At 41.1% G+C, this 144,179-nt stretch overlaps 2 protein-coding genes, 1 long non-coding RNA gene and 1 other non-coding gene across 14 annotated transcripts in view; 1 reads left to right on the top strand and 3 right to left on the bottom strand.

Annotated features, from left to right (window-relative positions):
• Window positions 1-328: 328 nt before the first annotated feature.
• On the bottom strand, window positions 329-58,043 carry ATP2A2 (ATPase sarcoplasmic/endoplasmic reticulum Ca2+ transporting 2). 2 transcript variants are annotated; one of them, XR_012374855.1, is made up of 21 exons: window positions 57,396-58,043; window positions 56,674-56,691; window positions 56,503-56,585; window positions 49,208-49,312; window positions 43,949-44,087; window positions 24,360-24,440; window positions 21,869-21,954; window positions 19,868-20,332; window positions 15,866-15,954; window positions 15,298-15,400; window positions 14,388-14,519; window positions 11,261-11,383; window positions 10,942-11,160; window positions 9,828-10,163; window positions 8,363-8,583; window positions 7,744-7,946; window positions 6,225-6,310; window positions 5,824-5,957; window positions 5,090-5,207; window positions 3,404-5,000; window positions 329-1,137 (listed from the first exon to the last, which is right to left on the bottom strand). XR_012374855.1 is itself a non-coding variant. In XM_025889740.2 (21 exons), exons 1-21 carry the CDS (start codon window positions 57,511-57,513, stop codon window positions 1,124-1,126), a joined length of 2,994 nt encoding a protein of 997 aa, XP_025745525.2. In that variant the 5' UTR covers window positions 57,514-58,042; the 3' UTR covers window positions 329-1,123. The 2 variants fall into 2 exon arrangements, 1 of the variants encoding a protein (XP_025745525.2); XM_025889740.2 differs by having other exon boundaries at window positions 4,880-5,000; window positions 57,396-58,042.
• Window positions 58,044-74,669: 16,626 nt separating this feature from the next.
• LOC112837474 (uncharacterized) lies at window positions 74,670-77,139 on the bottom strand. Its single transcript, XR_003211742.2, has 3 exons — window positions 76,694-77,139; window positions 76,447-76,598; window positions 74,670-76,335 (listed from the first exon to the last, which is right to left on the bottom strand). It is a non-coding gene; the product is annotated as an uncharacterized lncRNA (long non-coding RNA).
• A 13,996-nt stretch (window positions 77,140-91,135) lies between these two features.
• The window catches only part of IFT81 (intraflagellar transport 81), a 188,960-nt gene continuing 135,916 nt past the window's right edge, over window positions 91,136-144,179 (bottom strand). For 5 of the 10 annotated variants that reach the window (XM_073881141.1, XM_073881140.1, XM_073881139.1 and 2 more), the window contains 9 exons: window positions 136,527-136,676; window positions 126,886-127,014; window positions 125,330-125,419; window positions 115,401-115,487; window positions 114,303-114,374; window positions 114,133-114,218; window positions 109,282-109,327; window positions 103,755-103,898; window positions 91,136-91,943 (listed from right to left, as the gene is read on the bottom strand). In XM_073881141.1, the coding sequence (XP_073737242.1) occupies window positions 91,803-91,943; window positions 103,755-103,898; window positions 109,282-109,327; window positions 114,133-114,218; window positions 114,303-114,374; window positions 115,401-115,487; window positions 125,330-125,419; window positions 126,886-127,014; window positions 136,527-136,676 (945 nt within the window). In that variant the 3' untranslated portion in view covers window positions 91,136-91,802. Of the gene's footprint in view, window positions 91,944-103,170; window positions 103,351-103,754; window positions 103,899-109,281; window positions 109,328-114,132; window positions 114,219-114,302; window positions 114,375-115,400; window positions 115,488-125,329; window positions 125,420-126,885; window positions 127,015-136,526; window positions 136,677-144,179 lie in introns of those variants that run through there. The other 5 variants (XM_073881138.1, XM_073881137.1, XM_073881136.1 and 2 more) reach the window with 3 other exon arrangements.
• On the top strand, window positions 116,781-116,886 carry LOC112837524 (U6 spliceosomal RNA). Its single transcript, XR_003211764.1, has one exon. It is a non-coding gene; the product is annotated as a U6 spliceosomal RNA (small nuclear RNA).

Here is a 144,179-nt window from a genome sequence, read left to right on the forward strand (position 1 = left end):
CAGCCGCTCCAGTTCACTTTTATCTATTCACAGTAGGAGTGCAGAATTTTACATTTTACATCTGAACAGTATGAGAAGCATCTCTCCATCGGTACAACCTCCAAGCTGCTGACAACTTTTAAAATCTGATTCTCTCTGAAAACCCAATGACAAGCCACTCAGCTCTCCCCACTTGAGTCGTGTGACACACGAGCAGACCTTGTCCCCATAAAGTCTAAGACCTTCCCCCCACCAGAAGGTAAAAACACTTCGGGGTGCGGGGCTGGAGGCGCTCAGTGCCCACCACCCACCCCTCCCGCCGGAGAACAGTCAGCACCACACTGTGAACTTATCGTAGAATAGATTTATTTACCTGAAACCATGTCTGTGCAATGCTTGTTGTTACCAGCACAGAGATAGACAACTGATCTCTATTTACAGTCTAAAGTCAAACATGCGTTGTGATAATTAAAGTTTAGCATTTTATTAAGATAAATGCATCACAATATTCGTATTGCACCAACATCTGTCTACTGCTTCTGATTTCATTAAATAAGTTACATTTAATACAGTGCAAAATAGCTGTTTGCACACTCAAAAAAATAACAAGTTATGAACTGGAGGCCTACATTCTAACCTTTCAACACCTGTAGTGTTTTCAATAGATTTATAAATAAGCAAACTGTACAGGGCCAATTAAAAAGTAGCATGTTTAAATGACACCATAGCGAAATCTGGCTACTTACAACTGAAGGCATGCATTACAATTGAATATGGTACATTTATATAAGCTATGACATTTTGCACAGAGAAACATGGAGACTTGGCTGATGGCTTCTAAGTTCTTAGATAAGGTTTCAGAACCTCATTTTTCTTGCAGCAAAGAAACCAAAGTTCTCTGGAGAGGCTTTCTGATTCATTAAGCTAAATTGTACATTTGTAATTATTATTTTGATTTAAAAGCTAAACCCCGTTGGTAATACACGTTTCCTCCACATAACACACAATGAGTTGGGGACTTTTTTTTCTACTTTTCTTTTTCCCCCAACATCAATCATGCAGAGGGCTGGCAGATGTGTTGCTAAAAACGCACATGCACGCAACCGAACACCCTTATATTTCTGCAAAATGGTTTAGGAAGCGGTTACTCCAGTATTGCTGAAAAGGAAAGAGAGAGGAAATCAGCTTTAGGAAATATGGGAAATGTTAGAATAACTATTTAAGATTAATAGTGACAAGGAATAGTGAGAAGGAATATTCAGTTTGACCTTTTAAGATTTCAAGACCAGCATTTCTAATTAACTGTCCCCGAGGCGCTGCCTGCATAGGGTAGCAGCTAGCAGCACTGGCTTGGCAACACGGGCCCTTCCTGTCCCCCTGGCTCACAGAACCCCAACAGGCAGACGTGTAATCGCTTCCGATGTAACGGAAGGGAGACGGGCAAGAGGAGGGAAGTTCCTGTTAGCAGTGCGGGTGGTAAGGAAGGTGCAGCAGAGAGGAGCAGTGTGGCCCAGTGCGAAGCCTCGGGCTCCTCCCTTCCCCTTCCCCTCCCTCCCCAGGGGCCTAGCCCTGCCTGGTCCTAGCAGGGGAGCTGCGGTCCTCACCCCCTTCTTTGAAGCAGGCAGGCTGGGGATTACCATCACTGTTAGCTGCGCGGTGGTGGCTTTGACAAAACTGGTGGTGACATTAAAAGGGCTACCTTAGCCCACGGGCACTGCAGACACTGAGCTAGTGCTTGTGGTCTCCTATTCCTGAGGTCTGCCACCTCCAGGACATTCAGGGGGCCAAGGCCCGGTCTGAGGGTGGCAGGGTAGCAGCTGCTTGGGGGGGGGGGAGGGCGCAGGGGCTGGCGCTGGCCTTGCTTGTTTGGGAGCTCACGTAGCTCGCTCTGTACCACGTGCCACCCGTGCTGTGCAGATGAAGAGTGAGCCGCTGGAGTGGGATCCCAGCTGGGGGACGTGTGAGATAGCCATCTTCCAGGCAAAGCCCTATCAAAGAAGCTGTGCAAGGCCTACCTGCCCGTCGGTGAGGACATGAACAAGTTTTGGTGAGTCTGAACACGACACCGCCCTGTCTAGTCCTGATGGCGGCAAAAGCAGAGGCCGCCTGTGCCTTCCTGCAGGTGCTGGGTGAGGCTAGGTCTGGGCACTGTCTGCGCAGTGCAGGAGGCCTGAGGCCAGGGATGTGCCCCCAGCAGTACAGGGGCTCATGTGGGCCTGTTTCTCAGCAGCAGAGCCTGGAGCAGAGCTGACAAGGGGATGCTCCCAGCGGCCCGGGCTGAGGGAAGGGGGTGCCTAAACCACCTCTATGGGCCGAGACAGGCCTGAAGCTGGGAAACCACAAGACAAGAGCCGGCCCAGGCCCAGTTGGGGCTGTGCACGTCTCTGACAGCAGCAAACCCCATTCAGCTTCTTTTGTAAAGGCCACTACAAGGAACCAGATCAGGAAAAGTTGACTGGTAAGTCTGGTTTCCACTGAATAGCACACCAGCAAGCTCAGACATCCTGTCTTGGTTTGCAGCCAAGGTGCACTCCTTGCATTTGACCACTCACCCTGCTTCTTTTTACGCCAAAATCGGCAAAACCTACCCTCCTCCCCCCTATATTCTCTGCCAAACAAACCAACCTCCCTTCCTCAGAGACCTCGATGAGTCAGGCCGGGACTTCCATCCCCTTATACTCAGACCTGGGAAGTTAGCAGCACCTTGCCCTGCTTAGTATCCATTAACTTTTCCCCCAACACTGAGCCTTTATAGCACATCTTGGGGCCGGCCCCAGTACCTTCACAAGAACAGTCAGGGCCTCACAGGGAAGGAGCTGCTGCCTAGGCCTCCTTCACCCTGGCTCATGACCGGTTGGCTGGTTGCTAGCAGAGCCATGCCCTACTAACTGTGCTTTCTCATACTCTGGAGACAGAGAAGACAAGTCTCAGCTGCAAAGGATATTACCCAGAAGGTGAAAAAAGGTGGCCACCTATTTGAGACAAACCTATGGATATATGAATTCACTGCTCAATTATGTGCTTTCACTAGGTTTTTACTTGTTAACAAACATGGTAGGAAGGCTCGGGGAGGAGTCCTTGCAGCTAAACACCAGAGAACCATGAATTTTTGAGACGCCTCGTCTCGGCATTAACAAAGGCAGCATTCCCTCAGCCTGTCAGTCGGACCCAAGCAAAACGAGTTTCTCTCCCACCAGGCCCTCCTCAACATCTGGCTGAGCCACTGTCCAAGGCCATGCACGGAGTCTGCAGGCATCTAACCCACCCCACGTGTGCACAGGTACCAGGCATCGTACGCTTGCTGCTCTTGGAGACACACAGCACAGCAGTACATGACATGGGATGTTTTCGTTAGTGTCACAGCTAGCTCGCTCAGTGGCAGTCACCTTTAGGCTAAAGCATCAGGATTCCAGGGAATACTCACGTTAGTTGATGGATGTTGGAAGGCATTGGAGGAAAACACCATAGTTAGGACAGTTAATGACTTACACACGGTTGGTAAGACTGATCTCGAACATGCGCAAACATTTATCATAGTAACCATGGTGTTGGTTAGTGCCACATTCAAATAAAAATAGTTCTATACATATGTTCATTTGGTCATGTGCTATTTACAGATTTTTACAAAAACACATACACACACACACACCCCCACAAACACACACACAATCCCCCTTATATTCTCTACACCAGGCTAAAACAGGCCAGCAGAAACTTGCAAAAAGGTATCATGGGTGACAACAGGTGCCTATGTATTAATTCCTACAGCTACCTTTGCAGCAGAACACAATCCTCCTTCCCCTCGAGCACAGTAAAACTCAAGTTCTGAGCTAAGAACTTACTTAAGAGAAAATTGGACACATCTGTTTGATAGTTCAAGCTAAGCCACTTAAAAGTTAAAAACAAGACAGTTATTTTTCTGTCCATTTAAAATGTTTTATTTTCCTTTTTAAACTAGATTGTGAAGTGCCACTGAAATAGGCAATGTTGGCAAAACAATGTCTGTTACAATAAAATACATTAGACATTTAAATAAATAACCTTAAAAACTATGTGGGGGGACATGAACCCAGTCGATTGAATCTGGAACAATGTTTTCTGCACAAGCGAGAACAGGCATACCTCTTGTTAAGACTGATGTAAACAGAACCATCGGAACCCTACAGGAGAAGCAGCCGAGCAGGGCCAGGAGTGGGGGTGGGAGTGAACGGGGGTCGGGGGGGTGAGGGGAGTGGCAAACCAAAAAATACTGACTGAGGTAGCAGTACTCTGCTCAGTGCAGAAAAATTGGCTTATGAATAAAAATTAGACTGTGATCTCAGATTAAATCCAGATGATCATGCAAAAGACACAATACATGCTATTTAGTTTTAGAAAAAAAACCACACACATTCATTTCCTAAAATCTGCTGCCAATTAATTTGCTGACAATGTCTGCTGGCTCAACTATTTTTTTTATACAAGGATGAGTTATTAAACAGAACACTGTACATGCTTTTTCATCTACAAAAAAATATTTGCATAAAATAGTGTTAGTTCTCTGTACATGTCAATGGACACTTTAATTATGTGTATAAAAAAGGAAAATCTTGCCCCACTGGAGTCAGAAAAGCAAAACAAAATCTAGAGTATGAAATCTCCTTCACCAGCCAATATGTTCATGTGAAAATTCAGCAGAAATAGACAGTTGCTTTAAACAATAAAAAAATTAATTGATTAAGTTAAACATCTTCTTTATGTAAAACTGTCAGTCAAGACCAAAACATATCACTAAAGTTAGTGTCTGTGCTATAGACCCAGATCACCAGGGGCATTATGAGCAGCACAAACGGCCAGGAAATCCCATCGGTGCATGCCGAGAACGAGCAGGATTTGGTGGCAGGCTGCACACACTCTTTACCAGGTTCCAGGTAGTTGCGGGCCACAAACTTGAGTGTCTCGTCCATTAGAATCACAGGCAAGGAGATTTTCAGCACCATCAGCCACTGGGTCAAATTCAGCGGTGTGATCTGGAAAATAAGCTGAAATACAAAGAAGCTCTGTCAAGTTCCCAGACTTGCAGGACAGGCAGCGAGTCCCCAGCCTCGGTCCTGGTCCCCCCAGCGCTTACTGGCAAAGGTTCCACGTAGAGGATGAGGAAGTGAAGCGACATGGACAGGCAAATGGAGCCCACGAGCCAGATGTTCTCCCAAGGGGGCATCCTCAGCAGGGACTGGTTTTCAGACAAGCTGCAGAACAACGAGAGGTACATGAAATATGCCCACCTGAAAGGCAAAGGCCCTTGTAACGAGTGACCAAGACCATTCAGAACTATGCTTCAGTAAGGCAGTGGCCTACCTGGCATTGCCCACTGACCTAATTCTACTTAGTAAAGTTTCTATTGTGGCAAAGTTAAAGGAAGAATGTTCAGATGTAGGACAAACTTCCAATTTTAAATCTAGGCTTCAGCACAGCAGACTCCATTTCAATGGACTCAAAGCTGCTCTCAGTTGCCCTTGACACTGATGCTATTTTGAAATTTCCATTTTTGTCATTGGCTTAATTGGATGATACCATTTGTTTCACTGCTAAAGGGCAAGAGTGCCTTCCCTGTGGGCAATGGCATACAGGGGCACCAGAGGCCCTATTTTTGGCCCCTGCTGTCTCATAAGGAACATGTGGTTAAGCACTCCCACTACTTCCCGGAGGTGATGACGACTGAAGCTTTTAAAACCGGTGCTGCTTGTTCTCCTTTCTTTCTGGGAGGGAGGAGCTTTCCTGCAAACCTCCAACAACCACGACACCCAGTTCCCCGGTGTGCTGGCTGGCGGAGCTCTTGCCCCAGCTTGTCAAGGACTCACTGACCTGTTGAGGGCGTTACACATCTCTATGGTTACTAGAACAGAAAGCGCCATTGTCATCGGGTATGGGGACTCAAAGATTGCACAATCCACTCCTTCAAAGTCCGGGTTGTCATCTTTACACTGTAGGAAGTGGCTCTGCAACAAATGCCCAATCAAGTTCTTCATCAGCCAAGTACATTTCCAAGGTCCATGTCCCCGTTCCACAGGAAGCCCAGGACACAGACCCACACAAGATCTCCCCCCATCTCCCAGAGAAGCCCTGGTCCTTCAGAATCCTCTTAGAGGCCACTGCTAATTATTTGAGGGTTAAGATTATTTGGTAGCCACCCAAACCACAAAACGCTCAAGGACAACCTTTTAATGCTTTGCCTCTGAGGCAGAAGAGAAAAGGCAGATACATACCAGCTGGTAGAAGGACACTCTTGGCCCTCCGTCGGCAGCAATGAACCACCACGCAGCAGCACCCACAGTAGCAGCGCCAACGTAACCTGGGAAGAGACACAGGCGGGGTTTGCAGCCCACAGCTTTCACTGCAGGTCCTGCCTCGCGGGCCAGTGTCCAGCAGAGAGGAGACAGGGTAGGACGATGGTACAGGAGGGCCTGTGCTGCCACTAGCAAGTGCTCCCTCCCACCGGCCAAAGCAGCTAGACGGGCGCTTTCTGTAAGGAGAGGGGTGTGTGCAGTACAGAAAAACTAGGCAACTTGTCTTCCAGAGTATGGGAGGAAGAGCACCTACTGGAATTGGCTGGACTTTTACGCTAGCCAAGCCCCTCGAACTGGAGGCTAATGTTCTACAGCTGCAGGTACGTGTCCTCCACATAGCGCCTCACTGTGCAGCAGGGCCAGATCACACCCCCAGGACTTTTAGGAAAACTGATGCTCCCAGTTGGACACTTACTTGCTCCGAAGGCCTGGCAGAACCGTTGTGTGGAAATGCCGCCAGAGCGGTTAGTGCAGAACGCAAGCGACACGGCAAAGCCCAAAGCCGATTCTGGGACCACCTCTCCCGCCCCCCCTGCCCCCAACCAAATAGTTCTGAATTGAGCAAGATTATTACAAAGCAATAGGGTCCTGGAGAACACAGGGACAGCACAAAGACGGTCCCAGTGCGGCAGCATCTACCAGAAGATACAAGCACACACTCCCTCGAAGTCAGCAATCACTAGGGGATAGGAGACAGCTGGTGGACAGGGACGGGGCAGTCACACACGTACTGACGTGGCGATTCCCAACAAATAGGGCGAAATGCAGGGTTTAGCACATGTGTGTATTGCACACCAACACTTCGGAAAAATATATGCACAGGATAGATCTATTTGCTAGAGTATTTCTGGAAGGCACAAGAGAAATTCAGTATCGGAGGGGAACTGACTGGCTGAGAGCTTTCTCACTTTATGGCACTGTGTGCTTCTGGAATTTTAAATCATGTGAACATACTAAAAAAAGCAAACAAAAAAACCACCTTCCTATTGAACCCCAGGGCAGTTATTTTAACTCTCTGGCCTCACTTTCCTAAGCCCTAAAGTGAGGACAAGACCTGACAGCCGGGCGGGAGCAGGAGGGCCACAGTGGTTCCCACGCACTGCAGATGAATGCACAGCTCCTGCCTCTACTTTAGGGGGAGGGGGGCTTAGTTTCATAGCTTGGTGATGGAAGGCCTGACCCTTACTCACCCCTGTATCCTTTTGCCCTTAGGTTAAATCTGAAAACCTCATTCACAAAGGCCCAAGGAATGACAGGGATAACTAAAACAAGGGACCAACTTTCCTGTAAACTGGGTATATAGTTTATTAAACTCCATCTTTTGTTACCCTAATACAGGGATAGAAAAGAAAAAATGTGCTTTTAAAGAATGAATTTACAAAAATGTTGGCTCATGAATGTTTTGTTTCAAAGTCAACGATATAAAAACTATACTCACAGCCAATGGCCAGATAACGGAAAAAGAGCCATCCGCTGATCAGGGGTTCCTTCGGGTTCCGGGGTGGTTTATTCATGATGTCCAGATCGGGAGGGTTGAACCCCAGGGCAGTGGCGGGCAGGCCGTCTGTCACCAGATTGACCCAGAGCAGCTGGACAGGAATTAAAGCCTCAGGAAATCCAAGGGCTGCTGTCAGGAAGATACTGTTTCCACCCGAAGAAAGAGAAAGTTCCCAAATTATTTTGGCCACTACTTACACAGCATCAGCACCCTCTCCTCCTCCATAAAAATCAATGGACAGTAACAATGACTGCTCGAAGTAACTTTTTGTCCACCATAAAACATTTGTTATACATAATTTTGAGTTAAAGTACAATATTAGAAGGCCAAGAATTTTATGTTACTTTATGTAGTTAAACTCATTTCTATGTTCAAGGGCATGCTTTACACACGAGGGCAGCTGCAGGACAGCCCTCCCAAGGGCCGGAACAACCTCTACCTTCCTCCTTATGCACGAAGACCAAAGCTGCTGCCATATGAACCACAAATCTGGAAAACTGGTCATCCTAAGCCCTGATTTTAGACAAAGGGCTACAAGTGATCTTTCTCAGGGACCCACCAGACAACTTCCCCCACATTCGACGAGATGAGGTAGCGGATAAACTGCTTCATATTGTTGTAGATGGCCCGCCCCTCCTCCACTGCAGCCACGATGGTGGAGAAGTTGTCGTCGGCCAGGACCATCTCAGACGCCGTTTTAGCCACTGCGGTGCCAGAGCCCATGGCAATGCCGATCTCAGATTTCTTCAGGGCAGGAGCATCATTCACGCCATCCCCAGTCTGAAAGGGAATGTGAGGGCCGGTTTATGCACACCTGCCACCACCTCACACACGCACCCCCGACAAAGGCTCAGACATCCTGAAGCAAGGGAACAAATGCAGCCATGGCCCTCTGGGCACAGACACAGAGAATTTTCATTTTTACAAGGTGGCATCACAAAACACACTTCACCTGGGAAACGTAAAATTGCCCAATGAGCCGAAGAGACTTCAGAGGGAAGTGGAACAAAGAGGACTTCAAAATTCATCTGTATTTTTATGTTTGTACAAACAAAACAAAAAACCACCCACATGACAGTTAAGATGCAGCACTTGTACCCACACAGAGGAAGCTCAAGTAGAACAGGTGCAGACGGCAAAAAGATGGAAACCGTAACATGCCATTTACGAAGGTCACAAACATGCAAAAACACCAGATATCGTCTACAGATACAAAGCTATCATTCCCATGGGTGTTTTTTAAACTTTTACTGAACACCTAACATTGAATTCAGAACAGTGGCTCCCTCTGGGAAAGGAGGAGAGGAAGGGAGTTATACCTGTAATATCTGCTTTCACATAACACCTTTGTTTCTTAAAGTTTTCAAGATAAGCAAGAGAAAGCAAATATGGCACAATGTGAATGTGTCTGGGTGAAGATTCACACTAGGGGAAGAATCCTGGAAATGCCTCGCACATGGGCAGCTCTTAATGCTTGACCAGTACATCTAATTTCAGGTAGGGTTAGAGAACACAAAGGAGTTAACTGAATCAATTTTTAGAAACTTGAGATAGATAGAAACATGTACACTTCTGGGGCACCTCGGTGGCTCAGTCAGTTAAGCGTCTGCCTTCTGCTCAGGTTATGATCCCAGGGTTCTGGGATCGAGTCCAGCATCGGGCTTCCTATTCAGTGGGGAGTCTGCTTCTCCCTCTCCCTCTGCCCCTCCCCCTGGCTCATTCTCTCTCTCTCAAATAAATAAAATCTGAAAACACAAAGAAACATGTACACTTTAACCAAGATAAAGACTAGGTGTCACCAAATATTTCCCCACAAGTGATTCAGAAGGCATACTTCTACTTCTTAAACTACTCTAGGATCTTCCCTGCAGGTCATACCAACTACGGGTCAACAGAACCCTACAGAAACAGCCCTGATTGTAACAAAAATCACAATATTCTAAATCTAGGAGCTGTTACTAAAAATTTAACAGTCAAAATTACAACCTGCTCTGTCTGCATAGTGTGAGTCCAAAGGTACTCACCATAGCTGTTATCTCATCAAAAGACTGAAGAAATTCTACAATTTTTGACTTGTGGGAAGGTTCAACTCGAGCGAAACATCGAGCGTTCAAACAGGCATCTCTCTGGGCTGAAGGATTGAGCTCATCAAACTCCCGACCCGTAAAAGCTTTCGACGTCACATCCTCGTCCTGCCCGAAGATGCCAATGCGCCGACAGATGGCCACAGCAGTGCCCTTGTTGTCCCCAGTGATCATGATAACCCGGATGCCTGCCTGCCGGCACAGCTTCACAGAGGAGGCCACTTCAATTCTCGGAGGGTCCAGCATGCCCACGCAGCCAACAAAAGTCAGATTGGTCTACAGCAAAAGAATCACCTTAGTTCAAACACAGGAAATTCTAATTTCTCCCGTGGTATAGAACAAGGGCCAGTTATACAGTAAGAGCAAAGGTCTCTGCATTTTCCTATAACAAATTCTGTAACTGTGACTCTTACCTAAGATTAATATTCATTGAGATACAAATCCAACAAGGAATAGTATTAATTCCAATTAACTGGAAAGGATAAAAAATAGTACTACGTTCTTGTAACCAAATCATCCTTTAACTTTCATGAAAATCCTTTGAAATGAGGAGAAAAACATACCAAGGAGTAAGAGCATTTTGATACTGGCCACTCTAGGGGCCCATAGTACCCAAGTTATTCCTTATTCCTTTCAGGCAGTGCTTCAGGAAGTCACATACCTGGTAAGAAAGAATTCTATGAGCAGACAAGTGAAAGGAATCTCTCAACTTGGATATTTTGACCTTTAATAACTCATGAATGTTTTAAAAACATTCCCAATTGTTAAAACATCTTAATTTATAGAGGAGTTGCAAAATAGGCTTTACAAGTTTATTTAGCTTAAGTCTTAATTATTCTATCTTGAAAGTAAAAGACTTGTATTAAACTGTTAACTACATAGGTTGGAAGCAGCAAGCTAAATTGGAACGGTGATGTATTTGGCCTGCAGAAAAACAAATAACCACACCCCTTTCTTGGCAAAAGCAAGACTCATTTGACCTTTTACTGAAGGAGTACTGTTTGAACACAATGAATGTGCAGGGTGTGGGGGAAGAAACTTTTCATTAGCTAACCTCATATTTAATAAAGTTGGCAGAGTCCTCAAGGTTCATTTCTTCTCTTCTTAGTGGGTTGTCATGAGTGGCCAGAGCCAGGCACCGCAGTGTGTCGCTGCCACTACCCCATTCCCGAATGACAGACATGACCTTCTGTTTGACTCCTGGGGTCATAGGAACTTTAGTACTTCCAACTCGAATGTGGGTGCACCTGTCAATGACACCTTCAGGAGCACCCTGGAAATGTTACAGATTTAGGTCAACAATTTTATTTACTGGGCTCACCCAGGATGCTAATCCTGGAAAGAACATCTCAATTGCAATCTGCCATACTTGCCTTCACAAACATTTTGCTCATCGATGTCCGGCTTGGTTTGTTTGGTGTACAATAAACTGACATCGATTTTCTATCACGTGAAAACTCCAGAGTAAATTCCTTCTTCATCAATTGCTTAATGACCTACAGGAGAACATACATGGGATGTTACTGGATGACAATTCTGTTTATTTTTCACTTGTTCAACAAATATTCACTCAGCACCTATTATGTGACAGGCACTGGGGGTTTAGCAATGGACAATGAACAATACAAGTAAGTTCTCCCCCTCATGAAGCTTAAACTTGCCCTCTGGTTTGGGAAACACACTGGAATGTAAACATAAAGTGCTATGGAGAAAAAAACTAAGTAAGGCAGGGAAGGGGGATGGAAAATTTGTGTATGTTCAGATCGCAACTTTACATAAAATGGCCAGAAGGCACCATCTGAGTAAAAACGTGAAGGATGTGTGAGCCAGGAGTGCAGAATGCAGGCTGGCATGACCCAGCATGTTCAAGGGGACTCCAGGCCGAGCAGTTGGAAAATCTTGCAAGAGAAAGAGGTGAGAAAGAGGTTGCAGGATGTTAAAAATCACCTTAAGGCATTTATAACAAGTGAAAATGGAAGATAAGGGAGGGTTTCAAGGTCTGGCAGTTGTGTTAAGAATGAGCTGAAGGGGGACAAGGTGCACCACTTAGTACAAATAATCCAAGAGATCATGGCGACTGTGGGCAGAAATAGGTGGTCCAGACCACTGCTGCCTCACAGAAGTTCCTACTGTGGTGGGAATGTTCTGGCAGGGATGCTCATGTAGCTGTCCAATGTGGCTACTACTATGCACTTGAAGAGCCGCTGTTTTCTTTATTCTAAAGAGCTTCAGGGAGCCAATGGCCACCATATTACACTCCAGCACGGTGACCAAAGACCTCATGGCAGTAACTGCAAACAGGTCAGGTTGAGTACTGGGCCCTGGGGCCTCCCCACCCCTGGTGGGAGGTGGAAGATCCAGCCAAGGGAGTCGGCACAGGGCCGGGAGCGAGGAGAACAAGTGAAGGAATGTTTCAGGGAGGGAGAGACTAACAGCTTGGGTAAATGAGGACTGAAAATTACCCTTTCAGATTTAGATGCTGTTGGATCTGGATTGTGTATACAATCAAATTACCTACAACGTATACTGTATCCTTTTTGACTTTTAAACCTTTGATTTTTCTTGCCTTATTGCATGGACTGGGGCTGCAAGTACAATACTGAATAGAAACACGGAAGGTAGAACTTCTGTTACTATTAAGTATGACATCACTACAGGCTCTGTGTAAATGCACCATCAGCTTGAAGGTGAAGTCTGCTTTTTATCATGAACAGAAATTTTATCAGATGCCTTTTCTGTATCTACTTAATAATCTTATGGTTTTCTGTCTTGATTTGAATTACCCTGACTCTCCCCTAACCCCCACTCAGACACAGAGCTAATGATAATTACAGAAATCCCCAAGAACCTCAGCGTCTAATGTGGGCAGTGATGAGTGGACTGACGCCTGTGGGTTCTCCGCCAGGCTGGGTGGATTACAGCCACCCTCTCACAGCCAGAGCTGGCACAAGCAGAAAAAAGACCGTCACTGAATTCTGCATTATCTGACTCATATGTATTTATGTGTTTAGTTTCCATCAAGCATTTGCACCAAATGCTCTAGAAGACTGATGGAACTTGTAGTAATTCTGACAAGGTGTGGACCTAGGCACCAGATATATCCGAGGGTTCGGGGGAGGAAAAGAACAAAGCCCTTCCACCAGTATTAGAATGGTCCAGAGTGGTAGTTATTTCAAAAGCTGGGTCCTGCCCACTTCACCTCTGAACTACAACAGGTTCCTCCTTTCTGGGGGCTGGAGACTGGCATGAGTTCGGATCTGGGAATTTTCAGTGAAGGAGCCCCATGACAGTCATTTCTGACCACCCCCTCTCCACTCTGCTCAGCTGCAGACAAAAAATGAGGCAAAGGCAGCCGTGGAACAAGAAAATGCTTAGTCTGCAGATAAGAGAACAGATGGCTGTGCCCTTATTTGTGGTCATCATGACAGTTAACACACCACTTTTAAGCTCCATGATACTACTTGTTTCCCCTTCATCAAGTAGTTATAGGTCTAGAATCAATTTTAACCCTCAGTCTCTGTGAAGCTAAGTCTTCAGGTTGCTTCTAAGGGACTTAGTCACACCAACTAATAATAGAGCTGTCAGGCAGTGTGGCTTTGCAAGGACCAGCACTGCCCCCTACCCTTACCGCCAGTCAGGGAGTGAGCTCTCTGAAATGGAGACAAGGGGCCTGGACTTCTCCCATCCTATGGCAGCCATGTATGTCGGCAGGATGCTACAGGACCTGCCCAAGACCCTCGGTACTAGGAGACTGCTGGTGGTGAGGTGTGAATTGGTACACTTCAGTGGAGATCTACATCCTTAATTCCAGTGTGAGTTTTGCTTCCTCAAACAATGCAAAGAAAGAAAGGGTGCGGGAGGAGTCCAGTTCTGCCTCACGCTGTGAGACTATGCCAAGTCACCAAAGGCCTCAGTTTCCCTGCCTGTTAAGTGCCAGACTGGACTGGATGGTCTTGAAGCCCCTTTCACAGCCTGAGATTTGGTGTGCTCACCAAAATGCTTAAAGAGCTTGAGTGGAGTGGATTCGAGAAAACAGGAAAAGAATACAGTAAAATGGCTGCTTTAAGAAATTTTACTAAAAGAGAAAAGAAGTGGGGTGCTAAAGGGGGAAATAAAGTCCAAAGAAAGTTTTAAGATAAAAACCATACTACTATTTGTCCTATACTGATAGAGATCTGTGGAGACTAGACGGAAAAGTGATAACGCAGGAGAGGGGGTGGGGCTTGCAGCTCAAGGAGCAGCTGGGCTCTGTCGGGAGCGAGGACAGTGCACTCACAGTGCCACGGGCTCTGAGAAGACAGACCTTGGAGGCACGGTGACTGTGGAAAATATCTAGTGATACCTATGTTCCTGGTCAGAGAGCTGGATCATTTGACCTGAGAGCAAATGTGGGGAAGGAGATGCCGCAAGTTTGAGGAGATAAAGTACATATACCTTAGCTATCTACGAGCGGGGGAAGCAAAGGGCAGCACGGACAACACACCAAGCTTGAATACTGACCGAGTTGCAGGCATTTGCTCGCTCTACTTTAGAAAGACCCTTCAATTCAGTATCAAATACATTCATCTTCTCTACTAGGCAAGTAAGAGCAGTCTCCGTAGCTTCTCCAACTTTTTCATACACACCCTTCGCCTGTAAAGTTCAAAAGTAGTAAATAAGTTTTTCATTAATAAAGACTTTCCATCAGAGGACAACTTCTTCACATCATTCTTCTAGGGGCCATGTTTATCTGACTCTGGAGCACATGATGCAGATAATAAAAATATACTCAAAGCACGTTATCCTATTCTAATAAGTAGTTTTTTAATTTCCTTTAACCATGAGAACCTACTAGTCACAGTATTCAAACAGAGCTTGCAAAGAGCATGTGTCACTGTATGTTGTTATCATTTCACAGAGTTCATATGGGGTTTCTGTTGGGGCCTGGCTTGTCTAATTTTAGATAGAAACGAGCGGATCACTATGTAAGTAAGAAGGGAGGGAAAAAAGGATTTTTGTTGGTTAAATTTTGTATCATGATCATCAAAACAACCCTCTAACCCTCAGCTTGTGAAGGATGTAACAGTCCCCATCTTAAAAAAAAAAAAAGAGACCAATACCCTATACTTTCAGGAAAACATGCCCTGTTCTAGGTTTTCCTCATGTATTGTAGCTGCACCAGAGCAGAAGGGCTCACCACGTACACTCTGGCTCTTAGTGAAGTGACTGCAATGCTCAGTCAGGGGACATAGGAAAGGCTCTCCGCTTTCTTTGGCTAGTTCACACTGACTCAGATAAAATGGAAAGAGGAAATAAAATCAGGAACCCTTACTTTCCAAAGGGAGGAAGGAAGGCTGGATTTTCATTCCACCCACCCCACCCTTGAAACTAGAACAGCCAGGTCTACTTTCTCATTTATGAGAAGCCTTACCTCATTGTAATCCAATGCAGAATCATTACAAAGAGCACAAATTGTTGCCAATTCCACAAGACCATCATATTGATGACATTTCACTGGTTTATCATCTTTATGCCTATCAAAAGAAAACACTTTTAGAGCACAGTGTGGTCATCTCTCTTGATTTTCACTTAATTATACAATATAATTTTGTCGACAAGAGCCTTGGCAAGTATTCAAAAGAATTTGAGCGATGGCTCCTAGAAATCTGATGCTGGAGATAATAAAAGAATGTGTCTTTGATATCAGGAATCAATCAGTAAAGACCAGGAGTTCTTAGTTAATGAAATTCTTCCACCACAGGTTATCAATATAGAACAAACAGAAACCCCACTTGAAAAATTGGGCTCCAAAAATAAAGATGAAAAAAAAGTCTGACTTATAACCTGTGTTTTCTCTTTCAAAGTCCATTAAAAAAAAATTATTAGTCCAGTAACTAATAACGAGCCACATTCAGAAAACTTTTTAGATACACTGCAAATCTATCCAAGTCCCAAACTGCCACAATGGATCCTTTCAATGATAAGGCAGATTTACTCACACTTCTCCAATAGGGGCGTATGTTGATCCAGTAATGGTAAACTCATTAAGGGAACAACTATCACCTTCAACTTTGTCCAGAATGAACATCTACAGAAAAAAGGCACGAATGTTTAAAAGGCGTAAAAATATGCTGGAAAAAACAATCTTTGCTACGACAAAAAGCATTTCTCATTTAAGAAAGCAAACTTATAAATTGAAGCTCAGCAGAAGTACCGTCCCCCCTTATTCCAACCAGGCGTTATTTAAGATCACTTCCCCATCCATCCAAGAGTCAGAAACAGCATCACTGAGGTGCTGAATAAATAAGCAGCAGCAGGGGCACCAAAGACACAGAAGACAACCCACATGACACATGAGTTATAAGGACTCTCGGTCAGTCAATTCCACAGACATAGCAGTGCTCTTCAGAGTGCTCAGAATTCTAAATTTCAAATGGCTAGCTGAGAAAGTAGTATTAGGTAGTCCTGCCTCAGAGCTAATAGTAAAAGCCTGGGAAAAATAAACTCACATTTCAGAGCCGCATAAACACTCCCTGAGTAAAATAAGACAAATTACTTCTCTCCTCCTTCCCACTTATTTTTATTGTGGCAATAGCTCATTTTCTATGAAGCTCCATAACCCCATGTGTACAGTATGGAGGCTGCAGAGCTGAATGAACTCATGTTACCAAGACAATATACACAGAAGCACTTAGGAAGTAAAGGATGCTTCATTTTATACAATAAAGTGACATGAGCTAGTTTCTTAAAAACAAGGGTTTTTTTTTTCCCGTGGTTTGCTTTTCTATCATAATTCAGAAGCCCAGTTTAGAAGACTCAGATTTAGATATGCTTTCATGTAAATTTAAACTGTAAAATCTTATCATAGAACACAAAAACAAAAGTGCTATCTCAACTAGACTTTTGTCACACCAAAATCCCTCTGAAATATGAACAATTAAGAATATGACTGGGGCGCCTGGGTGGCTCAGTCAGTTAAGCGTCCGCCTTCGGCTCAGGTCATGATCTCAGGGTCCTGGGATCACCACATCAGGCTCCCTGCTCTGCGGGGAGTCCGCTTCTCCCTCTCCTTCCTGCTTGTGCTCTCGCTCTTTTTCTCTAATAAGTAAATAAAATCTTTTTTCTTTTTTTTTAAAGATTTTATTTGACAGAGACACAGCGAGAGAGGGAACACAAGAAGGGGGAGTGGGAGAGGGAGAAGCAGGCTTCCCGCTTAGCAGGGAGCCCGATGTGGGGCTCGATCCCAGGACCCTGGGATCATGACCTGAGCTGAAGTCAGACGCTTAACGACTGAGCCACCCAGGTGCCCCAGTAAATAAAATCTTTTTTTTTTTTTCAAGATTTTATTTATTTGACAGAGACATAGCGAGATGTAACATTAGCAGGGGGAGGGGGAGAAGCAGGCTTCCCGCTGAGCAGGGAGCCCGATGCGGGGCTCGATCCCAGGACCCTGGAATCACGACCCGAGCCAAAGGCAGACAATTAACGACTGAGCCACCCAGGCGCCCCCCAGGAAATAAAATCTTAAAAAATAATTATAATAATAATAATAATTTCTATACCCTACATGAGGCCTGATCTTACAGCCCTTGAGATCAAGAGTTGTATGCTCTGACTGAGCCGGCCAGTCGCCCAAAAAGCTTCATTTCAAAAGTATACTTAGATATAAATCAACCTTGGAATGGAACTAAAGCCATGAGCAAGACATACAACATGGCTTAAAAAAGAAAGTATATAATGGGATTTAAAACCGACTCCTGATAAAAAAGGTTCTAGTTCAAACATATACAACCAGTGTCAAATGAGGAAAAGATTCATGTCCAAGGTCACATGCAGCAAGATCAGTGACGCCTACATTTTTTTTCTAACAGATACAACACCTAAAAAAGGAAGCTTGTCAAATGGCTCCTTCCAAAGATGTGTGACATTTTACAGAAGAGGAACAAAGGACCAGAGAGGTTAAAGCATGTGCTGAAGGTTATATAATTATTAAGTGGAAAAGAGAGGACTGGATTTAACTACCAATCTCTAAGAAAATCCAACTTTACCCTTTTATCAGAAGTTGTGTGGCCCTTGGATATGTTACTTAACCTCTCAGGGCCTTAATTTTTTAAACCTCTTGAGCAGGATTACCATATGATTCAAATAAAGTCACATGTGAGAAAACAAATTAACTGTACTAAGCAATATCAAAGCAAGTTAGCATTATGACTACATGCCATGTCACTTCTTTAATGATATAGTTTATAAAAAGTGAAACTCTTTGGGTTTATACCAAAGTCCAAAGTACTCTAAGATATTCAGAATTCTAATCCACATTAAGTAAATCTGAACGCACGTGGGCATTTTAGATTTCGAGCAAGTAAACCATTTAGGAACTGCATGATGACAGTATCTCTAAGTCAAGGGCAGTTATGCAACTCACTGCAAGAAACCTCCTGGAGAATACTGATTAGCATCAGCTTTCTGTCATAGAGAGAGAACAGAACAAAGAGGCAAGCTAGGCTGCTTCTTTAATAGAAGAAAACATCTTAAACCAGTTAAGGGAAAATATAAAAACAAAGAATTCTTCCTATGGACTCTGTTTTATTCTTAGTTTGAAATTTGATTTGCTGCCCCAGTTTGAAATTAGTTGCCAACTAGCTATTAGCTAATTTATGCAACCTTTTCTGGTTCCAAGGAATGAAAACTTAGGTAGCCAAGTCAAACCCTGCACTTCTGGTGAAACCCAGGACAGACTGGCAGCTTACCACTTAAAAGACAAAACAGCTGTCAGTTCATTCGAAGTCGGGATCTGGATTACACAGAGTTTGGCTGGGGTGGGGCGTGGGGGTGGAGAATGGGACGGACACCGATGATGACTGTGTATCTAAAAATCATCATGAGTTTAAATGTGGCAAGATAAAGATTCAGAGGGTTTAACTGTATTAAGAATTTCTAATGTGAAAAAATATTATCCAGAATCCTGGAGCTAAGGCCAAGAGGATGCCCACATGTCCCTTCAATGTCATTCAGAAGCATTCCTTTAACAGGCTCACTCAAAGATGTAGTATTCTAGGAAAATTTAACATTGTTCCACTGTGCTACTTACCATTAAGAGCTCATGTTACATGAAGTTAGGGATTTGTGTCCTGTAGGAAAGATAACCTGTAGTTTTACTGCCCTATTGGATATTAACCAGTTTTTGCAATCTAACATATAGCAATTCTATGCTGTTATTGAGTACTTCCTCAAATGCTCTTGTAACCAGTTTTACTGATTCCCTCATTATTTAACAAGCTAAACAGAATCTTTGACCAGTGTCCACTCAATATTTTTATGAGTTGTGTACCTTCTGGAAAATTATACTTTGAAAAGACTTGTACAAAGTTGTTTAAATAAAACCTAGGAAAAGAACATAATTCAGCTGTATCAGTGTTTCTGTAGTTACTACTTTTCTAAGGGCAAGTTTAAACAGTTTCTTATTTTATCCCCCCAGTGATGGTCAAAACAACCTAAGAAAGGAAGGATGAACACATATAACAAAGCAAGTTAAAGGCAATTATTTAACTTTCAAGAAAGCATGTCTCATTCAATGTGTTATGGAAATACCAGTTAGAAGTTTAGCTAGGCAGGTACGGAGGGAACTAGCTGCTTTATAGGATTCTCTTCCTTTAAGGCTGGTCCAGTAACACACATGCATTCAGAGACAGAGGAGCAGGAATACAAAGGGAACATAGTCGCCTAACACATTAACAGATTGCCTACAGTCACCTTCCCCAATATAAGCACATCAACTATGCAGATACCCTTTATTCCATGAATTAATTTTAGGAATTAGATGACTAATTCCTCTGGGGCATCAGATTACCTTGGGCTCTGGCTATACACACAACCCATTTGTTTAAAGCACTCAAAAAAGTATCAAATTACAAATCCAAGGTTTTGATGGCATGAGGGCATATTCCTAGGATGAACCAATAACCACCACCAGCAAAGAATCTTAAATCACTCCCACTTACCCTGCACACAGACATCTGGTTCGTTGTCAGTGTACCAGTCTTGTCTGAGCAGATAACAGAAGTACAACCAAGGGTTTCCACAGAAGGGAGGCTTCGAACAATAGCATTTTTCTTTGCCATTCTGCGAGTTCCAAGAGCCAGGCAGGTGGTGATGACAGCAGGCAGACCTTCAGGAATGGCTGCCACAGCCAGAGCCACCGCAATTTTAAAGTAGTAAATAGCGCCCCTGATCCAGGAGCCTCCATGAACTGGGTCGTTGAAGTGCCCGATGTTTATGATCCAGACTGCAATGCAAATCAGGGAGATGACTTTGGAAAGCTGTTCCCCAAACTCATCTAGTTTCTGCTGGAGGGGGGTTCTCTCCTGCTCTGTTGCCACCATTTCATCCCGGATCTTGCCAATTTCCGTGTTCACTCCAGTTGCCACCACCACTCCCATGGCTTTGCCAGCAGCAATGTTTGTACCCTACGACAGAAGTAGAGGAAACTGGTTATAAGATTAACATCGCACCCAACTTAAAACTGACTAGTAGCAGCAGTGCCTGGTTGGCTCAGTCATTAAGCGTCTGCCTTCAGCTCAGGTCATGATCCCAGGGTCTTGGGATCGAGCCCCGCATCGGGCTCCCTGCTCCGCGGGAAGCCTGCTTCTCCCTCTCCCACTCCCCCTGCTTGCGTTCCCTCTCTCGCTGTGTCTCTGTCAAATAAATAAAATCATAAAACAAAAAACAAAAACAAAAACAAAAAACAACTGACTAGCAAACTCAGACTTGGGTGCGTTTTGACTAGAGCACCCAGACTCTCATATTCTACTGGGCCTTGGAGGGTGTGCTCTTCAGAGAACCAGCCATCCAAACTTGATGCAGGCGGCACGTTACAGCTCTCCTGGATTCTCATTTTATGTGGTCCCCACTTGCCCAGAGCAGCTCCACCCTGACCCCCCTGGAATCTCTACTCACCATACCGAACCTGGCTTGCAGACTAGCTTTGGGCTTGAACAGTGCTCTAACCCCTCTGCGTTCCTCATTTTTCGAACTCCATACAGCCCTCAACCTTAAGCTGGCTCCAATAGTCCCACCTCCCCTACTTTCATCACCCACACTAAGCAGGGCAACCAGCACCATGTGCTACCTTGAGGATCTCCACTCAAGCACTGGCATTCAAACAATCAATGAAATCAAGTACAGGGCTCTCTCCCCACCCCACTTTAATTCCTAGTGCTGGCATGATACCACTTCATTATTTCCACTGTAATTCTATAGCACTTTACCTACTATGAGTGGTTAGGCTCCCACACTAACCCACAGAACCTACCACTTAAAATAGCATATAAAATACCAAACAAGCAAAATATACAAATTTCTCAACTTTTTATTTCAAAAAAATTTAACAGAAAAACTGTAGTACAATGAACATCTATTTTGCTTTTCATCCAGACTCACCAGTTATTAAATGGTTTGCCACATCTGTTCTCTCTCTAAACACATACCTCGTCCATATAATTTTAATAAGCCTTTTCCACACAAATCTACTTTTCAAGGTTTACAGATAAAGAATTTAAAGATGTTTGATTTGATCTTTTATTCCCCCCTCAAAAACCTGCTAATTAAAACAGACAACACTGGGGAGGGAGCCTGGCTGGCTCTGTCAGAAGAGCATGTGACTCTTGATCTTGAGGGTCTTGAGTTCAAGCCCCACACTGGCTGTAGAGTTTACTTAAAAATAAACTTAAAACCCTGCAGATTTTAAATTCTAAGAATGTCTCCAAATAAAAATACATTTGAGAGGGCGCCTGGGTGACTCAGTTGTTAAGCGTCTGCCTTTGGTTCAGGTCATGATCCCAGGGTCCTGGGTTCGAGCCCCGCATCAGGCTCCCTGCTTGGCAGGAAGCCTGCTTCTCCGTCTTGCACTCCCCCTGCCTGTGTTCCTGCTCTCGCTATCTCTCTGTCAAATAAATAAATAAAATCTTAAAAAAAACCCCACAAACATTTGACAAAGTACTTACAGAAAAGAGCATGTTCTTTTTATCTTGATTGACAGCCCGTGGGTCCGGGACAGGGTCAGTGTGCTTGATGACAGATACAGACTCACCTAAGCAGGTTGTGAGAAGGGATGGTTAGGTCTGTGCAATTCATACCTAGACCCTGAGCCCTCATCCACTCATGCTACCACCACTCTCAGGAAAGGAGATAAAAGACCCAATTCGCTTGAAGGAGAAAAACTAGTAAAATTTAGAAATAGAATCCCAGTCAATTGCCTGTATTTCCCGGAGTAACTATTCAAATCTAGTTTATTTTCAGGTATCACCTTTAATACTATGAATATATATTTATATTTATTTATTGTAAACTTACATATACACACTAACACTTCATAAAAAGGTCAAAGTATATTTGTTCTTAACACAATGAACATACCAGATACATAATACGTATAATGAGGAGCATCTACTGGGAAGCCTATTTTTGTTCATTAATGCCAGACATGAGAAATGAAAACATTGTTTTAGAAATATCTTCATTAGTAATGAGTGATCAGACCATTCTATTTCAATAAAATAAAACTGAAAAACAATCAGCACTAAAAATATCACATGGTAGATAAAGGACTACTTTAACTTTTACAATGTCTTGTCGAATCTGGTTTCAACCTTACTTAACATCGCTTATGAAATATATAACTGGGGTTGGTCTGAGTAACATGAAATGTGGCTCCAGTTGTTCATTTAAATTTCAGGTAGCCAACTTCACTCTCGATATCTGAACAAACCTGGTTCCTCACTCTAGTCTGAAACTACAGTATCATTATTTAACAAAAAAAACACTAAGTTTTATGAGAGGTTTTAAAAGATAATTATTGGGGCGCCTAGGTGGCTCAGTTGGTTAAGTGACTGCCTTCGGCTCAGGTCATGATCCTGGAGTCCCGGGATCGAGTCCCACATTGGGCTCCCTGCTCAGCGGGGAGTCTGCTTCTCCCTCTGACCCTCTTCCCTCTCGTGCTCTCTACCTCTCATTCTCTCTCAAATAAATAAAATCTTTAAAAAAAAAAAAAGGTAATTATTTCTGTAGGCATACTATGAAAATCTTATATGCACCACCTAATCAGTTTCCCAACATTTTACGGCTCAATCAGCTTTCAGCTTGTTGCTGCTAATGGGAGTTTTAGTAACTAAGCTATTCAGAGAAATAATAAAAGAGCCCAGGTTACTCACAGCACTTCCTCCTAGGACTTCAGCTGCTTTTCAAAACTGATAATCAGATAAATCTTGATTACCTTTGGGTTTTCTATTGACCCTATTTAACTCAGGTTAGCATTGTGTTAATCTTCTGACCACCTTACTTCCAGTTAATTAGAACCCTCCACCCTAGACTATGCCTTTACCAAAAAATGGAAAAATGTTCCAAACAATTTCAAATCTAAGCGTGCAAACTTTAGGCAGTAAAACATTCACCGTTTTTGGAGGCTGCTAACTTTTGTTAATTGTACATCTGATCATTGTAAATATGTTAGATGCAAGATTAGCATTCCTCCAATGAAAAAAATTATGGCTCCGGAACCTCTCTCCCCTGCCTGGGAAAAGAACGCTAAGTAATTAATTCATTTTCATAAAACAGAGAGACAACGCTTCAACCTTAAGATTATTACCTCTGCTAATGTAGAAATTTGTAACTTCTTTTTTTAGAAAGTAAAAACATAAAAGATTTTTGGTGAAAGCTATTTTTTTTTTTAAGATTTATTTGACTGAGAGTGAGTGAACGAGCACAAGCAGGGGAGTGGGAGAGGGAGAAGTAGGCTTCCCACTGAGCAGGGAGCCCAATGCAGGGCTCAATCCCAGGACCCCAGGATCATGATCTGAGCCATAGGCAGATGCTTAACCAACTGAGCCACCCGGGCACCCCGAAAGCTAATTTTTTTTTTTTTTTTAAGATTTTATTTGAGAGAGAGAGAATGAGAGACAGAGAGCACAAGAGGGAAGAGGGTCAGAGGGAGAAGCAGACTCCCCGCTGAGCGGGGAGCCCGATGTGGGACTCGATCCCAGGACTCCAGGATCATGACCTGAGCCGAAGGCAGTCGCCCAACTGAGCTACCCAGGTGCCCCCAAAAGCTAATTTTTGATAAAATTAAAAGACAAATAGAGGTCTTATGAGATGAAAGCCAAGTTTTTTTAAACCCGATACACTGGCAAAAAAGCCAGATTTCTAAAGCATTAAGAAATAACTATCTTGGAGGCGCCTGGGTGGCTCAGTCGTTAAGTGTCTGCTTTCAGCTCAGGTCATGATCCCAGGATCCTGTTTCTCCCTCTCCCACTCCCCTTGCTTGTGTTCCCTCTCTCGCTGTCTCTCTAATGAATAAATAAAATCTTAAAACAAAACAAAACAACTATCTTGGACAGGATTAAGATAAAACCCTAAAAAGGGACAGAAGGGGCAGGAGCCAACTCATGGTGTCTGAGCAGGACTTCAACATTCAGAGACCTTCCAACGTATAATGCTCACCTGTGAGAATGGACTGGTCAACTCTAAGAGTAGTAGATTTGATGGAAGTTAATCTTATATCAGCAGGAACTTTGTCACCAACTAGTTGGAAAAAAAAGGCAGCTAAAATAAGCAATTTTACAATTCATGTTTCATAGAGATGAATGTCTCCAAATAAAACACATCTTAAAGAAAATACATAGCCTGTATACAGCACAAATACATAAAAATCTGTTAAATTAAGCAAGATAATCAACTTCTCCTTAGGGTCATAAAAACTCTTGCTAAATAGATACCGGATTTGAATTACACAGGAAGGAAGAGAATAATGCTCGGGGAAACCTCTACAAGACACATTACTTACACACTTATACACACATGGCATGGTGAGGGGGATCAAGTTGTATATACCATGGTTTAATCCCATCATCAGAAGATATAAAATATCATGAGAAATAAAAGTACAGGGATATAAATTTAAAACAAATTGACAAGAGTTGAGAAAATGTGTCAAGTTTACAAAGATGTATAGAAATAGGAATTCTTATTATAGGGGGACTATAAAATCTGAAAATTTTGGTGTAAATAGAAAAAAAAAAATCAGAGTTCTAAATCACTTTAGAGGCAAGTGCCTGAGCAGAGATCAATGAAATTCTGTGTTAGTGCATGCTTAATAAGGACAAATTAAATGCATGTACCGCATTACATGGTCTATGTAAAAGTAACAGTTCATTCAGTGTTTATAATTCAACTCTGCTTCCAGACTTTGTGACCACCCTTATATGCTGCTGAGTATGAAAAAAAAAAAATGTTATAAAACCTCTGGAGTACAGTTTGACAATATATATCAAAACTACAAAGCACAATCTTTTTATCCCATATAATCCACTACAAGGAATTTACTCTTCAGATAGGCTCAGCAGAGTATGTTTAGTCACAGCGTAGTTTTATTATTAACAGTAGGAAGATGAGACAACTCCATTCATACTAAAGTGAAAATTTCCTCTAAGATATACTGTATATTAAGGGGGAAAACAGAAATGTGAAGCATCACCTATATCGACTGTCATTCATATAAGGAAATACCTTTGGGAAGGTATTACAAAATCTTAATGCTGGGTATGGAGTGGAGGGAGACTTTTCACTTTGTACTTTTGAAATCTGATTTATCAAATAAATGAATAAACCTCTTGCATCACCTCAAAGAAGATCTGTAAGTCAACTGAGTCTTCTTCCCCAGGCCAAAGAGCTCCTTTAACAGCTCTTAAAGGGTCCACATCTCTAGTTTGTATAGAGTAAATGCCACAGTGCAGATGCAGGAACAGATAAAGCCAATGTTTTACATGGTCTTGAGAATAGTGTCCAGAACACTGTAGACATTCAAATATTGTTGAACACATACTTATCAGTACCAAAGCAACCGAATATTAAAATAAGTGTACAACAGCTTTCCCTAACTTTCTGAAAGGTAACTATGGCAGTTTTCCAAGTCTGACACAAGGGAGAGCTAAAAATTAGAACAAGTACAGTCTCCCCTAGAATTGCATATAGTTTTTGTTGTTGTTGTTTTTTAAGAGGGAGTGGGGGGTGGGTGGGAGAGGCAGATAGAGAATCTTAAGCAGGCTCCATGCCCAGCACAGAGCCCAATGCATGGCTGAATCTCACCACCCTGAGATTATGACCTCAGCCAAAATCAAGTCAGATGCTTAAACGACTGAGCCACCTATGCACCTCTACATATAGTATTTTTAAGTCAAATGTTCATTTTTCCATGATTACATACTGAATTTTAACTGTCTGGTTATATATGTAAACTGGCAAAATAGCCATTCTATCCAAGTAGATTCATTTCATCTGTTAAGCCTTCAATTTAGCTCTGATTTTTCTGCATTTCAGAGCTTTGAAGTTCCAAAGAGTAGGATTTGCTTTTTGAGCTCCAGTTCATTAAACAGCCCTATAGCCTAACTAGGAAATGTGGTCACAAAGCAGCCCCAAAACAGACTGTCAGTATATAATCTCAAGAGGCAAAGATCATCCTTGCATTTGACTGCAGGGACACATTAGGTTAAGGTGAAATTCCTGCTGGAAATGCTTATGCAATGAACAGCAATACTCCCGGACTGAATAAATGAGAACCTTTCACTTTAATTCTGTTCCTACTATAATCAACCATATACGAAACTTCAGTGACATAAACAGCTAAAATGCCCCATCAAGATTTTGAAACCATTTAAAATTTTTTACTGTATTATTTCTGGATGTCATAATTAACTTGATCATGCATGATCTGGAACATGAAAAGAATGTAAGGTTCAATGATGAACCTATGACCCTAAATGGAAAATTTACTTGAAAATGTTTCTTGCTGTCATAGGCAATTTATGTCACTGGAGCAAAAAATTTCTAACATGGCACGGGGGTCCCCACAATCTTTAAGTACTAAGACACTTCTGCACTCCAATAGCTGATCATATACCAGCAATTTAAAAGCAGAACAGCTGATGCCTGGGTGGCTCAGTCGGTTAAGCATCTGCCTTTGGCTCAGGGTCATGATCCCAGGGTCCTGGGATCAAGCCCCCAGTCAGGCTCTCTGCTCAGCAGGGAGCCTGCTTCTCCCTCTCCCTACAGCTCCCCGTTTTGCATTCTCTGACCAAAAAACAAAAAACAAAAACATTTCATTTTTTTAAGATTTTATTTTATTTTATTTTTCAAAGATTTTATTTATTTATCTGAGAGAGAGAGAATGAGAGAGAGAACATGAGAGGAGAGAGGGTCAGAGGCAGAAGCAGACTCCCTGCTGAGCAGGGAGCCCAATATGGGACTCGATCCTGGGACTCCAGGATCATGACCTGAGCTGAAGGCAGTCGCTTAACCAACTGAGCCACCCAGGTGCCCCAAGAACATTTCATTTTTAAAAAAATTTGAGAAAGAGAGAGAGCACATACGGGGGCGGGGAGGTGGGCAGAGGCAGAAGCAGACTCCCTGCTGAGGAGGAAGCCCAATACGGGGCTCAATCCCAGGACCCTGAGATCATGACCTGAGCTAAAGGCAGACTCTTAACTGACTGAGCCACCCAAGTGCCCAGAACATTCCATTTTATACTGAAAGCTGAATCCTGTTTTTCTAGTTCAACAATTTTATGTATAAGCCATAGCATGTACTCTCATATACCTACCAGATTTAAAGCCAATCTAATATTCAAATTGAGGATAAACTACAAGAAGATTCAAAAGAAGTATCTTGGTATTTATTTTGCTGTGTTTCACTGGAAGCTCAGAGGATTTTTTTTTTTTTAAAGATTTTATTTATTTATTTGACAGAGAAGAGACACAGCGAGAGAGGGAACACAAGCAGGGGGGAGTGCAGAGGGAGAAGCAGGCTTCCCGTGGAACAGGGAGCCCGATGCAGGGCTCGATCCCAGGATGCTGGGATCATGACCTGAGCCAGAGGCAGATGCTTAACGACTGAGCCACCCAGGCGCCCCAGCTCAGAGGATTTAAAATAGGTGGAATGTATCTTTGAGGCAATGAATACCAACATTAAATTTCTTTCCTGGATAACATGGTCAACATATTAGCCATTAGCTTGAGGCAGTATCAATTACTATACATAGGCAGCATTAAAAATTATACTTCTACTGGCATTATAAAAAACCAGCTACTTTCCCCCCTAAAGGTTTTTCTTTTTAAGATTTTATTTTTAAGCAATCTCTATGCCCAACATGGGAATCAAACTCACAACCCTGACATCAAGAGTCGCACACCCTACTGAGCCAGCCAGGCACCCCTGCCCCAAAGGTCTATTTTAAATATATTAAAAAATTTCTTTGCTATACAGAAATTATATGGATACACATTTAATTGTTGGCCAAATATTTAGAAATGACTCAGCTGTCAAATGCTAGTAGAACAAATGACCTGGGAAGCCCTTAAAAACAGACCTCAAGCTTTTCTCAACTTCTCTTCCATCTGACAACAGCCATTCTAACTGGGAGGCAATTAAATATTTAGGAGTTAAAAGAAAAATATCATCTGGGAGCCATTTATAAACTATACAACCTCAGGACCTGCTCTTCAAGAATCTGGTTCAAGGGGTGCCTGGGTGGCTCAGTCGTTAAGCTTCTGCCTTCGGCTCAGGTCATGATCCCAGGGTCCTGGGATCGAGCCCTGCATCAGGCTCCCTGCTCCGCGGGAAGCCTGCCTCTCCCTCTCCCACTCCCCATGCTTGTGTTCCCTCTCTCGCTGTGTCTCTATCAAATAAATAAAATCTTTAAAAAAATAATAATAATCTGGTTCAATGCATTTGGGATGGGAATCCAGCTTTCAAAAAGTTCTCCAAACACAAAAAATACAAGAAACAACAACAACCAATTATAATAATGGGTTTCAGATCCCACGAAGGGCTTATTCAGAACAGCCGGTTTACTTTGTGCTGTTTCTCATGTGCCAAGTATGCCAGCTCTAGGCCAAGAAGACCTTAATTCCCCCAACACCTGAGAAATTTATTACCTTAAAGTTTTACATTGGGGGTACCTGGGTAGCTCAGGCAATTAAGCATCTTGACTTTTTTTTTAAGATTTTATTTATTTATTTGACAGAGACAGCGGGAGCAGGAACACAAGCAGAGGGAGTGGGGAGGGAGAAGCAGGCTTCCAGCCAAGCAGGGAGCCCGATGCGGGGCTCGATCCCAGGACCTTGGATCACTACCGGAGTTGAAGGCAGACGCTTAACAACTGAGCCACCCAGGCACCCCAGCCATCTTGACTCTTGATTTCAGCTCAGGTCACGATCTCAGGGTTGTTGGATCGAGCCCCACGTTGGGCTCTGTGATTAGCAGAGTTGGCTTTAAATTCTCTCCCTCTCCCTCACCTTCTGTCCCTCCCCCTGCTCACTTGCAAAGGTGCAAGCTCTCTCCCAAATAAAGTTTTACATTTGTTTCCATTTGTAACTGATCTCTGTAAGAAAGCAGCATAAATCCATACAGAAGCATCAATCCAAACCGGTCTTAAAATACCTGCTATGGGGGTGCCTGGGTGGCTCAGATGGTTAAGTGTCTGCCTTCGGCTTGGGTCACGATCCCAGAGTCCTGGGATCAAGCCCCACATCAGGCTCCTGGCTCAGCAGGGAGCCTGCTTCTCCCTCTGCCCCTCCCCCTGCTCATGTGCTGTGTATCGAATGAATTAAAAAAAAAAAAAAAACCTGCTATGTTCTAGTATTCTCTTAGCTAGAAAAACCCTCACATCATCCTAATCAACCCATGTCCTCATTTTAGTTAGGAAACTAAAGCTCAAAGTAAAAGGGGTTTTACCTAAGGAACTTCAATTAAGGAAAGACTTAACCTACTGTGTGACTCTGCTTTGTGTTTTTCTAAGAGTCAATTTAGGATTGAATCCATTAAGAAGCACACTCTAAGGAAGGAAAAGATTCACAAGATTCAATGGATACTTTTCAAACTAAGACATAATTTTCTTTTGTCTGCAGGCTTCTATGAATTTCAGACAGAGGGCTTTGTGAGTGAGGAGCAGGCAGTGCTGTTCCTGATGATCGCACCCAGTAATATTTCCCTGATGGGGCATGTCAATGCCCTTAGGGCAAGTGGTAGTGGAAAATTCTTACTCTTGCCAAGTGGATGCTCTGCAATTTTTTCCTCTGAAATTTTTCCCCTGTCTCTTGGGTTCTAGTGGTGTAATAAAAGAATAAACTCTATTATAAATATCTTCGATTTGTTTAACATCTGACACTTTTCAAATTCAGCTTTTGGCTTCATAAGTCCATAAACTCTTTAACCTGCTACCACAATAGGGATTTCCACTCTGAACAAAATCCTCAATGTATACTTTATGCTAGGTGACCAAGAATGCAAGTAAAAGTCAAAAGAAATTACTCTGCCACATTTTAGAAATGAACACAAACTTTATCTTAAAACCTGGGAAAGAGTGTTCATAAGCCATGGTACTTAAACGGTGTTACACCATTCCATCAAAAATAAATACTGATGGGGGCGCCTGGCTGGCTCAGTCGGTAGAGGATGTGGTTCTTGATCTCGGGGTTGTGAGTTCAAGCCCCTGCTGGGTGTTGAGATTACTAAAAAAAAATTAAATAAACTTTAAAATAAATGAATGAATACTGATAGTTAAAATCAGCATTACTTAGAAAAGGCCTTAAAAAATATTGTATATAGAGAGAGCACACACACATGTTGGCAGTGGGGGAGGGAAAAAGGGGGAGGGAAGAGAGAATCTTAAGCAGACTTCACACTAAGCAAAGAGCCTGATCCAGGGGTCGATCTCATGACTCTGAGATCAAGACCTGAGCTGAGTTGGATGCTTAACCGACTGTGTGACCCAGGTGCCCCACAGAAAAGGCCTTTTTATGAACTGGTTATATGTAGGGAGAAAAAAAATCTACTTTACTGTGACAAATTCTACCAGCTATTCAAGTCTTTTCTAAGGAAAAACTATATATAAGATCAGAAATTACCTCCTAAATATCACTATTGTTTTTGAGTTTAAATGGCTCCTAGGAAAAGCAAGCTGTAATAGAATTAACCTAAATTACTTAAACATTTAACTATGACTCAAACATTTTCATTATGTTTCCGATTTGAGTCATAGATTTTTATAGTCAGACAGAGTGAATGAAATTCCTCACTTGAGAAGCCCACTTGCCTACCTTCTCCAGGCCTCAGAGTGAGCAGGGAAGGAACATCACAAATCGCTAATACCAAGTTTGCTCCCAGTCCATTTTTTGGGAGTATTACCCATAAGAAGACTCATCTTTCAAAAATGCAAATGTTTAAAAAAAAGAAAAAAGCAAATGTAATACTCTTATTTAAACTTAAAATGTTTCAATAGTGGGACGCCTGGGTGGCTCAGTCGTTAGGCGTCTTGCCCTCGGCTAGGGTCGTGATCCTGGGATCGAGCCCCAGACTGGGCTCCCTGCTCCTGTGTCTGCTTCTCCCTCTCCCTGCTCATGTGTGCTCTCTCTCTCTCTCCCCCTCTCAAATAAATAAAATTTTTTAAAATAAAATAAAATGAAATAAAATGTTTCAATAGTTTCTTCCTCCCAGAACTGAGATCAAGTTAGTATCTTAACCGTGGTTTATAGGACCTCCCAGGACCCAGCTGCTGCTTGCTTCTTACCACAGTCCCCTTCCTCTAACACAACACAATGGTTTCCAATTCCTCAAAGTTCTTTCTGAGTCTCTCACACCCTCTCTGCTTCACCCCATCTGACCCCACCCAGCAAGGCTTTCCGTGAACTCCCACTTTAGGTTGCTATCCCTTTCAATGTGCCCACAGAGAGCTGTCCTTTCCTTTTCCAAGGCTCTCACACCACGTGCTTGGTAAGTCTTCCTACTCAGTCACTGCTCATTTCCTAGTCCCAAGCACTGTGCTAGTGCACAGTGGGCACCAGATAAAATATCTGTCAACAAATGAAGTACTTGCACACATTATTTCCTTTAATAAACCAGCATCACAGATTTATGACGATTATCAAGTTGAAGAACACCACAAAAAGAAGAACAATGAAGAGAGTCAGGACCAAAGAGATCTCAGACTTGGCTGAGCTGAATGAGGCAACAGTGACTGTTACTTAAATTCTACATTTAGACTATCAACAAAAAAACCATGTATGCTAGCAGAGATCGGAGGTGTAGGGGAAAGAGCACATGTGAGAGCAGGGCTTTAGCTGGTAAGGCAATGAAGGTTGCCAAAGAAGTGTCCTTAGCCTGTAAAAGCAGAGTGTCTAGACTATCAACCAGACTCCATTTACATAATGGCATTAAGTCTGGGCACCAAAGAAAACCATCAAGATGGTAAAGGGTTTGAAAATAATTACATGAACAGCTGAAAGAGTTAAAACTAGCTTGGAAATTAAAATTTTAGCATAGGGCGCCTGAGTGGCTCAGATGGTTTAAAGTCTGCCTACAGCTCGGGTCATGATCTCCAGGTCCTGGGATTAGGCTCCCAGCTCAGAGAGGAGTCTGCTTCTCCCTCTTCTGCCTCTCCCCCTGCTTGTGCTCTGTCTCTCTCTCAGATAAATAAAATCTTTAAAAAAAATAAAAATTTTAGCATATACCACACTGTTTGCACTCAAGAGTCTCCGTTCCACCACAACTGTCTCTTTCAACTGGACAAGCTGCAGCTGCTCCAGGTTCTAGTCATTTAAGTTCCCTCCGGTTCTAAAAGGGCCATGAATTTACCTTCATCCACCTAATGGGGCTATCATGGCAGGAGGAATCAAACTTTTGTGTGACTAAAAAGTGAAAAACTAACGTACAGAACAGATGAGTATATTGTAGCTAGTAATAAGGAATATTTTATAATAAAACAGACTAAAAATGGCATAGCTGGTCCTAAAGAGCCAAATTTCTGGTGGCTGGAGGTGTAAGGTAATAGCTCATGAGATGCTGCAGCAGCAGCCCATCACTAAGCAAGCTAACAGCACACAGTATCTGGCATACCCACCAACAGTTTTCTCATTATTACAAAAGCCTGCTTTTTAAAAGGTGAAAACCCGTTCCTCAGTCCCCTCATCCAAATAGATACCAGCTGTTAACATCTTTCTCTCCTAGGCATCTATGGATAAACTAAAACTTTATTAAAACAGAAATCACAAACCTTTTACATTAATATATACTTATCTGTCTCATGCTTTTTTAATGGCTGCATAGTGCTAACACCCACTAAAATTTGGGGAATGCCTGCTTATTCTATACCAACCACTGCCATAAGGGCTTTATGGGTTACTAACAACCTTCATAATTCTAAGAAAGAGGTGGTTATCTTCATTCCCAGTTTACACATGAGAAAAATGAGGCAAAGCAAACTTGCTCAAGGTCACAGCGTTTATATCCACACTACACAGTAAGTCAGTCACCATTTTCATGGCCACCTAGCCATTTCTTATTTTTCCTATTACACTGTTATATGCTGAACATCTTTGTGCACTGAGATTACTTCCGGAGGACAGATTCATAGAAGCAAAATTTTCCCACATATACTCCCACCAAATTTAATCCTTGCCATTTCTTCATTCTCAATCTTCTATTTTTCTGAGCATTGGAATACTTTATTTTTCAAAATTCTTTTATCTTCAAGATCAAAGTTGTTTTACATTTTTACATAGTCAAATCTGGTGCTCTTGAAAGTTCTGTATCACACTTAGGAAATGTGTTCCCAATACAATGTCCTTTCTTCTAATTTTTCCAAAATCTTTATCAGAGTGACATGGATGGAGATGGTACTTACTGGTACTGTGACTACCTCTGAGTCATGGGGAATGGGGAGGAGGTAATTACAGGAAATCAGGAAATGCCAGCCCCAGGAGATTTAGGTGAGGCTTCAAGATCAACTAGTCCATCGTGATCTGATGGTTGAGGGAGACCTTCCTGAGTCCCTTGTTTCTCAGGTTCTTAAAAGTCTTAGCTACCCTGACTGATGAATGAAGGGCCCTAGGTCTCAAAACTCTGCTTCTAATACATCTGCGCTGATTTCTCTAAGACTATTTGCTCTTCTGCTTATGTACAAGTTCTTAAGATTAAGAACTTAACATCTCTCATTCTGAAACAGAACTATGGCTTACAGGAACACCTAAGATACCGATTTCTACACTATCTGGATGCAGAGGCTCAGACTTACACCTCCAGCTAGCCATTTCTTCTTCTATCCTTCTCACTGCGAAACGACTCCATACGGGGGAAAAGGCAAGAGAGCAAACCTGCTCCCCACCGTATTTGGTCATACATTTTTGCTTCTACTTCTCTAATCCACGTTTATCATTTTAGAGCATCTGGGTTTTTTTGTTGTTTTTTTGTTTTTTGGGGAGGCAAGTGATCTCTACTCCCAACGTCAGGGCTTAAACTCATGATCTCGAGATCAAGAGAGTCTCAGGCTCTATCAACTGAGTCAGTCAGGCACCCCAGGTTTATCATTTTAGAAACAGGTAAAACCTATTTAACAATGTTCCAGCAATAGTATGTAAATTGCTTAACAATATTTTACTTGATTACACTCCTTAATTATACTTCTTTTCCCCCTCCCCAGTTTGAGATCAACATATAACACTGTATAAGCTTAAGGTGTACAACATGATGTGATATATGTATAAACTGCAAAATGATTACTACAATTAGTTAATACATCCGCCAGCTCATAGTTATAATTTTTTTCCTTGTGAGAAGAGCTTTAGCAATTTTCAAATATAGAGTGTTGTTAACTATAGTCACCATGTTTGACATTACGTCCCCTGAACATCTGTCTTACAATTGGAATTTTGTACCTTTTGGCCACCTTCACCCAGTTACCTCACCTGGATGTCCCTGGCAAACGCCAATCTGATCTGTTTCTAGGAGTTTTTGTTTTGTTTTGTTTTTTAGATTCTATATATAAGTGAGACCACACAATATGTGCCTTTCTCTGACTTATTTCACTTAACACCCTCAAGGTCTATCTGTATTGTTGCAAATGGCATGATTTCCTTCTTTTTTATGGCTGAGTAATATTCCACTGCACATATATAACACATTTCTTTACCCATTCATCCACCAACAGATGTTTAGGTTGTTTCCATGTCTTGCCTATTGTAAACAACACTACAAGTAACATGGAGGGGTACAGATATTTCTTTGGGATAGTGATTTCCTTTCCCTCAGATATATACCCAGAAATGGAATTGCTGGATCATATGAAGTACGTACTTTCAAAAAACATTGCTCTAAGCAGTTAACCAGATCTGAAGGCCTGTTTTTGTCTGTTTTTAAAAGAGCTCTCAATGGGGCACCTGGATGGCTCAGCAAGTTAGGGGTCTGACTCTTGATTTCAGCTCAGGTCATGATCCCAGGGTCCTGAGACAGAGCCCCAGGTCAGGCTCTGAGCTCAGCATGGAGTCTGCTTGAGATTCTCTCCCTCTCCCTCTCCCAGTCCCCCTTCAAGTGGATGCACACACATGCTCTCTCAAATAAATAAAAAATAATAATAAATCTTTAAAAGAGCCTGTAAGTATTAAAGAGGGCACATTCTGCGTGGAGCACTGGGTGTTATGCACAAACAATGAATCATGGAACACTACATCAAAAACTAATGATGTAATGTATGGTGATTAACAATAAAAAAATTAAAAATAAGAGAGCCTGTAAGACAAGAATGATTTTTACAATTTTAGAGGCTTAATTAAAAAAATTATATATATTTTTCTACAGAGACTGTGTGGGGCCCAAAGAGCCTCAAATATTTACTAAAAGGCTCTGTATGCCAAACAAAACAAAACAAAACAAAAACACCTCTCTGCTCTACAGCACAGAATCTTGGGTATTTGTATTAGCGGTTAGGGAGCTTGGCAGTTATGGATCAAAGTGTTTGCTGACTTTCAGACTGCTCCAAATCCTTTTTTTCCTAAAAGCAAAAGTACACCTGGACTCATGGCCCCAGTTAACAAATGATAAGACCGTGTTATCAGAATCAGACATCTTCTAGAGCCAGAAAGCTCCTTAAAAAAGCCTACTCCAATTACCCAATTCTGTAGAGGTTAATCTGTCCAGTGTCATGCAGAATTAGAATAATAATCCAGGTTCTTTTGTCAATCAGTCATCTTTGTATTTTACAACTTTGTCTTTCCTTTCCCTCAACTGCTTGGAAACATCGCTTCACAGGTTATTAATTTCCATTACTGGAAGGTGACTATCAACAGTGGAACTTTTCTTCCCTTAAATAGTTGCCAAGTTTAAGAATTAGTTTTTTTGCTGACTAAATCCCAAAACTGCTGGCACTACTTACTGAACATTAACTTTTCATTTTAGGAAATAAATCAATCTCTTTAGAAGCTAAAGCAAATGTAATTTTAGTTAAGACTGTCATTTCTATCACATAATCTTAAGATATGATTTGCTCTAAAGTATACTTACTATAGGACAGAAATCATCTAAGGATACTTCTGTCTTTGTACTATTCACCAACTCCAGGTTACCAACACACATAAAGTTTGTTGTTTTTTTTTTTAAAGATTTTATTTATTTATTTGACAGAGAGAGAGAGACAGCGGGAGAAGGAATACAAGCAGGGGGAGTGGGAGAGGGAGAAGCAGGCTTCCTGCAGAGCAGGGAGCCCAATGCGGGGCTCGATCCCAGGACCCTGGAATCATGACCTGAGCCGAAGGCAGACGCTTAATGACTGAGCCACCCAAGTGCCCCCATAAAGTTTGTTTTAAACAATCCTGAAAACAATGGCCTTGAGAGTCAATAAATAACCCCCCAGGCATACTAGAAACCCTAAAATTCTGAAGTGAAGACTTTTATGACTACCATAGCTTGCTTCACTTTGTAAGATTAGCAGATAATCCAGAAAATATAAAAATATGGATGTTTGTTTCTCATAAAATTATACCTGATTTTACTAATTTGGGTTTCCAGCCATCCAAATATTTTCCTGGCATTAAGGTAATACAAAAGTGCTGTGGCTTCAGATGTTGAAAATGTAGTAACTATCTCCGTATTTTACTTGCCAAAGCAATTTTATTTGGCTCCTATATTCTAGATACTTCTAAGGTTTACATAGCATTTGCTATGCATGCTTACACAATGTCTCCTTGGAAAGGTTATTATCTGGTATAGCAACATCTGAAATTTAACTTCCTTAATCCCTACATCTCCCCCTCAAAAAACCTCCTGGTCCAGAAAGTTCAGCAAAACTACTCTATACTCATCCAAAAGCTAGCAGAAAGGACTTTATCACCTGAATTTAAGAGATGAACCCTGTATCCAAAAAGATGGCTACAAAAAGATCTTTTTTTCTAAGTATCCAAATAGTAACTCCACACTTGCTTTTATCTCCAAAATAGTTCACAATATTCTCCAGTTTTTCAATTCATCAAAGAACCCCTCAAACTTAATTTCGTAATTTAAATGAAAATATAAAAGTTACCATGTCTAAAAGCACAGATCGTCCCATTTATCCCTTAGGCTATGTAGACAGTAAGACTGACTGCCAAGAAATAATTTAGATCTACACTTAAAATTCAAGTTCATTTCTTTGGTTCACAGAACTGAATTACTGTGCTAAATGCCAAATGGCAGAGTCCATCAGATTATTAATCCTAATAAAAGTAAGTTAAAAAGCCTCAACATGTATAGTTTTAATGTTTTAATAAATACACACTTATTTATCTGGCTCAGGTTAAGCCGTCACAGTATGTTATCCAAAAAGGTTCCATACATCCTTGTACATGTCTTAGGATTACGTGTTACCCAATTCGGTGACCCACTGGTTCTAGTAATTCAGCAAAACTATGATTTCTAATTTGGATATAGATACACAACCACCATGAAAAGTCACCAAACAGACCAAACAATATATTGACAACCTAAAAATTAAATTGTAATCTGGCTTCAACATAAGGGCCACCTACAAAAGCCACAGCTAACATAAGACTTCATGATAAAAGACTACACTTACCCCCTATGATCAGGGACAAGACAAGGATGTCTACTCTTGCCACTTCTAGGGCAATTAAACAAGAAAAAGAAACAAAAGGCACCCAGATGGGAAAGACGCAGAAATATTTGTTTGCAAATAACATGATCTTATTTAGAGAAAATCTTAAGGGCTCTTAAAAAACTAGTAAGATTCCAGCAAGATTGCAAGGTTTAAGATACAGACAAAAATCAATTGTATTTCTATACACCAGCAAAGAATAATCTAAAAATGAAATAGAGAAAACAATCCCAATTACACATAGCTTCCAAACAAAAAAAAACATAAAATACTTACAAATAAACAAGACAAGTGCAAGACTTGTACACTGTAAACAACAGAATGCTAAAATAAAAGACCTAAATAAATGGAAAGACACCCTACATCATCATCCAAGGGGCATTTTCTTGCACTGGAAGATTTAATGTTGTTGGTGGCCATATTCCCCAAAATTATCTATACAATTAACATAACTCTTACCAAGATCCCAGGTTTTTGTTTTGTTTTGGAGAAATTAGCAAGCTAATCTTAAATTTATATGGAAATGCAAGGGACCCAGTACACTCCAAACCATAAAGAAAAACAACAAAGTAGAGAGGACACAAACTCAATGATGTCAAAACTTACTACACAAAACTACAGTAACCAAGACAGTGTGGTGTTGGCGTAAGGACAGACACACAGATCAATGGAATAATAGTCCATTTGTAGTGGAAAATGTGGTCAATTGATTTTGGACAAGTGTGCCAGGACAATTCAATGAATGTCTTTTCAACAAATGGTGCTCAGACAACTGGATATCCAAATTGCAAAAGAAGGAAGCCCAACACCTACACACCTCCCACCACATAGAAAAACCTTTGTGACCTAAGATTAGGCAACAGTACCTTAGGACACCAAAAGCACAAGCAACAAAAGAAAAAAACTGACAAATGGGACTTTATCAAAATCAAAAATATTTATGCTACAAAGGACACCAAGAAAGTAAAAAGAAAACCTACAGAATGGGGAAAATTACCAGAAAACATATCTGATAAGACAGGATATGTAAAAACAAAACAAAACAAAACCTTACAGATCACTAAAAAGACAAATAACCCAATTTAAATAGGTAAGGATTTGAAAAGACATTTCTCCAAAGACAACATACTAACAGAAAATAAACATAAGACAAGATGCTCAACATCATTAGGAAATTTGGGAAGATACCACTTCATGGCTAAAATTAGAAAACAAAGATAATATCAACTGTTGGTGAGAATGTGGAGAAACTAGAACTTAAATGTTGCTGGTGGAAATGAAAAATAATGCAACCACTTCAGATAACAGATTGGAAGCTGCTCAAAATGTTAGAGTAGTCATATGCCCCAGCAATGCCATGGCTAAAGGCGTACCTAAGAGATTGAAAGCATATGTTTACACAAAAACTTGTACACAAATATTCACAGTAGCATTATTCATAATGGCCAAGAAGGGGAAACAACCCAAATGCTGGTGAACTGATGAATGGATAAATGTGGTACACCCGAACAATGGGATATTCAGCCATAAAAAGTAATGAGATACGTTATACACATGATGAAAAAAATACGAGACCCATGCTGCATGAATTCTGAAAAACAATATACCAGGTGAAGAAGGCAGTCTCAAAGGCCATATATTGTATGGTCCCATTTATATGCAATACCCAGAATAAACTGTGGCTGCTGGGGCCTAGGGGAAAGGGGCGGGGGGAGTGACTGCTAATGTTCTGCATCCCTCAGAATGGTCAAAATTCAAGAACAGTAGTATACAAGAGCCCAATGTTGAAGCACCGCACATGCTTTTAGCAATCCGTGTACAGTGGGGGAAAGAGTAGGAAGGAAAAAGCATTAAACTATTAGAACTGCTTGCACTCCCCACAAAGGTTTTAGAAAGAGGTGAAAGCAGAATGGGGGTTTAAACATGTTTATTGCTTAAAATAGTTACTAGTAAGTCTATTCACCTAAGATGAGGGATTTAAACTCATCTTCTTAATATTAAACCGATTGTTTTTTGAATAGTAAAAGAAAGGCAGTAGTTGCCAGAAGCTGGAGAAGGGCTTAAAGGGAAGTAACTGTTCAATGGGACCAGAAGGTCAGTTTGAGAAAATGAAAAAGTTCTGGAGATGAATGGATGATGGTCTGGAGATGGTCGCACAACAATGTCAATGTGCTTAATGCCACGGAACTAATACATTTAAAAACAGTTAAAATAGTAAACTTTATATTCTGTGTATTTTACCACAACATATACACAAATAAGGGTACTCCAGTAGACTGGAAGTTTTAGGTCACACACACTGAATCAATCATTATTTGTCCTTCCTAAACCATCAAACACATACAAACATAAAAACACTACATTATAGGAAATAGAATTTCACAGTGGGCAAGAAAAGTCAGGTAAATAAGGGCTATAACCAAAGCTTTGCCACTGTGAGATCTGGGCAAATTAATAAATTATATAAAGTTTGCTCAACTTCCCAAAAAAGGCCAGGAAAGTTCGGTGGTATTGAAAACGAAAAATAGAGGCCTGTACGGCTAGAGCATAAGGAGAGGCATGAGATGAAATCATACAAGCAAGCAGGAGCCATACGATGCAAGGTCTTTTAGGTGAAAAGAATTTTGTATTTCAGGTGCAATCAGGAAGCCACTGAACAATTTTAGCAGGTGAGTGAACAACAGGACCTTTAGGAAATTGCTCTGGCTGCTATGTGGAGAAAGGACTGGAAGAAGGTGACAAAGGAAGCCAGAGCCCAGTAAGGACACAAGGACAGTCCCAGTATGAGCTGGTAACTGAGGAAACAAATTCACAAATTTGGGTTTGTTTTGGAGACAGAATCAAACGGTCTTAGAGAAAGATAACGAGAATGAAGGACCAAGATGACTCCCAAGCTTCTCTCAGCTACTTAGGTGGTCAGAATGACATACTGAGACAGGAAAGCCTGGAGAGCGACCAGATTGAGAAGAAAAGACAAATCCAAAGAGGAGCTGGTCTTTATCTCTTCAAAAGGGAAGATGCCTTGAAGGTCAAGGTTACAGCTTCCTCTGACACTATTTACCACTGTCATTTACTGATGCAAACTCAGGATAAACGCTTGATTGGTAATTTCTCTAACTTTTCTTTTTTTAAAAGATTTTTTAAAATTTATTTGACAGAGAGAGACACAGCTAGAGAGGGAACACAAGCAGGGGGAGCGTGAGAAGGAGAAGCAGGCTTCCCGGGGAGCAGGGAGCCTGACGCATGGCCTGATCCCAGGACCCTGGGATCATGACCTGAGCTGAAGGCAGACACCTAACGACTGAGTCACCCAGACGCCCCTCCCTAACTTTTCATATAGACTCAATGTACTGATATAGCCTAACTAGCATAAAAACTCTTAAAATATTTTTAGTGTGAGAGGCTGAAGGGTATACAAGTATATTGCCAGATTAAACTGGAGAAAAGGAAAACATATGAAGTCAAATGGAATCTCATACACAAATTTAGGTGACATTATCAGCAACTGCACCTCTCACATACATACATCTGGAAAGACAAACCATCTTCCTCTGAGGTTTCCTTCCTCAATTACAAGCACCATCACCATGCAGTCACCTCAATCAGAAATCCTGCCAGTGGCTTTGATTCTACATTCCAAGCCCAGTCAGCTCCACACACCCATTTGGTTATTTTTTTTTAAAGATTTTATTTATTTGACAGAGAGAGACACAGCCAGAGGGAACACAAGCAGGGGGAGTGGGAGAGGGAGAAGCAGGCTTCCCGCGGAGCAGGGAGCCCGACGCGGGGCTCGATCCCAGGACCCTGGGATTACGACCTGAGCCGAAGGCAGATGCTTAACGACTGAGCCACCCAGGCGCCCCCCCATCTGGTTATTAAAATATGTCACTCAGCATTGAAATTTGAGACTGTCAAACTATAAAGGCCATAATTTCATGCCCAAGGGAGATTCAATTATTTTGGGACTGGGCCTGGTAAAAACTTTAAAGGGCGCCCCCAGATGATTCTGATGTGCACCTCCGCTTAAGAACCACTATTCATAAACTCAAAATCCTTCCCTCGTTATTCTTAATGCTACTGCTCTCATTATCTCTTGCCTCATCACCTTTGGCCTAGACTATCAAATAGCCTATCTCTAGCCTTCCCCATTCTGACCTATTTTCTGTTATCACAGCCAGAATTCCCTAATTCTTATTTTTGCTATAAAATCCACTGTGACAAGTGGTAAAAACTGAATGAGGTTGTTGATTAGACAAGTTCTGTATCAATTTCCTGATTTTGATAATTGTACGGAACTTATACAAAGAGAATGCCCTTGATTTTATAAATACTCAAGTATTAAGGATAAAGAGGCATCATGCTTACAACGTACTCCCAAATAGTTCAGACAAAAATGTGTGAATGTATAGGTATCAACTGAAAAAGGATAACGCACATGTGATAAAACATTAACACTTTTGAGAATCTGGGTAAAGGATATGTGGGAACTGTTACTATTCTTGCAACATTCTTAATGTCAAAATTAGTTTAAAAAATGGATTTTTAAAAATACAATCCTGTGTATTTGACAGAAAAAGAGAGCGAGCGAGCACAAGCAGGGGGAGTGGGAGAGGGAGAAGAAGGCTCCCCACCGAGCAGGGAGCCTGACTCGGGGCTCCATCCCAGAACCCTGAGATCATGACCTGAGCTGAAGGCAGACACTTAACTGACTGAGCCACCCAGGCACCCCTGTATCTTCTCTTATGATTTTCTTTCTTTTTTTTTTTTATTTTTAAAGATTTTATTTATTTATTTGAGAGAGAGAATGAGATAGAGAGAGAGAGAGCACATGAGAGGGGAGAAGGGTCAGAGGGAGAAGCAGACTCCCCGCCGAGCAGGGAGTCCGATGCGGGACTCGATCCCGGGACTCCAGGATCATGACCTGAGCTGAAGGCAGTCGCTTAACCGACTGAGCCACCCAGGCGCCCCTCTTATGATTTTCTTAATAACATTTTATTTTCTCTAGCTTACTTTAAAAATACAATATATAAAACATACAAACATACAGAACGTCTTAACTGACTATGTTCTGTATATAAGGCCAACAGTAGTCTAATAGCAGTAAAGTTTTTGGGAAGTCAAAAGTTATACATGGATTCCTGAGTGCCCCAACTCCTTCACTGTTCAAGGATCAACTGGTAAAAAGTATTCGGAGCTCAGCAAGGTGTGAAAAACCATGACACTGTGAATAATCTGATATAACTCTCCAGCAAAAAGACTAGACTGTTCTTATTGGTTCTGGGCATTCAGGGCTGCCTAAAAACATGGTACTGATCTTGAGCAATGAGAATACAAACCCCTTTAAGATCTGTGGAGAGCTCTGGCCTTGCACTGAATTCACAAACTGTTTGAAGGTCTTTGAAGCTGAGACCTCTAGCTCTGTGTTATGCAGAAGTATTTTAAAGCAGAGCTTTTTAGGGCTGGGAAATTACCCTTAACCATCTACTTAGTTTGATAGTTACAAGTATGACTAAACATTTGTATCAGAATCAAAACAGGAAAAACTATGTAGCCCTTAACTAGTCTTCTAAATTGCTCACTTCAACTAATTGTCAAATAGAGATTAAGTTCATTATTTCACTAGTGCTAGTGTCTTACCACGGACCAAAAGTATTAAGTACAACAGTTCAAAACACTGTTTAAAACAAACAAATTTTATCAACACAAGGGGAGGTCCCAACACCTAGAAATAAATATACAGAAAACTTGATTTGTTTGGAAGGCACCAAAACCTGTTAATATAATTGATACATGATACATAAAAATTTTTAAATTTATTTATTTATTTGAGAGAGAGAGAGAGAGAGAGAGAGAGAGAGAGAGAGCGCGCGCATAGGCAGGGGAAACATCAGGCAGAGGGAGAGGGAGAGGGAGAAGCGGGCTCCCTGCTATGGGGATCGATCCCAGGACCCTGGGATCATGACCTGAGCTGAAGGCAGACGCTTAACCAACTGAGCCACCCAGGTGTCCCTGAGCACAATTTTTAAAACACTTAATTATGAGTCTTGAGAAAGGCTTTTGAGAAGGGAATGCATTAAGACACACAATCTAGAATAAAACAAAAATGACAAACTCAACTCACCAGCAATTTCTACAATATCACCAGGAACTATGTCTTTAGCTTTAATCCGCTGGACACTCTTTCTGTCCTGTCGATATACTTTGCCCATTTCAGGCTCATATTCCTTAAGGGCTTCGATTGCATTCTCAGCATTTCTTTCCTATAAAAAAGATAAAAGTAGTAAACACATACTTGCCACTGCAATTAGTATTTTAGTCCAAGGAATCAAATCTTAGACTTCCAAACTTTAGGAAAAAAGACACAAAAGATGCACATTAATGATACTTGTAAACAATTCACCTAAGATGATAAAACACCAGGCTCTTACAATTCTGTGCTAAAAAATGAAGAATTAAGTACCCTAACAGACCTGAACAGGGAATAAAATCCTAACAAGAAAAAGCAGTTACAGAATCTGTTGTCCCCAAGCCCACTGTGTAACAAGGCCCTCACCTCCAGTCACAGCCACACCACTGAAAACTGATCCTGTCTCACACGAAAAGTGATTGTCTGGGGCTGGACTGCCTAGGTTCACTCCAGGCTTTTCCACTTAACAGCTAAGTGATTGTGCATGAGTTACACAACACACAGGTTTGGTGCCTACAAAACCTGGACACCAGCACTACTACTGCAAGGGCTATGAGGATTTACAAACTATTTAGACTGTGTTTTGGCAAATAATACATGTTATGAGTGATGAATTAAAATCAAGTTACAGGGCGCCTGGGTGGCTCAGTTGGTTAAGCGACTGCCTTCAGCTCAGGTCATGATCCTGGAGTCCTGGGATCAAGTCCCGCATCGGGCTCCCTGCTCGGCGGGGAGTCTGCTTCTCCCTCTGCCCCTCTTCCCTCTCGTGCTCTCTATCTCTCATTCTCTCTCTCTCAAATAAATAAAAAATAAAAATAAAAATAAAATCAAGTTACATCTCAAATTCTAGAAATCTCTGCAGTAGTGAAGACTAATAAATGGTTGGAATCTCATCATAGAACTGTCAGTGCTGGGGTGCCTGGGTGGCTCAGTCATTTTAAATATCCAACTTTTCCTTTAAGATTCATTTATTTTGAGAGAGAGCATGCACGTGCATGGGTGGCAGGGCAGACAGAGAGCGAGAGAGAATCTTAACCAGACTCCATGCTGAGTGCAGAGCCCGAGGTGGGGCTAGAACTCATGACCCTGAGATCATGACCTGAGCTGAAGCCAAGAGTCAGACGCTTGACTGAGCCCCCCAGGCTCCCCAAGCAGCTGACCCTTGATTTCGGCTCAGATCATGATCTCAGGATTGTGAAATCAAGCCCTGTTGGGCCCTGTGCTGGGTGTGGACCCCGATTAGGTTTCCCTCTACCTCCCTTCCACCTCCCCCTAAAAAACCAAAAAACAAGAACTGCCAGTCCCATAGCATATATACATTTACTGTAATACTGTATACAAATATATCAAACCTTAGTCATACATAGCTTTTCTTTCCAAATTTTGAGATGAAAGATGTAGAAATCAAAATATGTTAAAAAAAAAAAAAAAGGCTACAGGAAAGTTCAAGGGAAGGAAAAAAAGAAAAGAAAAAGAAAAGCACATGTGCCAAATTTGTCTGCTCTCCTTTTGGAGAGTAAGCAATCAGAAGTCAAGGAGCAAATCTACACAGTGCATGCCCAGGTGAGGTTACTCAAAGCACAAAGGAAAGGATTCATTTCTCTCACTTCTCACTTCTTGCCTTCTGATATAAAGCTCAATTTAAGCTTTTATTTTTTTTAAAGATTTTATTTATTTATTTGACAGAGAGAGACACAGCGAGAGAGGGAACACAAGCAGGGCAAGTGGGAGAGGGAGAAGCAGCCTTCCCACTGAGCAGGGAGCCTGATGCGGGGCTCGATCCCAGGACCCTGGGATCATGACCTGAGCCGAAGGCAGATGCTTAACGACTGAGCCAGCCAGGCACCCCAAAGCTCATTTTAACCTTATCTGGGTAGAATTTACACACAATACTATATGATTTCATTTTTTAAAAAAAGATTTTATTTATTTGAGATAGAGCGAGAGAGAGAGCACACAAGCAGGGTAGAGGGGCAGAGGGAGAGAGAGAAGCAGACTCCCCACTGAGCAGGAAGCCCAATGCGGAGCTCAATCCCAGGACCCAGAGACCAAATTCTGAGCCACCCAGGTGTCCCTGTAATCTCATTTTTTACCTTAGTGTAAGAATTATGGTCTGTCGCAAAAAAATCCCAAAACCTGCTTAAAGTGAAGTTAGAGGGCTTAAAACTGAAAGCGAATGGCATGAGTCTCACTTTAAATGTTTACATCTGTGAAAAAGTATAGAATACGTTAAATTTGGGAACCTCATGATAAAAATAATTTCAACCCCATCAGATTTGCTTAAAGAATATTATCTGTATCACCTTGTAATTAACAGAAATGCTAGAATATTTAATTCTAATTAAATGTCATTGCTATAAGGTCCTTTTAAGTTCAAATGCTACTGATATTGTAAAAGAATAAATTCTCAGCACTGCTGCTATTCAATTAGTCAAATTTGAAACCACTTTTTTTCATAGGACTACCTCTCCCATTTGTTAACTGTGGCAGTTTTAATTCCTTTTCTCCCTCTTCAAGGTCATGTCAGATAGTTTAACTAGATTGCTCAAGGTTGAGAGATATCCCAGGAGCACTGTATTTTACTTCTACTCAAAATCAGCAAAAGTACATTTAAATTAGAAGCATTAAAGATAAATTATCTCAGACCCCAAGGACAAAAATGCCAATTAAAATTCCTTTAAAAGACTTCCTCTCAACTCAAATGATCAAAAGGAATATTTAGAATGTAGGGGTGGGAAAGGGAAACAAATGATCATGTATTCAAATAGGTTATATCCTGTTGGTGGGAATGCAAGCTGGTGCAGCCACTCTGGAAAACAGTATGGAGGTTCCTCAAAAGGTTGAAAATAGAGCTACCCTATGACCCAGCAATTACACTACTGGTATTTACCCCAAAGATAAAAATGTAGTGATCCGAAGGGGCACGTGCTCCCCAATGTTTATAGCATCAATGTCCACAATAGCCAAACTATGGAAAGAGCCTAGATGTCCATCAACAGATGAATGGATAAAGAAAATGTGGTATATATATATACAATGGAATATTATGCAGCCATCAAAAAAGTATGGAATCTTGCCATGTGCACGACATGGATGGAACTAGAGGGTATTATGCTAAGTGAAATAAGTCAGAGAAAAGACAACTATTATATGATCTCACTGATATGAGGAATTTGAGAAAAAAGACAGAGGGTCATAAGGGAAGGGAGGGAAAAATGAAACAAGACGAAACCAGAGTGGGAGACAAACCATAAGAGACTCTTAATCTCAGGAAACAAACTGAGGGTTGCTGGAGTGGAGGTGGGTAGGAGGGATGGGGTGGCTGGGTGATGGACATTGGGGAGGGTATGGGCTATGGTGAGCACTATGAATTGTGTAAGACTGATGAATCACAGACCTGTACCCCTGAAACAAATATTAAAAAAAAAAAAAAAACCCAAACAGTTCTATCAAGTGCTCACTTCAGCAGCATATATACTAAAATTGGAACAATTCTCGATTTCTCTAGTTCCCAATCACTTGTCACCTTCTTTGATGACACTGGTCAGCAGCATGTGCCTCCCGCCAAGCTCCCAATACTACCTTACACTCTACTTATAACTTCCCTTACTTCCAGAAGCAAGAACTCTTCAGTATTGCTCATACCATTCTGTATACTATGTAAATGAGATTAAAACCTAAGAATGTTATTTTTTAAACTAAGATAAATATAAAAGTCCTGTGAAAACTGCTGTAAAATTTTACTTCAAATTTGGATCAAGCCTGGGCCTAGATTCAAGTCCCAGATACTCTGTACTACCCGTATAGCCTTTAAGAAGACAATCACTCTGAACCTCAGTGTCACACATCTGTCAAATGGGAGTATCGTTTGTCTTATAAGATCACTGTAACAATGACATGGGAATGTATGTAAAGTATCTACCTAGTAACTAGCATAAATTATTTAATAGGAAAATATATATTACTAGCTTGAGAAGGACAATCTAATGCTGTATATTGTTTCTTTTGCCTATATTATTCACAAAGGGATCACTTCTACTTAAATATAAACAACTTCAGAAAAAAATTAAAATAAGAGAAAGATAACACAATATTTTCTTCTAAGTAGACCATCCTTCTATATGAGCCCACTACATAAAGGCCTTCATGTTTATTAATAAGATCAGAAGTTTACAATTTTTTTTTAACGATTTACTTATTTTAGAGAGAGAGTGCAAGTGTGTGTGTGTGTGTGTGTGTGTGGGGTGGGGAGGGCAAAAGGAGAGGAAGAACCTCAAGCAGATTCCCTGCTGAGCGGGAAGCCTGACATAGGGCTGGATCTCGCGATCCTGAGATCATGACCTGGGCCGAATCAAGAGTTGGCTGCTTAACTGACTGAGCCACCCAGGCACCCCAGAAGTTCGCAATTCTAACAGGACTAAGTATGCTTATAAGATGTTTCCACTTTAAGAATGTAGATGCACTGGGTGGTGCCTGGGTGGCTCAGACGTTAAGCGTCTGCCTTCGGCTCACATCATGATCCCTGGGATCGAGCCCCACATCGGGCTCCCTGCTCAGTGGGAAGCCTGCTTCTCCCTCCCCCACCCCCCCTGCTTGTGTTCCCTCTCTTGCTGTGTCTCTGTCAAATAAATGAAATCAAAAAAAAAAAAAAAAAGGAAATTTAAAGTCCTCTAAACAAGATATATATAGAATAGCAATTACATGAAGGGGGGGTGGGTAGGACTCCCACTATGTTTCTGTAAACTGGCTTCCATTCTGTGAGTCAGAAAGGCCTGGGCAACTGAGGGAAAACAGCCGGAAGTATGCTCTGAAGGGAAAAAAATTTTTACAGCTTAAAAAAAAAAAAAAAAAATCCAAGGAGAATAAAAATGACATTGAATTTATGCAACTTTTCACAGGAAGCAGCTAGGAAATATACAGATACTGACTCTCAAATCTCCTGGTTTTCCTCAAATAGCTTCTCTCATCCATTATTCTTAACTCCATGCTGCATGAAGGATGAGCAATTTTAACAGTATATACATGCAGGAGAGGTCTAAAATGTTGCCATTAAATAAACAAAAGAAAAAGCACATGTAGATTTTCCAGAAATATTTTTAAGTCAATACATCAGGAAAAAAAAAGAACAGATTAACACAGTTTAAATCACTTATATAAGTTGCTGAACTCTAGCACTGCAGAATTTTTGCTTACCTGCCATACACCCACAATTGCATTGGCTACTAATATAAGTAAAATTACAAAGGGTTCTACAAAGGCTGTAATTGTTTCTTCACCTTCTTCAAACCAAGCCAAAACCTAAAAGAGAAATGGCATGTGTTAGAACTGTAATGTGTTTTTAGGCTTAGTGCCACTTGACAACAAAAGTGGCTGGCACTAAAGGAATTGCAATATATAAAATCTCTCTTCTTACCGTCCCTAGAAACAAATGGTGGCAAAATGTAATGACAGCAACAACCAGTTTATTATGTCCCTTGTTCAGAGTAATTCTTGAGAATCAAAACTATGCAACTTCTTAATATTCTTCAAAAGCTATTTTTCACATACTAATTGTTTTAAAATCCAAATAAAATACTTTCTGGGAAATAAATCCCATTCATTTTACATGGATATATTCAGAAGAAATAAAACTTAAATTCTCTATTTTGTTAAAGTAAAAGGCAATCATCTACAACTTTGTTGATTTGCTTAATATTCCTACCAAATAATATCTATAGGCATAAATTCACTGTAAAAATCACTTGATCATGGACTCAAAATTATAGAGTACAATAGCATCCCGGTTATTTTCAATGGTATCAATATAGGTCATTTCAAAATTACTCAAGGTTGTTCTGCAATCAGGAATGTATTTTCAAGGTTATCCTCCATATGACATCTAGTATAGCAATTCAGAACTTCAGAGAGGACGGAAGTCCACAAATGTTATTTATAACTGGATACAGAACACTGCCCCAAGGAAAATGAGCAGAAAATTAACTTCTAGCTCACACAACTATAACCTTGTCAGGATGTAAAAGCTACAAGTTAAGAGAAGATAAACTTCATAATTGAGCAAACTTAAGTTGATAAGAGAAACCAAGAAATGAATCTTTAAGAATGATGAAGAACATGGTAAAAGAGCCATCTAAATAGTTAAAAACTAATTTTTGTGAAAAACTGCCAATCCAGAAAGGATGTCAAACATATCTAATGATTCAGTCTGGGAGATAAGATTTGCCTTTGTTTTTTAGCATTGCTTAAAATGTCTGCATATTTCACAAAAAAAATTTTTTTCTTTAAAAGACCGATTTAGTAAACAATCAAAGCACTGGTTTTGATACTTTTTAATAATCCAATATGACTCATGGCAATAATGAAACCATCTAAGTTTATACTTAGTGGAATAGTATAAGGTAAACTTTTATACAAACAGTAAACAACCAGAGGTAAGACAAGGCCTAACATGAATTTTGCAAGTAAGATAAGGGAATGATGAATGAACAAGAAATATCAACCTGAGCAGCAAAAAAATCAGGAGACACCAGGACCGGGTCCTGAAAGGTACCGATGGCCACTGACAGCTAGTGAACTAGGGCAGGCAGAAAACCAGAATGAATATAAATGTTGCCGCAGGCTTTCAACAGGGCATGCCTGGTGTTAAGGCCAGGCCTAGTGCCAAAATGAAAACTTCTCTAGGAAGTTATAAATTTTGATAGATGCAAGATCACAGCTGCTTTGATACTAGCCTTTCAAACATTTGCCAAGGAGAGCATATCAGAAATAAGAAACTTAATTAGCTCTTGGGGGAGAAAGATCGCTCAACCTGATGAGCAACTAGGACCTTTTGCAAAAGGTCAGTGAGGCATTAGCAACTGTAAGAGAAGCTTCACGCCTTGTTAGAGGGTAGGGACTTCCCTCTCAGCGGCTGGGCCTCAGGAACAAACTTAACTACCCCAGACAGCTGGAGCAAAGGGAACACTACAGCAAATAGTTACAGGACTATCAGAGCAAATCTCTACTTTTTAAAAAAAATGTGTGGTTCCTCTACAGAAGTAGAATTTATCAATTATGTAAAAACTGTAATCTGTACAATGCAGTAACCTTTTCTTCCACTACAGGACTTCAGATATTTGTGTGTAAGAAACCCAAGCATTGGGGCGCCTGGGTGGCTCAGTCGTTAAGTGTCTGCCTTCGGCTCGGGTCATGGTCCCAGGGTCCTGGAATCGAGCCCTGCATGCGGCTCCCTGCTCCGCGGGAAGCCTGCTTCTCCCTCTCACACTCCCCCTGCTTGGGTTTCTCTCTCTCTCTCTATGTCAAATAAATAAATAAAATCTTTAAAAAAAAAAAAAAAAGAAACCAAAGCATTCGTAATTATTTGAAGGTTCCACAAGTGTATTAATTACTGGTTGATGAGAAACTAGCGGGCAGATTTCTCAGCGTGGAAGGCTGATGCTGAACCTATTTAAAATCAACCATCAATTTCCTGAATACTTTTTAAAATGTCTATTTGAGGACGCCTGGGTGGCTCAGTTGGTTAAGCACTGCCTTCAGCTCAGGTCATGGTCCCGGGGTCCTGGGTCCCATATCGGGCTCCCCCTGCTCTGTAAGGAGCCTGCTTCTCCCTCTGCCTGCCACTCCCCCTGCTTGTGCGCTTGCATGCTGTCAAATAAAATCTTTTATAAGATAAAAATAAAAAGTCTACTTTGAAACCACAAATAACCCAAATAATCAAATGCTACAGCCTAAAGTGAAAATCAACCCGTATTTCATTAACTGGTAAGAACCAATCCAGTTGATTATATTCAGATCATATTATGGAGTCCTTCATGGTTTGTGCTATTGGAAGGAAACCTAGTGTACATGGGATGATGATGCTACAAATGAAAGGTCCCAGGAGATGAGGGAGTGAAGAGAGTGCGACACATTATCACCAAAACGAAAGATGCCTTATTAGCATTATAGCATAGTCAGTTCATAATTATGGCTTATCAAGTTTACAAAATATGTTCATATGGGGGGGAAAATGTTTCTAAAAATCTTCATTGGAGAATACATTGAACATAAATGATTACCTATTTGTATTGCCTTTTGTTCACCACTGTATCCCCAGGGGCCTAGAAGTGTCTCTGGTACACAGATGATGCTATTTACTGTACAGAAGCATGAATGAATGAAACAAAATCTCATATAACCTGTAAGGTACAAATCCTGAGGGGATATTTGAACTTAAACATCTAGAGCAAGAAGTAACCAACTTCATCAACACTATCAAAGGAAAGTGGAAGAAAAAGCTACTGCAGTTAATTTTAGGCACAGTGTTTCTTCTTTGCTTTGCACTATTAATACAGGAATAATACTTGTCTTCTGGGGCTTATCGAATCCAGCAAATTCAAAGTTTCAAATCTGCCAATCCTATTCAAGGTAACCACTTACTAATGAGTACTCAACTACATCCTAAACTGCTTCAATAGGGTAGGATAGGCTATCTTCTAATTATCTGTAAGACTGATCTCTGCCAATCACACTAACTTCTGACAGGACAACCAGAAGATGCTGGAGAGCAGAGTTTAATGAATAAAAGCAAATTTTAATCCAAGGTAAAAATGTGCGTTCCAATGGGAGACAGTCATAGTTCTGTGACTCCATTATCTTAGCTTCATGTTGGGATAATGTACGAAGCACTCAATGAGATCCAAAAAAAGAACATGAGAGATCATAAGCACATTTTTAAGACGGAGGGCACCTGTCTGCATTCCTTTGTATCCTTAGAAACTCGCAAGGACGCTGCGTACTCAAATACTTCAATGAATGAAGAAATTTACATCAAAAACTAAAAGGTTTTAAAGAGGAAATCAAAGTTAAACATTTCACAAGAAAGAAAATGTATCAACAATAAATGTTATGACAATTTTCTGGGGTGGGAAACAAAAATTCTTTTAGCCATTAAAAAAAAAGGTATGAATTAGACTACATTCTTCTGATCCACACATAAACTTATTTAAAAATACTGGTTTTAGATTTGAGAATTCTTAACACACACACACAAACATAATAAAAATTTAAAAAAAAAACCCCACAGGCAAACAAAACAAACACAATTTAACCTTTCAAAACATTTTAAAAAAAAGGCTCTAAATAAATTAGACCAATCAGTGAACTACCCATTTTTCCCTTAAAAAAAAAAAAAAGTTAAAAGAAAACAGGAAAAAAGTAAAATCATTACATAATATAAACTACTTGACTATATTGTACTAAGAAAACCAAGAAACCAGACCTCATGTATTTTGAAAATGCTACTAACACAAGCTCACTCAAATATATTTGTTTAATCAGAATCACTAACCCAGGCTCTAAAAGAAATGATGAATCCTTTTTAAAGGGTCCAGGAGGAAGGAAAGACGCTATTCAAATACAAGCGACAAGATGAGAAGTGCCTTGGTCTAATCAAGTTTTAGCAGCATTTTAGGATCACTCCAAGTAGCTGTGGTGGGGATATGGGGATGGAGGGTAGAGCAACTTCTGCAAACTATGTCATAACAGAGGACTTGACGAATTCCGATGAGGCAGATATGGCCCTCCTGCTCATCTCCTTCAGGTCTTTTCTCTAAAGCAACCTTCTTGGAGGACTTTCCTGACCACCCTATGTGAAAACTATACCCTCCCTCCTCATACTCTTACCCCCTGCTTTATTTTTCTCCATAGCACTATCACTGTCCAACAGACTCAACATTTTACTTGTTTCTATCTATCTCTACTAGAATGTCAGCTCCAGGTTAAGAGACTTTGTCTATTTTGTTCAAATGCTGTATCCCCAGTGTCTGTGCCATGTCCCAGGTGTCCAATAAATACCTATTGAAATAGTGAAAGAGAGAAAAGAACAGGTATTCCAGTAAGCAACCATACGATGTATTAAATGAAGGGCAAAGTTGTGACCAAGGAGGATGTAAAGACAAAGTGAAAGGAAGCAGGTCATGAATGTCAAATGAAGGAATTTCTAATGTTACTTCATATGTAGTGGGAGAGATTATAGCTCACTTCTTCCTATCCAAGTGAACTTTAAACTATTTCTATCTGGCGAATATTGCAATTAAACTTTATCCCAACAGGTCATGAGTATAGAACATCAGTGCAGCTTCCTACAGTTAACAGTTTACTTAGTTTGATATCTGAAATAAATCACTAAAGCCTGATATTTCTTTTTAACTTGAGCAGAACCTGATGATATATACATGTTGTAGGAACAGTCTATTCAATTCTTCAAAGAACATGAATATTCTACCATGATTTTCCCGTAAATTAGGAATAAACTACCACAAAAAAGACTCAGTGATCTTTTAAAAGATAAAGAAACGAGGAATGAAAAGGTCAAGAACAATGCAGTCATAGCGCCAATTCCACACGAAGAAAATCAACAAAACAGGTCTGATATCCAAAATGTCTTGATCCAACAAGTCAGAGCAAACTAACAGTATTTCCTAAACCTTTATTATTTTTGTTTAGCAACCCATGAAATAAAAATGTCACACGGTTCATTTCCTGAGCATTAACTCCAAGTAGTTACCAAAAAGGTAATTCAAATTTCAATTCCAAAATATAGTTCTGTAAAGCTATAAAAACCCAACATCCTACCCTATGATAAAATTAGAGCATTATAAAACCCACTTAAAAATGCTTAAAAACTATAAACTCCTTTCTTCAAAAGTCACACATCACTAATTCAAAATGTTAATACAAAGTCATCAAACTGGCAACTCAAGAGATTCTATAAAACCCAAATATTCAAGAGCTTGTTTATTGAAAATAATGCTGATGTTACAACACAGCCTTAAGTTACACAAAGAATAACTCAATAAAAATTTATTTTATCTCTGCCTTGTATACACCAAATCATTTACTTCTAAGATGTCCCTGATAACCTTATTGAACCCCAGTATCTTAACTGCCAAACCTGAGGCTACTTCAGAATTATGCAGCTAGCTTAAACATACATAAACATTACACTACCCCAAACGTATTATTTGTTTTGCCCCACGACAATGTACTTCTGAAACTGAGACTCAAACAGCTCTAGTCCTTTATCTTAATCGGTAAAAGCAGCAGCCATTTAGGAGGGGTGGGGGGAAGGGGGAGGAGTGGGTGGTGAATTAATCAAGGACAGACATGTAAAGAGGTATGGAGTAATTGAGGACACTGAATGCTTTGGTACGACACTCTCAGTTTTATTCAGTAAAAACCACAGAAAAGATTCATGAGGGCTGAATTATTATTAATAGCTACATATCACTTAGCCAACATGGCATGATAGATATACTGCAGTCTCATGTCAGAATCTGTGTACAGTAGTATTACTCCAAAAGCTCACCTCTTGCCAATTTTCCCCCTCACCTAAAGAAGTGCCTACTGCTTCCTTTTGATTTATTCTCAAAACAGCCTTCTAGGATATGGCTGTCATAAAGACGGAGGTAGATTCCTGGGGCTTTCAAATGTACAAACACACAAAAATGAAACCTTGAAGCTGTTGTCAATTTTGTGAAGCCTGAAGAAGTATTGCACTGGGTGAATTTCACTTCCCATCATGGTTATTGTAAGAATACAATACTGTAATTTAAGAACAAAAGTCATCTCATGCTGTTAGGATTAGGAACATCTGTGTCCTATTCATGACCATTTTCAGGAAAACTACCAAGAAGTCCACTGCCCAAGAAAAAATGCAGTAAAAAAATTAATATTGAACAGAAAAAAATGTTAATAACCTAGAAATATCCTCACCAACCCATCACCCTTTTCCTGCCGTAGTTCTTTGCATCTCACCAGTTTCTTAGCAACCATACAGGACTCAAGTCGGTAACCACATACAGAATAAGAAAAAACAGGTTTTGGTGTGTTGTTTTTTTTTTTTTTTTTCTTTTAAAATCCAGAACCAATTGTACTGAACCTTGTGCTCTCTACCTAGGGGTCACTTAAGACGGGGGTCCAATTTAGATAAATATACCACCCTAAAGGTCAGTGACCAAATTTGGTCAACAGTGGTGCCATCACTGCCGTCATCATTCTTGTCACTGTCAGAAACAACTGTCACCTTGCCATTACCAGGAAGGGAGAGCAACTGGAATATTCCTTTTGTAAGTTCTATTTACAGACTACAAAGGGCCCAATATCATCTTAGTATGATCTTACACAATGGAAGAACCCAAAACAGAAAAGACCTTCTGACAAAGAACTTTTTGATATTAAAATCTGGTAAGCCACAAAAATTTATAAGACCCTGCCCCATGTAGGAACAATTTCTAACTGCACTATAAATGCCAGGCATTAATTTTCTGCACACAAATGGCTTCAAGTATTTTGTTTATAATTTTAAAATACCTAGATTTTAAAAAGCTGAAGACACCGCTGAAATCTCTAAATACGATGTTCTCACACAATAGACATCATTTGTTTCTTGGTTTTTCATCTCTGGAATAGTCTCTACTTTTTGGAGAGAAATAAAGTTCTTTTATACTTACAAAAGATATACAAGCTGCCAGCAATAAAATTCTAACTAGTAAGTCTTCAAACTGCTCAATCACAAGTTCCAGCAAGGTTTTTCCTGTTAGAAACAAACATCTGTTGTAAATGTCATCTTAACATCAGCACACAAAGGGGGTAAAAAAAAAGAACATGTTAAGATTACTCACCTTCTTCAGCCGGTAACTCTGTAGAATGTAGAAATTCGCCAGTCAACGTGTCAAGAAGGGGAAAAAAAAACAGCATTGTCTTTATAAAGAGAATTGCTAGAATTATCAGTCTTCGAAAGACGTACCTAGATCTATGAACCTTCAAACATTTTTAATGGGAACCATACGAAATGGTACCCCAAGAAAACATGCAGTATTTGTTGTAACCAATACCTTAGGTGTATCCCGAAGCGTAAAATCTCATCGCTACCTACTAAACAGGGCTCCCGAAACAAGGAGTCATTTCAGTATGTCATGACTTCTGCCAGATGTGTAACTTTAGGCAGTCCAAGAACGGTTAGAGGCTTTCTCAACTGCAACGACGCCTCATAAACTGGCTAGGGACAAGAAAATGTCTCGCAGGGTTCAACCCAGTTGCAGGAGACTCGTCCCTCCCTCCAGCGGAGCTGGCTGCTGCGGGCGAGAAGCCACCGAGCGAACTGCGTGCGGGGAAGGTCAAGGGCTCGAGGTGCGGGGTGCTGGAGGTGCAGACAAGACCCCAGAGCCTCGGCCTGCAGTCCCTCTCCCGCGGGGCCGGGGCGCGGGCTCGACCCGCCGCCTGCAGCCCTCGGCGGGCGCGGAGCCCAAACCCACGAGGTGGAGCCCGGTCAGCCATCTTCCCTGGCTCTCGGGCCCGCGCCGGGCAGCGCGGGGCCCCTGCAGTCCCGGCGCCGGGCACCTACCGTTGGAACCCCATCTCTCCTTGAGCTTCTTGACCTGCTCCAGGCTCAGGCCCGTGCTCTCGTTGACGCCGAAGTGGCCCAGCACCTCCTCCACCGTCTTTGTGTGCGCGTTCTCCATGGCTGCGGGGGCCCGGCCGGCCTCGCCTCCAGTCCCCGCGGCCTCCTCGTCTCCGCCTCGCACTCGGGCCGCGGGCTCGTGCCACCCCGGGCGCCCAGGCGCCGACTGGCGTCTCCCCCTCCTCCTCCTCCTGCGGCCGCTTCCGCCTCGCCGGGCGCTGAATCACCCCGCGCCCCCTCCCCCAGACAACCGCCCCTCTCGCAGCCCGGCCCTCGCCGGCGCACGCCCCGGACTCAGCTGGGCGGCGGGGGGCTCCTGACCCTCCCTCCCCTCGTCAGAAGGGAGGGCCTCCTTTGCCCTCAACCGCCCGCCGGGAGCGCAGGCCGCGGCCCCCGAGCCCCCTCCCCGCTTTCCTGAGGTGATTCGCGGCCCCGCCCGGGTCGGAGGAGGGGGCGCCCGGCCAACCCCCGAGAGCAGAACGGAGCGAGGACGGCGAGCCGGCGGGGTGGTGCGCGGCGCGCTCGCCCTGTTCCCTCAGCTCCGCACCCCCGACAACGGCGGAGGAAACTGCGGCGAAAAAGAAGGAGGTGGCGTCGGGGACGGCTCCGCGGCGGCTGCTCTAATAGCATTTATCCGCCGCTGCCTCCCCTCTCGCCGCCGCCGCGGCATGTGGACGCCGCTCATTGGCCGAGAGGGCCCAGCGCGGCGCGGGCGGCACGGCCCCGCCCCCTCCCCTCGGCTCCCTCCCTCCCGCGCTACTCGCGCCCACGCCGCCGCGCAGGCCCCGCCCCCTCCCGCGCACCGCCCCCAGGAACCCGGATAGAGGCCGGCGCGCGCGCTGCCGCGCCCGCGCATTGCGCGCCCTGGCCCGCGGGCCGGTGGAGACCTAACGTGAGCCGGGCTTGAGCCCTTCCATCCCCGCCCACCCGCAGACACAGAGCCCAGAGTGGTCGAGGGCTCACAGCGGGCTCCCTGCACTCGATGCCCCGAGGAAAACTGCCTGCCCTTCGGGGTTCGCCTGGGGCCGGGGTGGGTGTCTGGGAAGGCGAGGCCGAGGAACCTGGGAACCCGGTCCGCACTGGGCCTTCCGAAGCGCGCTCGGCTTGGTGTCCTTGGCTCGCCCGCCCCCTCGTCCTCTGCCTTGCGGGCCACATTCTGCATCCTAATCTGTCCCCTTTAGAGCCCCCTTCGGGAATCGAGGGAAGGAATTCCGCGGTTCACTTCCCACACGGCCCGAATCCCTCATCTGTCGCCTCAGGAGCACCGCATCCCACACCCCAGCCGAGCGCTCATCTCACACCAATGTCCCTTTCCCCAGCGGGGTCTGTGCTCTGACCGAAGGAATCCCACTCCAGGGAGGAGGTTTTAATTTGAATAGCCCACACAGCCTTTGATACGTGTCTGCCTAGAAGTTACAGGCTATGCCACCGTAACTGCTAAAAAACGAGAATTGTGCTAGGAGGTGCTTCACGTGGGCGTTAAGAACAAGGCTATTTCCTAGATTTCACTTTCCCCAATAGGAAAAAGAAGGACTTTAATCCAAAACCTATCGTTAAACCAGAGATGACTTGCTCCAGAAGTCTGTACAAAACCTAGGTAACAGCAAAATAAAGGGCATTTTGCTTATGTAAAGTTAGATTACTTAACAGGGGAAGGGACCTTTGCGTTGAATTCATGAACAAAAGGTGAACATATTCGCATCACAAAGAGCAGCTTTCTTAAGGGAGTATGTTGCAGAATGAAGCATTTAGTCTCCTTTTGTGTTTGGCAATAGTGTACCATCCGCATGAGCCAAAGCAGAGAAAAAAATACCTCAGTTGTCCCAGATGGTTCTTAAGATGAATTCCTTCAGCAGATGCAAATCACAGTATATTACCCAGCTGAAAAAATCGGGCACGTCATTTAATTATTTCCAAGGAGTGGAGGCTGGCATGCAGTTTTGATTGATACTTGGAAAAGGACCAACAAAACCCTACACGAAATAAACAAACAAAATTCTAGTGTATGGCAATACCCTAAGAGAGGCAAGGTGGAAACTGGTTAGGTCACAGGATTGGAGCCTCCTCCAGGAGGGACACGTGATCGCATGCTGGGGGTGTGGTAATGGAGGGTTGGTGGTTCTTGGTGGGGGTGTGGTAATGGAGGGCTGGTCGTTCTTGGTGGGGGTGTGGTAATGGAGGGTTGGTCGTTCTTTTCCCTCTGAGATCGGGTCTGCACCGTTGCTTCTGCCTCACCTCACCTCTTTCAGCAACAACAGAAGCACCACAGGCAAGAGGACTGCTATCTATCTTAGACTGGAAATTATCTTGGCCATTTGACTCTGGGTCTCTGTTCCATGGCTCCGTGGATGCTTGGGGTTGTAAGGGCCTCTGGTGTGATCCTGAGGTTTTTAAGGGGTTCCCTACATTGGCTTTTGTACTCAGTGGCCTTCTTGGGATTGTCAGGTGCCTAGTTCCATCTTATCATTCAAATCTCACCTTGAGAGAGAATGTCATCTCCTAGATGTTGGCTGACTACTTAAAGTGGCTACCCTTTCCCAGTCACCCTTGCTATCGCACTGTTTTATTTTCTTCACGGCATTTATCTGTGATATTGTGTTTTTCTTTAGCTGTTCACTGTCCGTCTCTCCTTACTACAATACAAGCTCCACGAGAAAATGGGTTTGTCTGTCTTGTCCATCCTCAGGATGTGGAATGGTCCTTGGTATACTTTCATCTTTATTGAACGCCTACTGTTGCAGTGAATGAGTCCCACCATCCCTGGTCTAACAGTGACTTGCAAAGGGCCTCGCCATGGGAGGAGACTCAAAAATTTTTTGCTGAACCCAAGTTCATTGATTTCCAATTTGTGAAATAAACAGGAGGGCCTCCAAACTACTTGCCTCATGGGAATAGCTGTGAAGGTTAATCAGATTTAACGAATACAAAACGAGGCAGCATTAAAGGTTTCTCAGAGAGGAGTGATGTGTTAAGTTCACATTGGTGCTGTTACCACATTGTCATCACCTCCTAGACTGTTCTTTGCAAGTCTGCTATCTACTGGAGGTGGGAATACTCCTTTAAACCGAAACTGTGATTTTTAGCCTGGAGTTGGCCCCTTTTATGTCATATACCATTTATGTGCTTGGTTCCTCAACCTGTGGGTGTCTCTGAAACTTTTCGTTCATAGGTTGCCAAAATTTAGCATAAACTCAGACTCCCAAGGGCAGAAAGGTCAAGTTTCTCTTATGTAGAAATAAATTTATGTTCAATTTATTTTGTGCATTCAACTACACATGCTTCTCGTGAACAAGGTTAAAAAAAAAAGTAAGAATGGGTTTTGGAAGTACTCTATTGTCTACCAAAGATTGCAGCTATTTTCAATCAGTTGGGGACAGGGAGAGGAAAAAGAAGAGAAATAGTGATTCAGAATGATGGCTGATTTGATCAAAGAACCTCAAAGGAATTAATAAAGGAGGACATTAGCTAGTGATAGGCAGGCTAGTTTCAAAAGCTAGCCAGACAGAAAAGGCCCAGAAAAAAGAGTGACCTGGAAATGAGGCCCCAGCCAACTTCCTAACCCTCTACAGCCCTCCTGTAGAGCAATGGAGATTGCAAAAGGCGGTCTGTTCCGTATTTGGACAGCTTTAGTCATTAAAGCAGGCTCATTCTAGGCTGAATCCACATCCCCTAACTAACTTCTCTCATATATTGGTTCTTGTTTAGCCCTCTGGAACAACTCCGAATAAATTTAATCCCTCCTCTTTGTGAGATCCCTTTGAGTATTTCAAAATATCTATGGTGCTTTGTAAAGTCTCTTCTCAGCTAAAAGAAACAGCTCGGTCCCTGAGCTGTTCCTCCTATAGCAGGAGTCTGCAACCCCTCATTGTCCAGGCTTGGAGACACCCAACAGGGAACACAAAAGTCTAGGCATAGTCTTTTTTTTTTTTTTAATAATTTTTTTAAAGATTTTATTTATTTATTTATTTGAGAGAGAGAATGAGAGAGAGAGCATGAGGGGGGGAGGGTCGGAGGGAGAAGCAGGCTCCCCGCTGAGCGGGGAGCCGGATGTGGGACTCGATCCCGGCACTCCAGAATCATGACCTGAGCGGAAGGCAGTCGCTTAACCAACTGAGCCACCCAGGCGCCCAGTCTAGGCATGGTCTTGGAGCAAGGCCCTATGGAGCTACCATTGTCCTCCCTTATTCTGATGCTTTTCCCTGCACATTGTTGATTTGTCTTAACAATCAGCTCAAAACTGAGTCCGGTATACATAAACTGCAGTCTTATTAAATCTTCCCATTGTGTACTTGCACTGTTGATTCTTTTTAACCCAGGCACTGAACTCTGACTATAACGGAATATTCTCATGTTCATTTTGGTCCTTGCAGTCTGCTGTGGTTTTTTTGAGTTTTCATCTTCTTCTTCTTTTTTTTAAAGATTTATTTATTCATTTGACAGAGAGAGACAGCGAGAGAGGGAACACAAGCAGGAGAAATGGGAGAGGAAGAAGCAGGCTTCCCTCTGAGCAGGGAGCCCGATGAGGGGCTCGATCCCAGGACCCCGGGATCATGACCTGAGCCAAAGGCAGACACTTAACGACTGAGCCACTCAGGTGCCCCTAAGTTTCTTCAAGACATATTTTATCTCTATGTCCCAGCTTGGGCTAGGCATAAATTTGGAAAGCATAACTTACGACTTCTACGCCTTTATCCAATAGAATGTCTAGGCGTTCATTCCAGATTAGAAAATAACCAATCAACTGGGTTTAGTTGTTCAACAGCTATCAAATCAACTTGGCTACAGGTTCCAAAGTCAGGAAGGTGAAAGTCTTAACAGTGTGCTCTCCTGCCTCTCTGTCTCCCATTGTACTTTGTTATACAGCATTGGAACACACCATTCTTTTGGTTGTGCACCTGACGTAGTCGACTTAAGGATCATACTATGTGAAAAGTACACATTTACATGCTAGACTCAGAGCAGTAAGGTGTTCACACTGAGAGGGAGGTGGGAACTAAGGCTGTCCAACTCAGTCACATCTGGCATCTCTTACTGACTCTGGAATGTATGCGTGTTGAATAAAAGAATGGGCAGAATTGTTGCAATATTAAAATGCTTTGCTATGTAAATTAAAGTCTCTTCAGGTAACCACGGGATGTTAGTCCACTGCATTATTATCTAGCCCACATTTCTTGACTTGCCCATAAGAACTTACTGAGAGGACGAATCAATTGTGTTGCTAAGCTCTAGATACATTGTCTAAAACAGACTCAAAGTCCACCTTCTAGTGAACAGTCCCCAAGTCACATTCTAGTGAATTTCCACAGAAATGTGTCCAGTTTGGCATGGCTTGTGTTTTGTTTTGTTTTGTTGCTGGCTTGTGTTTTTTTTCTAATTTTTTTTAAAAAGATTTTATTGACAGAGAGAGAGAGAGACAGCGAGAGAGGGAACACAAGCGGAGGAGTGGGAGAGGGAGAAGCCGGCTCCTGGCTGAGCAGGGAGCCTGATGCGCGGCTCGATCCCAGGACCCTGGGATCATGACCTGAGCCGAAGGCAGACGCTTAACGACTAAGCCACCGAGGCGCCCCTGGCTTGTGTTTTTGAACACATGTCAGTACCTAGTGACCACCATTTTTCCTACCTGTTCACAAACTATAACTTTAACATCTGAGAATTTGCCAAACTTAACAGAATGCCTTTTCCAGAATTTGCCTCCCTGCCTCCATTGGTAAGTATTCTTTTGATGGCTTAGTGTCCAAAATCCAACTGACTAGCTTATGTTTATAATAAAGGGACTTATTGGGAGCAGACTCCAAATTCAGAACAGCTTGATCCAGGTGCTCAAATAAAGTCACTGAGAATCTCTTTCTATCCCTTGGATCTGCTGCTTTCCTTTGCCTTTGGCTTTGATGTAGGCTCTCTCCAGGTGACAGCAAACATGGCCCCCAGCGTCTCTGGTTTAAAATCCACCAAGTTTAGAAATTTCATGGAGGGAAAGGCCTAATATTTTCTGAGGGTCCTGTGCCCCACCTGAAAGAGGGACTGTGACCAGCCCCACCTGAATTACATGCACTGAGAGAAGGGAAGAAGTGGTTCCCTGAAGCAGTGGTTTTCAAACTTTGGCATGCAGCATCACCTGGAGGGCTTGTGAAAAGATTTCTGGGCCCTACCTCCAGAATTCTCATTCAGTAGGTCTGGGATGGAGTCCAAGAATGTGCATTTCTAACAAGTTCCCAGGTGATGTTGACGCTGCTAGTTTAGGACCCACACCCTGGAAAACAATGCCCCTAAGGAAAATCAAATCAAGGAAGGGAATGAATGGTGGGTTGACTAAACAGAAGATGTCCACTTCATTAAGGAAAGTCAAAGAGCTTAACTCCTTTTGGAGGAAGCAGAAGTAATTGGCATGGAACACTGGGAAGCCTGGTTGGGAATGGCCCTAGAATCTTCCACTGCAGTTTTCAGTTTCGTCTGCCATATATCCACCACAGCCTCTCCTCCAGTTCTAAGCTCCTGCCAAAGTGGACTATTATCTGTCCCTCTGCACCTTTACTCAGGCTTTTCCTGCTGCTTGGATCTGCCCGGCAAACCCCTAATCCTCCTTCCAAGATGAAGGCTAAATCCCACCCCATCTTGGAAGCCTCCTCTGACAATGTCCATCACTTCTCCATCACTTCCATCCTCACTAGTTGCTCCTTGTTCTGCATCCCACATGACACTTTTGTATCTCACTCAACTGTAGTATAGTAACTCGGGTTTTTTTGTGTTTTTTTGTTTGTTTGTTTGTTTTTTTCAGGTTTGCCTCCTACTTCTCGGGCTTATGCTTGTCAGCCTTCTTTTCATGTCCTTCCCATCTTCTGCTCAACTTGAAATGTGGAGTGTCCCAGGACTTGGGATGTGGGACATTCTTCCTTATCCACAATCTTTCCTTAGGCCCACTGCTTTAAATTCCACCTAATATTTTTTAAAAGATTTTATTTATCTATTTGACAAAGAGAGACACAGCGAGAGAGGGAACACAAGCAGGAGGAGTGGGGGAGGGTGAAGCAGGCTTCCCACCGAGCAGGGAGCCCAATGCGCAGCTCGATCCCAGGACCCTGGGATCATGACCTGAGCCGAAGGCAGACGCTTAATGACTGAACCATTCAGGCGCCCCATAAATTCCACCTAAATATTGATGACATACACATTTGTATATCCAGACTCCTGTACCCAGCTGTCTACCTGATCTCGCCACTTGTCTGGGACATGGACTCACATGGGAGAGTGACAGGTGTATGGGGGGGTGGGGCAGTGGGATGGTCACCTCCCTCTGAGCAGTGAGCCATGAATAATATATAGCCATGTGCACAGTCAGAGCTGAGAAGAACAGCATTTGGAACAGAAGGACCAGCAAACTGGCAAATGTACATCTTTCTCTTGTCCTGCTTAGCCACTAAGTTTATTGTCTGTGTTCTTCCGCCAAATTATCAGGTCCAGGAGAACGGGCATCATATGTACTCAGAAGGTGCACAATAATTAATGAATGCATGATAATTATTTATTCTGAGGTCTTCTAGTGCTCCCTTCTTTACTTTGTGCCCCCTACGCCTAGCACAGGGTAGGTCATGTAGCAGGTGCTCAGTGCATATCTACCAACCTAATTCGTGAAGCCCTTCACTTCCTTTGCAATTACTGCTCTGGAAAAAAAAAAGTTGTCATTAGAAAAAAAAAATTAAAGAAAAGAAATCCATGCATCAGTGCCAAACAAAGTACTGTGGAATGGTTTTCAAAACCATAGCTCCCTGATGGGATAATGTAGTTTAAATATAGCTGCTATTTTTCCCTCCAGTTGGTTTGTTCTTTGATTTTTGTGGAAAGATTTCAAAAGTTCTCTTCCACTGCCCTCCTTTCTCACCCCCCAAGGTGCTCAGACCTTAAACAGCGAAATGTTTAAAACGAAGAGATGACAAGGCCTCCCGAGCCTGGTAGAGAAATGAACAGTGATTAAACGCGATTTTTTATTTTAAATGATGAGCTCCTCAGAGTCTCCCTTTCCTGCCCGGTGCCAGGGTGCTGCTCTGGCAAAAGTGGGGGCACAGTGAGCAGGTAGAGTTTCCGTCGGGCAGAAATCCAAGGCTTGCAAATGTGCCGGATAGGGTTGCAGTGGACAAATTCCTAGAATAGGATCTTTGTTCCCAAGCTCATGAGCTTGCTCCCTTGATGTCCCACAATAGAAAAAAAAAAAGGGGGGGTGGTGGTACTGGAGGCCTGTTTAGGTCTCCTATTGTGATCCCGCCTGTCGTTACCTGATAGTTCACAAAAGATCCCAGGAGGCTGGCTGCCCTCCCAAGTCACCTTGTGATTCTCTCCTGATTTCAGAGAGGGGGAGGGAGGGGGACACTGTGTATCCTGAGGGAAGCATGTCTGACAAGGCTGATCCGTTCCATCTGGGAGGATGCATCATGAGCCCCATCTGGCTCCAGCAGTCTGCTGAGGCTGAGGCGATGGTCCTCTCCCGCACACCCCCGCCTGCTCCAGTCCCTCTCCAGCCCGCTCAGCCTTCATCCTCCCCTGAGGGCTGCAGCTCCAGGCTTCTCCCAGTTGCAAGGCTTCCCCTGTCTTCCTAGCCCTTGCCTCCTTTTCTGCAATCCCCTTTGCTCCTTTCTCCCACCGGAGGCTTCTCTCAATCTCCCAGCCCTCTGCAGAGGTGCGGTTGACTAGAAGTGTGCTCAAGCATGCCCCTGGGGACAGCCCTGTTCATTCACTCAGTCCTCCTGCACCACCCAGATCATGTCCTGATTTGGAGACAGATACACCCAATGTAAGGTCCTGATCTGTCTCTCACATGCTGGAGTCCAGATACAAGGGTACTGCCTCCCTTTCTCTTAGCAGCTTTCTATCTCGAATGGTGGTAGAACCCACAGCCTCTGCTTTAGCCTTCACGTTTAACATTTGAATCTTCTCAGGTGGGTTCAATCTGCACAGATGGGGGGATGGGTGGAGGACAAGAAAGCAAAGCCTTGGCTGGGGATGTTTGCAAACATTAGACGTTTCTCTTCCATGACTCATCGGAGGAGAGCAGAGTCCTCCCTCTTCCTGGAATGCAGCAAACCCATGGCCAACTCCTACCCCCACCCTACCCCCAAAATGAAACAACCCACATATGAAGCCTTGTCCTTAAAAATCAGATTTCCCCCAAAGATCTGACATGACAACTTGGGGAGGGGAGCATTTTAAGGCCTCAGAAGAACAGCCTCGAAGAGGATTCTCTGACCTGGGGATAGAGGGCAGAAACAGCCCATCATTTGCAAGCAAAGAAAGTGTGTGTGTGGTTAGGTGGGGTCCCTTGAAGAAAAGTGCCTTCATTGCCCCCTACCTCCTCCACATCCCCCAAACTTTCTATCTAGTAGCTTCCTAATATAAAACCTGGGATAGACAACCTTTGGGTCATTCTAGAGAGGTTCGATTTCAGGGGTATATGAAAGGGCTCTAGAAACAAAAAATCGGTGGATGCAGATAAAAAGGAAGGAAAGGAGACAAAAAGGAAGATAACATTTATGACACACGTATCGGCCATGCATGCAACGGTGCTAGGAGATTTTCCCGCGTTGTCTTACCCCATCCTTGGGACAAGCCTCTCTGTAAGTATCATTATCATTCCTATTTTCCCAGATACTGAAAGCTGACTCTCAGGCAGGTTTAAGTCATTTGCTGAAGTCACACAATTAGAAATCGCTATTCATGGGGCGCCTGGGTGGCTCAGTCGTTAAGTGTCTGCCTTTGGTTCAGGTCACCATCCCAGGGTCCTGGGATCGAGCCCCGCATTGGGCTCCCTGGCTCCGCGGGAAGCCTGCTTCTCCCTCTCTCACTCCCCCTGCTTGTGTTCCCTCTCTCGCTGTGTCTCTCTCTGTCAAATAAATAAATAAAATCTTAAAAAAAAAAAGAAATGGCTATTCAGTAAACATTGTTAAGAATACAAGATTATTTGTATGGGAAGAACTAGTTAGAACCATTCCTCACACCATGAAATGCAATACATTTCTTAGGGGAAAGAGTTAAACACTAGAAAAAAAATCCATAAAAACAATTAAAAGCATCAATAAAAGCATATATGGGTGGAAGGGAGATAAATTTCTAAGTACCTCAGATAAGGAAACATTTTTAATTTGCGTAACAAAACGTTACAAAACAAATGGAGGGTCTATATGCATAGGGAGTTGTAAAGAAACTACGTGATTCCTGAAAAATCTTTTAACACGAGGAGTCTGATTCTGTGACTGCGCGAACGCACTCAGAGAAAGACACATGCATACAGATCTTGACTGTAGCAAATATCTCAGCGGCTGGTTCTGGAAGCAGGTTAGTTTCCTGGCCCCTAAACCCCTCTTACCACTGTGGTAAGAGGCGGGGTCATTCTGAGTTCTGCAGAACTATAGTCCCCGCGGGTGGGGGAGGGACAGCTGTTTAATTCGCTGCACGCGGAGCTGAGAAAGACGCAAAGAAGAGAGTGACATCCACTGAAAACCGCATGAGGCGGCTTCCGCCAGCAGAATGCAGTGACCTGAGCTGGATTTCTGCCAGGACAGTGGGATTAACTTCCCAAGCGCGGGCCAAAACGGGCCCCGGGATTTTTATTTTTATTCGTTTTCCATTACAACTGCACAGCAACGCAAACAAGCCCCAAAACAATGGAGAGCCACGGAAAGTCATTTTCCCTTTCGGGTGCGGGGTGCCATCTCAGTACCACACATCTTGCTAGCCTTATGTTACCGAAGTGTACAATTGAGAGTTTGATTACTCCCTTCCCCACCATCGTTAATGCGAGAGTGGCACATTGATTGCCCAATTAAAGCAGAAAGCGCGCGCGCGCGCGCGCGCACACACACACACGGGAAATAAAGCAAGATGCGCCCATGGAGCCAGGAATAATGACTTGAGAGGTCAGTGGGCCTGAGAAAAGCTAGGTCTAGCTCTCCCAGTCCCCCAAGATCAGGATCCTGTAGGCACTGGGATTGAAAGAGATCTGACCGCAGGCTAACTAAATGTCAAAGAGATGGCCCCGGGTTAGGAGGAAAGGGAAGGGCTGAGTGCCTTAGACCCACACTTCGGGCCAATGATGCTCTCAGCAGGTACTTTCTAAAGGGCAGGGGCGCCTGGGTGGCTCAGTCGTTAAGCATCTGCCTTTGGCTCAGGTCATGGTCCCAAGGTCCTGGGATCAAGTCCCACATCGGGTTCCCTGTTGGGCGGGAAGCCTGCTTCTCCCTCTCCCACTCCCCCTGCTTGTGTTCCCTCTCGCTATACCTCTATCTGTCAAATAAATAAATAAAATTAAAAAAATAAAATAAAGGGCAGACCATGCTTGTGATTTGCTCTATTCTTCCCGCTACATGATTCAACATTATCACAGGTCTTCAAAATACCGCCTCTTGGAAATTGTAGGGAAACAAATTCAGGGAATTGCAGCCACCTGGTCTTAGACAAACTACTGAACCGGTGCCCCTAGTTCCTTTTTGGTGAAATGTGGAAAAGAGAACCAACCTCACAGAGCTTTCATGAAGTGGAGTGTGTATAGCACAGCCCTTGGAAGAGTTTGTAGAGAGATGGATGCACCTTTATCTTAGGCTCATCTTAAGATCCAGCCTTCTTAAATCATTTGGTTCAATCTCATAATAAACACATCCATTAACATTATTGAGTATGAGGAGGCTTCATCTTTTTCATTTTCCCCCCTTTTTAAAGGAAGAAATACGTCAGGCATATATAAAAAAGTACAATAATTATATAATAAGCACTCATATATTCCCCCCCCATCCAGTTTGAGAAATTCAACGTGCTTGGTACAATGGGAGTCCCCGTGAGCTCCATGAAGTCCTCCTCCTTTCTTTCCCAGTGGTGACTTCTATCCTGAACTTGAAGTTTGTCATCCTCATGCACATTTTTATATTTTTACTATATATATGTCGATCCATAAGCAATTTTGCAAACCGTACTGTTTTGCATTTTCCGCATCGTACATGTCGACCTCACCAATGAGGTACATATCCTGCATCTTGCTTTTTTTACTCACAATTATGGCTTTTTTTTTTTTTACGTTTAGCTATATCTCTACATCTATAGTTCATTTTTTTCTTGCTTTCTAATTACATGTATTTTTAAAATAAACAAGTAAAACAACACAGAAAAAGCCAAAATCCTCATCGTTCCCCTTTCTCTGTTAGTCCATATTATTAGTGTACAATGGTGGGTTTCCCAGATAAAATCAAAGATGAGAATTTCACTTTCTCTCTCTTCCCTAAAACGCTTAGCTCTGTTTTTTTCCCCTGCTTCCAAAATTGATGAGACTTCATTTAGGGCTGCCAAATTTTGCACTGCTGGTGCCTGTAAATAGACTGGTTTGCACTGTAGAGAACTCATCTTCATGTGATAGGTCCCACCTCCTCTGTCAGACTGTGAAGGCTGTTCCTACCTTGAAGAGAGCCGAAACCAGCATTGCCATGGGGTTCTGGCACTGTGGGGGTACTGGCCGATGACAATTTCTCAACTGTGAGACTTTTGATAGAGCCTTAATATGAAAAGAGAATCAAGCAAAGCTTGCAGGTCAGCATGAATTTTTTATTCACCAGCCCCCCTTCCCCATGGTTATGAAAGCCCAGACATCTGCATATAAACTTTCCTTTTGTTCTTTCCTCTGAGCTACCTCAATAATTCAAACACTTTTGTTGGCCTGAGAACTACCAGTATGGGAGGGTTGTTTACACTAAATCATATATATATTGTACTTTGTTGGCAATTTAAGGGGCTCTCAGGGATTGGTTTGACTATAGTTAATTTTCATCTTATTCATCATATATAATGTAATTCCTTTGTGGTAAGTTTTCTGTAAATGTTAGTTATTACTATTATTATCAGAGAGAAGTATTTCACTGATGTGTAAAAATACCGGAAGAACAAAATCAGCTCAGGGTATCGTAGAAAATGGCCCATGTATATGAAGCTGATGCTTTGGGTCTTCCAGATAATGTGTTCTGGGTGGATCAGGTGGCTTGGTGAGGTTTGGCAGGGGGGTGCCCCCACAAAACAGACAGGCTTCCACCTCAAGATTCATTATGGAACTAACCTTAGCACATGCATAATTGGATTTTATGGTGCTTCATCTCCTCTTTTTTTTTATTGCGGTCGAAAATATAACACAAAATTTGCCATCTTAACTACTTTTTTTTTTAAGTAGGCTCCACGCCCAGCACGGAGCCCAGCACAGGGCTCGAACTCACCACCCTGGGATAAAGACTGGAGCTGAGATCGAGTCGCACTCCCACCAACTGAACCAACCAAGCGTGCCGCCATCTTAACCATTTTTAATTGTACAGTACAGTAGTAGTAACTACATACACATTGTTGTGCAACAGATCTCTAGAACTTTTTCATCTTGCAAAACCGAAACTCTATGCCAATTGAACAGCAACCCCCCCCCCTTTTCTCCCCAGCCTCCCAGTCCCTGGCAACTACCATTCTACTTTCTGTTTCTAAGAGTTTGACTATTTTAGAGGCCCCATATAAGTGGAATCATGTGATCTTTGTCTTTTTATGATTAGCTTGTTTCACTTAGCATAATGTCCTCAAGGTTCATCCACATTGTAGCATATGACAGGATTTCCTTATTTTTTTTTTTTTTTAAGGCTGAATGATATTCCGTTGCATGTATACACCACATCTTTTTTCCCCATTCATCTGTTGGTGAACATGTAGGTGGCTTCCATCTCTTGGCTATTGTGAACATGCGGCGGTGAACACGGTGCGCAAATATCTCTTCAAGCTCTGTTTTCAGTTCTTTTGGATATATACCCAAAGTGGAATTGCTGGATCATATGGTAGTTCTATTTTTAATTTTTTTGAGGAGTCTCCATATTGTTTTTCATAGCAGCTGCTCCATCTTACATTCCCACCAGCAATGGTGCCCCACTTCATTCTGACCCTTGCTATATACTGTCCTGCTTTGGCCCACCAGCTTGCTGAGTCCACCTTTCACCCATGCTCTCTATCCTGCTAATTCAACTGTAGCTACACTAGGCGCTCCCAGGCTCTGGCAGCTCCACCTCATTCTGCCCCCTAGGTTAGGTCTCCTAGAGTGATTCTAGATGGAGCAGGGCTCAGGCGAAGGACCCAAGATCCCAGTGACCAAACCATCTCAGATTCCATATGGGCTACTTTTTTGCTTTCTAAATCTGGGAAGCATTGCCACTTGTTTTTTATTTTCCTCCTCTTTCTTCCAGGAAGGGAGATGTAACTGTCAGAAGGAGTTTGTTGGCCTCATTCTGTCATTTTTCTGCTCTTGAGGCTACTGCAGTGGATGGAATGAGCTCTCAGAAGCCCAGGTGCACAAATCTAAACTTTCAGTAGAAGCTTCCTCCCAGTTGTTCCTCAGGGTCACCTGTGGCTCTAAGGGTTGGCTAGCACTGAGCTCTTAAAGGGCAGGGCCCAGAGTCATGCATGATTCAGTTCAAGTCACAGAAGGCTGGAGTCCTCCCTCAGGTCTTCCACATCAGCTCCATATCAGACCAGAAAGTTATAGTCTATTTCTTTTTCTGGATGACCACCCCACTAATGGGCAAGCTGCCTCATTGCTAGTCCTGAGTTGGTGAATCTTGAATCATCAAACCAGGGTCAGCTTCCCACCTGTGCCTAATTCAGTTGGCTTCAGCTGTAGATTTGACCTGTTGGTGTTCAGAGGTCCACCTTAGGCTTTTGGAGAAGCGTAGTGGGTATAAAAGGAGACATGATACCTTCAAACATTATTCTTGCCCTCTGGAACCTCAGTTGCAGTGATGGATAGAGTGGAAGAGAGAGGAGAGAGAAAACCTCAAAAACAGTCTTCCTTCTTAACCCATAAATTCTCAGGCCAAGTCTTACTGGTGCTATGTCTGTTGGGAACATGGGTAGGCTGGAACCTGTACATATTAACTGACCTGATTTAGCCTTGGAAAAATGATGCTTTAGCTCTAAAAAGGTATCATGATGAACCTAATTTCCCTCTCTAGATACTAAGGTTCCACTAAAGAGTTACCCAGTTGGAGAATTTGGGACTAGGGAAAGATAATGGAAATCTGATTTCATGGGGAGGAAATTATAAATTTACTCACGTATGTGAGTCTCAGGCTTTGAAAAACCATGTTGACCTCAGTCTCTTTTTCCATTCTCATTTCTGATTGCTACCTGTGATGGTCAGTTTTACGTGTTAACTTGGCTAGACTGTAGTCCCCAGTTATTCGATCAAATCTAGTTGTTGCTGTGAAGGTATTTTGTAGATGTGACTGACATTCATAATCAGGTGACTTGATGTAGGCATCATAGTTCCTGATTTCAAACTATATTACAAAGGTAAAGTAATCAACACAGTATTGTATTGGCGTAAAAACAGACACATAGATCAATGGAATAGAGAGCCCAGAAATAAATCCATGCATAAATGGTCCATTAATTTACAACAAAGGGGCCAAGAATATACAATTGGGAAAGGAAAGTCTCTTCAATGAATGATGTTGGGAAAACTGGACATTCACATGCAAAAGAATGAAACTGGACCCCTATATCATACCATATATGAAAATCAACTCAAAATGGATTAAAGACTTAAATTTAAGACCTGACGCCCGGGTGCCTGGATGGCTCAGTCGTTAAGCGTCTGCCTTTGGCTCAAGTCATGATCCCGGGGTCCTGGGATCGAGCCCCGCATCGGGCTCCCTGCTCAGCAGGGAGTCTGCTTCTCCCTCTCCCACTCCCCTTGTTTGTGTTCCCTCTCTCGCTATGTCTCTCTTTGTCAAATAAATAAATAAAATTATTTAAAAAAAAAGACCCAACGCCATAAAACTCCTGGAAGAAAACATAAGGGGTAAGCTCCTTGACATCAGTCTTGACAAAGGCAACAAAAGCAAAAATAAACAAGCAGAACCACAGCAATCTAAAGAGCTTCTAAATGGTAGCAAAGGAAACCATCAACAAAATGAAAAGGAACCTATGGAGTGGGAGAAACTATTTGCAAACCATGTATCTGATAAAGGGTTAACATCCACATATATAAAGAACTCGTACAACTCAATAGCAAAAACCCAAACAATCCAATTAAAAAATGGGCTGAGGAACTGAGTAGACCTTTTTTTTAAAGAAGACATACAATGGCCAACAGATACATGAAAATGTGCTAAAAATCACTAATTATCAGGGAAATGCAAATCAAAACCGTAATGAAATATCACCTCACGTGAATCTGTTAGAATGGCTGTCATAAAAAAAGACAAGGTAAGTATTGGCAAGGATGTGGAGGAAAGGGAACCCTTGTGCACTGCTGGTGGGAATATAAATTGGTGCAGCCACTGTGGAAAACAGTGTGGAGGTTTCTGAGAAAATAAAAAATAGAACTACGTACCATACGATCCAGCAATCCTGTTTTGAGCATCTATTCAAAGGAAATGAAAATAGGATATCGAGATATCGGCACTCCCATGTTCACTGCAGCATTATTCGTAACAGCCAAGGGATGGAAGCAACATAAGTGTCCATCAATAGGTGAATGTGACACATTTGGAATGAAAATGGAATGGTAGTGGAATGTTATTGGATAGTTTTATTGGATAATATTATTATCCAATACCACTGGATATGATAATGGAATATTATTCAGCCACGAGAAAGAAGGAAACCTGCCATTTGCAACAATATGGATGGGACTTGAGGGCATTATGCTAAGTGAGATAAGCCAGATAGAGAAAAATACTGCGTGATCTCACTTGTATGTGGAATCTAAAAAATTGTCAAACTCAAAGATACCTCAGGGAATAAGAGGCTGAGGGTAGGACAAATAGAGAGAGGTTGGTAAAAGGGCACGAGCTTTCACCTATAGGATGAATAATGCCAGGGGCGCCTGGGTGGCTCAGTAGGTTAAGCGTCTGCCTTCGGCTCAGGTCATGATCCCAGGGTCCTGGGATCGAGCCCATCGTCGGGCTCCCTGCTCAGCGGGAAGCCTGCTTCTCCCTCTACCCCTCCCGCTGCTTGTGATCTCTCTCTCTCTCTCTCTCAAATAAATACATAAAATCTTTTTAAAAAAAAAGATGAATATGGGGCGCCTGGGTGGCTCGGTTGGTTGGGCGACTGCCTTCGGCTCAGGTCGTGATCCTGGAGTCCCGGGATCGAGTTCCGCATCGGGCTCCCTGCTCAGCGGGGAGTCTGCTTCTCCCTCTGACCCTCTTCCCTCTCGCGCTCTCATTCTCTCTCTCTCTCTCAAATAAATAAAATCTTAAAAAAAAAAGATGAATAATGCCAATCTGAGGATATAATGTATAACATGGTGATTATAGTTGATAACACTATACTGTATCATTGACATTTGCCAAGAGTATAAGTTAAATGTATAATATGAGGTGTGAGGTGATGGATGTGTTAATTCACTAGATGGGAGAAACCCTTTCACAGTATACACACAAATCAAATCATCATGATGTACAATTTAAATATCTTAAAATTTTACTTGTCAATTATACCTCAATAAAGCTGAAAAAAAACATCCGTTGACTTTAAATAAATTTGTTCCGGATAATTTAATCCCAGCAGTTGAAGGACCTTCAGAGAGAGCTAAGGCTTCCTCAGGGAAGCAGAAATCCTGCCCGTGGACAGCCGCTTCTATTCCTGCTGGTGAGTTTCCTTCCAGCCTGCCCTACCTGGTGGCCTGCCCTATGGGTTGCCCATTTTCCTGGCCAGCCCCTACAATCACATAAGCCAGTTCTTACTCTATATCTCCTACTGGTTCTGCTTCTCTGGGAGCCCTGACTGAGGCAGAACCCCTCACATGGGTCCTGGAGCCTCCTGAATGATCTCGCAATTTCCAAACGTGCCAGCTGCCATTTCCACCTATGAGTCTTAGCTTGTTGCCTACGCCCCCGCTTGGGATGTCCTCCTCCAGGGGGCCACTTGTCAAGTCTTATATCTTGCTTTCAAGGTCCAGCCTGGAGAGCTGCCTCTGTGAAGACTTCCTGGTCAGTGCTCCCTCCTGTGAATTCATCTAGCACTGTGGGGGGCCACTCATCTGGCCTGCAGGCCAACTTGGTCTTGTGATGACCCTGTAAGGGTCAGAAGCATGACTTCTATGTCTTTGTTTCCCTAATTCTAGCTGCAGCTCCACCCAAGCGATATACTCAGACGCTTGTTGATGACGCTACCAAAGCCCTACCAACATAAGCAGAGGGCCACCTTTAGGTTTCCGATGCATTTCATAATTCCTGTCACTTCACAAGTGCCAACATTTTCATGGTGTGGAGCACCCCCACCCACATTCTGGGGCTTGGATATGCTGGAATAACAGAAGAGGGGCTTTGGAAACACGACTCAAAATAGGGAATAGAGCCAAAGACAAGATTTTGATGTGAACACCCATAGGAGTCATGTATGTCAAGAGTCTGAGGAAAGGTCTTACTGTCCAGTCCTCAGGCCAGATTCCCACCTTTTCTTTCCCCCCTTCCCCTACCTGCAGGGATTCAGAACCTCTGGCTCCATTCAGGGAAAACCTGAAGGAACTGAACATCCAACAACCTGAGCCAAGGATCCTAAGTGGAGGTGAGGAGGAGGGAAACGAGAGCTAAAAGCTAGCGCCTGGCAGAGGAGGGCGTGCCCAGAAGGGAGACTCCCGAGTTCCTCAATGACAGTCAGAGGGCAGCCCCAAGTGAACTCTGGAGGAAGCCTTAGGTGGTTCTGGAGCAGCAAGCAGGTGAACACACTCCGTCACAGGCATCTCAGGCTGGAGTCTGAGGTGAGGAACTGGTGCAAATCCCTCTGGACTCCGGGTGCACGTGACGAACCAGCTAGCACCAGCCTGTCCTCAGTGCCTGGCTGCACCTTCTGTCCTGATCCTCTGAGCGGAGGAAGGAGATTACACAACCTATGGGAGGTGATGATGCATTCCTGTCTAACTCGGAGCACTGCAGGCTCTTCAAAGACCCCGGTCCCTGTCGGAAAGCTGTGTGTTGGGGCGGCGGGGGGCGGTACTCACGCAGCAGCCTGGGCCAGGGGCCTCACGAGAAGGCGAGGTTCTTCTTCTGGCCTCCTCCCTTCCTCACCTCCCCTGAGAACAAAAAGAACGGAAACTTCTCGGGGAAGAGAAAGCAGGGTGCATGGGCCCTCTGGCTGTGGCTCAGTTACTTCCTGAAAAAAAAAAACAAAAAAAAAAAACCTACCGTTTCCAGAACGGCCTGAACTTGCAGATTGGAGTTTCAGTGAAGGGCAATCTTAACTCTGACCTTTCTTCTGAGGTGGGGCCGTTGTGAGGGAGCCACACCACGTGGCAGGGGCTGAGGTGAGGGGTCGAAATGCGGACACAGGTCCTCGTGAAGAACAAAGTTCGGCTGGATATGTTGAATAGGAGACGGTTTTCCTCACTGGTGCACCCCTAAATTATCTGGGTCCAGACTGAAACACCAAATCAGCAGCAACCGGGAGTGAGAGCGAGGACGAGAGGGCCCGCAGGAGTGACAAGCCGCTCTCGGTGACAATTCCTCCCGGGTCTGCCACTAATCACTGTGTGAGAGATAAGTCCAGCCTCACTAGTGATCACGGAGATGTAAATCCAGTCAAAGAGATACACCTTCCAGGGGCCACAGTGCGGGCCTCTTGAAGAGGACCTTCTAGACGCGCCGGGAGTGCCAGCTGGCTTCGGGGGAAGGCGCTCGGTGATAAGTAACAAGACTTGAAAAAGGATGACTCAGTAACGTCACTTCAAGGAAATGATTCTAAAGAAATAACAGGAGAGGGGCGCCTGGGTGGCTCAGTCGTTAAGCTTCTGCCCTCCGCTCAGGTCATGATCCCAGGGTCCTGGGATCGAGCCCCGCATCGGGCTCCCTGCTCGGTGGGGAGCTTGCTTCTCCCTCTCCCACTCCCCTGCTTGTGTTCCCTCTCTCGCTGTGTCTCTCCCTGTAAAATAAGTAAATAAAACCTTAAAAAAAAAAAAAAGGAAATAACAGGAGAGGTGAACAAAGATGAATTCATGTGAAGATGGTCATTGCTAAAAAACTACAAAGCCAAACCCTTAAATGGCCAACAAAAGGGCAGGGTTAATCACAAGTACATATTAGAGAACGTCATATAGTCATTAAATAAGGCCACTGGTGTAGGCGGTTGGATGAAACAGTGTGTGTGAGACCCCTTTGCTGGCTAGGAGGGGCTCCTTCACCTGGGGCCTCTCTCCCTCCTCTGTGAAATGAGTTTGTCAGCATCTACCATGGACAGTTGCTGTGAGACTTCAACGGGATGGTGAGTGTAAAGTGCCGAGCAGGGTCCCCAGCCTTCTAAGACTCAATCAATGTGAACAACGGTCATTTCGAAATGGACATGTCTTCTTTTTCAATAAGGAAAAAAAAAATCCGATTTCGTGCTATTTTAAAGTAATATGTCAGAAAAATTTCTGATGAAGTGCAACACAAAAAACACATTCAATATAAGAGCTGAATACAAACAATAGGTGTGGGGGCGCCTGGGTGGCTCAGATGGTTAAGCGTTTGCCTTTGGCTCAGGTCATGATCCCAGGGTCCTGGGATCGAGTCCCCGCATCGGGCTCCCTGCTCAGCAGGGAGCCTGCTTCTCCCTCTGCCTGCCGCTCCCCCTGCTTGTGCTCGCTCTTGCTCTCTCTCTCAAATGAATAAATAAAATCTTAAAAAACAATAGGTGTGCACACGGTTCCTCTTGCACAGATGCACACACACATACACAAATACATGGGTGCAATTCAGAAATGCTTCAAAGCGCTACCTCAAGATATCGCCAGGAACGAAGCCGTGGACCATGGGTGACTGTCGTTCTCCCCGTGGTACGTTAGTATGTTTTCAAAGGTTTCTACCATTGGCGCTTTACAGTTTTCAAAAAGTACAAATGTTCAGAAGATGCTGGATCCGGGGAGGGGGTGTCTGTGTGGAACACAGAAGGGAAAACTGTGACCTCCAGCCGTGAGCGGCCCCTCCATTGGTGTCATGCCCCACAGGAGGCCGAGTCACCCCTGTGGGGCCAGGGTGTCCCGTGAGATATATAGATCAGGGTCAGACCGGCTCGTGAGGTGTGATGGCCTCGGCAGACCTTTCCGGGGAGTGGGCACTCTGCCACCAGGCCTGTATCGTAATGAGATAATGTTTGTGAGAGCACTTTGCCAGAGAGAAAACTCCACCCAGATAGGTGATTCCGGGGCTTATTCGAGAGAAAGGAGGCTCTCAGAGCACATTCCGCTAAGGAATTTCACACTCTGCCTCCATCCCCCCCCCAACTCTTCCCTTTCACTCCCTCCCCTGCACAGAAATATATTTAGTAACCCTATCTAAACGCTCTTCTTTCCCTTAATTTGATTAAGGGGCTAGGGGAACAAGGGATGGAGCGGGGGCTGCGGAGAGGGGGAGATGGAGCTGTAGAGAGAGATTAGAGCAGCTGAATGGCTATCTCGGGCCGAGTGGTGCCTGAGTGTGGACAGGACAAGGGCCTCCAGGTACTTAGTACAGAAGCACAGAGGACAGAGGGAGGGAAGCCTTGATCACGGAGCACGCCTCTCTGGGGGATGAGAACCGAATCAGGGAGGGTCAAGCCTTGAGGATTAACTGGGAGAACTGGAACATTTCCTACGGAACGCACTGGCTTCTCGCCGAGTCTCTTCTGGCTTCCTGGAGCTTTAAGGGTCTTCAGATCCTTAAGAAGTTCCAAGAGGCTAACACGTGGCAAACTCCTGCTATGTATTAGGTACTTTCACATGTGTCAGCCAATTTACTCGGATTAAGTAAACTATTATCACCCGTGAAGATGAAGCTCAGGCGAGTCATTTTTGCCTGCAAGCTGGGGATCAAACCCAGCCTGGCCTGCTTCTGCCACTCCTCCTGGCCCATGTTACCTTCAGGAGGAAAATAATGACACTATGTATTTAGCCCTAGGTGCCTTAAATAGAAGTGGTCCTAATTAATCTATTTAATCCTCACAATGTCTCTATTAATGGCCATTAATGACCCCACTTTACAATGAGCAACCTTAGGCTTAGGGTAAGCAAGTAATCTGAAGTCATGGGGCTGGTAAATGGCAGACAGCAGGGTCGTCCCGAGCCTGGGAAGGTAGAGGAGTGCTGGGTCAGAGGCATTCCAAATGAGAGAGGCCCACAGAGAGTGTCTCTTCCGATAGTCTGGTTGCTCTTCAAGGACAGGGACCTTACCTTGTTTGTCCTGTATTCCCAGCCCCAGACACAATGCCGGGAACAGAGGGGACGTTTGCCGCAGGAACTAGTGGTACTTGATAAGTTTGGCCAAGTGAGTCTCCACTGGGGGCCAGGCTTGGTGAGGATTAAGTGAGGCATATTTGTCTAGGGATTTCCAAGTCTAAAATGTCACAGTGCTGGGCCTCAGCAAAAGGCTCTGTTGGCAATGGGGATCCATGCAGGAGGCTTTAAAGGTGACCAGGACCTTGACAATGGGCAGTCCCAGGGAGAGCGCTCCGGCTCCCCTTGTGGGCTGCGTTCAGGCCAGAGTGACAATAAGGGGGGTGTCTGGCACACACTCCCCACGAGTTCCTTCCACAGGGACATCTCAAGGACATCTCCAAACTCCAGGGGATAAAACAGTACGGGAGGTGGGGGGTGGTTGGTGGGAAGAGTGCCATCTGGGCAGCTCAGAAAGACAGGGGAGAGGGAAGTGGATGATTAGTGTTTTAATTGACAGGGACCTAGGACCTTTCTAGAAATAGGTTTGTAAGAACAAAGGGCGGACATTTATTCTCTTCTAGAGAGGACAAGAATCCTCCAGGAAGGGACCTCAGGCTTCAGCAAGAGCCTCTCATTGATTAATAAATACCTCGTGCGTGGCCTCATGGTCCACCCCAGCTTTAGAGGAGGCACGCAGGCTTCACTTCCTTCTGTAACCCGCGAGGACGGCTACCAAAGGGCGGAGAACAGAAACAGCCACCCAGTTCCTGGGCCAAGTCCAGGGCTTCCTGGCCTGCATTCAGAGAACCTCAGCCTTTCTCCCCCTCTTGCAACAGTCCTTGGTGTCTTTATGTGAGCTGCTTATTAACCAGAGGATATCAGGACACTGGGAGGGAACTGCCGTCGCTGGTTGCCAGAGAGGGTAATTCAGAATCGCGGAGTGGAGCAAAGCTGGGATGTGTGTCATCTATGTGACAGCGGTAGCCGGGCAGGATGGAACCAAAGTCTTGCTGGAGCATCAGGTTGGAGGGTCCTGTGACCTGCGGGCGGCCAGGAGGCCCCGGGGGTTCACCACCCGCATTGCCCATCCGTAGAAGAGTTCTGTCAGCCGGGACAAAGGATGATGGATGGCTCTGAAGGCAGGAGGCAGGAGCAGGGGTCCTAGGTGTGGAGGGGCAGGGCACGGCACTGCATCACCACTCCCCTCAACGGGCTCTTTCAAGGCCCTAGGAACTCCTCTACCACCTTCCTTTTCCAAAGAGACTACTACTTTTCAAGAAGAGGTCCCAAATTCAACACCTTCCCTCCCCCTCTTCCAGTAAACTGCTGCTGACAGTCCCAGTCTATAGGATTGCTACTGATGGGCTTCAGCAGCCAGCTGACCCCCCCCCCCGGGCAAAATGTGGGAGCAGAGCACCCCCCCCCCCGGGGCCCCAGAGATGGTTCTTGATACAAGAGCAGGGAATGGCTTCCTGCTGGGTCTAAAGACCCGTGGCTTAGCCAGGCTTCAGTTGGGCCGCAGGGTGACAAGTCTTAGGTTTCAAGTTGGGATCAGCTGCGCTGAGGGAAATGGTTGGGGAAACTCTCCCTCTTGGCTTCTTTCCTCATGGAAGATGGCTAAAGGAAGAGAAAGCTTAGGGCTGCTGAGCTGGTGTTGGTGCCTTAAAAATAATGATATAAACACAGCCCAGAAGTCGGCCTGTGGACTCCCTGATGGGGACCAGACAAGAAACACTGTCCGGACTTACCCTTCAGCCCACGCTCTGCCCTCATCTATCACCTCAGAAACTAAACAACTTCCTCAGATGGCCCCGTGGAACATAAATCACCAGGGCCCCAGCTTCTAAGAAAGCTGTCCAAACTGCAGCCCTCAGAAATACTTGTCCTCCTGGTCTTCCTCCTCTGTGCTCAGAACAGGGTGCTAGCAAGTCAGATTCACCCATGACTGTAGCAGGTCACTGCAAGTATGCGGCTCAGCTCCTCTGAGCCCTTGGTCCTCACCTGCAGGCTGGGGACCGGTCATGTCTCCCTCACAGGTGTGAGGTGGAAGTGAAATGAGATAATTCAGGTGGAGTGCTTAGCACAGCACCTCGATGAACTTTAGCTTCGGTGTTGTCATTCCATTGGCTGAAGACCATTCCCAGGTACAGAGAAGGAAAACAAGCAAACACCACTTCTAATTCGAATCCCAAACAAGGAGGGCTGTGGGCCAGAGCCGTGATGATTTCGTAAGGCACCAAGCTTCTTTCCTTGCTCGCTCTCACGCCTAAGCTGTGCCAGACTGGTTTATGCTTGGCAACCTCAGTGACCTCCAATGTGTTTAGGTTCTCACAGAGAAGCCCAACGGATACCTAGACCCGGCTGGAGCAGAGACAAAATTCAAACGCTCCGGGGTGGTAGAGAAATACAGTATGAGGGATCATCACAAAGAACATTTGTTCCGAGTCTGAGTGACTAAAGAGCTGTGGACACTCAGAGAGCCCCCTTTCCCAAGAGAGGTAGGAGATCTAGTTTACAAATTCTTCCTTTCACACATATTTCCACGATGGCATCATAACGTGTAACATGTCTGGCTCTCCACCGAACAGGTAAAGACACGGCAGCATTTCTGTCTCAGAGCTGTTGAATGCCAAAGCCTTTGCTTCTGCTCAGGTGTCCTAACCTTCCCTGCCTGGGAATTGGATCTGGGGTAATGGGTGACCCAGCAGGCACAGAAATGACAGATTCCTGCATCATGTAGCAACGCAGGGGACAACCTGGGGCATCTGGCCCGGCTGGGACACCGACCTTTGTCCCTGTTTGCTCTTGGAGAGGGCAGGCCCTGCCAATCCAGGGCTCCGGGCTAATCAGAATGTTCCCGGGAACCTGAGAAGGCCTGACCCTGGTGGGTGGCAAGCAGAGACCTCTTGAGGCAGTCAAAGGGCACTCTGAAACTTGTTCAAGACACGGCAGGGATGGGGCTCGCAGGCGTGTTCCTGCCCCCAGAAGAAATCTCTTCCTTTCTGGCTTTTTCCCAGCCAGAAGGTTTATAATTAATTAGCCATCTGCCCGTCCAGAAAATTCTGTCTACTCTGGGACACTGCTTTCTTCAAACCACTAAAAGGCCCAGGGGAACATATTAGAGGACAGTAGCCACGAATCTGAGCTCAGCAGGGTCGCCTTCCTCGCTAAGGGCTCATTCTCTGAGGGGGGAAGCCCTCCTGTGTCGGCCCTGCTCACTGCCAACTAAGTGGCCGGCCTGAGGAACCTGCATGTCCTCTCTTCGGGCAAGGTTCCCCAGTCCTCTGGTTCCCCAGGCTGGACACGGGGAGGGTGCCGCACGCGCGTCTAGTGGGAGAGGTGGGGGCACTCTCTGGCCCCTTCATGGTGAATCCTCCTACTTTGTTATTTTTTTTCTTTCTTCCCTAATTTCCCTGAGTGACGGGAAGTGCTGGGGCTTGAGGCGAGCTGAGCCAGAAAAGCAACTCTTCTTGAGAAGAGTCTGAGGGTTTTCTCTTCCAAGTGGGACGTTAGGCCCTGGCTCCCTAGCCCCTTCAGCCTATGGAGGGCACTGTGCCCGCCATTGCCTTCCAGCTGGCAGGGGGGCCGCCGTCAGAGAGAAGCATCCTTCTCTTTCACAAATAAACAAATCCAATCCATGTGCTAGAGGACTTAGGGTGTATTAATAGCCAGATATTTTGTTTTCCTATTCTGGTGCTTATCCCCTTCCACTAGCATGAAAGATAAGAGAACACAAAATGTTCTCCACAAGCCACCCTTTCCCCCTCCCCCAGGGACAGGCAAGCCAGGGGGCGTGAGCTCTTCTGTTGAAAGCCATCGCTGATGTACAACTCGGAGAAAATAGACTTAAAAGTTTATAATCTGTCTCTCTTGGCTACTGTTGCTGCCCAGCAAAGAAACTCTATATTGTGTAAAGCCTCCAGGCAACCTTCAAACAATAGAAAATACCCCAAACTAAAAATAAAGGCCATAAAGGATGGAAAACGTGGTGGTGCTCTGGTGAAGTGATTCCAGAATCCAGGTGAAGGAGAATGCCATCAACGAGGCCACGCTTATGTGGCGTCAACCCGTTCGCCGGCTTCCACCCTTCCTAAACGAGCTTCTTGTAAGCAGACATCTTGGGTCCCTCTTCTTTTTATTCCTGTACCCTTAGTTCTTTCCACAGTCATCCACACCTTTGACGGGGAGGGGGTTCAACAGGCCTGTAATGTCGGGCTGCCCTCTGTCCTAAGGAAAGTTCCACAGACTCTAATCAACGCACTTCCCCAATGGCTCTGGGCCCTGAGGTCCCGAGAGACCCAGGAAAGGAGAGGGTGGGGTCCAACTTAATCACCAGGGTCCTTGGCCCCGGAAGGCAGGAAGATCTGCTGGAGAGAAGTGTGACAGAGGCTGGGGTGGCCCGCCCAGAGGACAGACAGAGAAGGGGCCATGAGCCAAGGAGCGCGGCGACCTCCAGAAGCTGGAGAAGGCACTGAGTTAGATTCTCCCCTGGAGCCTCCAGAAGGAATACAGCCTTCCTGACTTCTGACCTCCCCAAATTAAGAAAATACATTTGTGTTGTTTTAAGTTTGTGGTAATTTGTTGCAGCAACAATAGGAGGCTGAGACAGCAGCTGAGAACCCGAGGCTCTTGCACAAGAACAAGAAGCCCAAGGTTAGTTCTTGGGCACCGTATTCTATCTAGAGCCATAGACCACGGTGTTTCCCTCTGGATGCACTTTACCACGGATGAACAGACCATCAGAGGGCACGGAATTAGCTGGGCTGATTAAACCAATAATCAAATAAACACACATCAATAAAAAGGCTGTTCCTTTTTTTACCCACTGACAAGGCAGGCTGATCAATATTTTACCCCATAGAAAAACTTGAGCATCTGGGACATTGTTTTTTACCATAACCTGCAGCCCCACCAGCATCACTCAAAGAGACATCAGACTAGAAAGGGAAACTGGAAGAAAGAAAGAAAAAAAAAAGTGCCTCTATCCTCCACTTGAGGTTGTTGGCTAGAAACTACCGAAGAATCTCCTGGACTTCGCTCTGGAAGGAAATACCTACGAGACCTCAAGGCTCTTCTTTCGTGAGCAGGTTTGCTTTTTTTTTTTCAGTCTTACGCTCCAATTAAATGTCTTCTAAGGGCTTGCATAAGAGAGCCCAGGACACCTTACCTCAATAACAAGAAAAAAAAAAAAAGAGAGAGAGAGAGAGAAACAAAAGATTTCCCTGATTTCCTGACTCCTAGAAGCATAAGCACTTGGAAGACCATAGTTTACTCTGTCTTGTGACATTTCTATGAGACAAGAACCATCAGTCCCATTTTGTAATTTGGGACCCTGAATTAAGGAGAGGGCAAGCAACATGGATGTGGTCACACAGCAGGTCAGAGCGATTCACCCAAACCAGAGCATAGGTCTCCCGACCCTCGGTCCGCACTGCCCTTGTGTTCCTGTGCCGAGACTCAGACCCTGGCTAACCAGGTCAGTAGGGTGTGGCCTCTGGGTAGGTGGTCTCAGCGGATTGCAGAGACATAAAACTCATTAAACCTGTCATCACAAGGCAACCAACGACACCCCAGTGGAAAGGTTTTCCAGACCAGAGCTTTGAATTGCTCTGTGTGTCTGGTGTGTGTGTGTGTGTGTGTGTGTGTGTGTGTGAGAGAGAGAGTTTGGAAGGTAGTCGGGGTGGGGAACTGCCAGGTCAAGGTATTTGCACTCTACCTTGCATAGGTAAACCCACAAAGAGCCTTCGTTTTTTTTCCTGGCATCAGTACACATCTTTTCCTAGCTTCTCTCTTATTCATCCCTCCCCTTCTCTCTCCCTCTACCCTTCTTCTGTGACAGCATGGAATCCAACTCTAGGGGCAAAGCTAACAGATTCCCCAAGCCCACTGCAAGGGAACTGAGCTGGCTTACACCAAACAGGTGCTGTGGCTTTGGGGCCGGAACGGTGGAAGCCCACAGCCCTGCGTGAATGCCGCCAAGCGCGGAACACTACCACTTCTACTCTCTCCTTTCACACCCGGGGGGCTCTGCGTGGCCGCCCTCCTTTCTTGCCACACACTTTTTGTGATTCTCAAAGACTGTGAAAGGGGGTCCCCTCTCCTTTCTTTAAGACAAAAAAAAAAAAAAAAAAAAGGAGAATGGAGTGATTTGGTTTTAGCATTTCCAAAGTGTAATGGACTCCTAGTGAGGCTGTCCTGACAGAGTGGATGGAGAAATTAAGCTGATTTTGCTCGGTCCCTCCCTAGGGGCCCAGAGTGGGCAGAGCCACACATGGACCTGTGTCACGTCAGGCAGGGGGCAGAAAACGGCAGCTGCCAAAGGCAAAGTCAAGTGACCCTCAACATCTGAATGGAGGGTGCTCACTTCGGCAGCGCATTTACTACAAATGATGCAGAGAAGGTCAGTGTGGGCCCTACACAGGGATGACATGCAAATTCACAAGCCATTCCATGTTTGAAAAAAAAAATTGGGATGGAGGCAGGTGATAAAACAACACCCTGGAGGTCCAAAAAATATCAAGACCCAAGTGAAAGGAAGGGCTGGTGAAACGTGGCACGTGGAAAGACTTGGTGAGCGCTTTTTAAAATCTGAGCTATCCGTGGGCTCAGGTTTGGGTTTGGTTGGCCATGCCTCAACCTTATGCTAGTCCTAAACGAAAAACAACCAAGGCCCCAGGTCCCTTTCCCTTGTGCTGGCGATGTGCTCATACGCACAGCAGAATGGAGAGATGGCTTTTACTGGTGAGAAGTGGGAAGGGAAGACAGTGGCCCAGGGCAAAGGATCAGGTAGGAGAGGCCCCCAGAAGCTCTTCATAAGGTTAATTTCTGAGAAGAAAACTAGTGAGAATCCAACAATAGTAAGGTCCCCCACTTAAAGGCAGACAGGTCATGAGAGATGTGTAGCTGGGGTGACTGTGAACTTCCAGTTAGGGCCTGAACTCTACCCAGCCTTCTGGTCTCCTTGTACCTGGCACCTGGGGCCTCCCCACCATGGACAACCCAAGGAAGCTGCACTCACTCAGCTACCCTCTACTTAGACTCCTTCATGTGTACCAACGAACAGAGGGATGGCTGCAGGGTATTGACAAAAGAAGACCCCTCCACAACAGAAATTTGGTGATATTTACATGGCGTTAGGCAGGTGAGGACAGGGACATGGTCTCCTGGTCAGTTTCCCAGCTGCCGCAGAGCTGTGCCTACATAGTCAGAAGTAAAAACATCTCAGGCCTCTGCAGCCACTTTCCAGGCTCCCTGTAAGAGCTTCTGATTACCAACGGGGTGTCTCAGATCTTTTGATAACAGGAAAAGAGGTATCTTAGGAGCTGCTAGATGGAAACATTCCAGGCCCTGGGATCTGGTTTCTCGATCTGCAAAACATTTTAATAGTGGTAACATGAAAGCTACCATTTTAACATTTTTAAGTGTAAGTTCATTTGCACTGTTGTGCAACCATCACCGCTGTCCTAGATCTGCAAAAAGATTTTTTAAATATTTTATTTTTATTGGGGCGCCTGGGTGGCTCAGTCATTAAGCTTCTGCCTTCGGCTCAGGTCATGATCCCAGGGTCCTGGGATCGAGCCCCACATTGGGCTCCTTGCTCTGCAGGAAACCTGCTTCTCCCTCTCCCACTCCCCCTGCTTGTGTTCCTTCTCTCGCTGTGTCTCTCTCTGTCAAATAAATAAATAAATTCTTACAAAAAAAGATTTTATTTTTATTTATTTGACAGAGAGAGCGTGAGAGAGCACAAGCATTCCATTCCATTCCACTTTTTTTTCAGGCTCCACCATCCCTACCACCTAGCAATGATTTCTGGACCCATCCAAATCCGAACCAGCTTCGTAAACGTCTGTTTCCAAAGTTCCCTTCCCCCAAACCAACTCATCCCTTCTGGTGTCCCTGGATGATTGCATATTTAATATCTAAGTGAAAAGGAAGAATTGAAAGGTTGAGGGTTAAAGGTTTTCAGCCTTGCTGTAGGCAGTTCCATAAATGGAAAGGCTTCCAGAGAATGACAACATGGGGAAATCTCTCTGGTCTGGAGCACCTAGGAAGCTGTAAGAAAAAAAACTTGAGAAAAACTGTTGGGGGGAACCCAAGAGAGCAGAGAGGGATGGAGGAACAGATGGGAAGGGTGATGAGACCTATATGCTCTTGATTCTCACATCTTTATTTATCTTTATCTCCAGCTCTAACCTCTCCTTGGAACACCAGACTCCTACATGTAGCTCCTAATGGACTGTTCCTCTTATGTGACCAATAGGCACCTCACACTTCACACAAAGCTGAACTCTTCATTTGACCCACCTTACCTAAATTGATCTTTCCTAACTCAGTACATGACAAAAATATGAAAGTCATCCTTTCAGAATGGCTGAAACAATCTTGAAAAGGAAAACCAAAGTTAGAAGACTCGAAGTTCTTTTTTTTTAATAAAGATTTTTATTTATTTTTTTGACAGAGAGCGAGACAGTGAGAGAGGGAACACAAGCAGGGGGAGCAGGAGAGGGAGAAGCAGGCTTCCCGCGGAGCAGGGAGCCCAATGCGAGGCTCGATCCCAGGACCCTGCGATCATGAACCGAGCCGAAGGCAGACACTTAACGACTGAGGCACCCAGGCCCCCCAAAAGACTCGAAGTTCTTGATTTCAAAACTTACTCCATAAATCATGGTAATCAAGACAGTGTGGTACTGGCATAACGATATATATAGAACAGACAGATCAATGGAATAAAATTGAAAATCCAGAAATAAACTGTCACAATTATGGTCAATTGATTTTCAACAAGGGTGCTAAGACAATTCAATGACGGGGGTGGGGAATGAATGGTCTTTGGTGCTGGGACAAATGCGTACACAACATGCAGAATGCTGAGGTTGGATCTCTTCCTTACATCACATACAAAAATTAACCAAAAATGAATCATAGACCTAAATATAAGAGCTGAAACTACTAAAGACTCTTAGAAGAAAACAGGAGTAAATCTCTGTGCCTTTTTTCCCCTAAGTTTATTTATGTTTTTTTAGTAATCTCTACACCCAATGTGGGGCTCGAACTCACGACCCCGAGATCAAGAGTCACATGCTCTTCCAACTGAGCCAGCCAGGAGCTCCAATCTTTGTGTCTTTGGGTTAGGCAAAACCTTCTTAGATACAATACCAAAAATACAAGTGTCAAAAGAAGAAATAGATAATTGGACTTCATTGAAATTAAAAACCTTCAAAGGACACCATGAAGAAAGTGAAAAAGGCAACCCACAGAATAAGAGAAAATATTTGTAAGCCATATGTCTGACTAGGGACTTGTAGTCAGAATACATAAATAACTCTTACAACTCAACAATAACAAGACAACCCAACTTAAAAATGGACAAAGGATCTGAATGGACATTTATCCAAAGAAGATATGGCCAATAAACACATGAAATTTAGCCCCCAGGGAAATGCCAACAAAACCACAATGATGTACTACTTCACACTTACTAGGTTGACTCTCATAAGAAGGTGGGCAATAACAACATCCTTTTCTCCAGCATCCTTGGTGAGGATGTGGAGAAACTGGTACCTCCATATTTTGCTGGTGTAAAATGATGCAGCTGATATGAAAAAGTTGCTTAGTTCCACAAAATGTTAAACATAGAGTTTGCCATGTGACTCAGCCATTCTACTCCAAGGTAGAATGAAGCAGGAAGGAAGTTCTGACACATGAATGATAAGGTTCTTGAGGTTATCATGCTAAATGAAACAAACCAGTCACAAAAGGGCAAATACTATATAATTCCACTTACATGAGGTACCTGGAGTAGTCAAATTCCGAGAGACAAAGTAGAACTGTGGTTGCCAGAGGCCGAGAAAAAGGGAGAATGGGAAACTGTTGTTTAATGGGAATAGAGTTTAGTTTTACAAGATGAAGAGAGTTCTGGAGATTGCCTGCACTACAATGAGAATGTACTTATAACACTGAAATGTACACTTAAAAATGATTAAGATGGTGTATTTTATGTTATGTGTATTTTTCCACAATTAAAAAGAAAGGGGGACAAAGTAATGATACATTATATTACATGGATGACCTTGAAAACATTATGCTAAGAAGCCAGACCACATACTGTACAGTTCCATTTATATGAGATTTCAGAATAGGCAAATCTGTAGAGAGTAGATTAGTGGTTGCTGGGGGCTGGGGGGTCTGGGAGGAATGGGGAGTGACTGCTAATGGATACAGCCTTTCCTTTGGGGGTGGTGAAATGTTCTCAAAGTGAATGTAGGGATGGTTGTGCAACTTAGGGACTATACTAAAAACCACTGAATTTTTAAATTTGTGAATGTGTATGTATGTGAATTATAGCAACAAAGCTGTTCAAAAATTAAGGTAGGAAGACTGAAAATGAATGAGCTCTGCTTCTTTTCAAAACTCACTCCTGTTAGGTTCTGTGACCTAACAGTACCTACAGTTGGCAATTGCATTCTCTTAACAAACTGTGGAACATGAGGCCGTCGCTATGACAGAATCCGAGAGGGTTATTCACAAACAGGAACACAGCTAACTCAGTCTGAAGAATTTGGAGAGAATGTCTGCAGGCTTGAAGGAAAAAAATAACCCAGCAGCAGAGATAGATTAGCAGGAACTTAAAAAAAAAAAAAAAGTTGTAATAGGTCAAATGCATTTCTAGGAATAAACAACTAAAAACCATCAATACAAAGGGCTGGCAAAAAGGTCTTTAGAGTCTTGACTGTTAATTTAGCATCAAATAGTTTTTCTCATTCTGAGGAACTCCTACAGTGTATAATCATTGAGTAACCTCCTCTGATTTCTTGACAGGAGAATTCGGAAGGTCAAGTGTACATTTCACCTTGCTTCTCATCATTCTGTATTTAGTCATGTTCTGGAACATTAAAACAGACAATACCTGCAAAGATGTTTAAGGGTAGAATAGACTGTGCCATAAAAATGATATTAAAAAGGACAGTGTTCAGTCTTGAAGGAAATCCTGTCACATGCCATAGTGTGGGTGAACCCTGAGGACGTCTTGATCAGTGAAATAAACCAGTCACAAAAAGATAAATCCTCTAGGATTCCACTTATGTGGGTAACCTAGAGTACTTGAACTCACAGACCTAAGGTGGAATGGTGGTTGCCATGGGGAAGGGGAATGGAGAGTTGTTTAATGGATACAGAGTTTCAGTTTTGCAACATGAACACATTATGGAGGTCTACTGTACACCAGTGTGAATATACTTAACACTATTGAACATTTAAAGATGGTTAATATGGTAAATTTTAGGTTATGTGTTTTTTACCACAATTAAAAAAAATTTTTTAAGACAGTGTAGAGTTAAAAGCCTTAATAAAAATTTCATTTTTATTCTGTTGTTCAGGAATGACTGACAAGGAAAGAATTTTCGAATTTGATAAAGGAACTTGCTGGCTGTGTTTATATTCACTTTTTACTCCTGCTGGAGTAATGAAAACAGATCACTTGGTTTAATTTTGTGATTATTTTTATTTCCTGGTTCCTGCCTGATTATGCAATGCTTTTGGTTACAAATAGAAAAAAAAAAAGGAAAGTTTATGTGCTAGTCTTTTATTTTTATGGCATTTCATTAAAGAGGACTGGACTGAAAAATATTTCTATTTATATCAAGTTTTTACAAAAACTTATTTCTAAATAAATTGGAATTTTAGGGCCTGGACCATTAGTTATCTTCCCTAAGGTCTATGAGCTGATGCTATTTTATATTTCCAAGTTTATTCTTATTTTAACTGGTTTTACAACACACTAGCTTCCTCTTTCAACAAACTTAAAAGGTCATAGAATCTATCTTGAGTAAATCACAAAATCTTTCATAGAATTTTTAAAATTTCTTTACATTAACTCTGAAATGTAATCATTGCTTGGAACGGCCTCTGACAATTTGATACAAGATAAGCCATAAAGGACAGGCGTTCATTTACAATCATGTACAATAGGTCAAGTCTGAGAATAGCTACCAACTATTCTAAACCTGTACCATATGCCTTCCTGAGTTATCATCTCTGCTTTTAAACAATCATCATACGGATGCAATTCTAAGCATGTTAAATATTCTATAACTCTACCCAAAGCCTGGTGGGAGTTCTAGTGTTAGATTTACATCAGATACCCTTAACTACTGAGAATGAGGCAGTGGTTAAGATGGCAAAGTCTCCAGGTCCTACTGGCAATTATTTCTAATTATAAAGCGGCACATTGTATTTACTTTGCTCTCTGTCTGGTTAACCAAGAGGATGATACTTGGGCAGTTGCTACAGTAGGGCCTCCTTGAGGAGGGTCTGAATGGCAACTGTATTTGGCTCTGTAAAAATAAAGAGGAGACAGTCAGCTTGGAGGGGACTGCTAGTCTGACCCACCACCTTCATACATTACCTTATTTTATCCTTTTGATAATTCTTTGAAGCTGTCAGAGAAAGAAACTGAGGCCCAAAGCAATTAAGTGATTTATTCAAGGTCACAGTCTTTCACTTCTATTCATTCATTCTTTACTGATCAAAGTTGCCTGTGTGCCTAACTAGGCACAGGGAATATAACTGTGAACAGAAACCCATCCTGCATTCCATGCTCTTCCAGTCCAAAGGAGAATCAGGTAAGGAAACATACGATTACCATACAGGACTTGTGTCTCTGAATGGCTGACCTCGTATGCTAATCATTTTACTGTTCCCCAGGTGTCCAGCACTCTTTCTACATGTTCCTGTCTTGACTCACTAATCTCATCTCATCTCGCTTTGTGTGTGTGAGTGAGAATAATGATTATACATGTGGGCACATACATAAACATGCATTACAAAATGTGTTTGTTTTTTAAGGTACAGGATTCCTCTATCTTCCATGCCATTAAAAGATTGTAGAGCTCCATCTCCTTTACTAAAAGACCTGCTGGCTCCCAGGAAATCTCATCCAGTTTGAGCCCTGGTAGTGGCAGTATAGTGTCAAGGAAAGAATGCTAATGATTTTTCCACTAGCTGATCCCAAAAGCTTGGCACAGGGGAGCTCAGTCTACTGAATATTTATATAGCACCTTGATTAAAAGAGCTCAAAGCAATATTCTAAGTAGCTGAATTATAACCTCCTTTTGTAAACTGAGTATTTTAAATATAAAAATAAGTTCCCCTACCAATCCTCATTATTTGCTAAAAATAAAATAAAATAAAAATCACAAGATAAATTTCATAGAAGACTAGAAGTAAAATTTTAAGTGGTGATAATCTCTGGGTGGTGGGATTATACATGATTTTAATTATTCAAAATTCTACAATTAACATTATGGACTTTTCAGTTAGAGAAAATATCACATAATCAATTAAAAGTAAGCCATAAAAAATTAACTGCACTCATAATTTTTTCACTCATAACTTTAAAACTACAAATTAAAATAATTCTTTAGACCTATCATACTGACTAGTATAGTCACCTAGCTTAGGCAAGGGAACGGCAAACTACACTCTGTCATACACAACCTAAGGGATTACAAATTATCACCAGCTTTTTGGAGAGTAATTTGGCAATATCTATCTATGAAAAATTTAAATGCACATACCTCTGAATACAATAATGCTACTTCTCAGGTTTTTTTTTTCTTCCTGACAGATACACTTGCATAAGAGTGCAAAGACTATTCAGTGCAAAAAGCAAGTTGCAGAACAGTGAATATGACTATAACCCCCTTTGTGTACAATGAAAACGTCTGGAAGAATATTCCAAAATTTAGCTTTGGAAATGCCTCAGAGAAGTGAGAAGACTGAGGTTGCTGAGGGCTTTTTATTTTTTTAAACTAATACTGTTTGACATTATTTGACTTGTTACATTGAGCTATATTTTTATTTTTAGCAGTTTTATTGGGGGCATAGTTCACATACCACACAATTCACTAATTTAAAGTGGTTTTTAGTGTATTCACACATTCAATGTTTCTTAATATATTCACAGAGCTGTACCATCATCAGAGTTGTATAATCATCAGTGTACACAGATGATTAATTATGTTGTTCACCTGAAACTCATATAATGTTATATACCAAATATGCCTCAAAAAAAAAAAAAAAGAAATCGGAAGATGCTCCAAAAGTGAACTTATTAAGTGGCAAGAGAATATGTGAGATACAATCAGAGAAAGTGTAAATAGTAATGGAATGAATGATACACATAAACAAGAAGAAAAAAAATATGAGAACAAAAAAAGTTGGAGAGTGTCAGGGACAGAAAAAAAGACAGATGCTAAAATGAGTTTGAACCAGGAACATATTAGATCTGCCTTCGTGAAATAAACATATCTGGATTTTGTAACAAAAAGATCAAGGTAAGATATTTGGGCATGATAAGGAAATAAAGAAACTCTTGATTTGATGGTACTGCAAATATTTGGATAAACCAGATTCTATATAAATCTGCAGACATCTGGATATGAATTCCATCTATGGAAGACACAGATAAAAAGAGTTTAGAAAAATACATTCACTTTGTAGTTGCTAGAAATCTCTTCTGTGTTAGGAAGGCTGACAGCAAGATACTAATTCCCAAGCAATAAATACTTAACTGAACATCAATAATGCTCTGATTTGGTTAAGAGTATCTGAGAATATAAGCAGAGCTGGATAGAGAGAAAAGGGCTCCTAAAACGTCCTGACAAACTTAATCAGCACAATCCATGCAGGAATATTCTTTTTGGCTCAAAGCTTTATATATGTTTTTAGAAGAAGGATGAAAAACATACATTTGAAAGATAATGTTTTATAAAAGCATTCCACAAAACTCACATTTAATCCCTGTATTACTTAAAATAAAACTACCGTTCCTTTGAGACTTTTCCCTCATTAAAATCTTCTTTGAGCACTACAGATCTTGGGAACATTTTGTAGGTATCATCTTATTTTCCTTTTTTGTATCTTTAAAAAGCACAGTTCAAAAGTTGTGCAGTTGGAGGAGTCTCTGGCACCAGTAAAAGCAAACTTTATGCTTAGCCCACAAAATCTATTAGTTTGGGTACTGTTAACTCTTATTTAATTAGGGCTGTGCAGTGACTACAGCAATTACTCTAGCTCAACATCAACAAAATAATGGAAATGTACACAAGATAGGTACACCATGGAAAGTCTGTTCTTATAAAGGAGTAAATGTCAGATTAAAAATAAAAGTCACCAGTTTTTGAATTAGGAAAGTGCAAAGAAAGGCTGGGGCAATAATTGATAACAATTAAAAATTTAAGATCAGACTGTTATCTGAGGGGATGGATCATCATTAAAAGTACCTTAAGTGGTGATAGTTTTAAAAATCTGTTGACTATTCAAAATCACTCACCTTGTAGCTAACAGTTGATGTAATTGATTTGATTCCAAATCAAGCAACAAGGAATCCTTGAGAATAAGCTATCCTTTGAAGTATTATAATATGGTGTTTTTCTGTGTCTGCATGTGCATGTGTGTATGCACGTGTCTGACACATTTTACTGGGAATTAATGTACTGCATATGCTGGAGACTGTTGCTACCAACGTAATCATCTCTATAAATGCTCTGATTCACTACATCTTTGGAAACCATAGGAAAATAGAAAATGTTACTGTCTCTGGTGACATGCCGTGCAGAACAATGACCAGACTCTAAATTCTTAGTTACTTATTTGCTTAAAAGTAAAATTGCTTTATCAAACAGGTTACCTAAGTCTTGTCCTGTGACTGTGACAACAAATTAAAAATGGAACTGCTTAAACCTCCAAAATATGCATAATGGTAACTGAAAGAACGTCACTTTAATGACAGCTAAAACCATCCATCTCCGTGGGCTAAATGTAGATACAACTGGGAGCTAACCTTGGCTTTCAGGCTTGAGGTTAGACTAGCAGGACTTGTACTGCCATCTGGACAGGTGGCAATAACCTTAGCCGGGGATGTCAGAGCCTCCCTAGTCTTCTTTTAGATCTTACATCAAGCTACAATGAACCCTGGCCTCGGAACAAATTTTGAATGCCAGAAAGCAAAGGTGAAGGGTTAACTGCTCATTATTTTTTATTTCTCAGATGCTGAAATATTTTAAAAAGCAAGGACAGCTCAAATTTAGGTTACAAAAAGGCGCTCTGATGAAAAGCAAATGTGTTCCTAAATGTATTTTGAAATAGATGGTTAGAAAGCTAACATAGAGTTTGTGGTCTAAATATATCATTCTTTTAGAGGCAGAACATATTGCTGGGGGGAAAAATCCTCCATCATAGGACTTATGGGATATAGTAACCAAAATGTTTTTCCATCCTTTGAATTTTCAATGTTGGGAAATATTATTCAGTAGACCCAGAGAGAAGTCCTAAATTGGAAAAGCAGCTGCATCCAAGGTCATCTCTCTTGTTTCCAAATATATCTTGAAACAAATGCAAGAAGGGCACTTTGCTGAGTGTTATCTGGACATATATAGTTTCAATCAAATTCTTCAAGAAGTGTCAGAATAAAAGTTGAACATTTGTTTGACACTGCCAAGTCACTAGCAAGTGGGTCTCTTCAAGCGTGGAGGCTCTCCTTGGTGACTTGGCAATTAACCACAACAAAAAGGAGTTCTTTTTCCTACTCTCAAGAAAAAGAAATCAAGCACGGTTAAACACCAGTTCTGAATTTTCTCTCACATTTTTTAATATATAGAAAATCATATAAACTTATAAAAATGTCTCTCAACAGAAGTATAACTCTTAAATATTACTGTTTCTAAGCTCAATTCCTTGGAATTATCAAATCTTTTTCACACATCTGAAAATGTTACATGGAACGAAAAAGTAGTGATAGAGATGACACAGAGTTGTAACCTGAATCAAATAATAAGATGCTGAAACTTTGAGTTAGTGTAAAAAATTATCCCCCTATATGCAAAGAAATAAAAAAACTGGCTAATTGCCTCTCCTCTGTCATGAAAAAAACAAACTTAGTATTATGTTTGTAGTCTCCTGTGGCAGTGATCATCTTCCATTCTCTACAATGTAGTGAGTCTCTCATTTCCTCAAGTGTCCAAGGAGCAGCAGGGATATTAACAACTCCCGATTATCATTCACCAAATGGACATGACTTGCAATTGCACCACCTCAAAACCTTCAGCAATTTGGTTTCTATCTCCAAATTATTCCTGATTTCCTCCAGTCTTGCCTGGCTAGTACTTACTTGAGGGCATTCCTTTCTCAGGGCTCCGTCTTCCCCACGGAGTTCTTGCTTTCTCCCTGAGCCACATTCTGACCTTTGTGTGCAGAAGGGTTTTAACTTGTACCTGCATCTCCAGCCTGCCCAAATTGTTCCAGCCCAAAGTGTTTTTTCCTTTTGCCCTTAGATGTTAACTCTTTTTAAAAAAAAAAATATTTTATTTATTTATTTGACACAGAGAGAGATAGCAAGAGCAGGAACACAAGCAGAGGGAGTGGGAGAGGGAGAAGCAGGCCCCCCGCCGAGCACGGAGCCCGATGTGGAGCTGGATCCCAGGACCCCGGGATCATGACCTGAGCCGAAGGCTGATGCTTAACGACTGAGCCACCCAGGGGCCCCTAGATCTGTTAACTCTTGATCCCATTCCAAAAAGCTGCATTGAAACTTTTAGAGACCCTAAACCCTGAGGAGAGTGCAAGGAAATCCAATAGTTCTGATTTTTCTTCTTTCCTTATTATTTTTTAAAGAGTGAGCAAGAGGGCACAAGCGGGGGAGTGCCGGAAGGCGAGAGAGAAGCAGGTTCCCCACTGAGCAGGGAGCCTGTTGTAGGGCTCAATCCCTGAGCTGAAGGTAGATGCTTAACCAACTGAGCCACCCAGGCACCCCTAATTCTAATTTTTCTAACGAAAACTTCTTTGATCTCTGAAATATTAAACACTTGCAGAAAATTCAGACTGTATCAATTTGCCCACTGGATAATCCAGTGCTGAAAACTGCTTCAATTATTGGTTACATTTCTCATCTTGGTAACTAAGACTTCAAGTTCCCTGAAGGGGGAGGCCATGCCTTTTCCTGCTTGATGCGTTTGATACAGAGCTAGATGTAGGAAAAGACCAATGAGCACCTGCTGGTTTCATCCCTGAGGCCCTCTCACACTCTCCCATTCACCTGTCCAAATCTTCATCTTTCCAGGCCCCAATCATTACTCCTTCTTGGACAAGACTTCCTGGACTCCACTTTGACCCTTTAGTCTTCTCTAGATCTCTGTTGTGATTGAATTTTGATAGCACCACAAAATTTAGCACTTGATTATTAGGTTTTGATGTTTGCTACTGTTCAATTTATTGTTAGTCCTGTTAATGACGGGGCCATGTTTTATACACTTACTGTACCTTTTCATAGAGTTTAGCTGAGTGCCTAGCACATCAAATTACAGAGCACAAGACTTGGCACATGATAGGAGCTCCTTCCTCTCCCTCATGTATCTGGGTAACTTTCTGAGCCATTCTAGACTTCTTGTCATTTCCTGAGCATGCTGTGTTCTTAAATGCCTTTATGTCTTCCTCCTTTCCCACGGCTATCAAAATCTTAACTCCTTCTTACAAACCCAGCTCAAGTCCTACCTCTTCCATTAGTCTTTTCAGTCCCCCATGTCAGAATTGCTTCTTCCTCTGAGCTCCTAGTTCTTTTTATACATAAAAGAACTTTAATTTTTGCTACATAATATTAGAGTCTTCTAGTCTATGAGCTCTTTGAAAACAAAAACCAGGTCACATTCACTGTATATTTTAGCACTTAGCACAATGTCAGGCACACAGAAGATATTCAATAAATATTTGCAAATAAATGATGAATTTACAATTTCATTCTCCAATTAATCAAATAATATCTTGCTAACTTATTTCATTTAGCCTTGGCATTTTCAAAGAGGAAGGCAAGAAATGTCTATAAAACAATTCAATGGATTCTGGATTTGACCAAATTAAATAAACTTAGTGGTTTTGCTTAATATTGTACTGTATTTCAAATTTTAAGTACTGCATGGTATTTCAATTTTTAAGTTCCACTGCAGCATGTAAAATAAAAAATTGGAATCTATCTACATGTCCAGCAACAAAAGACATATATGATTTTAACACTTTTACAGAGAAATATTTAAATTATAACCTATAAAGCTTGCATTTGTTCTGTGTCTAAAACTATTACTTCTTTCTTTTATGTATTTACTTGATATTCATTTTTAGCATAATCCCCATATCTAGATGGTAGAGTTCATTTTTACTCATTTACTAAAGTTTTTTTCCCCCTTGGGTACAGTGAGTGAACACATTTTTAAAAAAGAACTATAATTTCACACATATTATAGTTCATTAAATGGATATCAGCCTGTCTGCATATATACAACCAGTATATACATGGGTCACACTGTAGTTCATACAGCACAGGAGTGAAGAGTCCTGGCTTTGGGCACTGGCTCTGCCCACAGTTATTAGCTGTGTAATACCGTGGAAACCTATCTGTGCCTGTTTCCTCATCTATTAAGTGGGGATAACAGTATTTACCTCCTGGGGTTATTGTGAGAGGTATATTAGTTCAGACACATGAAGTACCTAGGACAGTATCTGGTCCATACTAAGTGCTCAATAATGATTATGATTACAAAGCTTCAGGGAGTAAAACTGGTTCAGTCTTGCTTTGCCTAACTGCTGTTTCTAAAAAAAATGCCCTCCCTCTGTAAGTTTGCTTCATTTCTAGAACCCAGAAACTAATCAGTGGTGCTCTTTAACAATGAAACAAGCTCCCTCGTGAGCCGCATTGCGGTTACTCCACGGAGGCTGGGAAGTGATTTGCTCCAAGCGCTGATTTCTGCACTGTTGAGAGGCTGAAACAGAGCTCTCAAAGGTCCCAATTTAATAACTGATCACCCGAATCATTCTGAGGTTCCTTTCCAGCTCCAAAATGCAATGGCTATTTACCCAGTTACCGCGGGCAGGGCAAAGCAGCAGCCCTGCCAGGACCCTGCTGGGACACTCTCGATGGAGGTGGAAATGAATACTTCCACTGAAAAACAGAAATCTTTAATTTCCTCCTGTGTTCTTTCTGAATAGTGAATTTCCATAGCAGTAAACCGAGTTTGGTGACTCAAGGCTCTCGGCAATTCAAGAGGAAATTGTGAACTATCCGCCGAGAAAGTACTTCCAGTTTGCCAAAAGAGGGAGCCTGGGAGCAGAAAGCATATGTTCGTCCAAGTCTTTTAAAAAAACACTTGTTTGGATTCTGTGTTTTAGTTTTTGATTTCTTTTGCAAGGATGGGATGGGACTGAATGACAGTTACAGCCAACTTTTTCTTTTTTATATTGTCTTAAGACGGGAGAGTCAAAGATTGAAAGTATACAGATAACCGAATGATCTCTATCTTTCCTGGACAAAATGCTTACCTCATGCCTGGCTGCCATACGCTAAATGGCTCTAATTAAACTGTTTTCATTAAAAGGAAAGGGAGGAGGAGCTAAGCCAGTAGCTCCTTCTGGGTAGAGAAACAATTACATATTTAATAAAAGTGCAACTTTATTTTTTTTTAAAGATTTTATTTATTTATTTGAGAGAGAGAATGAGAGAGGGAGAGCACATGAGAGGAGGGAGGGTCCGAGGGAGAAGCAGACTCCCTGCTGAGCAGGGAGCCCGATGCAGGACTTGATCCTGGAACTCCAGGATCATGACCTGAGCCGAAGGCAGTCGCTTAACCAACTGAGCCACCCAGGCGCCCATAAAAGTGCAACTTTAAGAAAAGAATCTTCTGGCTGCCACAGATTGTTTAAAAAAGTATTCGTTGCATGCACAATTTAGATCTTACTTTCACTACAACAATGGTTGAATATATTGAAATAACCAGGTTTAATGGAAGTTAATCGTCAGGCTGCTTACTTACCCACTCCCTAGGGCTAAGCACTCCTTCCTGCCAAACAAGAGGAATGATGTAAGCGCCTAGAACCATTTGTAGAAACAAGCCTTTGATTCATGCTCATTAGTCACTAATGTAGGGTAAATGCCTGTGTATGACAAGGAGGTTTCTGTAAGATACACATCTCCATAGGAAATCATTTTTCAATACAAACTGGATTTTGCCGTTGTAAAGGCAGCTTTGGCAAGTTATCCATTTGTGCATATTTTCAAATTCAATTCAGAAGAATTCAGCAAATTTATACATTTTTAGTTGAGCAACATATTCAGTCTCTTCTTTTTACTCCAATTACCAAAAAGTGCTCTGTATCATCTTAGCCTAAAAAGTTAAGAAATAATCATACTTGGAAAATGCACAGAGCTTAAAATTTTCCAGAAAATTTATATATGTTATATAAACTAATAAGGCAGAATGATACATTTGGATTTGACAGTTTAATGAAATGGTTTCTTTTACTATTGCTGCCTATTGAACTAAAGCAAAATAACAGAAAGTATTAATCTAAAGAAGAAAGTTAAGTGTTCTGTAATCTCCTGAGATCTGGTTTGATTTCCACAAGCCTTTGAATAATGTTCTAAGACCCTTCTGGTACACTCTCTGGACCGGAAAAATACATGATCTTGGATTTAGATGTTAACAGACTTATAACAGAAAGGACATTATCCTATTATAAGATTGTTCTTAAAGGACAACCTTTAGAGTTGGATTATTTCCTGAACTAATATAGAAAGCAAGATAAGCAGTAGCCTTTTGAAATTTACAGTTTATACAGTCAGTCCCATGCAACAGTTGGCAACACCGAGTCCTAGGAGGAGCAAATCCATGAACGCAAAAGCAGATTTCACAGGCTACATTTTTCTTCTTTATTTGGGCCATCATGTGGAAGACAGATTATTTTCCAAAATGATTAAGTACTCTCATCAATTAGCCAGCTAGAGTATCAATCGTGAAGGAAAAATGTAATAAGCTCTCCTATAAGTATCAGGTGTCAAAACCGTCAGAGTTAGTCAAAGCTTTTTAATGTTCCAATCAAATCACAAAATGAGTGGAAAGTCACTGTATAAAACCCATTAAGATGCATTACTAAATGTCCAATGTTACATAAAAACTATAAATAACTTTGTACTTTTAGGGTTTTTTTTTTCAATTTGCTTTTCTTGAAGTAATAATGATGTTCTGCTTCAGTTAATAAAGTAATTCTGGAGCTGCCTAGTGTTTAATCCACATATTCCTTCTGTGTGGAATAAAGATGGCAAGCAATAATCAAATCAGAATTATAAGCATTCCTTGGAGTATCTGTTGTTAACAATTTTTAAAATTAAGAGAAGAGCACCAAGGATAGTGAAGGCTAAAAAAATTAATCACCAAGCTTAATAATCTTACAAGCTGACTTTCCTTAGGGGAATAAAATGCTGTTTCGTTTCTGTGATGGACATCTAGTCTTTCTCAAATATTTGCAAAGGAATTCATACTCTGGCTAAAGCAACATCACTTGCCACTGGCTTAAAAATAACAAGCCAGTAGCCAACACTGAACAAATACATCTACCTCAATGTTCAAAAACTGATTTATTGAATTAAGAAAGGTTTGTTTCCACACCGAAACACAGCCTTTCCTTGTTTAGTATCTGGTGGATCTAGCTGTTGATCTAAAGGCACAAATGAGAATTCTGGTAGCTGATACTTTCCCAAATAAGAGGCTAAAGTAAGCTAAGGACCAGATTGAAACCACATAATAATATTAAAATGCTTCTTTTTTTCCTTGAAATTTATTAAAAGAAATTTCTTTCCATACCTTCTTGGTAAGTTCTTTCTTGCTCTGATGGATCCCATCTTTTCTTGCAATAGCTCCTAGAGTCACCAAGGTTGGTAAGTTTATCTGATTACCAAGGAAAAAGCTTTCAAACAAAAAGTAAGAGTAGAACACACTTGGAAACAAAGAGATCCAAAGCCATAATCAAGTTTGCATGTTTTGTACAGGGTAGAAATAACTTTCTTCATTGAAATGTTCTTTGCTGCTCACTGCCATCCCCAGGATAGCTACAGAGAACTAACCCAAGATGGACATGCTAATAATTTGAAATCTGAGTTTTCAAATCTAAAGGGAAGACATTTTTTTAAAGATTTATTTATTTTAGAGAGAGAGAGAGAGAGAAAGCTAGAGCACAGCAGAGGGGCAGAGGGAGAGGAAGTCTCAAGAAGACTCTGCGATGAGCGTGGAGCCTGATGCGGGGCTCTATCTCAGGACCCTGAGATCATGACCTGACCAAGAGTCAGACACTTAACCGAATGCACCACCTAGGCACCCCTAAAGGAAGACATTTAAAAAAGTATAATGAAACTGAAATGAAGTAAAGGGTAGCATATGAATTTAGTATCTTTCTTTAAGGAAAAATCAAAGAAATCTTCAAGTACCCTGTCCAAATGAAGCAGAAATTAGAAGCACTTTGGACCCTAGAATTTCACTTGGAATCCTACTGTAGCTTTTTAGCATATGATAATTTCTATATTCTAGGACTACTTTTTTATATTTAAAATAAAAGTCCCCAAGACCTAAATACTATAATAGATTTTAGGTAAAAATAAGTAATAATCCTTAAATTTAATACAATACCATAACACAAATAGTTAAAGAATAACAATTTGACACAGCTACATAATTAAAAAAGTCATCATATGTGCACCAAGTTTTATTTGCCTTTAAATAATACAGACAGAACAAATATGTTATTCAAAATAGCAAATTTTCTTGAATTTTATAGAAGAAAGAGAAACTGAAGTGAAACTGTAGGAATTGCTGAACTTCAGATAAATGTTTCTTCAAAACAAGAGATATTAGTTCCTAAAAGATTCCTCTAAAGTTAAAAAAAGATTAGGAAGAACATTAAGCCATTGGGTTATTACATTTTTAAAAAACTACATGCTTTTTAATGGACATGTTTACATTTACAGAGAGTAAACTTAGCCGCCTGTCTCATAAAACTCCTAAGACACCACTGATCTCTAAACTAAGCAAAACAATAAAAGCCGTTTTTCATATTAAAAAGCTTCAAAACCTAAATCTACCTTAACATTATCTTCCAAGGAAACTTAATAGGAATGGTTAACCTGAAAGCAAAATGTTGTACAAATCACTTTCCAGAAAAAAATACATTATGGGATTAGGCTTACATCTAGTAGTATCAACTAAAATCCCGAACTTGAACGATGGCACATGGATTCAAAGTACCAGCCGGTCCTCCCCGCCCTCCTGAATTACCTGACCCATGGGAGTTTGGCTTTGTTGTTTCAGAAAGCACTGTTTCTTACATTCCATCAACTGTTCGAAATCACGCCACATTTTTGCTTGTTTCATATTTGGACCATGACTTTCTCGTACAGCTTTTTGTTTTTCTCGGAGTTTCTACCATAAAAAAAAAAAAATCAAGAATGATTAAATCTCAGTTGCAGGGATTTACTTCTTTTGCTATCATCAGAGGAACACGGTCTGCTTTTTGTACATCTGATGAATAACAGTTAACGAAACCAGGTTCTTCTGAGATGTATGAAAACTAAGATGATAAAAGTTAATTAAATTGATGATAGATGTAGGAAGCTTGAAGTTAAAAAGAATAGAAAAATATAAAAGAAAGGGAGGGGAAAAAATAAAGGGAATCAGGAAAATGGAACAGTATCATGGTGTGGAAAAAAGAATGCAGATTTTGGAAGTCAGAAGACTGGTTTCAAACTTGGCTTTGTCACTAGCTGTAAGTAAGACAATTTCTCTGGACCTCACTTCTCTCAATTGTCAATTAAGGCTAATACAAGGGGATAATTATAAAATTATCTGCCTTATGATTATTATTTTTAAAGATTTATTCGAGAGAGAGAACGTGAATGAGCGAGTGAGAGAGAGCATGAGTACGGGGGTAAGGCAGAGGGAGAAGCAGATTCCCTGCTGAGCACAGAGTCCGACTCAGGGCTTGATCCCAGGACCCCGGGATCATGACCTGAGCTGAAGGCAGTTGCTTAGTCGACTGAGCCACCCAGGCATCCCATAAGATTATTTTTTCACATGACATAATAGGTCTGGAAATACTTGATAAACTATCATATGTTATATATTATTATTATTATTAAATATTATATTCTTTCCTGAATCTGTGTGTGCTCTATGTGTGCCCAAATAAATCAAATTGTATGCATATATTCCTCAGGAAGAAGGTTTTCTGATTTTTTAAAAAGTACACTATTAAATAAGCCATATCCTTATCAGAATTGTTCTTATTTTTATTTTTATTTATTTTTAAGTAGGCTCCATGCCCAGTGTGGGGCTTGAACTCACAACCCTAAGATTCAGAGTCTCATGCTCTACCAACTAAGTCAGCCAGGTGCCCCCAGAATTGTTTTTGTGACTAATAGCCTATATGATTCCATCTGTCAAAACTGTTCTACTCATAGACTCTAAAATTATAAACAGGAATAAGAAAATGTTTCAATACATTGTAAAAGTATACTTTGGTTCTGTATTAGGGCAAATTCAGAAAGGGTGACTGAAAGGAGGCATAGCAGAAAGTCAGAGATAATGAGAGGAAGGAAGAGGGAAAGGAAGGCAGGCAGGTAGGCAGAGGGAAACAGAGATGATGACAGTACACACATCAGGAAACACAGTGTGACAGAAATGTACCCAGTGACACTTAGTGTGAGAAATCACCACGGACACAAAAATAAGCAAAGACATGGAAACAGATAACACAGAAATGTCCCATCCTTTCCTCTGTTGTGTACAGCTGATCTAATAGTTGATCTAAGGACACAAATGAGAAGGCTCGTCATTGGTACTTGCCCAAATAAGAGGCTAAACTAAGCTGAGGATTGGATTCAAAACACTTTACTGAAGACTGCCCTCCCCAGCTATGGCTAATGAAAGCAAAATTAACAGCAAATAGCAACAGGAAACAAAGCAGAATTAAGAAAATAGAATTTAGGGGTGCCTGGGTGGCTCAGTCAGTTAAGTGTTTGCCTTCAGCTCAGGTCATGATCCCGGGGTCCTAGTGACCTGGGGTCCTAGGATCGAGCCCCCGTGTAGGGATCCTTGCTCAGTGAGGAGTCTGCTTCTATTCCTCCACCCTGCTTGTGCTTGTGCTCTCTCTCTCAAAAAAATAAAAAAAACTTAAACAAAAAGAAAATAGAATTTAAATATAACTAGCAAATTTTTGACACAATACCTGGAAAGCAAATACATCTATTTAAGTCTATGTTACAAAAAAAAAAAAAAAAAAAAGAGAGCGAGAGGCAAAGCAAGAAACAGATTCTGAACTGTAGAGAACAAACTGATGGTTACCAGAGGGGAGGTGGGTGGGAGGATGCGCTGAATAGTTGATGTGATGGGGATTAAGGAGGGCCCTTGTGATGAGCACCGGGTGTTGTATGGAAGTGCTGAATCACTGTATTGTCCATCTGAAACTAATATTACACTGTATGGTAACTAACTGGAATTTAAGTAAAAACTTAAATTATCTTACAACAAATATTTTTATCCTCATGAATTAAAACAAAAGTAGTAAGTCAGATCAAGAATTTTAAGAGTTCTTAGAATGATTTTAAGATTAAGGTATTACTTAACTATACATTTTCTTATATTATTGGAATAATTTCCTTGTCAAAAATCCTAACAACCTATACGTTATTTAAAGAAAACGACAGTATATGGGCACTGTGTCAGAAATATTAAATTTAATGTGCTTCATAACCATATGTGTTTGAAACCTTTAACTTTACGAATACAACTGCCAACATTCATTTTTAATGTCACTGTCACTTGATATAGCTTTATTTTGTTGATAGTTGTAATGTACGAGAATACTTGTCACAGATTTCATTGTTCTTTAAAGGGGAGGTGATATAGTGGGGGTGAGGGGAGTTATAACTTTCAGTACAGTATTCCACAGTACTTGATAAGGCAAATTCTAGTATATGGTAGTGTGAATTGTAGCACTATAGGTTGGTTTAATTCCAGAAATCCGGTTGGCCTGAGGAAGGCTGTGGATGTCCAGTCTATGCTGGTTTGGAAGGCTTAGGCTATCATCACTTTTAAAGTTTTGGTGTTTTCCTTAAAAATTTAGATCTACTCCATCTCACTGATATGTGGAATTTAAGAAATAAAACAGAGGATCACAGGGGAAGAGAGGAAAAAATAAAAGAAGAGGAAACCAGAGACGGAGACAAATCATAAAAGACTCTTAATCATAGGAAACAAACTGAGGGTTGCTGGAGGGGAGGGGGGTAGGGGGATGGGGTAACTGGATGATAGACATTAAGGAGGGTACGTGATGTAATGAGCACTGGGTGTTATATAAGACTGATGAATGAATCACTGACCTCCACCTTTGAAATCAATAATACATTATATGTTAATTAAATTTAAATTTAAAAAAATGAAAGAGCATTTGGAAAGAAAAAAAAATTTAGATCTACTCTAGCAATGAGAGGATTAAGGAACTTTGTTTCTTAAATGATAGAGACTGACAATTGGGGGATGAGCTCATCAATGGCTACTTTTGCTGAAATATACTTGTCAGACTGCTGCTACCACTTTTTGCAAAGATCCTGCAATAAAACACCACACGGGAAGGGGAAAGAATAATCTTTATTCAGATCTAGCAATTACATTTGGGTCTTTGAAAGGATTCAGGTTTGATAAATATTTCTCTATACAAAGCATCCATCCACATACTTTTCAAAATAAAAGAAATAGAGGAATGTTTTTCATATGAAAAAATATATTACCTAACATATGAAATGTTTGGATGAAAGCTAGTTATTGACAATCATACTAAATCCTAAAACCTCAAAATCTCTAGTGAATGTTTACAGCTTGATTCAAATATATGCTTTCAAACATGAAATTATTTCTTTTTTTCCTTTTCAGTATGGCATATCATCCCATAAATGGAAGAAGGTGCACAGAACTCACAATTTCTCTGATAGAATGGAGGAATCAGCTTTAAGGTTTCCTTTCATTTTTTTTTTAAGATTTCTTTCATTTGTTTATTTATTTATTTATTTATTTGAGAGAGAGTGAAGCCAGGGGAGGGGTGAAGGGAGGGGGAGAAGCCGACTCCCTGCTGAGCAGGGAGCCTGATGAGGGACTCGACCCCAGGACCCTGGGACATGACCTGAGCTGAAGGCAGATGCTTAACTGAGTGGTCATGAGTTTAATTATTGAAGTTGGGTGACGGTTACACATGAATTCATTACATTATTTCCTCTACTTTTTATATAGGCTTGAAATTTTCCATAATAAATGTCTTTATACGTTTTTTCGTTTTTAAGTCTTTTTCAAAAGACTTTACAAAAGTCTATTTAATAATTATGCCATTGTTGGGCACCTGGGTGGCCCAGTTGGTTAAGGGTCTGCCTTTGGCTCAGGTCATGATCCCAGGGTCCTGGGATCGAGTCCCTCAGCAGGGAGTTTGCTTCTCCCTCTTCCTCTCCCCCCTGCTCATGCTCTCTCGCTTGCTCTCTCAAATAAATAAATAAAATCTTTGAAAAAAAATAATCATGCCATTGTTTTCCACACCACTTTTTCCCTGAAGTTTAACTTTAGAATATTACTTACAGGTTTATGGGAGCTAATTCAGCACTTATGTAAAAGCATAGATACATGTATGTTTTTAATAATAATTCAAACTAGAAAATGTAAATAAAGGGGTGCTTGGATGGCACAGTCGGTTGAGCAACCGACTCTTGGTCTTGGCTCAGGCTGTGATCTCAGGGTCGTGATACTGAGCCCCGCATCGGGCTCTGTATTCAGTGTGGAGTCTGTTTTAAGACTCTTTCTCCCTCTCCCTCTGCCCCTCCCCCCCAAGAATAAAAAAATAAATCTTTAAAAAAAAAAGGAGGAGTACCTGGGTGGCTTAGTTGGTTGGGTGTCCAACTCTTGATTTTGGCTCAGGTCATGATCTCAGGGTCATGAGATTGAGCCCCACACTGGGCTCCGTGCTGAATGTGGAGCCTGCTTAAGATTCTCTCTCTCTCCTTCTCCCTCTGCCCCTCCTTCCCCACTTGCACTCTCTCTCAAAAAAAAAAATTAAAAGAAAATGTAAATAAGGACACTGGTCCTGAGTTGTTGATAAATACAGATTTAAAAAAAAGATAAAGATAGAGCTGGTGTCTTTAAAATGACTGTCAAAATGTGTTGCTTTATGAAGCCAATTAAAATAATCAATGAATTGGGTCACTTAAGCCCCGATGGTCAAGGTCTTTACTATCTACCACCTCTTCTACTAGGAGTGGCTCAGAGAACTGAGAAAATAAGACTTAATCACATATTCCTGCTTTCATAAGACTGGCAGGGAGGGAGCTGAATATGACAAGGAAGGTTTTTGGATTATGTGTGTTAAATGAATCAATGTTTGTAAAGGGCATGGAACAGTGTCTGGATCATAGTAATGAGCTTTGTGTTTATTAAAAAAATAAATTTATACTTATCTCATAAAGAGATACCTGAGAATTATCTGAAAACTTGATTCATTACATGTGGCAGTTTTGTTTCTTATCCAGAACCTTCTCATAAACCCCTTGTTAAATAAAACTAGATTTTTCTCTAAAAATCCACATGCCTTCACTTTTGTATACACACACACATAAATTCCTAAAGAGTCTTCATCTTTGCAAGAGTTTAAGAAAGATCCAATTTCCCTTTGAAAACTGTACTATAACCTTTAAAAAGAATGACAATGTCAAAACCATGTGCTGAAAGCCTGAATTAGATACACTTAAAAAAATAAATAATACATTCTTACCTTTCCAAGGTTTTCCTGTTCAGCAATATTTTTTGTATACTGCTCCCTAGGGGATCAACATAACGATTTAGTTTCAATTTACTTCAATTGATTTCATCATACAACTAAATTATAAATTAACTTATCAATCTAAATATATTAGGCAATATAGATAGTTTAGAGTATTGGAATCAGAATTCAAACCATTACACTCCCTTTCCCCATCATCAGGCAGTTCTTCTGGTAAATACTGCATCAGAAATTAAGAGAATTAAAAAGTTAAGTACTATTTCTGGTTAATTTACACTTAAAACAATAGTAACGCACTTTTGCTTAAGCTACACTTTATTATTTTTTTAAGTTTTAATTTATTTAATTAATCTCTACACCCGACGTGGGGCTCAAACCACAACCCAGAGATCAAGAGTCACATGCTTTTCCAAGTAAGCCAGCCAGGCACCCTAGTCACACTTTATTTTTGAAGAGGTTTGTAGAAAGAAGGAAGGATACACATTTTAAATAAACATTAAATAACATCTAATTTTACTTCTAGAAAGTTGTCCTGCAGAAAAACACTCATAACTTAAGGTAAATGTAAAGACTATTTACTTAACCCTTGCTTATAACAGTGAAAATCTGCAAACAAACTAGATGTCAATAGATGGGGAAATATTTAAATAAATTATGGTACATGTATTCAAAGGAATAATATAGAGTTGTAAAAGGAGGGGGTAGATCTATAAATACTGAAATAGAATTTTAGATATATAAATAAGAGAAAAACTGTATATGTAGTTTAACCTGATTTTTGTATATATACACACATAAAATCTTCCCATGCATTTGCGCACACACACACACACACACACACACACGCAAATGCATGGGAAAGGAATATGGAGTAATTATACACCAAAATATTTTTATTTTTTTAAAAATATTTTATTTATTTATTTATTTGAGAGAGGGAGAGAGAGAGTGCAAGCAGGGGTAGGAGCAGAGGGAGAGGGACAAGCAGACTCTGTGCTGAGCCTGGAGCCTGACGTGGGGCTCAGTCTCACAACCCTGAGATCATGACCTGAGCCAAAATCAAGAGTCGGACGCTCAAATGACTGAGCCACCCAGGTGCCCCTACACCAAAATATTAACAATAGGCATTTCTGAGGCAGGGCAATGTGGGTAACATTCAGGTTTTGGTTACTATACTTCATAATGGTTACTATTGTTTTTATAAGCATTTCCTCTGTAAACGAAAAAAACCTGTACTTTTCAAGTAAAAATAATACAAATAACATTGTACTGTGTTTTTAAACAAAAGTATAATTATACATATTAAGATTTTTCAATTATTTTAAGTAATAAACGTGGGGCTTGAACCTACAACCCAAAGATCAAGGCTTGCACACTCTACCAACTGAGCCAGCCAGGTGCCCCAAAAGTATAATTATATTGTAATACTTCATAAGACAAAAAATGATATTTAGAGTGTTAAGGACAAAGATCAAAGGATGAGGAAAAAGGAACCAATGACAAAGAAGATAAAAGAGGCTTCAGACCTCACCTTTAGACAGAAAAAGACGGTGTTTCTGTGTAAAGCTACATTGTAGTAAGAAGGTAAACAACACAAAACTGGAAATCTAAGAAATCATAAACCACAAAGAGAAATTCTAGCAGCTTAAATTAAGGAAGATCATGCAAAAAGGGGAGGTAAACGCAACTAGACTGGAGAGAATGGGAATCAAAAGTACTCGTGGTCCTTGGGGCACCTGAGTGGCTCAGTCAGTTAAGCACCCACAAGGGGCTGCGCACTCAGCAGGGAGTCTGCTAAAGACTTTCTCTCCCTCTCCGTCTGCCCCTCCCCTGATCTCTCTCTCTCTCAAATAAATAAATCTTAAAAAAAAAAGTACTCAAAGTCCTTACAGAGCTGGATTGAAGGCAGAATTTAGACATGGAAATGAGGGTGGAAGGGAATAAACACAATCTTGATGAACCTTTATTTTGACCTTAAAATTTATGAGACACTAAGTCAAACGGTTTACCTCCAGCTCTGCAGTGAAAAATAGCTAGGAGAATATAAATGATATATTACTTAAAAAGAACTTATTGATATAGTTCGGATAGCTTTATTTATTTACTTATTTATTTTTTAGAGAGGGAGGGGGAGGGGGAAAGGGAGAGAGAGAATCTTTTTTTTTTTAATATTTTACTTATTTATTTGACAGAGAGAGAGACAGCGAGAGAAGGAACACAAGCAGGGGGAGTGGGAGAGGGAGAAGCAGGCTTCCCACAGAGCAGGGAGCCCGATGCGGGGCTCGATCCCAGGACCCTGGGATCATAACCTGAGCCGAAGGCAGACGCTTAACCAACTAAGCCACCCAGGCACCCGGAGATAATCTTAAGCAGGCTCCATGTGGAACCTGATGCAGGGCTTGATCTCACAACCCTGGAATCATGACCTGAGCTAAAATCAAGGGTTGGCAGCTTAAATGACTGAGCCACCCATGAGCCCCAAGTTTGGCTAGCTTTAAATAATTCATTTATTACCCTAGGACTGAGAAATGTTCAAACTATTTTAGAATTTCCATTTATATTTAATCAAGAAATCAAAGGCTCATGCTCTTTTACCATACAACACTAATATGTAATTTTTTAATTTATTTGATGAATTTATTCAAGAAATAATTATGGAGCACCTGTTATGTACCAAGCATGCCCTGGGGTTTCAGGAAGAAAACAAGACAGAATCCTTTTCCTCCAGGAGCTCATACTATATAATTTCCAAAACACTGCTACATGCATTATATTTAACTTGATCTTTGGTGGTATAAATTTTCCTCCTTATTTGTAGATGAGGAAATGATTTGCCCAAGGTCACAAAACTCAGAACTAGAAAAACGAGGTTAGAAAGAAATTTTATGAGTCCCTCTTTAGTACTTCAAAATAAAACATCCTGCCTCTTTAAATAAAATTAAAATTTGCAGACAATCTTTCAAAACCATACTAATTCCTCAGACCTTTGGTTTTACTCAAAAGTGCCATAAAAGTAGAAAATGGAATAACAATAAAAATATTGTGTCTAATAATAATAATATTTTAAACATGTATCAATGAATTTAGAGTACAGTTAACTCCATTTTATTCATAATATTCTTATGTCCTACTCTAGCCAGGGAAAAGTATTTTTTCTATAGGAAAATAAAGGAATGGTAAAGGTTTATGATGACTTTCAAAATGATGAAGAAGAATATCTGGCCTGAAAACCAATAGTTCAGGGGCAATATTTCCTTCTTTACTATTTATATTGTAACTTTGGAAGAAATGGAACTTAATTTCTAAAACTTTTGTTTCTCAAGGATAAAAGTAACTTCTCACATTTGTAAAATATTACCACTGACCACACAGATTTATTTGAGCAAAGGTTATATTCAGTGAAAGAATGTGAATAAGTACATTTAATATGCGTAATTTGTCAGAGTATTAGAAGAAATATTGTTCTATTTATAGGACATGTTCAGTCTGGCTTGCATTCCAGTGCATTATATATTTAAAAAATTAGATTCTGCAACATTCCATTTATTAGATTTTTTTGTAACATTAATGTAAATGCCACTAAAAATCTCAAGTGCCATCTAGAATAAATGTGAATCCTTATTTTGAGTTCTTACTGGATGGTAAAAGCGAAACATCCGAATTGTGGTTAAGGGGCAAAGAAAGCTTATCTTGTTCGATTACTGCATTTTGTCACAGCTAGCAATTCAACCATAAGTGCATTTTCTTTCAGGCAGCCTTTGATTTATTACAGTATGCTGCAAGCTTGGATTACAAAAAAAATCACCATATAAGGACTAGTGGTATTTACACACCCTTCCTTGTTTTGAAGGCTGGCACAATGCAAACACACAGCTTCTAGCTGAAATACACTCACGCACTACACAATGAGCAGGCAGATGACTAGAGTCCAGGCTATGTGGGACTTTAAAAATAGACCGATCTTAGTGCTTATGAAAAAGGAACCATGAAATTATATGTATTCCTGGGGAGGGGAGAATGGGAAGTTATTGTTTAATGATTACAAGAGTTTCTGTTTGGAGTGATGAAAAAGGGTTGGTATTATATACTAGTGATCACTGTACAATATTGTAAATGTAATCAATGCAACTGAATTATACCCTTAAAACTGGTAAAAATGGCAAATTTTATGTTATTAGGTTTTTTTGCCATGATAAAAAAAAAAAAGCAAGCAAGCCAGCAAGAAAATTGTGTGTTTTCCTACTTAGTAAGTTAGTAGGGCTGGACTATACGGAAGATGTTTAACAAGATTTAATCCTAAATAATATCTTAGTATCTGCTTATTTAAGTACTCCCAATCTTAGTAATTTAGTAATTCCATCTTGTTTATAAAACTTCTATAAGTGACAGCCACCAAAAAGAATGAAATCTTGCCATTTGCAACAACATAGATGGAGCTGGAGAGTATAATGCTAAGTGAAATAAGCCAGTCAGAGAAAGACAAATACCTTATGATTTCACTCATATGTGGAATTTAAGAAACAAAATAAATGAACAAAGGGGGGGAAAAAAAAGAGAGACAAACCAAGAAACAGACTCTTAACTATAGAGAACACATTGATGGTTACCAGAGGGAAAGTAGGTGCGGGGATGGGTGAAATAGGTAATGGGGATTAAGAGTATATCTATCATGATGAGCACTGAGGAATGTGTAAGATTGTTGAATCACTATACTGTATACCTGAAACTAATAGAACACTGTATGTTAACTATTCTGGAATTTAAATAAAAAATTTAGTAAAAAAAAAACTTCCTAGGTGAAAACATTAAGTAACTCAATATAGAAACAACAAAATTACTTGCCTAATTGCCTTTCTTTTTTCTTGTTGATCAGAAGAGACATATGCCTTCATCTCATCGGTAGCTCGACGAAGTTGTATTTCTAGGTTCTAAGTGGAAAGACCAAGTTTTAGGTTAAGTCCTTGATACAGAAAAATCTCAGAAAGGTTTTTGATCCATTTTCTTTGTTTTACCTTGATCATACAATTTGTGTAATGGTATCTACTTTCTTCTTGAAGACATTCTTCACGTAGTCCCCTGACTTCCTATAATATATAATTTTAAATGGGCAATATTACTGAAAGAGTAATAATCAAATACAGAGAGGATGACTTTAAATGTACAACAAAATACCATCAGCGTAATTTCTTCCTTTGTAATTACAATTTTGTTTACAATAGACTAGGTTGCAATCTTTTCTAGAGACTACTCATATCACTCTAAAACCTATAGGTTTAGTTATTCACTTATTAAGTACCTATTGTGTGCCCAACTCTGTGCTAGGTGCTGGGACATAGTGAACAAGACTACAGACTCCTGCTCTCATTCAAGGAGAGGAAACAGACATAAGCAAGGAGACAGGTAACGAAGGTAGTTTCAGATAGGAATAAGTACTATGAAGAAGAGTCAGCAGTAGAATGTAATAGGGTGACCGAATGGGCAACATTAATAGGGTGATCAGAGAAGGCCTCCAGGAGGAGGTAACATTTAGGCTGAGACCTGATGATGAAAAGGGGAGATCAAGGCAAAGAGTTGGAGGCAGAGTGTCCCAGAGAGAGAAGAGCACAAGCAAAAGCTATGAGGTGAAAAGAAGCTTGGCCTGTTTGATGCGCAAGAAGGCAGCCAGTGTGGCTGCAGCCCTTGTGGATGAGGAGCAGAGCACATGGACATGAAGTTCGGGAGGCAGGTGAGCCTTGCAGACCATAGTTTGGAAGTTAGATTTTAAGTGCAATGGGAAGATAGTGGAGGGTGGCCTAAGTTTTCTACAGGTTTCTTTGGCTCTCTATGGAGAAAAAAGCCTTAGGAAGGTGAGGGTAGAGGTGGGAGACCAGGTCCGAGTTACTGTGGGAGTCTAGGAGATGCACGATGAGGGCCTGGACTTTGGTGGTTGTGCTACAGATGGAGAATTCAGTGTGTACGCATCAAGTCTGAAGAAATAAAGATCTCTGGAGCTTAGGAGACCAGCTCAGGGGATGAGGGTAAAGATTTGGGAATCTTTTGTTGTCGGTGTAATGAAAACATGTATGCACAGGCAGTTTCTGCTAAATTGCTAAAATAAACTATCTTCTTACCTGTTCTAATTTGGATCGGTTGCTTTCGAGGCCTGCTGCACAGCTATCATACTGGGATTTCTTTTCATCACACTCCTGGGTTAGTTCCTAGTATGAAAGGATAAATGATTGAATAAGTGAAAAACAAAGGCCTAAAATGTGGCCCTGAAACAATGCATGCCCTTGTCAGTCTTGTAACTTAACTCTAAGCTTCTTGGCATACTTAAGAGTTATTTATACAACAAGCAGACATTTGAGAATTATGACAGATGAAGGTACTGATAAAAATAATAACTACCATGTATTGAGCTGTATGCCAGGCTCTTTATTAGGAGCTGGGGATACAACAGTGAGCAAAACAGCCAGAATCCTTTCCCTAAAGTGTGTTCAGACAAGTAAACAGCTATCATGGGCAAATATGTGTTATAGGAGAACATAGGGCTCTCATAGGACCTAACCCAGGCTTGAAGATTGGCAGGGATAGAGAAACCAGTATCTAAGTTGAGGGACGAAAGATTAATACAATAGTTAGGGGGGAAGGTGAACAAGGAAGGAGAATGTTCAGGAAAAAAGAACACTATGTATGAAGGCTTGGGAGGCAGAGAGAACGATAATTGAGGATGAACAAGTAGTTTATTATACTGGAGTATGTCTGGGAAGAGGGGAAGACACTGAAGTCTTTGGCAGGGGCTTGGTCAGAAATATGGAAACCATGGTAGGGCCTCTGAGCTTTACACTTGTCAATAATTCAATCTCACCACAACCCTTTGAGTAGGTATTAATATCCTGACACCACGCTGGGAGAAAGTTCATGGAGGCCAAGTACCTTGCCAAAGATTATACTGCTGAAAAGGGGTGTCAGAATTTGAATTCAGGCTGTTTGAGTAGTTTCAAACTTTCTTCTAACGTAATATTTTGGATTAGATAACTTGAAAATCTTCTATAAATACTTAGAAATGTTAAAAATATCTGCAAATGCTTGATAAGGTGACGCAAACATCTTTTCAAATCCAGAGCTGAAATGAACTTCTCAAGGAAGTAAGAGGAATTACCAGGGCCAGAAACAAAGGATGACACCCTGAGCCTGCCCTTGGTGAAGGAAGCTGGGAGCAGTCAATCTTGGTAACGGAGGGATTCTAATATTCAGGCAGGGCAGAAGACAGAGTGGAAAGTTAGAACTGAGAACCCCACAGAATCCAAGCTGTTTTTCAGTCTGGGTGTAAAGGGTTAACACCAGGCCTGGACTGAAGCAAGCCAGCCTCAGAATGACCTTGGTTTCACACAGCAGTTTCCATGGGAACAGGAGAATTAACATAAATGGGTAATGTTGTGTGTGCTTCCTTTGTTGTGTGGGACTGCATCTGGTTTGGGGTGACTGGCACAGTAGGAAAAACGGGTGGGGTGCCCACTGAGGAGAACATATACTAAAACTGGAATGATACAGAGAAGATTAGCATGGCTCCTGTGCACGGATGACATGCAAATTCGTGAAGCGTCCATATTTAAAAACAAAACAAAACTGGTGGGAACTCTCTCCTGGGCTCAGACCTAATTGGTGGTGACACGGCTAAACGCACCAAGGAGGTCAGAATCATCCGTAAATATAGGACCCGTTATAGTGCCTCCTTCAGGAAATTGGTGAAGACGGAAATAAGCCAGCACGCCAAGTACTTGCTCTTTCTGTGGCAAAACCAAGATGAAAAGAAAAGCGGTAGGGATCTGGCACTGTAGTTCCTGCATGAAAACTGTAGCTGGTGGGGCCCGGACCTACAGCACCACTTCTGCCCTCACAGGAACGTCTGAAGGAATTGAAAGACAGGTAGAAGCTCTACCACTTGAAACACTGCTGGTCTATGATAAATGGGTTAACTTATGCATCAAAATTACTTTGGTTTGCTGTTAAATTTGTTAATTAGATGTTCTGATTTTCATTGCATTAATTTTGCTTTCTCAAAAGAGGCTTGGAAATGAAAATCCTTCTAATTGTAATTGGAGAAAGGAAACTGGTGGTAAAAAGGAGCTGTGACTTTTCTGTATAAAAGGGACCTACAGATTTCTAAGGCTCTCATGGGTGACAGTCATACACACCCTAAATGGGAGAAGGGGCAATAGAGGCTATGACTGCTGGGCCTCTCAAGGAGATGAGGACACTCTAGTAGATGACAGCCTTTTGTTTTGGTCTGTGAGTCTGATGGCTAAACTAATCAGTAAATGCACTTGTGCTGCTGCAGAGGCAGCTGGAGGAAAGGGGCCTGTCCTCAGGCAGGTTTGGGTTTGAATTTACCCTTACCTACATGAACTGCTAAGCTGAGATATTAATTCAAAATCAGCTCTAAGCTTGTGATAGTCCTAAAACACCTGGCGGAGCCAACTGCAAAGCCACTCTGGAGGGACACACCCCCCATCCTAGCTGCTGGGATTCAAAAGACAAAACCCTACTAAAGATAAGCTCACAATCCAAAAGTATAAACATACATGGAACCAATCAATCCTTATGAGTGAAGATGAGAAGATTTAAAAAAAAAACAACAACAACCCAGCAGGCCGGCAGTTCCAGGAACTTTGGATAGTAGAAGTAAACCTATTAAATAAATATGCTTGAAATAAAGTTATAAAGGAGGAACTGAAAAGAAAAGATTAAAAAATGTACAGTGAATAAAAATAGACAAACATGAAAAAAGTCATTGAAATTAAAAACTGAATGGCATAAACATAAGAACAGACACAGCTCAGAAGACAGATGAAGAAATTATTTAAAATTCATTGCAGAGACACAAAAAGATAAAAATATGAAGGCGAAGTCATGCAACAGAGGACAGACACCCCCTGTTATCCCCATAGGGACGTGATAAGTATGCCTAACATGCATCCAATAGTAGTAGCTGGAGAACAGACTAAAAAGAACAGGGGAGAAAATATTTGAAGATATCATGTGGAATTTTCCTGGAATTAGTGGAAGGCAAAAAGCATAAATTCCAGCAGAGCAAATAAAACTACAACTGTATTTAGATCGTGGTAGTGACACTGGACAACACCAAAGACAAAGAAATATTACAACCAATTATAGGGAAGATATTACCAATATCTTTAATGATAATTAAACTGATAGCGGACCTTTCAACATAAGAGAAACCAGAAAGCAGTGAGCAAGCCATTATTTAAGGGGAAAAAAAAGATGGTTTACTTATAGTAATGATTCTTTACGAAGAGAACTACTACAAGAAAAAAAAAAAACAAGGAAATTTGATCAGGAAGAAGAAAACAGAATCGAGAAGGAAGGATGAACATACAAGCAGCGATGGTGAGAACTATTAAATATGTGGGTAAATCTAAACAGGAAATGACTGTATAAAGTAGTCATTTTAAGTAATGACCACCATGACAACTGCTTTTAGAGACCAAGAAATAAAATGGAAATAAACTACCAGAGGATAACAACACACACGTAAGGCAGGAGAGGGTGTTAAACTATTCTAAGGTCCCTGTATTGCTGGGGAGATGCTGATTAAATTTAGACTGTTAAGTCAGAAAAACAGACGTTAAAAATTTAAGAGTAAACAATATCAGAATAGAAGATAGAAAAGGAAATAAAGGGAATTAAGAAGATAAAAAGAAACAGAGTGGTGCGATGAAGGGCAGGAAAGAAGCAGCACAGTAAACAGGATGCACAAAATAGAAATAAATCCCAATGTATCAAAAATAAAAGTAAATGTAAATGGGATTAAATTCACCAATTCAAAAGACAGAGTCTCAAAATGAATGAAGAAACCACCCACACAAGATCCAGCTACATGCCATTTATGAGACAAGTGACAAAAGTAAGGGCATAGAAAGCTGAAAGAAAACAGAAATAAAAAGATATGCCAAGCAATCTTAATCATAAGAAAGTTGGCATACTTGTGTTAATAGCAGACAAAATAAAAATCTTAGACCAAAAGCATTAGCAGGAATAAACAGAGTAAAAAATGATAAAATGAATAATTTACAGGGAAGGTTTTTCTTTTAAAACCAGGAATCTTTTTCTTAATTGTTGTAAAATAACATAAAATGTACCATCTTAACCATTTTTAAATGTACAGTTAAGTACTGAGTACACTCACATTGTTGTGCAACCGATCTCCCGAACTTTTCATCTTGCAAAACTGAAACTCTTATACACATTAAACAACTACCCATTCACCAGGAAGTTTTAAATGATACATTTGTGAAGCCTGATCTGAGGAACACATAGAGAACCCAGTACTCAACAACTGGAAAAGACATACACATTTTAAGATCAAGGCACTAAGAATATTAGGTTGCCCTCCTATCTCTTCATAGCCACACTTAACCTAGAAGACGGTGGAGCTATACTTTGAAAATTCTCAAAAAAAGAAAGCACGATGTAAAGATTTTATGTTCAAGTCAAGCTGTTTTTTTAAATATTTAAGGCAAGAAGCTCTAGAACACGCAAGAACTCATCAGAGAATATTGTTCTTGTGAGTTTTTTTTGTTTGTTTGTTTGTTTTTTTGAGGATTCTCCTAAAGGACAAATCACAGAAAATAAAAATTAGGAAAAAGGGCAGTGAAAAGATTGGTAATGAGTACTGAATCTAATAATTACAGGTTGAACACTGAAAACAAAAGTGGGAACCAGGGAAATAGAACTGAATGTAAATGTGCCGTGCCTTAGCAATGTAGAAATGATAAAACAAAACCTGCAGGGAAGGGAAAGGTAAAAGCAGGTGGGAGGTAGAATAAATAAGCTGACTTCCTCAAATCTTAATTGCTGCGGATGGGTGGGGACATATCAAAGGGTATAATTTAAAGCTGATGAATCAAGTTATAAGTATATTAAAAGTATAAAGGCAAACAGTAAGAGAGACTATAAAATTGACTAAAATCAGGTGCTAAAGGAGAGAGAAGGGACGGAGAAGGAGGAGGAGGAAATACACTAATTTCACCCTTGCTCACAGTGGGGATTAATAGATGCTACCTACAGAAATGGATGATTAATGGTGGAGTTACAAATATAACCACCAGAACAAAACCACAAGCCAGAAACAAATACAGGGAGGGAGAGGGAGAGAGAGAATGGAGGACAAACAGGATTTTGTAATAGGTCTTAAAATCAAGAGCTACCCATAAAATGTACTAAGATCAAATACGTCTGCATATCAAGTAGATATAAATGGGCTAAACTTACTAATTAAAACAAACCCTTCAGATTCTATCACATACCCAAACCCAACTCAAGACCTATTCAGAGACACACCTAAAACAAGATAACTTTCAAGAAGCTAACAGCAAAAGATGGGCAAAAGTACAGTAGGCAAATGCAAATAAAAGAAAGCAGAAATTGTGTTCTTAAGATCAGAAATGAATTTTGTCTCCCACTGCCAAAAAAGGCCTTTGTCCTTTTAGAGAGTAGAATAAAGGTATAGAGAACAAATTTTAGGCAGCCAATAAATAATTATCCATTCATGAATTCTCAGAAAATTTCTGGAACACACATAAGGACCTGTTTTACTTTTGGGAAGTGTAGAGAAAGAAATAATTTCTATTCTTTCCCTTAAATAATCATTCACAGTTTGAATTCTTACCCAGAGCATGTATTTACTTTTATAAGAAAAAGTGATCAATAAGAAATATTTCAGTGAAATCAATAATTGTATTGTATACTCTAAAATGAGTATTTTAGCTTTTTCCATATATTAGCAATTATATGTATTATGACATTTAATTGCATATAATTTATAGAACTACTCCTAAGAAAACAAACATGAAACTTTTCAAGATCCTATTCTACCTCTAGGTGACTATAAAAGATTTAGAAAATGTAAATTATACGTCTGGAGTTACGATACTCTGATTTTCAAACAGTTGTTAATATTCAAATTTAGAACATGCAAGTACAACAGAAAGAAAATGTATTAACACTTCACTATAAAATTTCCTAAATATTTGAGTTGCCCATTAAAGCAAGAAGTATATATTTTTTAGTATAACGTATTTTTTTAAAAGATTTTATTTATTTATTTGACAGAGAGAGACACAGCGAGAGAGGAACACAAGCTGGGGGAGTCGGAGAGGGAGAAGCAGGTTTCCCGCGGAGCAGGGAGCCCCTATGCGGGGCTCGATCCCAGGACCCTGGGATCATGACCTGAGCCGAAGGCAGACGCTTAATGACTGAGCCACCCAGGCGCCCCTAGTATAATGTATTTTTAAGTAGTCCTGCACTTTACCAACATATCTATGTAGTTTTGAGTGGTAAGTACACTCAAACAGGTTAAAAATAATGGTTCAAATGGAGAACAATTAAGAATTTCAGTTAATATTTGCAAAAAGCTTATAATCAATGACATGGTTAGCCTTTTTTTTAGTATACTTTTTATCACAAAAGGTTTCTGGATAAAAGTAGAACTATACATGGATGCAGGAGATGGACATATGGAGATAACCAAGTGAGCATCAGGCACTCACCAAACACACTGAACTCAAACATTTCAAAAAAAAAAAAGTTAATACAAATATTATAGACAAGTAGTCCTGTACTCCTTTTTTAAAAAAAGATTTTATTTATTTATTTGAGAGAGTGAGAGAGAGCACAAGCAGGGGGAGCAGCAGAGGGAGAAGCAGGCTCCCCGCTGAGCAGGGAGCCCAATGCGGAACTCGATCCCAGAACCCTAGGATCATGACCTGAGCCGAAGGCAGATGCCCAACTGATTTAGCCACCCAGGTGCCCCTCTGTACGCTTTTTAAAAGATTTTTTTTTAGGGGAGCCCAGGTGGCTCAGTCGGTTGAGCATTCAACTCTTGGTTTCAGTTCAGGTTGTGATCTTGGGGTCGTGAGATCGAGTCCCACACTGGGCTCCACGCTTGTTGGGGAGTCTGCTTGAGATTCTCTCTCTCCCTCTCCCTCTGCCCCTCACCCCACTCATGCTCTCTCTCACTCTCTCTAAATAAATAAATAATCTTCAAAAAAAGATTTTTTTATTGTGCTAAAATAATACCTAAAATGAAAATTACCACTTAAACCATTTTTTAAGTGTCCAGTTCAGCGGCATTAAGCACATTCACACTGTTGTGCAGCTGTCACCACCATCCATCCATCTCCAGATCTCTTTTCATCTTCCCAAACCAAAACTCTGCCCCCTTAAACACGTAACTTCCCATTCCCTCTGCCCCCCCACAAGCACCATTCCACCTTGTGTCTGTGAATGTGACTACTCTAGTCACATTCCTGTAAGTGGAATCATACGGTATTTCTCTTTAGCAGTGTGAGTTTTCAACGTGGCAGAAGACAGAGATGAAAATGTTGACATGGCTTAGGTACCTCTTGGACTTGATGATAAGAACTGGAGAGTTGTATTATTTGGGAATGGTGGTAAGATAACTACATCTCTTTATAATGAGAGATGTAGGCAGTGCTTCATATACAGAGAAATCTGGTTAAATTACATGAAAATGAGTTTCAGGTTGGTTAAATTATTATATTATAATAAATGACTTTAAAGAATTTAAGATTTGGTATATGGTTTACTTAGAAAACAATTTGGTTGAAAAGCAATAATATCCCTTCTTTTAAAACTATCTTTAATAATTATAATGATTCTATAGTTCATGTTCTTAATCATTCTATCTACATTGTCTGAATAGAACCTTAAAGTAACTAGCAGTATGTACTAAAATTCCAACCATGTAAAAAAGTATATATGAGAGGACAAGGCTAAAACGCAAAGGTGAACACTGTTCAGCTGTTGCTAAGAGGATAACGGGTGGTGTACTAAAGATGTCAGTTAAAGTCCCTGACATACCTATAGCCTCTCCAGAGGGAAAATTCTCTAGGCAGTCAGACTTGGTCCCATATCACCCTCCTTTCTTCTCATCCTGCCCTACCCATGAGCATAGCTGGTTAGGCTAAGGATGGACCCCTGACCTGACCTGAGGATAGCTCATTGTCTATAAGATAGTTGGTCATGAAAAACTGCCCCCAAAACAGAAGAGCTGCACCAGGAATTTGAATTAGAAAATGCAAAGAAAATGGGGCAGCTAGTAGTGAAAACTTCAACACAAAATATAGAGAGAGAAAGGTCATAGGGTGCGATATGAACAATGCTTGGAACATGGAAAGCACTTAATAAATGTTTTTACTATTACATTCATCATCATTATCCACAAGCTCCCACTGCTAGCATTCCTGAAACTCCCCTGACCCCCAGTGCTCCTCGGGCACAGGACCTCGACCTGTTCCACACAGATTATGGTTCTGATCTTTGGAATTCCAGGCAGAACATCTCCTTTACTGTCTTAAATATCCTCTCAATACAACTCATTTAAAACATAAATGAATTTAATAAAAGAAATATTTACAAATAGATTTCTTAGCTTACTATTAGGAAGAAATTTTATCATCACTAGAAATACATATAAACAGTCCCTTTTGTTTCCAAGTTACTTACTCAAGAAAAGCATTAAATAAATCAATAGATTAGAATGTAACCATGAAAACAATTCTCGATGTCCTTAATCTCAAAACCTTGTTCAAAAATTCCCTTTCTGAAACTTTTTCTTCCTAACAATCACATCACTTGCTTCCTCTTTCCTTATCAGTTAAGTATATGATTCTGATTATATTTTTTTCTTTCTTTCCTTCCTCCCTTCCTCCCTCCCTCCCTTCCTTCTTCCTTCTTTGTAAGCTCTATGCCTTCCTTCCTTCTTCCTTCTTTGTAAGCTCTCTGCCCAACGTGGGGCTCAAACTCAAGACACCAAGATCAAGAGTCACATGCTCCACCAAGTAAGCCAGCCAGGTGCCCCTTTTCTATATTTTGCTTTCTTTTTTTTTTTAAAAAGATGTTATTATATATTTTTATTTGAGAGAGAGAGAGAGCATGAGCGGGGGGAGGGGGTAAGGGGCAGAGGGAGAGGGAGAAGCAGGCTCCCCACTGAGCAGGAGATCACAACCTGAACTGAAGGCAGACGCTTAACTGCTTAACTGACTGAGCCCCCAAGGCGCCCCATCTATATTGTTCTTAAGTTGGGTTATCTTTTGTCTTTCTTGAAATTTGTCTCATCTCACCTATGAGCATGTGGACTCCAGAGAACAGGAACTTGTCTCTTCCATTTCTTTTGTGATGACAGTGGTGTGTAATGGAATGAGCAGGAAATGTGAAATAAGATAACATAGATGCTGGAGTCAAGCTGCAACTTTCTCACTGCCTACTTGTCTATTTGGATAAGTCACTAAACCTGGCTCAGGCCCCACGGCATTTTCTATAAAAAGGAAATGATGTGATTTTTCACTGTGTTCCCTTGACTGATGGATGGCATTCGTGAAGAATTTTATAGTTCCATAATCAGGCACATGCAGTACAACCCACATTCAAACCTAAAATTACTATACAGAGAGTGATAAAATAACAACAGCTAATGTCAGACGGCAGAGGCCATTGGATCTGCATTTGTGGAGGGCATTTACCTTCTAACAGTTTAGCTTCAAAGTAGTGGTTAGAATTAGCTTCCAAGCAATGGTATTTCATCACTTATCACAAGCTTTCATAGTTTGCCCCTGGCCCTGCTCCCCAGCAAAGCAAGTCCATTAATCTAAAGTTAACTTGTCACCACTCATTGGCAGACTCTGAGCTTTTACCTGGCCACAGAAGAATGTGACTTCATATTTATAGCTCTGACATATATCAGATTTAAAGCAAAAATCTAATCTAGCTGCACTTGTGATTTCATCTTAAACTCCTTCTTCTCTTTCTCTCTTTCCCCCGATAATTTGACAAAACAAAGAGCATAAATTAAACAAAAAACTTCATAGGTCACATATTACCCTATTTTGTGGAATCATATCAAAATAACAGTAATAATTTGCTTTCTATAAATTACCCAAGTAAAATATTCAGGATTCTAACTAGTACATCTGAACAAGATAGGATGCTAAAAGTATCACAAATCAAATTCACTTACTTGACATTTCTGGCGCAACTGTCGTAGTTCTTTTATAACTGGGGCTAGAGCTGACTTCTTTTCAGATACCAGTGAATTCAGCTTTTTTACCTGTCATTTAAACAAAATACATGAGATCTAAAAAAAAGAATTCAAAAGAACAAAAATACTACATGCTTAAATATATTTATTAAAGTGTTAGATAAAAGAGTAAAACTGTAAATTACTTCAAAACCAAACAATGGGGAAATGATTTAGTAAATGTTGTTTCAGTAAGATGGAATAGCATTTAACTATTCAAAAGGTCAATTGTTAAGACTGCAAACCATATGGGAAAATATTTGTAATCTAACATTGAATGATGAAAACAAATTAGAAAGTTGCCTGTATACAACCACAATCATGCTGTATTATTAAAAATATGTAATTATGTAGATTATATAGTATATACATAACATGATGAAGTGATATTCAAAATACATAATAACCCAAAGGATATAAGTAATGACCAATCAAAATGGACACCAGCCATAGAGACTAATGGGGTCTCAAAGTCTTCTGATTTTTAGGAGTCAGATTGTAGTGAGATCCAGAGGGTTCTGGGCAAGTGGTCAATGTGGAAAAAAATAGGTGGAAGTGGGTACTCTAAGAGTCTGAGGCAGCAGCTATTTACCAATAAGGAAGGAAAGATTTTAACATTTGAATGTCTGATGAAGCTGCCATCAGCGCATTCAGGCTGAACAGCAGCTCCAAATATGGAAAGATACTAAGGACACACACAAAAATGAAGTAATTTTATTAGTTAGGGTGGTATGATTTGTGAAAACTTATTTTTTATCTTAAATATTTCTTTAATGTTCTGTAACTTTTACACACTTCAAAAACCATAAAGATAAGGCAGGCATTTCAATACATAATTCTATAGGGTATTTAACAAACCCATCATGTTTCCTTGGAAAAAAAGCCCTACAAAATGCATAAATTATGACAAGTTGAACAACTTACTAGAATGGAAGCATTCAGAAGAGATTGCTAAAGACGATGAAAGAATATAAAGTAAACAATGTGCAGAAATGAAAATTTGAGTGTTTCACTGAAAACAAAACACAAAAACATCTGCCTCTAGCTATAAAATTAAAAAAAAACACTATAAAAAAAAGTGAAATCAGGGCACCTGGGTGGATCAGTCATTAAGCATCTGCCTTTGGTTCAGGTCATGATCTCAGGGTCCTGGGATCGAGCCCTGCAAAGGGTTCCCTAATCAGTGGGGAGCCTGTTTCTCTCTCTCCCTCTGCTTCTCTCCACCCCGCTCTTACTCTCTCTCTCAAATAAATAAATAAAGTCTTTAAGAAAAAAAATCAAGTGGGGCGCCTTGGTGGCTCAGTCAGTTAAGCTTCTGCCTTTGGCTCAGGTCATGATCCCAGGGCTCCTTGCTCAGCAGAGAGTCTACTTCTCCTTCTGCCTGCTCTGCCTGCCGCTCCCCCTGCTTGTGCTCTCTTTCTTTCTGACAAATCAATCAATCAATCAATCAATCTTAGGAAAAAAGAAAAGAAAGAAAACAAATCAAGTGTAATCACCATTTCAGACATGTCGTCAAGTGTTCGGCCTTTCATCTCATCAACCTCAGTCTTCAGTGCAGATACCCTTTCTAGCTCTTCCTGGGTGTAACTATATCCAGATATACCCTTTTTCTCTTCAACAGTTTGCTAAAAGCAAAGAATAAAAATAGGTGTCAAAAATGGGGTCCACAAAATGAGTGTTAAAACCTCGATGATTCCATAAGAAGTGTACAGATTTAACATATAACAATAAAGTTATAAATAAAATAAATTAGCTTAGAATCATAAATAATTATTTAATAATAAATAATAATTTGACAATAATTACATATCTTTATAGGTTATAAACTTGCACTAAATTTTACTTTGGTATCCTTGGGTGCACAGTATTTCTAATTTTAGCACTCAATGAATATTTAGTGACTGAATGAATTCTGAAGTGATCAATATATTTGCATTCACTCACCCATCCAATATTTATTATATACCTAAATGTGCTGAGTATAGTTCTAAGCACCAGATATCCAGCAGCGAACAAAACAGGAAAAGAAAAACCTTCCCTCACAGAGCTTACTTCTAGTGAGAGTAAACAAGCAATATATAGATAAATAAAACACGTAGAGTGTGAGGTGAGAATGGGGTTGGAATCTTAAATAACAGGGTGGTTAGAGAAGGTCTTTCTGAGATGATGACATCTGAGCAAAGCCCAAATGAAGTGAGGGAGCAAGTCATACAGATATCCAGAGGATCAGCAAGTGAAAAAGACATGTCCTTCCCAAGAAATAGCTAAGAGACTGGTGGAGATGAAAACGGAATGAGAATGAGGTTGGGGGGGAGGGATCATACAGGACTCAGATGGTTTGCTGGAACAGTCTCAGTTAAAGTCTATTGTCCCTTGCATTTTCAAAAGTGTCCTACTTCAGATGATAAATTATACGGTAACTTTATTTTTAGGCCAATGAAAGAGCTTGGGCTTATTTTAAATGAGATGGGAGGCTTGTTGGGTGGTTCAGAGCAAAGGAATTTTTAAATAGCCACTTTAACATCTGTGCTGAGATCAAACTGAAGAGGGGCAAAGGAAGCCAGTTAGAAGGCTACTCCAATAATTCAGGTTAGAGATAATGGTAGCATGAATCAGATGGTGGTGGTAGAGGTAATGAGAAGTGGTTGTGTATCTATTTTAAAGGTAGATCCAACAAAATATTATGACAGATTAGATGTAGGGTGTGAGGGAAAATGAAGGGTAAGGAAAGAATGACTAAAGTTTCTGGCCTGCAGAACTGAGGGGATGGAGCTGCCATTTGTTGAAATGGGAAAGACTCGGTAAGACCAGGTTTGAGGGAGTAATGAAGTTCAGAAATTTAGTTTTGGACATTTAAAAGATTTGAAATGTCTAGTAGATATCCAGTAAGAGGTCAAGATGTTATACGTATAAGACGGAACTTGAGGAGAAAGCTAGGCTAGAGATAGAGAGTTGGGAGTTGTCTGCATAGAGGTCTTTAAAGCCATGAGACAGGATAAGATCACCAAGGGAGTGAAAGAAGAGAAGAGATCCAAGGGCTAAGCCTGAGGAACTCCAATTTTTAGACCTTGGAGAAATGAGAAGAAATCAGCCACAGAGTAGGAATAGGAGTGCTAGTACGGGAGAAAAACAAGGAGAGTGTGGTTTACTAGAAGATAAGTAAAGGAAGACGGAGTGATCGACTATGTCAAGCACTGCTAATAGGCCAAGTAGGAAAAGGGCTAAGAAATGCTCACTGGATTTAGCAGTGTGAGGTACTGGTGATCTTGATAAGAGAAATTTTGGTGCAGTGACCTGATTGGAGAGGGTTCAAAACAGGATGGAAGAACCAAAAGGAAAGAAAGAAAAGGAGAGAGGGAATGGAAGAAGAGTTGGAATTTGGGGCTGCCAATAAAACTGACACTCCTTAGAAAGGAGTAGAGGGAACTATAGAGTATTAGCCCAAAATTCTGTATGCAGTTTCCTCTCTGGGCATTACCAAATCCTCAGCTGTGCACAGGGAAGGTAAGACTCCTAGTAGCCAAGTGGAAATCATTAGATGGGTGACTAAAAAACTGGGCAAAGACTTCAGTATCTCATAGTGCTACGGACAGAGAGGAGGTAGGAATTCAAGACTAGTCAAAGTGTGTTGTTCCAGACTATCAGCTGAAACCCCAGAAAGGCTACTCCTAAGGAGTCATAACATAAGAGTAAGAGCCAGGTGCAAGAAGTAAGGACTACTTCCTGGGAGTAGAGTTTCTGCCACAGGTATAAGGACTGCACATTAGGAGTAAGAGAAAAATATCAGCTTTAGCAAAACTGGATCAAGATGATCTATGAGGAAAAAAAATCAAATGTTCTTTTTAAGGAAGGAAATGTTTCCAGAGCCTGACATTCAATAAAAAAGTACTAGGTAAGCAAAGTAACAGGAACAAATGTCTGAAAATCAAAAGAAAAAAATACAGATAACAGAAAGACACCCAGATGAATTTATCAGATAGGACATTTAAAGTAGCTGTGATTATTATATTCAAGACAATAAATGAAAAGTTGGAGAATGTTACAGATAACTGGAACCTATAAAATAAAATCAAATGGCAATTCTAGAACTGAGAAAGGTAATAAGTGATATTCAGAATTCAATACATGGTTTACATAGCAGATTCAACACAAAAGATTAATGAATGAGAAGATGGCACAGCAGGAAAAAATTCAGATTAAGTCAGAGAGAGCAAAAATAATGGGAAATGGTGGGGGTGCAAAATGGAGTGCCTGGGTATCTCAGTCCATTAGGCAGCCGACTCTTGATTTTGGCTCAGATCATGATCTCAGGGTTCTGGGATTGAGCCCCACCATGGGCTGAGCATGAAGCCTGCTTAAGATTCTCTCTCTCCCTCTGCCTCTCCCCCTGCTCATGCTCTATCTCTAAAAATAAATAACTAAATTAAAAAAAAAAGCAAAACACAAAACCATAATAAACATGGTAAATAGTGAAAAAGCCTAATATACATGTAACTTTAACTGTAACACAAGGAAAGGAGAGAAGAGGATGAGATTATAATATTTAAAGAAATACTGGCTGAGAACTTTTCAGAAACTGACAAAAGACATTAAGGCCACAGATTTAAGAAGCTTCACAGACCCCAAGCCAGATAAATAAAGAAAAACCTAGGAAAATCATAGCAAAATTGCTGAAAAACCAAAGACAGAAAAAAAAAAAAAGTCCTAGCAACCAGAGAATAACATACTACCTTAAAAAACAACAAGCAGTAATTGAAGCCAGAAGCCAATGGAATTCAATCTTTAAAATAAGTGCTGAAAGAAAATAACTGCCACCCAAGAATTCTATATTCAGTGAAAATGTGCTTCAAAATGAAGGTGCAATAAAGATATTTTAAGAGTGGGCCCTAGGGAGTCCTGCAGGCCAGCTGCTGGCTAATAAAGTGGACAGCTGTCCTCAAAAAAAAAAAAAAAGATGTTTTAAGAAAAACAAAAATTGAGAGGATTTATCACCAGCAGACCTACACTAAATGAAATATTGAAAACGAGATTCCAGTGGAATAAGGTTGTAAGAAGGAAAGAGCCATGAAACAGATAAATCTAGAATAATATTAAATACAATAATATCATGTGGGTTTCAAGTTATATATAGAACTTAAAAATATATATCCACAATAGCACAAAATATGAGAAAGAGGTAAATGGAGCTAAAGTGTTAGAAGTTTCTTTCATTGCCCAGGATATAGTAAAATAAGAAAGACTGTAATCAGTCAAAGGTGCATGTTATAGTTTCTGGCATAAGCAGAGGAGAAAAAGGAATGAAGAAATGATGGAACATAGAGAAAACTGAAAAATCAGTAATTACATTAAATGTAAAGAGATTAAATTCTTCAGTGAAAAGACAAAGATTGCCGGATAGAACTAGAGTGCATAATGCTAAGCAAAATAAATCAGTCAGAGAAAGACAAATACCATATGATTTCACTCACATGTGGAATTTAAGAAACAAAACAGATGAACATAGGGGAAGGGAAGGAAAAATAAAATAAGATAAAAACAGAGAGGGAGGCAAACCATAAGACACTCTTAACAATAGGGAACAAACTGAGGGTTGCTAGAGGGGAGGTGGGTGAGGGAATGGGGTAAATGGGTGATGGGCATTAAGGGGGGCACTTGTAATGAGCACTGGGTGTTATAATATGTAAGTGATGAATCACTAAATTCTACCCCTGAAACTAATACTATACTATATGTTAACTAACAATTTAAATAAAATCTTGGAAGAAAAAAAAAGACAAAGATTGCCACACTGTATAAAAACATAAAGCTAACTATATATTTCATTTTTTAAAAAAGATATTATTTATTTGAGAGAGAGAGAGAGAACATAAGCAGTGGGGAGAGGAAGAAGCAGGCTCCCCACTGAACTGGGAGCCTGATGCGGGGCTCAATCCCAGGACTCTGGGACCATGACCCATGATGAAGGCAGACACCCAATGGACTGAGCCACCCAGGCACCCCTATAAAGCTAACTATATATTTCTTATAAAATATATACAATAATTATAAAGATGGACAAAGGTTGAAAGGATGCAAAAGATATATGTTTTTTAAACATTAACTAGAAGAAAGTTTGTGTGGCTGTATTAATAACAGATAAGTATATTTTAAGGCAAAAGATATTATGAGATTAAAAAAAGTATATTTCCTAATTATCAAAGGGCCAATTTAACGGGAAGGTAAAGATACTAGATTTGTATGGACTAATAACATAATCTCAGGATATTTGCAGTGGATATTGTGGGTGCTCTGTCCTGTTCTGCTTAGTGGGCCAGTGTACCTATCCCTTAGCTGTTGTGAGAATTGGCTATTAATGGCTTACAGCTACCCCTTCTTCAAAGTGTGCCCTTGGCTGAATAAGAACTGTATCACACCACATCCTGGGTGGTAGTAAGGGTCCACAGCACACGACTGGCTGACAGTGGGGTACAAAAAGGTAATTTTCTTACCTAAAGATGAGACTAACTTTGTGATGCAATTTGTGTTCTAGAGCTCCCCATGGGATCAGACTGAAACTGGACTCCAAATGAATCCACTTTTCCTCACTACTTAATTCTGGTTCCTTCACCTCCTTTCTCCTAAGAGCACTCTGACTTAATCACGTGAAGAAGAAGAATTGTTTCAGGTTCTGCTTTTAGAGAACCTGACAAAACTATAAAAATGGGCTTCTAGAGTGGGATTACTCAATGAATGAATGGAACTGAAGGGTCCATCACTGGTGGCAGAGTGAATATTGTTAGTCCTATGCATGTTATAGCAGTGCAATTGCTAAGACTTATGGTGAACTGAGGCAGAGTATAAGTGGAAGGTGACTGTAGTGGTCATGAGAATGGACTGCTCAGATCTCCTTCGGGAGAGCCTGCTGAAACGGACTTGACTGACAGCCATAACTGCTGCCCCTCTGGATCCACCATCATGTTCCTACTAAGGCCATGCTTCCCCCAGGCTGCTCCTAGTACGACTGAGCATGGCAATAGTACTAGTGCTGGCCTGTTCCTGCCTGACAGGGTACTCCTCTAGTGGGTGACTGGCTGAGGAACTCCCCCTCATCCTGACCAAAACTCTCCTAAAACTGTGCTGCAGTCTGAGGCTCTTCCTACACAATCCTCCTTCCTTTTCTCTCCCTTTATGGTGCCAGACCTGCATTAGGGCCTAATGGTTTTCTCTGCCTCCTCTTGCTCCCTTCCCTTTATCTTTCACTATATTTCCTCCAGCAAATCTCTTGTACATCTAATCCCATCTTGGTGGCTGCTTCCCGAACTGTCCCAGGGACGCACTAGCCAGGACAATGTTGCCGGTATTTGGGAAGTATGCAGAAATAATAACGGAAGGGACAGTGGGATTGGGGTGGCTGTTGCTATGCTCCATTTATAGTTGAAGAGATAAAAGGACAGGCTCAAATATATTAATCATTAATTTAAAGCAAAGTAATAAAGTCAGACAACCTTCTTAGGGGCTTCAAAGAAACCCTCATTTCCTATGGCTGAAGGGCAGAGGAAGCTGAAAACCAGGCACACAACTTAATTGTTAGCAGGGCAAAACTTCAGAGAAGGCTGTATATATTCTATGACAAAGTCAGGGCTCTAAAAAAGGGTACTACTGAGTCCGGGATGGAATACCTGCATGAACTCACTTGAGAACCTTGGACTGCCCTAGATTATGTTATATCCTCTGGTCAGTGGCAGATAGCTTAGCTTGTTGGTCAGGAGCCTGGGAGAATTAGGCACCAGGATCGGAAGACTAGGGACATGGAGGTCTGGGGAAGAGGCATGCAGATAGACCTACGGGAGAAACACACTAAGTGTGAAGATCTTTTCTCTTTTCATCATATGCTAATGGCCACTAGGAATGTCCAAAGCAGAAGAGAGCACTAAACAATCAAGTGGAAAGGATGCTTTGGCCAGTAGATGTCAGGTACCCTCTGTCATTGGCCACCCAGTGCTTGGACAATGGGCTTATGAACAGAATGGTTATGCTGGCAAAGATGGAGGCTAAGCAAGGGCCAAATAGCATGGGCTCTCTCTTGCCATTGGCCATCTAGCTACTCCCACTGCCAAATGTCTGACCTGGCAACAATAGAGAGACCAACCCTGAGCTCTAGATATGGAATCATACCTTGAGGAAACCAATCATCTTTCTGCCTTGAAAAGGGCAACATTTCATCCTGACCTGGACTGACCCAGATTCTGGGTAAGTATTTGCTTTTCTTGCCCACAGTGCTTCAACCAGCATCACTATCCAAAGGCTCGGAGTATCTGGTCTACTGATATGGAATTCCGTATAATATCACTCAGACCATGGGATTACTTTATGGCAAAGGAGATATGGTGGTGGACACATGACCATTGGATTCAGTCACCGTACTACATATCACAACATCCAGGAAGCTATTACCCTGATAGACTGGTAGAAGGGCCTTATGAAGGTACAACTAAGGTACAGCTTAGAGTTGATGGTCTGTGAGGATGAGTTCTATTCTTCAGGATGGATGGAGTGTACATTTTAAACCAATGCCCACCATTTGGTGCTGTGTTGCACACAGAAAGAATCCATGGGTCTTGGAACTACGGAATAAAAGTATGAGTGTCACCACTCACTAGGATGCCCACTTATCCACTTAGGGAATTATGTTTCCCTTCTGGACACCTTTAGGCTTTATAGGTGTAGATGTTCTGGTTTCCAGAGTGGGCATGCTTTCACCAGAAAGCACATTAAAAGGCCTTTAAACTTAATGCTCTGGCTACCATCTTGTCACTTGGGCTTCTGATGCCTGTAGACCATCAGGCAAAGAAAAGAGTTATTATACTGACAGGACATCATTATGCTATACAAATGCTGCTATATAATAAGGGCAGATAGGAATATATTTGGCACTCAGGTGATCCATTAGGGCATATCTTGGTACTCCTATGCCGGGTTTTAACAATAAATGAGTACAGCAACCACAGCCTGCTAAGGTCACAGTTCCTAGAGTCCCACACCTTTTAAGATGAGTGACTGGGTCATCCCACCAAGAAAGTCACTTAGACCAGTGAAGGTGCTAGCCAAACATGAGGGAAATCTAGAATGGTAAAAGAAGAAGATGTTGAGTATTACTATGCCCTTGGGACCAAATGCAGCAATGAGAGTTTTCATTTGTCCTATTAACCCTCCTCCTACAAATTTTCCTAGAAATTATGACCAACCAGAATCCTGTAGAAGCTATACCTAAATGGAGTAAATTTAACATGAGAAACAGGTAGATCCCAGCATTACAAGGGGTGAATTGTAATGGATGTTGTTGGTGTCTCACTCAGATATCATCTGCAACCTGCCATGACAGTTGTTGATTGCTAAAGGTTCACAGTTGCCCCCTTCTCCAGAGAATGCCCTCCCATTGGGCTAGGAGGTTATATCCTGCCACCAGCCACTGACTGACTGATATGGGAGTAAAAAGGCCAGCCCCTTTGCCTCATGATGGAATCAACTTCACACTGCAATCTGAGCTCCAAAGTTCCTCACAGAATCAAAATGAAGCTGTCTAATCAGGACTATATCCTTGCTTGGCTCTTTTCTGCTGTCCTATCTGCTTCCCTTCACTCCCCTTCTTCTGAAGGCACTCCCTCCCTCAATAAATCACTTGTAGAAAGTATTCCCTCTCAGGCTCTGCTCCAAGGAACCCAACTTAAGAAAAAATGTAAAGAAAAAACTGATGGAACTAAAAAAAGAAGCAGACAAAGCAATAACCATAGAAATTTTAACACACCTCTCTTAGTAACTATGGAACAAGCAGACAAAAATCTCAATAGGAATATGGAAGATTTGAAATCATGGTTAACACAGTTGACTGAATTGACATATAGAGAACACCATCCCCAGGAATGGCAGAATACACATTCTTCTCAACTGTATGGGGACAATTACCAAAAGAGACCATTTGCTGGACCATAATGTAATAGTCAACAAATTTCAAAGGACTAAGATTACACAGAATGTTCTCTGGTCACAATGGAAATAAGGGAGAAGTCAATAACAGAAAGGTAACCAGAAAATGTTTGGTTTTAAGCAACATTTAGTTTTAAGCAATAATCCATAGATCAAAGAAATCATAATGGAAATTGGAAAATATTTTTGAAGTGAACAATAACATAATCACTACTTATCAATTTTGAAAGTAGTGCCATTATGCACAGTAAATTTTCTATCTGAAGTTCCCTAGATGCAAACAATATTCAACAGCATGAGACACAAAGTTCATATTGCCAACTAACCATGACTGGTTGAAACTTCATTCACATCCACCATATTAATGCTAGCTGGTAAACCAACATCCTGATGAAATAATTTCCCCGTGGGTGAAAGGAACAAAAATCCAAATCAAGAAAATTCTGAGGAACTGGTGTCCATAATGAGAGATTTTGCTGTTAGAGGGACTACTCTGGGCTTAACTCTTTTCTGACAACTAAGGCACAAACACATAAGGAATAAGCTTGCAGGCAAACTTCCATACGGTATCTTTCCTAGATATTTCTTTCCAGAGCTCCGGAAATAGTTGCTTAGAAATTTCTGCCCAGCAGGCCACGATAAATAAATATTTTATAGTCATTCTCTTGGTATGATAATTTTTCTCATATTAACTAGCTAATCAAAGAAAAACCTACTTGGAATTCAACTTGTATTAATTATCCCAAAGTCAGCACACGTGAAAAAGTTAGTGTTTACCGCTACATTAAAAACTAAATGAATCAGGGTGCGCCTGGGTGGCTCAGTTTGTTAAGCATCTGACTCTTGGTTTCGGCTCAGGTCAAGATCTCAGGGTCATGAGATCAAGCCCCACATCAGGATCGGTGCTCAGCACAGAGTCTGCTTGAGGGTCTCTCCCTCTCCCTCTGCCCCACCCCTGCTCACACACATGTGCACTCTCTCTCTCTAAAATAAAATAAATAAAATCTTTAAAATAAGTAAAAAATAAGTAAGTTTATATGATATCTCTGTAATTAATCAGAAAACATTAATAATTTTATGGTGTTTTCTAAAAACAATGACCTCAGTATACAGCTATAACCCATAAACCTCCTGGCATTTATATTTCTAGCACAGCAAGATAATATTGTATTACCAGTTGATGTTGAATATTTTCATGACGTTGCTTAAGAAGTTCTTCTGTCCTCTGCAAGAGACCGAATTCAGCTTTAAATTCAGCTATTATTTGATGCTTCTTTTTGAAAACTGTACTCTTGCTTCGAAGTTTACTGACATATCGTTTGAACTATAAAAGAATACAGCATATAACCTCATGAGTAGAAAAGTCATTGCTAAACATATATAACCTCATTGTATTAGAAAAATTTTATTGTCTCCTGTCCAACATGGGTATCACAAGTATATAATAATTACTTAGTTTCATTAGAAAACTTGGAAAGACTGCTTAATTAAAATATTTTGTGTAGATTTTAGTTTTTGGACCCATCTAAATATTGTAAATCCTTATATAAAAGCTATTTGTTTTGGGCTTTACAAATAAGGATTTAAAAAACCAGAAACTCAATCCTATAAAAGTAAAAAGGTTAAAAAAGAAGGAGGAGAAGAAGAAGAAGGAGGAGGAGGAGAAGAAGAAGAAAAAGTAGGAAACCCACTCTGGCTGAGATCTTATCATATCTCTTGCATATTGTACTATTATGGTAGCAGTGCATCTACTGAGATTAATATAGCCAACCAGAATAGTTAACACTTGCAGCTACTATTTATCATTTAAGAAATGTACTCTGACCATATACACTAAGAAGCATCTGAGACATTGGGATGAAACTCATCCCAAACCTTAAAAAGCTAAGAATATTCCAATTTAGTGGAAGCTTGCAGTTGCTTAATTCAGCTATTTACCTACTAATGATATAAAGTTATAACTACTCTAATGGAAAGACCCCACTATTAAGTAATATTAACCATAGTTTGGAAAAGCAAATGAAATGAATAGGAATTAAAGTAATTCATTTGATAAACAGTACTTACTAACTACTATGTACTAGGCACTATGCCAGACATGGAGAATAACACTCTAAACAAGATACTCAGAAGTCCTGCCCTCACCAAGCTTAAGGAAATAATGGCAAAAACAAACACTGAACTGAGGTTTACAACCACGGTGAGCATTATGAAGAAGTAAAGTGGTCCTGAGAAAAAATAATAAAAGAGTTTAGTCTGGGTTGGGATGAAGGCAAGAAAAGTGGGTCTTGGGATTTAGGGGATGTGGATTATGGCAAGCTTCTCAAAATAATTACATTTAAGCCAAGACTGAAGAAGTAAGAGTGTGTTGGAGGAAGGAGGAAGAGGCAAAGAAGAACATTCCAGGTAGAGGAAACAGAAGGTGTAAAGATCCTGGCTCATTAAAAGTATTGCTTGATATAAGAAGCAAATGCCAGAAGCAAATGTGAGAAATTTCTGGTATTTATGAAACAGAACATAATACTTAAAAAAAAAAATCCTTCCTCGTATGTACCGTTATACTAATAATTTTCAGATTTTTTTTACTATGTAAAATAATTTTTCTTCCTACTCTATCCTTTTATTAACTACATTATAAAGAAAATTTCCAAGTAAGAATTTGGCCTGTTATATTTAAGCACATCACTTCAAAACAAGTTTCCATTTTACCTAATACAAGGTAATTCTTTTTTTTTGGAAATTTTTATTTTATTTTTTTAAAGATTTTAAAAATTTATTTTAGTGACAGAAGCATGAGCAGAGGGAGGATAAAAGGAGGGAGAGGGAGAGAGAATCTCAAGCAGACTCTGTGCTGAGCATGGAGCCTGACGTGGGGCTTGATCTCCTGACCCCAAAATCATGACCTGAGCCAAAATCAAGAGTCAGATGTTTAACCGACTGAGCCACCCAGGCGCCCCATTACTTTTATTATTTATAAAATTATTTATAACGCTTCTCAAGTTAGCCTTTAAAAGGATTGGGTATTAAAAAGGCTAAGATTCTCAAAGAATTACCTTGTAGGGGAGTCTGGGTGTCTCCACAGATTAAGCATCCCAACTCCTGATTCTGACTTACCTTATGATCTTGGGGTCATGAGATCGTGCGCCATGACAGGCTCTGCACCAGGCGTGGAGCCTGCTTAATATTATCTCTCTCACTACCCCCTGCCTCTCCCCCCTCTAAATAATAATAGTAATAGTAATTAACATATTACTGAAATTTTGGAAAACAGAAAAAGGAAAAATTCACTTGAAGCCACTATTCCAATGTAAGTTCTACTACCATGTTGCTATTTTCCCTCCTAGTTTTTAAGGCTAAACATAAGGGCAATAATTCTAAATTGTGAGGTAGTAAAATAGGAAGCACAGCATTTCTAAAATGTAAGTGATTTTTTTCCTTATTTGGAAATCCAATCAATTTCCAAATTGACTGATTTTTCAGTATACAAATAAAGTCCTCAACAATAGTAAGATTAAAAATTTTTCACATAAAAATAACCATCTAATTCCTAGTTTAGAAATCTTTTAAAACTTGACTTAAACTTTGAAAGAAATGAAGTACCCACTGTGTTTTAGAAGAAGGAAGTTCAAAATATTTTTCTCTCCATGATTAAGTTAGTTTTAATAGTAAGGAATCCAGCCCCCACACAGCAAATTATCAATGGCTGGATTATAGGAATGGTTTAAAAATTTAAGTCATACCAATGTACCCAGAGTCCAATAACTTGCAATTTTTCCTTTTAAAGAATAAATGTGTAAGTCTGACATAACCACAGACTCAGAATCCCTAGAGTAACTATATGTTCTATTAAAAGTGTCCTGGGCAAAGTGCCCAAAATGAAATCAGCCCTGTTCATCTGCTATCGTCTGTATTATCTAGGCCAATTTTTCTCTTCTTTATCATGCTGTGCTCCAGAATTATTTTTAAAAGCTAAAAGCTATAAATATTTTTGGTAGAAGAACAAACCCACCAATTACTCAATATGCTCTATGCTAATTGGTTATTATTTGACATTCACAGGGCAAACTACCTAAGGGAAGGGTAGTCAGGGCCAGATTAATGATGGTTATGTACAATTAAGCAATAGGTGGCCATCAAAGCAGTCTAAGGGATCTACTACCCTGGATGAATTAGAGGACAGAAAACACATTATCAATGTTTTTCATCCATTGGAAGTTTCTTCTCACTATCATTTGGATTTCAAATAATTTCTGAATTTTCAAATTGTTACAAAAAACCATGATGAATATATTGAAGCTAAAACTTCAGAAACATTCTTAACAATTGCTATAGGACATACTTCCAGAAATGGTCAGAAGGAAATAAGGTTTTGATATATTTTGTCAAACTGCCCTTCAAAGGCTATTTATAGTGCCCTTAATAATTGTCAACTTGATAATTAAAATAGTATTTTACTTTTTATTTGCATTTCTTTATTAAGGAAATTAAATTTTTTTGTCATGTTCATTATTCATCTAGGGGAATTTTTTTTAATGATTTGCCTTTGGCCCATTTTTTTATTGGAGTTTTCATTTTTCCTGTGGATCTGTAACAGTGATTCTCAAACTTTTTGGTCTCAGGAACCCTTTATGTATTTTTAAAATTATTAAAGCTCTCAAAGGGATTGTGTGTATGTAGACTGCTGCTGTGGCAAACTTGAGGGAAAAGAATACAATTTCAATTAATGGACCCCTTACTTCATAAAATATAAAAATCAGTTCCAACTGGATTACAGACTTAAATGTGAAAGATAAAATAAACATCTTTTAGGATATAAGAAAATATCACCATACTTTTGAGATAGGAAAGGATTTATTAAACAAGACGCAAAAGCACAAACTGAAAGTAGATGATCAATAAACTTAACTTGGCTAAAATCAAGAATTTTTGTTCATCAAAATATATATTAAAAGATTAGGAATATAAGTCACAAATTGGGAGAGCATATTGGTAACACATTAAACCAACAAACGATTTGTATCCAACATATATAAATTAAACCTATAAATCAATAAATGAAAGACAAATAATCCAATAGAAAAATGGATAAGATACTTGAATAGTCACTTCGCAGAAGAGAAATCCAAGATGAACAATAAACATATTAAAAGATGCTCAACCTCATTAGTAATCAGTAATACAAACTAAAACCATAGTAAGATACTATTTTAACATCCACCCAAATAGCAAAAAGAAGTCCTTCAATACTAAGTGTTGGTGAAGATATGGAAAAAGTGGAATACCTGTATACCACAGGAAATGGAGGATTTATAATTTAGAACAACAGTTTGGAAAACACTTCATATCTACTTCAGTTGACACTGTGTTCAGCCTATGCCCCACCAACTCCACTCCAATAAATAGCAGGGCTTCTCAAACTTACCTACGGTGATGGAGCAATTTTAAAAATTTCTAATCATTTGTAGATACTTAAATAAAACAATAAAAATATTTAGGAAACATCACATTACTATAAATGTTTCTAAATGCTTCTGTTCAACTTATATGGTCATGGATTAGTAACTAACAGTTTATGGGCTAAAACAGGACTTCAGACAACTCTTTGGATAGAACTGCTCTAGAGCAGAGCTTCACAAATGCAGTATGCTCCAGTGTGCTCATGTGGCACAAATATTAAGTGTATGCCAAGATATTAATCCACTAAGACTTTGCAGCAGTTGGGCAAGATATTATAAAGAACTCCCAAGCCAGTCACCCTCAGCTATATGCAGCCTTGTCCTTTTACCTCAGTATGCTAAACAATGATCAATTTTTTAAAGTGTCATTGTGAAAAAAGTTAAACACTGCTCTGGAGAAATTCTGTTCATAGTCACATACATAAGAATGTTGACAGAAACACTGCAATAGCAAAAAACTGGAAAACAAACCACAACAAATTGTTGTATATTCAACTACATATATACAGTGAAAGTAAACAATTTTAAGTTCAAGAAATAATGTACAGCAAAACAAGCAACTTATAGAATATACAGAGTATGCTTCCATTAGTATTGCTTAGGAAAACTAAACAATATAGTTCAGGGACACAAATGTGTGGTCAAACAGCAAATAAGAGTCAGAAAACGCCAAATACCTAACTTAAGATGGTGGTTACCTCTTAGAGGGGTGGAAATCAAATAGGATAAAGGAGAGGCACACAGAGAACCTCAAAGTTTCTTTTTTTAAGCTGAGTGCTAAGTATATGTTCATGATCTCATTGTTCTTTACTCTTCACATATGATACACACACACACACACACACACACACACACAAACACATTGTCACCTACTTTTACTTAACACATTTTTAAAAATAAACCATTTTGAAAATTAAATAAACATTAAGGAATCAATATATAAGGTCCCAAATCTAACCAATGAGTTCCAGAAGAAGAGAATTTAAAAAGAAAGATTTTATTTATTTATTTGACAGAGAGAAAAAGAGAGAGTGCAAAAGCAGGGGGAGCAGCAGGCAGAGGGAGAGGGAGAAGTAGGCTCCCTGCTGAGCAGAGAGCCAGACTCAGAGCTCGATCCTAGGACCCTGGGATCGTGACCTGAACCGAAGGCAGATGCCTAACTGACAGCCACCCAGGCACTCCCGGAATTTTTTTTAAAGAGTAGAAATAATACAAGAAAATCTCCCAGAACTGAAGGATATAAAATAAGATTCTAAATTGAAAGGACCAATAGAATTCCCAGCTCAATGAAAGAAGAAAAGATTATTTAAGCCCATAACCTTAAAAATTTAGAAAATCAGAGGTAAAGAGAAAATCCCAAAAGTTTCAAGAAGAGGTAAAATAACAATAGTAACAATAAAAGGTCACATCAAAGGACCGGGAATTAAAACAGCCTCAGACAGCAACACTGAACACTAGAAGACAAAAGAACAATGTCTTCAAAATTCTCAGGGAAAAAGATTTTCGGGCACCTGGGTGGCTCAGTCGTTAAGCGTCTGCCTTCCGCTCAGATCGAGATCCCAGGGTGCTGGGATCGAGTCCCACATTGGGCTCCCTGATCGGCAGGAAGCCTGTTTCTCCCTCTTCCACTCCACCTGCTTGTGTTCCTGCTTTCGCTGTCTCTGTCTCTGTCAAATAAATAAATAAAATCTTAAAAAAAAAAAAAAGAAAAAGATTTTCAACCAGAATTCACCATTCCATCAAACTATCAATCATGTATGGAATGGAGTAAAGACAAGATGGAATAAAGACGGAATAAAGAAGACGGAATAAAGACAGTTTCACACAAGCAAGATTCTCAAAAATGTACCTTCCAAGTCCCTCTTCAGGAACATTCTCTATTACAACAAGGAAATAAACCAAGAAAGAAGACTTGGGATGTGAAAAGCAGGGGATCCAAAACAGGAGAATGGTTAAAGAAATTTCCAGGATGATGACTATGAAGCCCCAGATTACAGTTTACAACAAGCCTACGGTTCACAGCAAGTCTAGATATAAATCTTCCAACTGGAACAGAAAAATGAGAGGGACTCCAAAAAGAATACACCTAACGTTTACAAAATATAATTAACAGATTACTGTGTATGAACATATGCCATATTAAGATAAATTGTACAGTTCTATCAGAAGGTCTGGAGCTGAGTGGGTGATAGGTACATGAAAAAACTAACCAAACAAAAACAAAAAAATTAGGTCAGTGTTAATTTTTTTTACAGTGTACAAGTATACAAGACTACAAGGATATGTAATCATAGTATACTATGTGGCTCAGCTGTAAACTGTGTTTCTACAATTATCATAATGAGGGCGCCTGGGTGGCTCAGTCATTAAGCGTCTGCCTTCGGCTCAGGTCATGATCCCAGGGTCCTGGGATCAAGCCCCGCATCGGGCTCCCTGCTCAGCGGGAAGCCTGCTTCTCCCTCTCCCACTCCCCCTGCTTGTGTTCCCTCTCTTGCTGTGTCTCTCTCTGTCAAATAAATAAATAAAATCTTAAAAAAAATTATCATAGGGAGGCTCTAATGAATGGAAGAACGGGTATGGGGGTAGACAGGGAATGAGAAGTGTAGGCTAAATCCTCATTTCCTACGGTAGTATACCCAAAATGGAAAAAAAAATTTTAAGTTTCAGCACAAACAAGCTATTTAGAAATGTAGAAGTAAATACTACAAGAAACAACCAAAGGCATTAAGAGAGATTGCCTCAAGGAAGCATGACTTGGGAATGTGAAAGGGGATCATTATTTTCATTATAAGCTTTGTAGTACTATTTTAAACTACATATTTGTATCAATCTTAAAAAAGTATAATTAAAAGTACAACCCACCTCAAAGAAAGCCCATCACCAACCAAAACCTAACAGCTGATAGATTTTATTTTGAATAGACTTTGAGTATTAAAAATCAAATTCACTCATAATTCCATGTTGTAACAATTTATATGAGCAAAAAGTCACAAATAATTTCATTTAGGACTTAATCATTAAAGTCCTAGGAGCAGTACAAGGTCACAGAAGCAGTTCAGAGAGGTGTTAAGATCATAGGCCTTGGAGTCAGAGCAATGTAATTTCAAATCCTGGCTCCACCACTTAAAGTGACCTTAGGCAATTACTGTTTTGTCTTCATATAGTAGCCAATTCTTGAAAATACTTTATTACCATGTAAAGGGTTTTTAGAACCTCTGAGGATCAAAATATACAATGTTACCATTATAAAATGAATGATTATTTGTCTAAAATAAAACTAGGTAGTTTTTGTTTTTTTTTTTAAAGATTTATTTATTTGAGAGAGAGAATGAGAGAGAGAGAGTACATGAGAGGGGGGAGGGTTAGAGGGA

The sequence above is a fragment of the Callorhinus ursinus genome, unplaced genomic scaffold (genome assembly GCF_003265705.2).
Source record: "Callorhinus ursinus isolate GAN/ISIS: 27379988/994484 unplaced genomic scaffold, GSC_fseal_2.0 scaffold41, whole genome shotgun sequence".
Taxonomy (NCBI): Eukaryota; Metazoa; Chordata; class Mammalia; order Carnivora; family Otariidae; genus Callorhinus; species Callorhinus ursinus.

What these genes read in the sequence shown, in the direction of transcription:
- ATP2A2 (XM_025889740.2), bottom strand. Translation starts at nt 57,513, where the DNA reads ATGGAGAACGCGCACACAAAGACGGTGGAGGAGGTGCTGGGCCACTTC. An exon ending in ACCAGATGTCTGTGTGCAGG is followed by an intron (nt 15,955 to 19,867) that starts GTAAGTGGGAGT and finishes TTTTTTCTGTAG; the next exon opens with ATGTTCATTCTGGACAAAGT. An exon ending in AATGTGGGGGAAGTTGTCTG is followed by an intron (nt 7,947 to 8,362) that starts GTGGGTCCCTGA and finishes GGGTGGAAACAG; the next exon opens with TATCTTCCTGACAGCAGCCC.